We start from the raw sequence: 121,896 nt of genomic DNA, 5'->3' as shown, positions 1-121,896 counted from the left end.
ACACTTAGCATTGTATGCGAATTTAGAGGATGTTTGGTATTGTAGTCACTTTTCTAAAAAATGGTGCCACATCGGATCCATGTAGGCGATTCCACTTTTCACTGCCTACATGACTTTGATTTAGGCAATTTTTGAAAAAATAGTGAAAAACAGGCATGCATCGTAAATCGCATCCCTCCTATTGCATGAAACATCAAATTTGGTGTTTCATGCATTGGCAAACCGTTGCCCCCAACTGATGTGGCGCTTATGTGTATCCTATTTGTCAATGGAAAAATGGTGTAATGTGTGCACATACATAAAAAAATAGTGACGGAAATCACCTTACAAAACAACATTAGTGTTGCTTACTACCTACATGGCAGAAACACTACAAAACATATGAAGGTGTTTATTTGTGAAAAATGGGTTTAGTGAGTGTAGACAATGTTTTTGAAAATTGGTCCCAAAAAACGCCCGTGCTTCGGAAAACCATCTTAATTGAAAAAGTACCATTTGGGTATAGTCTCCATATCCTTTTGTCATCTTTGCTACAGAGGGAATGAAAATAAACTTGATCCTTACCCAAGAAGGCCTAGTGGCCCACCCTATTTCAAGCACACCTTAGTGCCAACAAAGATGACAAGAAGTTGTAGATCATACTGATAAGACCCATCAATAAAAAAGGGTAAATTATAGATAGACACCATGTACTTTGGGGGTAGTGACAGATAGATACTTGAACATTCAATTGCAACACTTGAGTACCCTAAACTTTCAAAATAGACACTTGGGTTGGGTTTAGTATTCCGTTAGTTAAACATTACATAATGTCAAAAATACCATTCTATGGTGATGATTTTATTCCCTAAAATGATCTAAAAAATACACGAAAAGGGCATTTTTGAGATTATGTAATGTTTAATTGACAGAATACTAACGGATGGACTCAAGTGTATTTTTGAGAATTCAGGGTACTCGAGTGTTGCAATTGAAAGTTCAGGATACCTATCTGTCACTAAGGTACGTATCTGTAATTTACCCTAAAAAAAGACTCAGCATTCAAGTATCCTCTATGAAGTAGGCAGTTTCTGATCCCATTACTCCAGTAATCTAGTTCTAATTCCTGGCTCAAGGTCCATCAGACATGAGACACCAAGCTGGAATTTGTTTTGCGTCATTTTTCTTTTTTCAGATTGCCATGTTCAACATTTTGCATAGTGGTAGAAAACTATGAAACCTTTATGATATGTAGTTTATCATACAAATGTAGGCTGAATTGTATTAAGGCTATGAGTAGCAGAGATATCTATGACACCTAAAAATTGAGAACAGTGCGGTGATCAATTCCAACTCGTCAGGCCTAATTTGTCAGCAACATTGTACATGACTAGATCCCCCCATATAGGGCCAAAGAGGCGCTCCCCTCCGATAGCAAATGTAAGAGCCCATGAAGAAAGGAGGACCGTGAACACAATGAACCCAATTGCTGATCCAACAACATCTGCAAAATGGAAGATCACCAAAAGGTCCAAAACCATTAAAGCATAAACACATAGCTTAAGCTTGAATAAACGAACCTAGAAAATTCCATCAAATCATCTCCTAGATGGCCAGTAAAGAATTCTCATGACATAAAACACAACCAGAAAATAACTTCAGAATTTAAGTATGGGTAAACAAAAGAAAATTTGAACACAGCAAATCAATATAAACTGAAAAACATTTTAATATGAATGAAATGCATTCATTTTTTTAAAATCTAACTTTTCTTTTTGGCTTCATGGGGCTACACAATGGGGGTAGCCCATCCCCCAAACCCTGGTGGCAGAGGGATTTACAATTTCAACCATGAGAAATTTTAGTCTTAAAAAAGAGAGGTTTCAAGAGAAAATTCAAAATGTTATGACTAATGTTATGAATGTGGTGAGGCAGCTAGTTGTTTTGGCCTCTCTAGATGATGAGATGACTAGTGGGAACCTAATCCATGAAAAAAGAAGAAAAACTAACATACTATGCAATCTCATAAACAAGTTGATATAGACCGCAATTGTGCAATAAAAAGAATGATTTTTGAACATTTAGTTTAGCCGTCTACCAAAGAAAGAGTGAAACCTTTACAACATACCCATTATTCCTCGAAACTATGTAAAAACATGCTATAGCTTGGAAGAAGACTTAAAAGAACTCCTCTTGTGAAGATATATCTTGATGTACATTATTAGAGTAGTCCTTGTTGTATAGTATCATAGTTCTTATTATTTTATTTGTCCATTTTATCTTTCAGCCCCGTAAGGGCATTCTTGTAACTGTACATTCTTTTTATCTCTTTAATATAAAAGAAGCTCTTTGGGGTGGGGGTTGACTATTCTTGACACCCCTAGATCTGGTTTCTTCTAGATCTGAATTCTGTTCACATGGTATCAAAGCAGGTTGCTCTTTGATCTTCCTTCTCTCTGATCCATCATAGTTCTTATTATTTTATTTGTTCATTTTATCTTTCAGCCCTGTAAGGGCATTCTTGTAACTGTACATACTTTTTATCTCTTTAATATAAAAGAAGCTCTTTGGGGTGGGGGTCGACTATTCTTGACACCCCTAGATCTGGTTTCTTCTAGACCTGAATTCTGTTCACATGGTATCAGAGCATGTTGCTCTTTGATCTTCCTTCTCTCTGATCCATCTTGCCTTTGTGATCTACTGAAAACCTACAGCTCTGCCGAGTGGTCCTGGGCTGTTTTGATCTATCCAGGAACTCCTCTTCTGTTTTTTGTGCACCCAGAGAGAGATTTTATTGGATCTCTCTTGTTTGATCTCCGTTTGTAGCAAGAATTGAAAGGAATTGTCGCCTAGCCCTTCTCGACATATTCTGAAATTTTTACGGAGATCCGTGAAGTTTTGAGAGAGATCTAGACTCTTTTTCTTGGCTGCTATGCCCAGACTTTCCTTTTCTAGACTATGTGTTCAGCTTTTCCTTGTTTTGGATCTTGAACAATCTCCGGTGAAAGTAAGGGGTTTCTATCTCAGTTTTTTTTACTCTCTTGGATTGATTACAGCCTATTTCACTTGTCTTTGGATCAAGTTTTACTTCAGATTAGTTTCTTTAAGCTTCAGCCGGACCCCTATTTGTGTTATTGCCTTGCTGTAATGGCTTCAGACAGAGGTGATATCATCCCTGTAAAGATGAATGGATAGAACTATGGGATGTGGACGTTCCACTTTGACTTTTATGTTGAGGGAAAGGGTTTAGAAGGATATCTGAATGGAACGGTCACCAAACCAGTTGAGACCGAGGCCAAAGCTTTACAACAATGGAAGTTGGACAATGGTAAACTTGTTTCTTGGATTCTGAGTTCTATTGACTATCATATATCTGTACCTATGAGGAGAATGAAAACAATATATGAGATGTACATGTATCTAGAAAAATTTTATCAACAGTCCAACATATCTAAGCAATATTAGATAGAATCAGAAATATTCTCTTACAACCAAGGAGATAGGAGGATACAGGAGTATTATTCTGGTTTTCTTGATTTATGGGTTGAATATGAGATTGTTCACATTGAACCCTCGAATCCAGTGGAGTGTGTGAAATATCTTTAGAAGCACTTTGAGAAGAGAAAGGTGACTCAGTTTTTGATGAGACTTAGACCTGAATATGAGATAATCAGGTCCAACATTCTAAGTAGGGGAACACTTCCAGATATGGATTCTGTTTTAGGGGAACTTCTGAGAGAAGAAACTAGACTTCTCACTGCAGCCGGGTTTGATGGGAAGATGGCTGAAGTTGGGGCTAAAATAGCCTTTGTTGCTCATGGGGGTAAGAAGCCAACCTCCAAGGACCTCTCCAAAATCCAGTGCTATGAGTGTAAGGGTTTTGGACATATTGCATCTCACTGTAAGAAGGAGAATGTGTATACCTATTGCAAGCAACATGGTCACATCATTCCAAACTGTCCAGTCCGACTAGCTAAGGGCTCTCAGAAAAAGACTCAGTCCCGAGCCTATCAGGCAACAGATGGACCAGCAACAGACACTGTATCTACCAAGGGTGAGTCTTCAATGAAAGGTGAATCAACAGGTGTCGTGGATGAAGAAAGGGTTCGACAACTGGTATCTTCTACTATTTCCTCTGTTTTCTCTACTATTGGCTTGTCTGGTAAGTTCTCTGCATATTGTTCTTCCCCTTCACATGCTTGGATTATAGATTCAGGTGCCACCAACCATATGACAGGAGCCTACCTCAACCACCCAATCCCTTCCACTAAAACTCACCATAAACATATTATTACTGCTAATGGTGAAAAGTTAGACATCATTGGTAGTAATGATCTGTCCCTTCAACTGTCACCAACCAGATCCATTCCTCTCTCCAAAACCCTCTTAGTACCCAACCTTACTACTAATCTAATTTCTGTTGGTCAACTTGTTGATGAAGGAAATGTTCTCACCTTTTCTCATGATGGTTGCTTGATACAGGACCGGTACACTAGGAAGGTGAAAGGGAAGGGGCGTAGGCTGGGCCGTCTGTTTGCGTTGGAGTTCGAGAAGTCTCAATCGGGGGCATCCTCAACTTTACTTAGTTCTTCTTTGTCTGATTCTATGTTGAATTATAGAAATAATGTTTGGGATTTATGGCATAAACGATTGGGTCATCCATATTCCCAAAAATTAAAATTTTTGTTAGACTCTGGTTTGATTAAAAATAAAATTCCCCCTGTTGATACTGTTGATGTTTCTTACACTACGTGTTGTTTGAGTAAAAGTCATGTTTTACCATTTCTTCATAAATCTGAACATGCCACTAAACCTTTTGAGATAATACATAGTGATGTTTGGTCTACTTCTATTACTTCAAGATTGGGGTACAAATATTTCGTATTATTTATAAATGATTATACCAAATATACTTGGATTTATTTTCTGTGACACAAATTAGAAGTCTTTGGTGCATTTAAATCGTTTCATACTATGGTGCAAAATCGATTCAAGTGCAATGTGGCTATCCTCTGCTCAGATTCAGGGGGAGAATATAGAGATGGAGACTTCTTGGCATATTTGAGGAGTCATGGAATTTAGTCTCAGCGCAGCTGCCCAGAAACTCCACAACAGAATGGTGTAGCTGAACGGAAGAACGGACACATTCTCAGTGTTGTGCGGACATTACTACAGGAGTCTCATACTCCAACTTCGTTTTGGGTAGAAGCAGCCAATACAGCCGTGTATTTGATCAATTTTCTTCCATCCTCTGTTCTAGGCAACACCTTTCCCTTCCAAAAACTTTTTGGTTATTCCCCATATTTCTATAGCCTTCATGTTTTTGGATGTCTTTGTTTTGTTCATCTTCCTGTTCGTAAACGATCTAAATTAATTGTTTAGTCTGTTATGTGTGCCTTTGTGGGATATAGTCCTAACCACAAAGGATTTTTGTGTTATGATGCTGCTATGCGTCGTATTCGGATTTCTTGGAATGTTGTGTTTCTTGAACATATCTCCTTTGCTAGGGTTGCTAGATTGTTTGCTCCTTCCATCTCTGTTTTATAGGACTTTGATTCAAATGACACTGTTACTTCCTCAACCAAGAGAGATCTTGTCTTCACCCGCAAGCGGCTACGTGTCCCAGCTCCTGTGCCTTCAACCCCCCTTTCCACCCGGTCCAGAGCATTCATCTCAGATATCCTCTGTAAGTGATACCTTGACCCAAGATCCTCCTATTTCAGATAGTAGTTCAGCTATTCCACTTCGTCGTTCTACCCATATCTCTAGACCTCCTGACCGCTATGGTTTTCCTTCAAATCATAGTTCTTATTCTCCTGTACTTTCTTCCACATATATCCCTAGATCTTATCAACAAGCCATTAGAAGTTCTCAGTGGAAAGAAGCTAGGGATGCCGAAATTCAAGCCCTCCATGAGAATGACACTTGGGATCTTGTGCCAGCTCCTCCAGATGCTTCTATTGTTGGAAGCCGTTGGGTCTATATGATCAAATTGAAATCAGATGGCTCTCTTGATCGATATAAGCATGGTTTCAAATATCGCCAAATGTCGCTATTGTCGCCCGACATATGTCGATGTTGAGGCTCACCAACATGAAAATGGATGGTAATATAAAAATTACATTATGTTGATCATTTCCTATATTTCGGAAATGTTGACCAAATTGGTCCAAATAACAAAAAAAAATACAGTTTTTCCTATTATGTCGACAAGATGTCGACTAATGTCGATAGGATGTCGACTAATGTACATTAAAAATATAATATATTAGTATACTATATTAATATAATACAGTATATTAATAAAGATTATTCCATTAATAATTTCTATTTAATATTTCAAATAAAATATTTATAAAAAGAATTAAAAAAATATAAAAACAAAAGAATAAATTAATTACTTTATAATATAATATAAAACATAAAATGTTTTTCAAGTAATAAAATATTAACTAGTTAGTATTTTTAAAATATTTTTTAAAATCAGAAAATGTTTATTAAATTTTATAATAAATCATATTCTACATTTAATATAAAAAATCAGAATAAACTTAATAAATTTTATACTAAATCATAATTTATTATATATTTAGTATTAAAAATCATAATAAATTCATTAAGTTTTATAAGAAATCAGAATTTCTCACAATCTTAATACTACAAAAAGGAGAATCAGTCTATTAAATTTATAATAAAACATAATGTATTATAACTTTAATATTTAAAAAAAATCAGAATAATGTATTTCTATTTACTAGTGTGAAATAATTACATTAGAATTTATAATAAATCAGAATTAAAAATAGGAAAAGAAAATATCAGATAACCTTGTAAAAACATCAAAATGCATAATAAATCAGTAAGTCGTCATTTACTAATTTGTTATTGGTCTTAATTTCTTAGCTTTATATAATGGTTGGGAATAAGATAATAGTCTAGAAATATGTATTAATGCTTCTTTTATCATTTTACAAAATATCTTTCCATATTTCCACAATGTCTCTAATATTTACAATATTTCCCCTCGACATTTCTGACATATGTCCTATATTTTGGTAAGCGACATTTCCATCGACATCGACATTTTAAACCTTGAATATAAGGCTCGGTTAGTTGCCCAAGGATACAATCAAGAATATGGGATTGATTATGAAGAAAATTTGCCCTGGTCGCTAAGATCACAACAGTTCGGACTCTTATGGCCATTTCTGTTGTTTATTCCTGGACTATTTATCAATTAGATGTGAAGAATGTGTTTCTTCATGGCGAATTAAAGGAGACAGTCTACATGAAACCTCCACCTAGATATTGCAGTGATCTTTCATGTGTCTGTCACCTGAAGAAGTCTTTATATGGCCTGAAGCAAGCACCCAAGGCTTGGTTTGAGTGCTTCCAAGATGTTGTTGCAGCTGGGTATAATCAGAGTTCCTCTGACTACTCCCTCTTTGTTAAGAGAAGACCCCAGGGTATTACTATTCTTCTATTATTTGTTGATGACATGCTCCTAACGGGGGATGACTATGACAGCATTTGTGAGCTGAAGTTCTTACTTCATAACTCATTTCATATGAAGGACTTGGGTCCTCTCACTTACTTCTTGGGTTTGGAGGTTCATCATAGCAGTCGAGGGTATTTTATTTGTCAACAAAAATACGCCTCTGATCTTGTCAAACTAGCTGGAATTACTGATGAGAAACATGTTGATACCCCCCCTGGAGCTGAATGTCAAGCTACCCAAATCCGAAGGCTTCATCCTTCCTGATGCCACCCTGTACCGTCGGCTTGTTGGCTCTTTGGTCTATCTTACTATGACCAGGCCTGATATTTCACATGCTATTCAGGTCGTTAGTCAATTTGTCTCTACCCCAAGACAACCTCATATGACTGCAGTTCGCCGCATCATCCGTTATGTTCGAGACACAACCTCTTAGGGACTGTTTTTCTCTTCCTCATCATCCATACAGTTGAGGGTTTATGCTGATACTGATTGGGCTGGTTGCCCTAACACTCGCCGATCCACTATTGGGTGGTGTGTCTTCATGGGTGACTCTCTCATCTCCTGGAAGTGCAAAAAATAGCAAATTGTCTCTAAGTCTTCCACTGAAGCCAAGTATAGAGCTATGTCTTCTGCATGTAGCGAGAGTGTTTGGCTGAAGTCGCTTTTCATTGATCTTGGGATTTTTCTTCCTACTCCTATCCCTCTACATGCCGACAACACCAGCGTTATCAAGATCGCATCTAAACCAATCCTTCATTAGAGGACTAAACATATCAAAGTGGATTGTCACTTTATTAGAGACCTCCTTGTTGTAGGTTCTATATCTCCTCCTCATGTTGCCTCTCACATGCAGATTGCCGACATCTTCACCAAGGCCATGACTAAGAGTCGACATCTCATTCTTGTGGGCAAACTGATGCTGATGTCTATGCATCAGTTTGAGGGGGAGTTTGAAGATATATCTTGATGTACATTATTAGAGTAGTCCTTGTTGTATAGTATCATAGTTCTTATAAGGGCATTCTTGTAATTGTACATACTTTTTATCTCTTTAATATAAAAGAGGTTCTTTGGGGTGGGGGTCGACTATTCTTGACACCCCTAGATCTGGTTTCTTCTAGATCTGAATTCTGTTCACACCTCTAATGCATTTATTTTATGCCTTTTTAATTTTTTCCTTTTTTTGATGACTTTGATTATATTAGAACAAGAAAATATACATCAATACAAGCATCCCGTAGAGGTGTAAGGTTCACCTCCACATAAAAGGAACAACAGAAAAATCGCAACTGAGCCCAATACAATTGATCCCTATTGACCCCTTGTATTGCTAGAGGGTCAACTAACCCATTAGCCAACCTTCTTTCCCACCTTAGATTCATTGTCATATTGCTGATCAACCACTTAAACTTTGATTTCATTCCTATATGCCAAAATGACCGTCTCCAGTTGCTGTAGCCATCCCACCACTAGCCTGTAATCTCCTTCCACAATCAACTTATCCAGATTCAATTCTTTTGAAATCTCTGAACCTTGAATTACTGCCATAACTTCAATCCTAGCTGAGTCCCCTACACGCCCCGGAAACAAAACAATGATATGTCCATATTTATTTATATTTTTTCTATTTTATAATACCATCCATCAATCACGCTCTATCACAAATATTTAAGGGAACAGTATGAATATAATAAAATACAAACATACACAGTATCACTAAAATTCTTTATTTTATTTATAATTTCTTTTTAAATGTCATGACCTGTGTTACCAAGCATTGACTAGTCAGCTGAGGGTCAGACCAATTGCATCACTAACTAGTCAGTTGATACTCTTGATGTGGTTGCTTAGGATGACTAAGCATCAACTAAGGCTGTGTTTGGTTTGAAGGAAAAAGTAGGGAAAGGTAAGGAAACCTTTACAAAACTTGTGTAGGTTTCCCTACCTTTCCCTACCTTTCCCTTCCTTTCCCTACCTTTTCCTTCAAACCAAACATAACCTAAGCTGACTAGTTGTTAACCAACACCAAGTGATAACATAAATACATAATTAAGACCTAAATACCACAATATAGCAAAGCATGTCTGAGAATATCTACCAATAGCAATTAGGATATGTTGGCATTCGAAATAGCACCTACATATAGTTTCAAATGATCAAAATCCATAAAAGTAACAAATTATGTATACTAATTACAGAGAAACAAGTACAAGAATGGGTCATCCACCCAAAAAGAGTAATACTAATACAAATAATGTCAAATCCATAAATAGTATTGGTTAGCATTACAAAGTTCACTATTTTTACAATTGATCAAAAAAATAAGTTCACTATTTTCACAATTGATCAAAAAAAAGTTCACTATTTTTACAATAGAAAGGCCAAATAATTAGCCACTACAATTATCTATGACTTTTAACACTTTTTGCTTTGTTTTATTTAAATAATTTAATTTAAATATGAAAAATATCTACAAGTGTATACAATATGGCCAGTTATTCTGTTAGTTAGAGAAATAATCTTTGCACATGTATGTATCTGTTTACAGAAATATGTTGTATATCTTGATTTTTTTTGTTTAATAAAATATACCTATTCATAATATTTTTAAACAGTTATTTATATATAAGTTCAGGGTTAAACAAGGGAAGCTGTTGAATTCTCCTAAGCTTTCCAGAAATCCAGAAAAAAAAAAGCAATTTAACTTTATTGGTGTTGAAGTAAAAACTGGAGACTTTTTTTTTATCAATACTATGATTATAAAACAAAGAGAAAAAATATTGTACAACCCTTCTCTCTTGCAAAATAGGAGGTACAGAGAATCTCTTCTCCTGAAAATAAAAGACAAGGTTCTAAGATGAAAACTTCAGTCAAAAGTTTTCACATTGTCCCCACCTCACAATATCAATAATTGAAATATGTCAACAACACTTGTTGGGTTTCTGCCCAACACAGACACTGATAGTGTGATCTCCTTGAGAAGAAAAGAGGGAGAGGCAGAGAGAATTCTGAGTCGAATCAAGGTACCTTTCTTATTACATTTAGCCTTTATTTATAGATGTAGAACTGGTAGTTGTTACAACTCAAGAACCCATGTGTACAATTCAAGAAATCAAGAATCAAGACTCCCACTTGTATCTTGCTGCTATATAGCTGCCTTTATTTCACATGCCCTTTTTCTTGAGTATACCTTCTTGATGACAGGCTAACTGACTTTGTTTTGTTCTTGACTTCTAACAGCAATCTTGGTTAATATTTTGCTGAACTAGTAGAAATTTGCAAAATTTCAGGGAAACAACCTTCAATATCCATGTACATATTATTATATTCTTAGCATAGGTTCCTCAAAGCTATGTCCTATGTTTTAAAAACCGACCTGGAGATCGAACCATTTTTGCCTCCAGGTTGCAGGTCACCGGTTCGACCGTCCGGGTCGAACGAGTCAAACCGTGCCATGTCAGCAATAATAAATATGTGTATGGGTATGTACAAACATGTATTTTATCAATAAATAATATATAATTATGTTCTACATGTATTATATGTATTATTTTATATTTAATTTATGTTTGTTTATTCTGTTTTAAATTTTTTATTTGTAAAAAATATTAAAAATTTCAATTTGAGACCAAAAAGGGTTTTTTTGGCAACAATAGTGGGGCAAGGCGTCTACGACAACCTTGGGACGCATAGACCTTGAAACCTCAATCAGATATTGGAGTTCAAAGTTATGGCCTCCTGAAGTTTGCATACACATTTAGTGTGCAACCCGTGACCCGGTCACCAGGTCGAACAGGTCAAAGGTCCAACTGTCTGGGTCGGACATTTTTTGACCAAGTCAACAGTTTTTGACTGTCCACCGGGTTTTACTAAAACCTGACCTGGAATGTTGACTGGGTGACGGTTTGTGAGGGTTAATCGGCCAGGTCACAGTTGAAAACACAACCTCAAAGTTCCAACTACAGTTCATGGCAATTAAAATGCGATACTTCTTCAAAATAGACAATCTTCTCAGGAGTTTGTCGTAAGTACAAGGACTAATCATCCTTGAGTGGCAATCAGGAAGGAGTTCAGGAAAATGCTCCAAAACACTTTTTTTTACCAAAAATGGTTCATCAGAATTTTATTGCATAATGATAGAAAAAGACGCACTTAGCTAAGTTAGCTAGCATGTCCGAAGTACATGGTGCAAACACTAAACCATATTGTACATCCAATACAATAACTGCCTTCCTCCTAGAAAAGGCCCTAATGTAGCTCAGTCCTATTAGCCCCTTCAATCACTACTGAGTCAGCCAACACATTTGCACTCCTTGAAATCAATTTAGATAAGATGATATGGATATCAATGATCTTGCTTCCCTGATACCATGGTAATGGATCCAAGGTGCTGACCTTTACCTATTAACCAATCAATTACAATAGTAGAGTCCCCCCAATTTCAAGTTCTAAATAACCAAAAACACAGCCAATTTCAATACTCGTAAGGCAGAATGTAATTCATCAGGAATTGAATCACCAATTCCAATTGGGCTGATATAAATTGTTAAGATTTTCACCTCCTGAATTTCTGAATAATCCCCCAATTCCTAAATTTCCAAGGTTTCATAAGCTGCATCTATGGAAATTAAATTTGATTTTATGTGGCATAGGCAGTTTTCCATTCTTGTCAGATATTTGTTCTCGATATAAAGGAAGAGGAAGCATACTGCCATCCTCTCATGGTGTCATCTGCACTGAAAGGTTTCAAATTCTTCCCCTGTTCCAGCTTGCACCCAATGAACCACTCTTACTATGATTAAATCAATCAATCTTTCTATAGATTAAGATTTTTCTTTAAAATTCATGGCATTCCTTTCTTCCCATATTGTCCATATGGTAGTAGTTCTGAGATGCTTCGACATAATCTTGCCTCTTCTACTTGGTGAGGAGAAGTGGGTCTTGAACAAGCTTTCAATATCCACCAGGAGATAATATTTTTTTTTTTTAAGAAAAGGTAATATATTATAAAAAGGCAAAAACAAGATATACAAAACCCTGCTCAATAAGAAATTGAAGCAGGGGAAGGGAACTAAAGAGCTGATTACACTTCTGATCTAGATACAAAAAGATTTCTATGGTAAAAAAAAAAAGAACTGAAAGACAAATCCTTTGGCTGTCTATGCACTGCAGTCCATGAGTAAATTCTTCCCCATAAGTTTTTTTCTCTTTCCTTTTTTTTTTTTTAAATTGTATCCTCTGTATTGTATTTGTTTTCAAAAATTCTCCTATTTCTCTCCAACCAAATAGACCAAATCACTGTTGCTGGAATCACTTCCCACAAAACTCTCCCTCTCTTTGACAGACCCTTAATTTGCCAGCACCACAACAGGGAGTTCAGGTCTTTTGGGAAACAGAAACTAACTTCGAACAGCCCCAAAGCTTTCCCCCAGATCATACTAGCAAACTTACGGTGAATGAATAGATGCTCTGCATCTTCTGAAGCTGACCCACATAAGCTACATCTGCTTGGCTCCACCACCAATCCCCTTTTTGCCAGTAAATCTTCTATCAGGCATTTTCTGAGAGTGGCTGTCCATAACGGGAAGGCTACTTTAGTGGTGCAACAGACTTCCAAACTCTCTGCTCTGGGAAATTCCCTTCCTCCTCTCTGTTTAACCTTTTATAGAAGGAGTTAACAGAGAAAATCCCTGAGTGATCTCCCAACCAGATTCTTCTATCCAGCCTAGAGAAATCTGGTCTGAAAGAACTAAGGGCTTGCATCATCTCCATCTAGTGGGCTATTTCCCAATCATTCAGGTTTCTTCTGAAAGTGGGACACCAGTCTCCTGTAACTCTATTATGGGAGAAACCTAAGATGCCAGGTGGTCTTTATTTTGAGCTACGTCATACAGGGCTGGGAATCTCTCCTTCAGAGGGCACTCTCCACGCCACCAGTCCTTCCAGAAAAGCACCTTTGATCCGTCACCAATGTCAAATTTGAATCCCTTTTTAAAATCTGTAGCTGATTTCTGAATGCCTTTCCATACTGAGAAACCATAGGATATACTGGATTCTCCTGGATCCCAGTTAAAGTTGGTAGAGCCATATTTAGCCAAAATAACTCTTTTCTTAAGGGAAATTTAACCAAATTTCCTCCAGAACCATTTGACCAAAGACTGTTAGATTCTCCTGGATCCCAGTCTTGCCTCTTCCCCAAAGACTGTTATGTTAGATTGCTCATTCCATCTCCAGAACCATTTGATTGAGTAGGCCAAGTTGAACTTTCTTAATCTCCTCACCCTTTGGCCTCCAGCTTTCCTTGGTTTACATACTCTATTCCAATTGATTAGGTGAACGTTGGACTCATCCTTCCACAGTTCCACAGTTCCACGATTCCACCCCTTCCATCCTTAATACCTTATTCCACCAGGGGATAATATAGTATTTGTAGGAATATGGAATTCGAAGGAGTCCATTGTTCAGTACATTCTAGGGCAATGAAAGCTTAGGACCAAGTGGGACCCACTCCCAAACCATAACTAAGAGAAGCAATAACCTGTGATAGGTCAAATGGCCATTGCAGCACACCACATCAGAGTCCTACAATGTGTAAATGCCAAACAGATGAAAGGAAGGGTACTGTAGTCAAAGTGTGGGAACATGTGTTGGGAAAAGGGAGAGCCTGAGTACCACAGTCCTAGGGCATGCAGTGAATTCCTACCAACCTAAAAGGGAATGGATCGACATGATCCCAAGCTTTTAAGGGTCGTTGTCAATCATGTTTGTAAAAGGGAACTTCCCAATGATGGAAGATCTCATAATCCCCATGGAACAAGAGCCTATATATAGAGAGCACCATTACGAAGAGGAGACACCGAGGTCATTTGAAGAGAAACCCTAGCAGCCCTTTTGAGAGCCTTACCCCTTACCATCTTCCTTGACACCACAGGCCAACTATCAGTCCTCCAGACAAATCTCCTTTTCGGCATAAACCTCACCCTCCCACAATATTAGTGACAAAAAGAATAGGAAATTAGAACATCATATATAGTTTCACCATTCACCTTGCAGAAATAGTGTACATCTATGGGAAGATAGGGACCAATTGGATTTTCACGTTTGAAGCATCTCGCAAGGTATTGCTTTTCAAGAGAACACCTCCTAACAGAAAGCCCCGACTCTGGATGGAGTTAGACCTATCCAAATTCATTAGAAGGGAACACCTGAGGGGGAGGGAGGCGAGAACAAAGAGCCTTAAAGAAAAGGTACAAGAGAAGAATCTGCTAGTCTAAAAAGCTCAAATTCATTTACCAAATCCTCTATAAAGGAGAAAACCTCTTCTGGGATCTTAAAAAGTCTAGCCATCTGTTCTGGTTCATGATCCCACAATGCTCACCTTACACCAAATTTCCAAGGACAACCAGCCAAAGAAATGGAAGCATTAACAGCAATAGAAAAGTCTGGAAGTTTTGATGGAAAATACAGCTCTAATAATAGATAGAAGAAGGGAGTGTCACCCCACCAAAGGCCAGTCCAGAACTTGGCACAATCCCTGTATGTTGGGTCATATTGATGGATTACAGAAAAGGACTTTTTTATCAATAATCAACCATTTCATTAATTAATTAAAAGAGATGTGTACAAGAATACATCCACCCATTAGGGAGATAACAAGTTCTTATCTCTCATCTCTAGCCTCTCAAGAGTATAGCATTACAAAGTTTCCCAGAAACATTGATCTCTCCCTAGTCCCTACCCCTTGTTTTGTTAGTGTATCAGCCATGCTGTTTGCTTCTCTTGAACCCATTGGACTCTCACTTCCATGTTTCTAGTTAACCATCTGAACTATTTAATTTCATTTCTGTAAGGCCAATGAGTTTCTCCTTTCTTTTACAACCATCCAATCACCACTCTTGAGTCTCCAACAACTAACCTGTTCAATCTCATCAACCTTGCATGACAGCCATGATTCCAGCCCTTAGAGAATTGCCTATACCAATTGGTGCCGACAATAGGGCCAAAATATGGCCATCTTCATTTCATGAATTGCAGAAAGGAATCCAATAATAAGATAATGAATTTACAAGAAGAAACTAAGGTTGTTATCCGCTCTAGTCTAGCATCCCATCAATTTGCATGAAGCCCATGTATATTTTTAATAACAAAATGCCTAAGCTTATCCATCTCTAGAAAAAAAAAGCTTCCACAACCACTTCCCTAGTAACCGAGTTCCATAAGAACGGTTTTGGTGTGAAGTCTTGCATGATTTTCTCTAGCCTTTTATTAAGTGAAACTATACTTTTTGAAATGAAATCCAGCATATTCTTCAAGAAAATTAACCATTAATTTCTTTTTCTGTTGTTGCTGAAACTGGATGAAATTTACCAAAGACAACAAGAAGCAGTTTTTATGGGATCCAATCCTGGAAGATCATCTAGGAAAACTGATCAACCATACATTTTCTAGCCAAAATGTTACAAAACATGTTGAATCTTTACATATCAATCACATGGCTAATTCCCCCCCCCCAAAAAACCATTCCTATTTTATGTTATAAACTATTAACTAATACACGATGGTTCTTTTCCCTTCAATAATTCATAACAAAGGGGAGATTGGTGGAGATGCCACTCATAGAATTATAGCAAGATGGGAAAAATGGAGGGGTGCATCTAGAGTCTTATGTGATAGGTGAAAACCACTTCAGCTAGAAGGAAAATTCTATAAAACAGTTGTAAGGCCAGCTATGTTGTATGGAGAAAAGTCTTGTGCAGTTAAGGAATAGCACGTCCAAATAAATGAGTGTGGTAGAAACGTGTATGCTTAGATGGATGAGTGGTAAAACTAGAAAAGATATCACTAGGTGGTTGCTCATGTGCATAGGAGACCATCTACAACACCCACTAGAAGAAGTCATCTGTTACAAGTTGAAGGGGCTAGAAGAGCTATGGCAGACAGAAAAGGACTTGGACGGAAGTAGTAAGAAATGATATAAGTGCCCATAATTTGACAATGGATATGGCATTCAACAAAATAGAATGGCAAAACAGGATTTATGTAGCCCACCCCATACAGTTGGGACTTGGGACAACTGGACAAGGCTTAGTTGATGATGATGATGACATGATGGTTCTTTTCTCAATATTGGCAGGTAGTGTAGAACCTTATGCTTAAGTCAAATAAAACTACTATAAAGTTAATGAGAGCTTAATATTGTACTTATGACTAGTAACTATAGATTACAATGGGATTGCAAGGAGTAGCCTAGGTAACAGCGAAAGAAAAATTAGGAATATCAGTGATAATACAAATAATAATTAATATACAACCAATAGATAAACTGAAATGAACCGGTGTTAATATTTATCCTATACATACAGTTGAAAAGGAAAAGAAAGGATAATACCCATATAGAACTAAAGAAAAAACAAAACACTTCTCTTGCAAAAAAAGGTTGAGCTCAAAAACACCACGCGGATCAAATGCCAAAAAAAAATATTACCACTAGAGTCTTGGGCCAAGTAAACCCACATAAGATATCCACAACTGAACTGTTTCTTTTATTATTTGCAAATTATACAAAAACTTAATGACTAAGTGACTAACCTTTTCTATCAAGCTAATCTAAACACAAAATAAGTCAAAGAAAGTAGAACAAATGGCCCAAATTTGACAGACTCAAGCTTCTCTTTTTTCCCAATAATCTTCCAACAAAGAAACCTACATTAAATTCTAATAAAAATGCTTCCAGCCTTCCAACAATTTATTGAAACACATTGAATAGAAATGAACTGTTTCTTCTGCTTGTTTGTAAGTTATACAGAAATTTAAGTAAAATTGTCTATCCAGTACTTCGCATTTATGGTTACTAGTTGAGTGGCACATGCATTGAATATGTAGGAAGAGAGAGATGGACGAAATTTTAGGGTGGTGGTCGTATTGACATGGGCCCAACAGGTCTTGGCATTATATAGTAAAGATTTCTATTTTCTACCTTAATGCCCACAGCATGAGGCGCTGTACTTCTTGCCCTGTTGTTCTTTTGCACTGATTTTAACTATTTGGTCTTGTAATTATAATTTATAAATGATTCTTCTCTCAATTGGAATGAAAGCAGTGGCTCAGTAGAAATGTGCTAATCTTTTCCCAATTGTTCTTGTACAGTGATTTTAAGTTTTAACAATTTAGAGTTGTAAATGATTCCTCTCTGAATTGGATTGAGGGCAGGGGGTTCGATAGAAATGTACTCCATGTTGATGCCTTTAGAGTACATGTTCCAACAAATCCTACCAACTAAAAATAAAGAAACCTTTTCATTGTAAAGCTTCTTTTTCTTCCATTTATTTAAGCAATTTGCACAATTATGAATTGACTTCTCTAATAATGTAAATCAACGAAACCCAGACAGTAAAAACAGAAATTGATCATCGAACATCAAAACGCACGGCAAGGTTTACCAAATTCAAAAGCTTCTTGCAATTTATTCAAACACTTTCAGTAAAAACGAATAATTTGACAACTCTAATAGGAAGATTGTGCGATCAAAGCTTACAGCGACGAATGCCACGAAACGACGATGAATGGCGAAGGACGGGCCAGAAGTAGAAACAATTAACAGCCCAGAGCCAAGGAAGCAAGCAAAATCCGAACTTGAAGAAGCTACGAGCGTAGCTGAGAGACTCTTCTTCGGAGAGGCCGAGAGGGCCGTCTATTGTTGGCCAGAGAGGCGCAGGGTTGTTGGAAGGGCGCATGATAAGTCCTGCTGACTCCCCAAAATGCCTTCCCTCTGCTTCGTCCTGTGCGCTCCGCGCTCTCTCCATCTCTCCGTCTTGGGTGCTTGAAAATTGAAATCTAGTTAGCAGTCGAGAACGTATCTATGTATTATGTACAAAGAGTTTTGATTGTAGGATCTCTCATCTCTGTATCACAAAGGAGGCAATGATACAGTGTAACTCAACCAGCATTAAAGCATGTTAAAAATCGTGATTAGAACCTTTCATCATTTCCAACACCGAGAATGATTTACCCCTGTAATATCAATGGAGCCCGCCTCGTTGTGGATGGATCGGATTCGACTCAATAGCAGATGTTCCTGATTCAATCCGATCGGATGTCATAAATGGTCATTCGAATCCGAATCCGGATATTTGAATGTGATTCGATTCAATTCAAATATGAAAGATTTAATAAATTATTAAAAGAAAATTATAAAATTTTATATAAAAACGAAAAATATAAGTATTTTTCAACTATTTTATCATATATATATATGTCTTTTTATACATAAATATGTTTATATATAAGTCGAATTGAATAGGAGGTGATCCGAATTCCAAATTCAATTCGGATTGGACCGGATCATTTTTGCACCGTTGCAATCACTCAGTCGATAGCTCTCTCACAACACTTTGTTATTTTTTATGGGTTCAACTATGATACGGAAAAGATATCATATCTAAAAAACATCTGACCAGTCAACTACAATCAGGTGGTAGCCTATAAGATGTTATTTATTCAAATTCATGGGTGAATTTTGATTGATCAAAACTCTTTCCATATTATATCTTTTCCGCATTATAGATTTTTCCTATTTTCGAGTACTCGGACTATGATATCCAAAAGCCATGATAACTAAAAGGACTTATAGCCAATCAACCAACCTGTCATTAAAGACACAACCAATCAAATGCTATTAATCAAAATTAAAATTATCCTAACTTGTCAAATTTCTTCCGGTATCATACCTTTCCCATCATAAAAATTGTCATTTATAATGAAGTGAAATGAGTTTGATACAAAGTGAACAAAATAAATTGAAAATCATTTATATGTAATTGAAACTTCTAAAGAATTACTTAAAGCACAGCATTTAAATCGACTTTAATAATAGATATAATATAAATTTTAAGTATACATGTGCATATAAATTTAAATCAAATTGAATAGGAAAATATTGGATTAGATGGGGGGGGGGGGGTTGTTTCATCTTTGACCAAATTATAAATGGATCAAATTCATATCACTTGTAATGAGATCGAATTCAATATTGTCATGACAATATGATGTTGGAAGGGTATGATATCAAAAGAACTTGTGAAAATCCATGATGTTGGAAAGAAATGGTACTGGAAGAGTTTTTACCAATTGAAATACATCCGTGAATTTTGATAAATTCCACACGATTGGTTAACATGTTTATGATACTGGTTGATTGGTCGCAAAGTTTTTGGATATCATGTCTTCCCGATATCAAAGACAAAGAACTTTGAATGAATCCCCATGAATTTTGATGAATAGCAACTGAATGGTTGCTACTTTCACGATGTCCGGTTGACTGGTTTTCAGTTTTTCAGGCATCATGCCTATAGTCGGTCTCTTTTAATATAAACACAAGTTCCAAAATTAAATTGCAAATAGGAGTCTTGCACTGCCTTGACAAAGTGTCAAGCTCACCAAAATCTACATATGCAAACAAGGTAGCATCCTCATATTGCCTGGTAGACAAGGTGGACACCTAGATAATGTAATTCTTTCTATGACTCTCCAATTAATGCAGTTAATTTAAATAATATTCCCTCCAATAGTATTATTAGATTTAATAATTAAATAGTTTTAATATCAAAACATATTTAAAACATTATTTATAATTTACATTTTTTATTTATTTTAAGTAAATTTATTTTTCAAAAAATATTGTTCTCTAAAAAAACTTTGGGGATTCAGGTTCTCACGGGGAACTCATCCCCCATCAGGGATCGAGGATGGAGGACAAATTTTATCCCCAAGAGGGACTGGGGATGGGGATGGGGGTTAATTTCAGAATTGGGGTCGGGGATGTGGAATATGATCCCCGCCCTAAACCCGCCCCATTGCCATTCCTATTTAAAACTTAACTACTAGAGTGCACCAGTTGCCAAAGATTTGAGCCCATGCCTTGCAACGTGAAGGACAAGTATCTAACCATTACACTACATCACTGATATTAATTATAGTTGAGCCTTGAATTTAGTTTTACCGACTTACTTGATTTAAGTGCCAATAGTTTAACAATGGATATGGCATTACATAGAATGTACTAACGGAATAGTATTCATGTAGCCAACCACGTATACTTGCGATAAGGCTTGGATGATGATGATGAACCTTGAATCTAGTTTTATTGATATATTTATTGTGATTTATGTGAGTTTTCATAGTATATCCATGAGTATCTTGATTTTTTATTTGTATCAATGTTTATCCAAATATGTTTCTTAAAATCACCTTTTCAACACTTAGTATGCTTCCTATACTTTTAAACAGTGATTACAATTTACAAACACAATGGCATCTAGCTCTAAAATTGAAGAGCTTCCATTTGATAGATATGTGTCTTGTAGTGAACATCAGGGGTTGAATGGGGCTCCAAATTGAGATCTTCATTGCCATGTACATATTGAAAAGAATGAAAGAAAGAAAAATCAATAAGTAAATAGTTTGTACAGGCAGGTGTGGAAGAGATTAATCCTAGCATTATCGAATGTATGTCATATCTAAGGGAAAAAGTGAAAGAAATGGAAAGGAAAAATTCAACAGTTAAATATCATAAAATCCACAAAAATAAAACATCTTAAGGCTCAGTATGGTAAGAGTGCAAATACAAATATAGGGTGTAAAACCTTGTATTTTGAATGTATTTTCACCCTACATATTTGCCTTTGTACTCTTTTCAATCTTAGCCTAATGAAACAAAAACAAAGCAGCACCATCTGGTTTGAAAAGAAGTTGGTTCTTAAAACAAAAATAGAAAACATGTTAATGGCTGAATATATGTCCTTTGTAAAGTGAAATCAAAAACATGTTCTTAAATTTCTGGTTTAAAGAACCTGTTTTCATCTAGTCATGTGGTATCATAGTCCATAATCATATAATTTCTTTGCTACAAAATTTGTTTTGTTAAAAAAAAAACATCGTTTTGTTGGCTTTAAAAACACGAATCGTTTTTTAAGCAAAATCAATTTGTTTTTTTTCCCATAAACAGAAAGTATACATGGTCCTCTCTACAATATTCACATCCCTTAAGGACCCCCAAAAAAGTCTATTCTCAAAAAAGATGAAAACAAATCTTCTCTAAAACATTTGACGTATCCAGGCTTTTGATCATTTCTACTGGGGTATGTGGCATTAATCATCCCCTCCTCTGAATTTGCCTTGTGAACTGTGATCAAATAATATCCCATTCCTCTCAAGACAAATGGTCCACAGGACTGCTAAATGCACAACTGCCCACAACCTTTCCCTTTATTGGAAAGACCTTGAATTTGCCAACTTGCTAAGAGCCTCAGAGATCCTTGACTGAAGCTGCACAGCACCAGAAGACAGGGATGACCTTGTAAATATGAAGCCAAAATCTGGAGGAGAAATTGCGAAAAAGGAGTAGATGTCTAGAGACTCTAGGATTCAGTCTCAACTCTCAACATTACAAAGTGGGCATAGAAGGTTAGGCAAGTTTGCTCCTTTCCTAGCAAGTATTTCCTTTGTCATAAACACTTCTCCCAGACTGTCACTCACACAAAAAATTCAGGTTAGATACCTGCCATTTTTGCTTTTTCAGGACAAAAATCCAGTTCAAGAATGTGTTTTTATTTTTCTGGTATGTCAATTTCAAAAACAAATGAGAACAAAAACATGGACACCCGCTAAGAGTTAAATTAGAGAAATAAGACTATAAAAAGCCCATGATACTGCAAATGTAGGAGAATGACAAGATTGAGAATAAAATTATACTTCCCAGTTCTTTATCTTTGAATGCAATGCTCAAGAATCTTCCATGTCTGGAACAACTCATTTGAAAGCCTCAGTTTTTAAGTACGGTGTTATATTTGATTGGGGAATAAATGGTCCGACTCTTTACTACTTTTATCATCTTCTCTGAAATTTTCTTTTGTTCTTAGTCTCAAAACTGTCCTATATTACAGTTAGCACAACACATACACACACACACACACAGGAAAAGCAACCAGCTTAAGCTGGCATTACAAAATTAGTTATTTTTTGTTGCTAATGTGTGTACACTATTATCTTGTACAACTAGCATACAACAGAAAAAAATGCAGCTTTCCTTCGAATCACACTTCCACAAACTGGAGAAAATCATTGGTGGCAAGCCCAATATGAAACAAATAGATAAAACAGAAAGGGTATTCATCCTCCAAGAGTACCCATTCTCCTTTAACGAGTTAACTGCTGAAGAAAATAGCATGCCTAAACTAATAGCATTTTTCTTTTCTTCAGCTAGAGCTTTTTGATTGATTCGTCATGATCAACGTGAAGTTCAACTGGACCTGCACTCTCATGCAGATTATCAAAATGCAGTTTGCCACATAGATCTGTCTCAAATGCATCTCAAGATTGAGATTTTTCCCACATCTTGGCTCTTGCAAAAAATACTCCTGCCAAAAGACCTGTAAAATGAAATTAAATTTTGTGAGCTTTTGGACAGAGAGACAGTATTGGACATTCCAATAGATAGGACTTACCAAAAAGAATGCTTGAAAAATTCTCCAGACTAGTTGGGACACTGAAAAGAAGGATCCCAGCAATAGAAAGAGGTATCTTATTAAGTGACCCCACAAGGCTGCACAAGGGAGGAAACCAGTAACATTGTCAGAATACATTTGATTAAAAATTTACGCTTCAACTGAACCACAATAACCATTACAAATGATATCTGTTTGTCCCATATGGTTAGGATATGGCTTGGACGATCATGATGAAAAATGATATCCGTTTATCTGAATTTGAAGTCAAATTCAATCCAAGGCAAGCTGCATTTGATCTGTTTATAATTGGATCAAATATGGATTCACCCATATTCAATCCAATCTGGCAATGCTTTTTTTGATAGATCAATCCAGCAATACTTAAGCATATACATTTATGTCTATATAAAATTAATATGTATCTATTAGTAAAGTTGGTATCAATGTTGCAGTTTCATTGAAGTCATAGGTTCAAGTCTCCTTGAAGGTATTTTCAAGTCATTTTATTCATAATATACAATATCTAAGTCACTTTTAGTTCATTCCCTTCTCACCTAAATAATAATTTGAACATTTTAGATTAATTTATTTAATGGGGTTCAATATCCAAATTTGATCCAACTCCAATTTAAATCCAACAGAAGATATAATCTGAATCTGAATATTAACAATAAATTTTAGATCTAGAATATCGGCTTTGATCCAATCCCTTTGCATATTGCAGCCCTAAGAATTTGTTATTTCTCTTTCATTGATAATGGATAAATAACTAAACATATTATATACAGAAATAGTTAAAGACTCCGATATGGAGGACCAAAGAAAACCTCCCAGCTACTACATTGCCTCAACCAACATAAAGAACATTGATTCACTAAGAGTTATGTAAAGATGTTTATCTTTTAGAGAAGGTTACTTAAGTTGGAGGTTGTAGCACCTTATCTACAGACCTCCTGACCAACTTGGCACACTGTCCAGAAGAAAACAATGAGTTGAATTGTTATAATCATCCAATGAGGCTGGCTAGTGAGTAGTGACACCAAAAGTTTCTCAGGAAAGACTAATTAAAATGTGAGTTTCATGCTCACTCCCTTACATTTCCTTGATACAGATCTATCTATCATAGAGATGCTTTTACGAGTTGGCATATCCACCATGAAATAACATCCATGAAGTTAACAGAAATTAGAATAAAACAATAACACTAATATCTCTCATAACTTGGTTCAAAATTAATATTCTAATAAATATTACCCTTGAAGCTTGATTGGACATTTCTACAAGTAGATGATGACATTATGATCTGCAGTTTACCTGTATGTTGTAGCCCCTGTTTGATGAAGAAACCACATTGATGTGAAACTGATTGCAAGGCCCAAAAAACCACTTGATGTCATCACCAGCCAGAACATAGGCATCCTTATAAGTGGCCTGCAAGTTCACTTCAGACATACATAAGGCCCAATAAGGAAAATATGAAAGAAAAAAAGAAGAGAAGCCAAATCCAACTGTCAAGACAGGCATCTTAATAGCCAGAGCAATGGCAGTGGCCAAAAGATTATTCAGTATCAGTTCAACCTATGTGTTTCTCAAGATAACACATCCTTTTTTTTGTTATCAGGCACCTTAATTACCATCACATTCTTCTTCAAACTAGCAAAGATAAAGCCTATTTAAGTTGCTGAAATCATTAAACCACTTCAGAAAATGGAACCTTTGAAGGTTTTAATGAGTTTTGCAGCAATGACCTCAACTTACTTCTAATGGGGTTTTTGTGTTTTCAATCAACTTACTCAACAACAAAACTGGTCTAACAGAGAGATACCTAGAAATTTTGAAAACCAACCCATCCTTAGAAGAGTGCAAAAATCAAGTGCATAGCTGTAAATTCTATGCATCACAACAAATTTGAGCAGACCCAAGCTGAAAGGGTGCATCATCAAGGTCATCTTTTTTTTTTTTCTCTCTCTGGGGGGGGGGAGGAGATTAATAGTTATAGGGAATTGGAAGTGTATTGGTAAAGTCACAACAGGAGGAATGATGTGCAACAAGATGAACATATTGGGGAGAATAGTATCCAAATGACACGGGCTAATGTGGATTTCAGTTATCCATATCGCGACAATGGAGAATACCAATGGACTGTCTCTTGGGACATGAAGTTGGTGTTCATGTAGGTAAATAACTGAGGACGTTGGTCACTTATAGTAGAGCTAATTAAGAACCACAAAACTAACTATACAGTAAGTTTTGAGCTAAAATAACAACAGCTTCAGTGGCCAAGGATTCAGTAAACAGTTGACTGCAAATGCACTTAAAATAAGACTACAGATGTCATTTCCTAACAGTTCGTATTAGAGTTGTTTTTTTTATTGGAAATAGTAACTTCATTAAATATTTCAAACTGTGTCAAAATATAACTGTAAACCCCTATTATGAAGTTGACCCAATTTACATACTCACTACAACACTGCCCAAAACATGTTCTCCCTTACAGTCCCTTGTTTTGCTAAGGTATCCACTAGCCTGTTAGCTGACCTTCTCCCTTGCAGTTGTAGTTCTTTCTTTGTACGGTCTTTCCAGTGATCATAGAAGCCTCTAACAGCAACATAACCTACAACTACCAGTACAACTTCTGATGTTGAGTGATTTTGTGACATTAATTCAAAAGTTCAACACCATGATGAAGCATTTTATTTATTTTCTTTTATTTTAGTTAGGTATTTGGGTTCTATTGACACTATTCTTAAAGTTTAACACATCACTAATAAAATAAAATAAAATGATCTAGATGGTTTTTTTGCCCTCAAACCTTCCTAATCACTAATCACAAATAATTTATCTCTTATGAATGTTCTGAAAAGAACTTCTCATATTTCTTGTTGTTTTTAATATTTCGCATATCACTTTTAACCCAGATTTAAAATAAATAGTAACCACTTCTAGTTGTCATTAGTCACTTCCTGAAAGAAAGAAAAGGGAAATACTTGTACACCTACACAAAAATTTCCAATTAGAATTTACAGAATTTATTGCTTTGTTATTCCTCAAAAGGTAAGCTAGATTTATAAGTCAGACTTTACTCAACTTGCATAAAAAAATTAAAAGTGAGGGAGTATTAGATTATACAGCAGCCTGTATACGAATATTAGATTATACAGCTTCCAAAGAGTGGCATTTGTTACTGAAAGAATGGCAAGTTAGAAAAAAGAAGTAATGAAAAGAAATAACTAGTTAAAATTCTTTTAACTAGTTAAAACCTGAAATCAGGATAAAAGAACTCACGTTTTGGAGAGATAATCTACTTCATTAAACACAAAAATCAGCAAAGCTCCCAGGGGCAATGAGAGGATGTTATTCAGCAAGACCATTGAAAACTCATTCAAGTTTCCAGATTTCGTCACTTGCTTTGCTGTATCCATGACCCTCCGTAGTGTTAACTGGAAGGGGAAAATATAAGAAACAATGCAAATCAAATATATATTCATCCAAGTCACAGACAAGTAGAATAAGTACCACCTACCATCATAAGAAAGATTCTGGAAAAGCTCTAAACTGAAGTGCAATAGCATCTCACAATAGATATACACAAGTACACAACAAAATGGATAACAGCCAATTAAACCCAGGACTTTAAATTAACATCCAGAGCTATAATACCAAGCTACTAGAACCAGCATCCAGTATTGGGTATGGCTGCTATGGCTATGTTCCCTAGATATGCCAAACATAATATACCTTGGAAAGAAACCATAAACTCAGTAATGCTTTCACCATTTTGTAACATTATCACCTTTTCTAATAAGTTAATACAAAAGGAAAAAGAAAATTGGGGATCCAAGGACCAAATCTTAGTTTTTACAAATCATATTTTTGTTTTATTATGTAGACTTGAACTTGACTTCTGGGCTTTTTTTGAGTATTACAATACAAAACAACAACAACAACAACAACAACAACAACAACAACAAGCATTGCTCCTTCATGATGTCTTTATCTCTAGGATCCTTCAATATTAATCTTAATTGATCATGCTACCACTTTGGAGTCACCTTCCACTACTGGTCCTCTAGTTGAGGGATTTTCCCATTATTCTTAGATCTTGTAAAACTGCTAACAATTCAGCCCTTGTTGAATCTCCATATCCCAATGTTCCAAGTAAATGTGAGTATTAAACCATCATCTAAACTCCTCCACTCCAGAATTATGAGGATTGCAATTAAATATATTACAACCATCAAAGTTCGACTTGATAAATCAAGTATCAGGCAGGTGGCAACCACTTGATCTCACATCAATCCTGGCTGTAGAGGACCATGCCACATTTTTCCAACAACTAATAATGTCTGTAATAGAGAAAGATGCAAACATGGTCATAGTTTTACCCAATGTGCCACTTTAACAGAATATCTTCAATAAGAGTATCTTTAGTTTGTAACTTGTTTGGGAAAATCCTTCCATTTCTCTCTTCAGTCTTCCCAAACAGTTCATAGCACTATTGTTTACTGCCCTCATACATCTCTCCAATACTTATTATACCTCTCCTCTTGGGTACGGAGAAGATTGATTATTGCCTTACATAAGAATAACTTCCAAAAGCTAGATGCAAATGAACAGGAGATACGTAAATAGAATGAAGATTCCACCACTTACCTTACAAAAGAAACACATGCCAGGTAAAATATACCAGTTTAGTCTCCTCTTTTGGAGATTCTCACAAGTAAATTTTCCCATTAAAAACCTAGTTTTAGGTGGGACAGGCCCTCTCCAAATAGCCTTCATTGAGGGAATGCTGATTGAGAAGAAGGATCCCTAGAAAGCTCCACAAAGAAGGATGCATGAGAGAAAAGACCCAAAGAACAAGAAGACCAAATTCAAATGTTGGGTTTTGAACTATCGAGAATAAAACCATCCAAGGAATTAAAAAAAGTTTTTTTTTATTGGAAACGGTAACTTCATTAATACAAAACTGCCCAGAACATTCTCTCCCTCACAGTCCCTTGTTTAACCAACATGTAAGCTAAACCATTAGCTGATCTCCTTGTCCATTTGAAGCACGCACCACCTATCTTCCTTGTTGTGTTGAGGATTTCCCTTATGGGCTGTCTATAATTCCAGGCTCCCAACTTACTAGATTGCAGCCACTCAATCAACAATTTAGAGTCTCCCTCTATCTCAATTTGGTGTAACCCTAACTGTTTGGCATATCTTACACCTTGAAGCAAGGCCATCACCTTTGCTCTCAATGATTCCCCCACTCCTATTGGTCCTGAAAACATAGCCACAATTCTGCCATTTTCATCTCTTAATATTCCTCCTACACTTGAAGGGCCCGGGTTACCTCTAGAACTCCCATCAAAGTTCAGTTTCACTCTTTGTTGTGTTGGTGGGGACCACAATTCCTGCACAATAGGTTTTATGGAAGTTGTAGATGCCACCACTTCCCAATTCCTATAACTGTCTTCAGCTGAGAAGTCTTTAAACAAATCCAAAGTTTTCAACCATTGAATAGTCATAATGATTATCCTTTCTATAATTTCCTCCTTGGATTTCTCCACTCCTTTAAAGATCCTATTGTTCCTTTCTTCCCAAACTGACCATAAGATAGCTGCTCTTGTGGCTCTCCACATTAATCTTCCACGTCTCTTCGGTTGCCTGAAAAGGCTTGGGTCAAAAAGGCTTGCCACGTCCGGTGGAGTTGTCCATCTGCAACCAAAGATAGAAGAGAACCAAGCCCAAATAAAGTACACAAATGGACAAAAAATTAATGGGTGTGTGATCGTCTCACTAGAGCCCAAGCAATGGCTACAAACATGGGGTGATAGGCATAAATTTGGCCTTTTTCTTTGCAACATATCTAGAGTATTGATTTTTTAGAGAACCACCTCCCAACAAAAAGCCTGAATTTTTGGGGGTATAGGCCGACACCAAATCTCCTTTGGAAGAAAGCTCCTTGTAGGGTTTGATGATTGAATGAGGACATCGAAGGAGGAACAAGTGAACACACCAGATGGGGAAGGTTTCCAAATTCTACTGTCCAAACAAGATTGATCCAAGTAGGTTGACCCTAGAAGGTTTCCAAAATCTACTGTCCCACAAGTGTACCTTCCTTGGTTATTCCCCCACACAGAAGGGTTACTGTTGTTTTGATCCGAAGACTGTCACTCGGTATGTCTCAATGGATGTCACCTTTGATGAGCTTTCTTCCTTTTATGGTTCTTCTCTGGAGAGACATTGTCCAAAGGGGGAGGATTTGTCACAGGTGTTCTCCTTTATCTCCTCGCCCTCTTTTTAATCCTAGGTTGTACCAACAGTAGAGAACCAGAAATGAGCAGATCGTTTTCCCTACAACACATGAGCCTCATGCACTTCCAGTTACAGATGAGACAACAGGTACTGTTACAGCCCCTTTGGAGCCATCCTTCCCAGACCTTGATATCCCCATTGCTATTAGGAAAGGAAAAAGGAAGTGTACTGCACATTGCATTTCCAAACACCTTTCTTATAGTTTGCTCTCTCCTTCATATTTTGCCTACCTTTCTTCTGTTGCTTCTAACCCAATTCCCAGGTCTGTGTCAGAAGCTCTTAGTATTCCAGAATGGAGGGGATGCTATGAGAACAGAAATTGATACCCTACACAAGAATGACACTTGAGAAGTGGTTGATTTGCTTGAAGGGAAGGATCCAATAGGCTGTAAGTGGGTTTTTACTATCAAATATCATGTTGATGGCACCATTGAAAGGTACAAGGCTAGGCTGGTTGCAAAAGGCTATACACAGACATATGGGATTGATTACCTGGAGACCTTTGCCCCTGTTGCCAAGATGACTTCTACTATCTTTGGCTGCACACTCAGATTGGCCACTTTTATCAACTGGATGTAAGGAATGCATTTCTGAACGGAGAGTTACATGAGGAGGTCTATATGTCTCTTCCTCCAGGGATGTATGAAACAGGTATGAAAGGAAAGGTCTGCAGGCTGAAGAAATCTCTTTATGGACTCAAACAGTCCTCTAGAGCATGGTTTGAAAGGTTTAGGGCTGCCCTTGTTAGCTTTGGCTATGTACAGACACAGTTTGATCATACCCTCTTTGTGAACAGGAGAGGGTCCTTGGCCATTTACCTGATTGTGTATGTTGATGATATTATTGTGACTGGTAATGATGTCTCAGGGATTAATGATCTCAAATCTTTCCTTCATACAGAGTTTGAGATCAAAGATCTGGGGGAATTGAGATACTTTCTTGGCATAGAAGTTGCTAGATCCAAGGATGATCCTTATTTCTCAGAGAAAGTATGTTCTTGATTTGCTCTCTGAAACAGGGAAAATGGGTGCTAGACCAGTTGCTACTCCTATCGATATGAGCCATAAACTCTTTGCTTCAGATGGAATATTGTTAGAAGATAAGGGAGTCTTCCAGAGACTACTTGGAAAACTTCTTTATCTATGCATGACTCGGCCAAACATTGCATGTGCTGTCAGTTGCATCAGTTAGTCATGCTCCCAGAGATACTCACATGGCAACAACAGAGTGGATTCTGTGTTATTTGAAGGGCTCCCCTAGAAAGGGAATTCTATTTGCTAAGCATGGCCATATGAAACTTGAAGCCCACATAGATGTTGACTGGGCCGGAAACATTGATGACTGACGATCTACCTCTGGGTACTGTAGCTTGGTGGCAGGTAATATTGTCTCTTGGAGAAGCAAGAAACAATCAGTTGTTGCTCAATCTTCAGCCGAAGCAGAATACAAAGCCATGGCTCATGGAGTTTCTGAACTATTGTGGCTTAGATCCTTGATGGAGGAACTGGGTATTGAGCATGATAAGCCAATGATGTTATACTGTAATAATCAGGCCGCCATCAACATTGCTCACAACCCAGTGCAACATGGCAGAACTAAGCATATTGAAGTTGACAGACACTTCATTCGAGAAAGAGTGGCTTCTGGAGAAGTGTGTCTACCTTTCATCACCTCTGAAGGACAGTTAGCTGATTTCCTCACCAAGGGCATTCCCAAGGATAAACTTCAGCATGATATTGGCAAGCTTGGCATGATTGACATTTATGCTCAGCTTGAGGGGGAGTGTAGAGAAGATGGGCCGAATGGCCCATTGGCTGTTTATCCTTTTTTATCTTTTATGTTCTTTGCTGTAATGGGCTTTAATCTGGGCTTTATTCTTTCTTATGTTATGTCTTTTTAATTTTTTGCCCAACTAGGGGCTTCTCTATAAATTACTAAAGTTTAACTTAATGAAATAGAACTAAGGGAGTAAGAGAAGAGATTATGTTCGAAAATCTCTCTCTTTGAACCCAAGTTGCCGCCACCTTCTTCTTCTTCTTCTTCTTCTTCTTCTCTCCTCTTGAACTCTGATTTCTGCTACTTTCTTTTGAATTTTTGCAACTTTCTAAACAATCCTTTCTTCTCAAAAGGCTGTTTTTCTTCTTAAATCTCTCAATCACTGGATACTAGGAATAAAAAAAAGTTAAGACTTTAAAATTCACCCACCCACAAACATCTCCAGTCTCCTCAAACCAAAATTCCATACCAACCCCTACTCAAAAGTGGATACACAAATAGAAATAGAATAATCTTTGTAAAGGGACAAGGAGAAAAGACTAGGGAATCTATCCTAAAGTGACTACTTCCCCCACCATAAGTCTTCCCAAAATTGGTCCCATAGCCATTTAGAACATTGTATCTGATGTGTTGCCAAAAAAAGGTTGGAGTAGGAGGGAATAGCTTTCCAAGGAGACAATTAAGAGGCCCTTGCATTCAAACTTGTGCTCCCACCATTCTCCATCATACCATGGATGCTTTTTATAATAGCAACCCAACACTAATCTAAATCCAATAGAAATCTGTAGAGACACTTTCCAAGAAGAGACACATCTAAGTACTAGAAGAAGAATTTTGCACACTGACAGATCTTAAATAGGTAATTTATAATGGTTGAGTTTATTAGCATAATTCTCCCTCACATGGAGATGCTATTCTTTTCCTTGTAGCAAGTTTCTTGGAGAAACTATCAACAACAAGGTTCCAAAGATCAGTAGATCTAGGGTTGCCTCCAAGTGGTAAAACCAAAGTAACACAAAAGCCACTCCCTTGTTGAGTTTCTCTTTGTCGTATTAGGAGTGGAGGAAAAGTTCTTGCAAATCAGAAAATGAAAATCTAGAGCAAATTAACAGGCTTAAGTATTATCTTACATTCCGTCACTCATCACTTTAATTTCATTGAACATATAAAAGCTGCCTCTACAAAAATATGTACTTGAACCACTTGTCACTTGTATTTATTTGTTAAATTATTTAATGATCAGTATAGAAAGATAAAAAGTTGTTATGAAGAAAATAATTGAATTTACGTCCCAAGTCCTCTACTGATGCAATATTCTCTTACTCTGTTCCACATTGCTGCACAATCATTGGAGGAAAAGGTAAACTTGCATACCGCAAAAAAGAATAACAGAGAATATTTTCCAAGGATATCTTTCAATCTTTCATGTGTAAGAAAATCATACGCAGAAGACTGCTAATTTCAAGGGACTACAGCAAAGCAGAAAGATAACAACTATGGTGCTCCCAACCTCTATATTGATAGATTAAACAAGTAGGATGTGAGACCAAGTACTATTGAGATGTAAATTTGTAGAGTGATGATAAAGATGGTTCTATGTACCGAATATGCTGCTGTCAAGAAACAATTAGTGATCTGCCACATATAGCCAACTGCATGGAAAGAAAGGTCTGTAATTCCTCCAGAAATTGCTGAAATTATCTGCACAAAACAAGACATTATCAACCTCCTGCCTTAAAAGAGATATTTTGCATCATGTCACACATGATATAAAAGATATGTCCTCTCAAGAAAAAGATATATGTTGTGAAAAAGCTTCATGTATTGCATACTTAAAGCAAAACCTTTTTAATGGTCCATTGAATCTGAAGTGACTATAAAAATAAATGCCACTAATATAATAAAGATGCTCCAAGGAATAGGTTGCAGTTTACATGGAACTACAGCAAGTGTCAGGCTGCATATAATAATGGTCGTCTTGATGGTATAGTTCCAGTCAAATAGTTTTGCTTTTATTATTATTTACTCTTCTATCTGATAATTATTAGTATTTTAGAATTTTAAAACCTCCAGAAAATATCCTACAAGCTTCTATTCTAAAACAGGTTTACTTGTTATGGAACATTAACATAGGTAAGGAGCAGCTTAGCCCGCCCCACTTAATAAAAGAATACAAGGAAGGTTGTCTGTCTTGCCAACTCAAGTTCCTTTAAATTATGCAATGCTTGCATCTCAGATGGTAAATTCCAAATTAAGGAATAGTTCTAATATCAGAAAGCACTACATATGTTGTGTTTTTTCTTTACTTTGGTTGAGATACTTTATGTATTTATGGTATTTGAACTCCGAAAATGTTGGACAGGATAGTCATTTAAGATCTCCTATTATGCTTCATCAACTAGAGTCATTTCAGAATATTTGTGCATGTATGCACCTAACCTGATTTATCTGGGAAAGTTATCATGTATCTGTGCTACTGACAATGTATTTACATATATCTCTATGTGGGATCTGCATTACAAGTGCAAAGTGCTGCTGAGATCATCCAAATGAAAGAGCTTTTCTGTGTTCCAAGTTGTTTCATGCAAGGTTCAAAAAATCGTTATGTATCGGCCGATATGAGCCGATACGTATTGTACCGGGCCCCTTCTTGATACGCCCCTACAGGGGTTGTATTGGGTCAGGGCCTGGTTCAGAGGGTAGCCTGGTTGTATCGGCCAGTATGGATACTTTGAACCTTGGTTTCATACACTTGTAAAACTGGTTAGTTATTTTACAGTCCCTACTTTAAATAGATATTTAGACAGAATAAATAAACTATCAGTTGCACTGACATGATCCCATTTGCCAATGGCAAATTTTAGTATTATATATTAAAGATGTGGGATCTGGGTTGGACATTTCTGATCTGTGTTTGAAGTATTACTCCAGTTTTCTGAATCCTCTAAAGTTAGCTTCTCATTTCTTTCCTTCTTTTGCTTCCATTCCTCTCTCCAAACTGACTTCAATCCTACAGTTATGTTTCACATATCACAATCCAGGAATTAGTTCCTCTAATTCCTTTGTTAGTTCCATTCAGACCTAGAGAACAAATTGGTAACAATCTGTAGGAAAAGGTTCATGAGATTTTACAATAATGGCTTGAACCTCAATTATAAGCTTGTTCTTCCCAGTAATCGAATCCATTTTTCTTTCTGTAAGATGAATATTAAAGAAAGGCAAAAGAAGAAACATGAGTCAAATACTAGTCCATGTGCAAGGAAAACCATAAAAAAGAAAAATAAAAACAAAAAGAAAAAGGAGGTCAAAGAGCTACAAAAGAAATCTCAGCTCACCACCTCGAAAAAGCAAAGAGAAAATAGCATTACCTGACAATGAGCAAAACTAACCCCAAAGTGAACCAGAGTAAAACTACTCCAACAAACTTCCCCACCCACCCACAAAGCACAAGAACAAACACCCACAAAAAGCTTAGTCCCCAAGCAACCCACCTCCAACCAATAACTAATAATACCCAACAGACTGACTCCACCTAATGCAGGAGTTTCAATTCAAGAAAAACATGGAGGTGGTTGTAGAGTTAAGTTTCAATTTCTAGAAATTTACTATTGTTAGTAAAAAATCAAAATTACTGTTTATAGAAAAATAATGCTTTACTGTTTTTAGTAATTTCTGGTTTCTCTAGATTAAGTCAGTGTTTGTTAGTTGCTTTAAAGAGTTTGTTGAAATTAGAAATTATTGAGTGCTAAGTGATCCTTGTGTTTTGTGACCACAAGCATCTTGCACACTTTCCCTGCGATACCTTGTAATCTTTTTGATGAGGCTGCAATACCTCATAGTTTATAGAGCTATTCTAAGTTGCACTGCATCTAGTTTCTTCTACCTTATCACATTCAAGATTTTGTTTTTTCCTTATCCTAAACTTACTAATCTGTTCCTTAGATTCTCTAACTATATTAAATTAACTCTCAAGCATTCACTAGCCAATTTTCCTTTATAATCTATAAATTACATTGTTTCTCCTGCTTTACCCACCACGTTCACCTAATTAGCTCTTTGCCTTTCCAGTCCTATACCATGACCCCACCTCTAAACGTAGAGGACCAACAAGAGCATCAATAAACACAAAGTAAGAAGCCATTGATTGTTCATACAGCTTCACAACCTCTCCTGTTCATTCAATCCTCTTTTTTCCTCAATCCCTTGTGAAACAGCTTCATTTACTCCCATGATTTCTGAGGTCTCCCCAATTTCTCTTCATTGTATACCTCTGGTGTAGACAAACCTTCTCTTTGATCCCTAGAATAACCAGTATCCCCAGAAGAATTCCTAGATTGCAGCTAATTTCAATGGTTTTATTGATAGAATCCATGTACATTGCACCCTAGTGGGATTAACTTCATTTTATCTATTAGGAACTCACTTTCACTTGAGGATTCTACAGAAACAGACAAATTATTAGTTCCTCTTATCTCTTCACAAGTGATAAGTAATTTTGTCAAATAATCATGTTTCATTCTGCATCATAATGGTATCAGCAACAAATCAAACCATAATCCTAGAAAAGATACAAAATCAAGGGCGGCATAAAATGCTGAAAATTCACAAAACTTAGCAACATATAGAAACATATTCATATTAATTCAAATTCAGTCTATGGTTTCAATGTTCAAGATACCATTAAGAACAATGCAGCCCAGACTCTTCTGTCATGTTGCTTCTTGAAAAGGTACATTTCACCAACAGCAGTAATGACATTGGTAATGTTTTTCAGGATTGTTACCATAGCAACATTGATATACTTGAGACTGCAAAGATGGATCACATTAAGAGAAATAAGAAAGGATAGATAATTGATGCTTCTTATGCATATGTGTAAAACAATTGAAGAATATGAAGACCTGCATATGTAAAGTAAAAAGAGGCTGTTACCAAATGTTGGTCACAGCTATCCGGGGTGATTTGCACAGATGAGGTGCATTTGAAGGTATGCACCTTGCCTAGGCCTTCAGCACAACACTTTCAAAAGGCATGTACCTAGTGTGTCTTGTGCTTCAGCCTAGGCGTGCACCTTTTCATAATTTGCACATTTTTCTCTTTTTTAAGCATACCAGCAGGGCCAGGGGTTCTGCCCCGGACCCCCAACCAAGCCCCTTGAGGCAAGCCCAAATAAATCCATGTTAGGGATTAAGAATTTAAGACCCTAATAAAGGATATTTTTAAAGTCCATGTTGTTCATTCATTCATCCTAATAAAAAAATATTTTAAAAGACAATTAAAATTATAAAATCATTTTTTGTAGGGATTAAGGATTTAAGACCCTAACATGGACTTATTTGAGCCTGCCTCAAGGGGCTTGGTAGTTGGTACAAAGGTAGTTTGTAGAATCAGGAATGCAAAATGTTTAACATCATATTAGTTATTTGAAGAAGTGCAATTGGAAAAAAAAAGAGATTGAAAGTTTTACTTACATACTTGAATATGTTTTATTTGTTATGTTTGATTTTATTTTTAAATTTCATTTTGAATATGTTTCACATGTTATGTTTATGTTTTTCTATCAGCCATGTTATGTTTATGTATTTTAATTTGAGATAATAGGTATTTTTTGAAACATCTATTGTAAAATGTATATTTTGAATTTTTTGCCATTTTTTGCATTTTGTGCCTCCTCCTCCTCCTCCCCCTCCTTCTTCTTTTCCTATAACAAAAATAGGGGTTCAGTCCCCATATTTTTTGAATTTTCTTTTCTTTCTTCTCATAAATATGTTGATTTTCTAGACATAAACATGAAGTTTATAATTTTCTTATGAAAATTATGGATAGTTATTAAAGAAAGATGGTTATGGAACCTAGGGAACTACCTAAGATATGTATTTTTCACTTAAAAAAATCCATCGCTTAGGCGACAAGGCGCCCCATGTCGCTTAGCTTCGCCTTGGTGCCTTGAAAACTATGTTGAATATAAAACTTCAATGCAATACAGGATAAATATTTAGTAGAAAAGGGGGGAATTTTCTTTTCTTTCTTCTTTTTCTTCTCATAAATATGTTGATTTTCTAGACATAAACATGAAGTTTATAATTTTCTTATGAAAATTATGGATAGTTATTAAATAAAGATGGTTATGGAACCTAGGGAACTACCTAGGATATGTATTTTTCACTTAAAAAAATCCATCGCCTAGGCGACAAGGCGCCCCATGTCACCTAGCCTCGCCTTGGCACCTTGAAAACTATGTTGAATATAAAACTTCAATGCAATACAGGATAAAATATTTAGTAGAAAAGGGGGGAATTACTTATCTCTGGGAGGAAGGATCACCTTGATTAGGTCTACACTAGCTAATTTACCTGTTTATTTTCTGTTAGTGTTTACGATTCCAAAAGGGGTTAGAAGGGTAGAATTGATGAGAGACTTCCTATGGGATCCAGGGGAGAAGTTTGGTGGCTTAGGTCTTGGGAGGAAAGGAATTGTTGGAAAACGTGGGGTTACTGGTTCAGATCTGAAAATAGAATTGTATATATTCCTAGGATTGTGGAATGATTGATTTAGAAAGTTTTTTCTTTCTATTTCTTTCTTTCTATTTTCTCTTCTTTCTATTTTTTCTTCTTTCTATTTTCTTTTCTTTCTATTTATTGCAGCAGCTTACTGTATAAATATGCCCATTGGCAATAGAATGAAACATATCAGTATTCTACCATTCCAAAACATGGTATCAGAGCTCTAGGTTTGTCAACCTTGAGATTTTTTCGGCCTTCATTGCCAGTTTTTTGTGTTTTTCTCTTCTGGTCTTCAGTGTTGATCTGTAACCAGAAGTGTTCCTTTATTCTCCTTTCCTGTTGGCCTTATTTTTCCTCCATTAACAATGTCCGACATGACTGCAACAAGTGCTCCCGTCCAAACCGATGAAGGAGCAACAAATTCTCATCCTCACACTGGTGATTTGTAGAATAGTCAGGCAACATATAGACTGAATGGCCAGAATTACTTGAAGTGGTCACAACTAGTGCGTACCTATTTGAAGGGAAAAGGAAAAATTAGTCACCTCCTTGGAATAGGACCAAGGTTGGGCGAGCCAAATTTTGATGCTTGGGACGAAGAGGACTCCATGATTATGTCATGGTTGGGGAATTCAATGACACCCGAGATCAGTGATACTTGTATGTTTCTTCCCTCTGCAAAGGCTATTTGGGATGCTGTCCGACAAACCTATTCCAAAGCCCATGACGCTGCTCGTGTCTATGAGGTCAAAGTGAAGACTGTGGCGGCCAAACAAGGGAGCAGGAGTGTTACAGAGTATGCAAATCTGCTGCAAAATTTATGGCACGAGCTTGATCATTATCGGGTTCTTGAGACAAAGTGCGCAGATGATGCTTTGATCTTGAAGAATTTTATTGAAAGAGATAGGGTGTATGATTTTTTGGTCGGACTGAATGCTGAATTTGATCAGGTCCGAATACAAATTCTTGGCAAAGAAGAAGTGCCTCCATTGAATGAAGTCATAGCCCTTGTCAGAGCTGAGGAAAGCCGTCGTGGAATCATGCTTGAGCCTAAAGATCCCGAAGGCTCAGCCATGGTGGCAAGGGGAGGAAGTTACAATGGTTCAAAGGGTGAGAACAATCACAACTGGGCTCGTGACACAACCACCCGTGACTCTAACGATAACCTCTGGTGCACCTATTGCAAGAAGCCCAGACACACGAATGATCGGTGCTGGAAACTTCATGGGAAACCTCCCACATCCAGCAAGGAATGGGGAAATCAAGGAGTTTCAAAAGGAGTTCAACAGGCCCATAATGTCTCCACAACCCCGCAGCAAGAACACTCAAGTCAGGGACCATTTAATGACGAAGAAATTGAAAGGCTAAGGTGCTTCCTGAAATCCTTGAAACCAGGAAGTGGTTCTACCTCTCTTGCTCTCTCAGGTGAGTCTTTATCTCTAGGATTACATGCCTTGGCTAGTGTTTTTCCATGGATTCTTGATTCTGGAGCTACTGACCACATGACACCCTCTTCACTACATTTTCTCACCTATACACCCTGTCCTAGTAATAGAAAAATTTTTGTTGCTGATGGTTCTTTCACCACAGTGGCAGGGATTGGGAATATTCAAATTACTCCATCCCTATTACTTAATGTTATAATTCAGGTCTGCCTTAGAGTTCGGCCTGACTGAGTTCAGTTATGTAGAAGAAGAAAAAGTGATAAAGAAAGAGAGAAAGAGAGGAGAGAATTCTGGTTCGAACTGAAAGAGTCAACTCAACTTCTCCCAGTCGGCCAGTAAGTATTTATATTATTATTAAAACATGACTGAAAAGACCTATGTGCCCTTACTTAAGTTAAGAGCACATGTTTCAACACAACATTACAGATCAGCAACATCAATCAAGGTATAAAGACAGAAATACCCCTACGCTAACACTCCCCCTCATATACTCACCAGCTTGTTACATATGTAGTCCACTCTTCCCCGACTCAAGCCTTTTGTAAATAAGTCAGCCCACTGATTTCCTGTATTAACATGTGTAGTGTCTAGCTCTCCATTCAGCACCTTCTCCCTCACAAAGTGATAGTCAACCTCAATGTGCTTGGTTCTTTCATGAAACACTAGATTAGAGGAGATATGAACTGCAGCCTGATTATCACAATAGAGCTTCATTGGAGTGTTAATGTTGTACCCTACTTCCTGTAGAAGGTTCCTTAGCCACACTAGTTCACAAGCGGTGTGCGCCATAGCCCTATATTCTGCTTCTGCACTGCTTCTTGCCACAACTGTCTGCTTCTTACTTTTCCATGTCACCAGGTTACCTCCCAGAAACGTGCAATAGCCTGTAGTAGACCGCCTATCAGACATAGAACCGGCCCAATCAGCATCAGAATACCCTTCTATTTCAAGTTTTCCCCCACTCTTGTATATCAGACCGCGACCCGGGGCCCCTTTTAGATACTTCACAATTCTCAGAGCCGCATTCCAATGAAGAATCAGAGGTTTTTGCATGAACTGGCTTACCACACTAACTGCAAATGAGATGTCTGGTCTGGTAATGGTTAGGTAGTTCAGTTTGCCCACAAGTCGTCGGTATCTGCTAGGGTCTTCAAACACTTCACCCATATCACTGCTTAGCTTGGTATTTGTGTCCATGGGTGTTTCAGCTGGTTTGGCACCCAACAAGCATGTTTCTTCCAGCAAATCAAGCACATACTTCCTCTGGCAAAGGTTAATCCCATACTTGGATCTCGCTACCTCTATCCCCAAGAAGTATTTCAGTTTACCCAGATCCTTTGTCTGAAAGTGATCCTGCAGATAAGTCTTCAGCCTGTCAATACCAATGTTATCATTCCCAGTAATAACAATATCATCTACATACACCACCAACAGTATTTTTCCTCCCGGAGAGTCATGACTAAATACAGAATGGTCAACTTTGCACTGTTTCATTCCAAACTTCTTTACCACCTCACTGAACCTACCAAACCATGCTCGAGGAGACTGTTTAAGCCCATATATTAGCCTTCCTTAGTCTGCACACCTTACCATCCTCCCCTGAGCAACAAACCCTGGAGGTTGCTCCATGTAGACCTCCTCGAGTAAGTCACCATGCAAAAAGGCATTCTTGATATCAAGCTGATATAGTGGCCACTCATACATGACTGCAAGAGAGATCACAACACGAACTGACCCTATCTTAGCAACCGGTGAGAAGGTCTCTGTGTAGTCAATGCCATAGGTTTGGGAGTACCCTTTTAAAACTAATCGCACTTTCAGGCGTTCAACACTACCATCAGGCAGATACTTAACCGTATAAACCCACTTACAACCAACAGCTTGCTTCCCAGGAGGAAGAGCAGTGAGGTCCCAAGTATGATTATGATGAAGGGCTGAGAGTTCTTCTTCCATGGCACGGCACCACCCTGGAGAGGCAAGGGCTTCCTGGACATCTTTAGGAACAATAACTGATGATAACAAGGTAACAAACTGGCGATTGGAAGCGGAAAGGTGAGTAAGAGAAACATAATTAGAAATGGGATGAAGGGTGCAAGTACGTTTACCTTTCCGCAAAGCAATGGGTAGATCAATCTCAAATGCTAAGTGGGGGTCTGGTGCCGGATCCGTCGACGGAGATGTAGCCGGAGGAGTAGTAGCTGGTGTACGTGGGCGATGTTTATACACATGACGGATAGGTGGGCGTTCAACAGGTGGTGTCACCGGAGGCAAGGATTTGGTCACGACTGGAACAAAGGGAGGAGGATCGACAACGGGAAGTGGAAGAGGAGGAGGTGATGAGGAGGATGAAGCATCACCAGACCCCAAAAAGAACAGAGTAGACTCAAAGAAACTAACATCAGCACATACAAAGGACCGTCGAGAACCAGGATGGTAACACCTATACCCTTTCTGGGTCCGAGAATAGCCAAGGAAGATGCACTTGAGAGAACGGGCATCAAACTTGTCGTTCCCGGGACCCAGATTATGGACAAAACAGACACACCCAAAAACTCTCAACGTAAGGGGGAACGGAGACAAAGTGGGAAACAAGACCTGAAACGGAGACTGACCATCAAGGATGAACGTGGGCATCCGATTAATCAAAAAACAAGAGGTAAGCACTGCATCACTCCAAAAAGGTTTGGGAACATGCATGTGATGCATTAGGGATCTTGCTGTTTCAAGGAGATGGCGATTCTTTCTCTCAGCCACCTCGTTTTGTTGTGGGGTGTAGGTACACGAGGTCTGATGTATAATGCCGTGTTGGTCCAGGTATTCCTGAAATGATGAAGATAAATATTCGCGGCCATTATCAGAACGAAAAACTTTGATGTGGGTACCAAATTGGTTACGAATTTCAGCATAAAATTTTTGAAAAATGGTAAACAATTCACTTCTTTCTTTCATTAAATAGAGCCACGTCATCCTTGAAAAATCATCCACAAAAATGACAAAATATCTGTATCCATTATATGACATTACTTTACAAGGACCCCAAACATCTGAATGAACTAAAGAAAAAGGACTCGACACATGGTTATCAACCCTAGAACTAAAGGGAACACGATGGTGTTTCCCAAACTGACACGACTCACAATCCAAAACAGAAAGTTGACTCAAGGACTTCAAGACTTTGAGCGACAGATGACCAAATCGGCAGTGCCACTGGAGAGGAGAAAGAGATGACTGGAGAGCTGTTGAAGTTCTACCACCACCACCGTCAAGATAATACAGTCCACCTGCTTCATGCCCTCCACCAATCTTCATCCCCATCTTGAGATCCTGAAAGACACACATAGAAGGATAAAAGGTAATGGAGCAGTTAAGTGATTTGGTCAGCTTACTAACAGACATAAGGTTAAAAGGCAATTTAGGAACATACAGAACTGATGAGAGGGATATAGGATCTAGGTCAACATTACCAACACCACAAATTGAGGATGTGGAACCATTAGCAAGGGTGACAGATTGTGATGTTGAGCAATGAGATAAGGAGGAAAACACACCTGGAGTTCCAGTCATGTGATCGGAGGCTCCAGAGTCAATGATCCAGGGATTGGGTGTAAATGCCAGACAAGCCATACCTGAGTGAGCAAAAGTCGTCGTGTTCTGTTGTGATTGGATAAACCTCTCATATTCATCACGAGGAACACTCACCATCTCCTTCATGGGACCATCTGTGGATGTAGGAGGCAACTGGTCAGATGAATGATTCTCCTGTCTAAAGCTGGAACTCGAGTCACCGGTCGCGGCATGATTGGCCCAGGTTGAGGGAGGACCATGTAGATCATAACAATAGTTGATGGTATGTCCATCCATACCACAATGAGTGCACTTCCTCGGGCCTGAGCTACGTCCTCTACCACGGGCTCCCCCTGAATCTCTGCTCCCAGTACGACCACCACCACGATTATGAGTAGACCTTTATTGCCACTTCGGCCATATGCAGAACCACTACCACCCCCACGGCCAGACTGAGCTCCTCGAGCTCCACCTCTACCACCACGGCCTCTTGATGCAGCAAAGGCAGATCTATCTAAGATATTAGAGTTCTCAGTAGATCCGATAGAAATCCTCCGAAGTCGAGCAAATACCTCTTCTAGGGACGGAAGAGCTGATCCCCCTAATATCTGAGCCCGTACTGGTTCATATTCAGACTTTAGTCCCACCAAAAATCTAGTCACATCAAGCTGCTCTCTCTGTTGTTGCTGAATCTTGACATCAGAAGTGAGAGGATGATAGACATTCAACTCATTACGTATGTTCCTCATGTTGGCATAGTACTCCTCAAGACTCTGATTGCCCTGTTGCAGATTAAAGTACTCTTGATAAAGTTGATAAACTCTGGTTGTATTGTCCTGCCCCGAATACAATTTCTTCGCATGGTCCCACACATCTTTGGCAGTATCAAGGAACATGAAGTTCACACTAATCCTGGGTTCCATACTGTTCCACAACCATGTGATGATCTGAGCGTCCTCTTGCTCCCAGTCTTCATACTCGTGAGAGTCAGAGGAGGGTTTATCCTCTCTGATGTGTTTTACCTTCTTCTTTGCCTTTAGAAAGACTTCAACAGATTTAGCCCAAGGCACATAATTCTCTCCATTTAACTTAATGGAGGTCATCTGAACATTCAGATAGTCTGTAGGCACCATCACACTAGGTTTATAATCATTATTGTCTCCCATTATGTTATCACCAATTCTGCACACTTGCTGAATTCTATTATCACTGAGATCTGCACACTACACACCACTAGGTCACACCTATCACACTGATTGCAGCACTAATTGTTGCTGGAATGTGTGCTCTTTACACCACAAACCCTAGATCACACCTGTCACACTGATTTCAGCACTTGTTGTTGCTGAAAAGTGTGCTCACACCACAAACCCTACTCCTACAACTACCTGAAATCTCACCACTATATGATCATATCTCTTCCTTCAAAATGCACAAAGAAACCAGCATAAACCCTAGCGCTTACTGGCCGAAACCCTAGCAAATGGTCAGATATCATGCACTGAAATCTCTTACCTTATCGCTGAAGTAACACCCATGCGAGCAGGAGAGCAGTCCACACACAACAGCCACACACAACAGCCACTGCCCACACAGTTCGGCCCTCTATTCTTCCTCTACTAGGAGAGGGCAATCTTAGAAATCACAGCAACCGACCACATATGACCTGACTGGAGGCATAGAGACCCCCAAGGGAAGAGGGCGATCACTCCTTTTCAGCCCTTTCCCTTATCTCCAATCGAACACAGAAAAAAAGAGGAAAACCCTAGATAGGGTGCGCAGAGAATGAACCCTAGGCAAGCAGAAATCTAGGCAGATTTAACCTAGCTCTGATACCATGTTATAATTCAGGTTTGCCTTAGAGTTCGGCCTGACTGAGTTCAGTTATGTAGAAGAAGAAAAAGTGATAAAGAAAGAGAGAAAGAGAGAAAGAGAGAAGAGAGAATTCTGGTTCGAACTGAAAGAGTCAACTCAACTTCTCCCAGTCGGCCAGTAAGTATTTATATTATTATTAAAACATGACTGAAAAGACCTATGTGCCCTTACTTAAGTTAAGAGCACATGTTTCAACACAACATTACAAATCAGCAACATCAATCAAGGTATAAAGACAGAAATACCCCTACGCTAACACTTAAAAATGTGCTTCATGTTCCTAAGTTATCCACTAGCCTTATCTCTATACATAAACTCATCCAGAATGTGAACTGCAATGTTGTGTTCTTCCCTTCTAAATGTGTATTTCAGGACCAGGTTTCGGGGAAGAAGATTGGACTTGCTAAGGAAAGAGATGGACTCTACTACCTTGAAGCAACCAACAAATCATCTCACACTGTTATGCATGTCACACACGAGTCATTTTTATCTACCTCCAATAAAGATTTAATTTGGCGTCATCATTTCCATTTTGGTCATCCTTCATTTCTTATTTTAAAAATAATGCTTGCTTCCTTGTTTAAAGGAATTGATGTTGAAACCTTTCATTGTGATGTTTGTGAACTTGCTAAGCACAAAAGGGTTTCTTTCCCAATCAGCAATAAAAGATCTTCAACTCCTTTTTATTTGATTCATTCGGATATATGGGGCCCTTCTCAAATTCCCAACATTACTGGTTCCAGATGGTTCGTCACCTTTATTGATGATTGCACTAGGGTCACATGGATTTTTCTTCTTAAGTCTAAATCTGATGTGGGTACGATTCTTCCCAACTTTCATAACATGGTCCAAACTCAGTTTGGTGTGAGAATTAAAAGGTTTCGATATGATAATGCTACAAATTATTTTAATCAGAATTTGTCCCCATTTTTTCAAAAAGAAGGCATTGTGCATGAATCCTCCTATGTTAACACTCCCCAACAGAATGGGGTAGCTGAGAGAAAAAATGGCCATCTTTTGCAAACCACCCGAAACTTTCTCTTTCAAAATCAGGTGCCAAAACAATATTGGGGGGAAGCTGTCCTTACTGCTGACTACACCATAAATAGACTACCATCTAAAGTTCTTGACAACCGAAGCCCAATGCAAGTCCTTTCTCAATTTTACCCTGATATTCGAGCCTCAAAAATCTCACACCAAGAATTTTTGGCTGCACTGCCTTTGTTCATGTCCATAATAAGGGAAAATTAGACCCACGAGCAATCAGGTGTGTCTTCTTGGGATATTCCCCAACTCAGAAAGGTTATAAATGTTATCATCCAGCCACCAGAAAATTCTACACCTCCATCGATGTCACATTTGAGGAAGGAAAATCTTTTTTCACTCAACCTTATCTTCAGAGGAGCCCTCATTAATGGAAGATAAGGCCTCGGATCTACTCTCCCTAGATGTATTACCCTCCTCACAAACATTCAATCGTCAAGAATCACATTCCTCTGAGCCCCACATTCCCGAGTCTCAACAAGAGTCAAACAACCCGACCATTGAACCAAATTCGGACACTGTTAACCCCACGAATGGTGTGCATGATAATGTGAGATATATGCAGGTTTACTCTAGGAGGAAAAATCCAGATCCTCAACCTGTGCAAGTCCAAGATTCAACTCCTAATCCTAGAACTACGGGATGCTTAGAACCTGAACCTACACCTTCACAGTCTGAGTATGAGTATGACCTACCTATTGCACTGAGAAAAGGAACCAGAGAATGTACCAAACGCCCATTGTATCCTTTAACCAAATATATATCATTCCAAAGATTCTCTAAATCCCATAAAAGTTTTCTAGCCAGCCTTAACACCATTCCAATTCCTAATACTCTAGCCGAGGCACTTTCTAATAAGGAGTGAAGAAAAGCCATGAGAGTGGAAATGGAGGCATTAGAAAAAAACAACACATGGGAAGTTGTGGATCTACCAAGAAACAAGAAGACGGTAGGTTGTAAATGGGTGTTCACAATTAAGTACAAATCTGATGGGTCATTAGAAAGGTACAAAGCACGCCTGGTAGCCAAGGGATATACACAGACTTATGGGGTAGATTATCAGGAGACTTTTGCCCCAGTAGCTAAAATGAATACAGTAAGGGTGTTACTGTCGTTGGCTGCTAACTATAATTGGGATTTGCAACAGTTTGATGTAAAAAATGTGTTTCTCCATGGTGATCTAGAAGAGGAGATATACATGGACATTCCACCAGGTTTTGGAGAAGGCATTAAAGGGAACAAAGTTTGTCGGTTGAAGAAAGCACTATACGGTCTCAAACAATCTCCGAGAGCATGGTTTGGAAGGTTTACGAAGGTAATGCTGAGTACAGGTTACAAGCAAAGTCAAGGTGACCACACATTGTTTATCAAACACACAGCCTCAGGGGGAGTTACTGCACTACTAGTCTATGTGGATGATATAATCGTTACTGGGAATGATAAAAAGGAGAAGGAAGCATTGAAAAACTGCCTTGCCAGAGAATTTGAGATAAAAGACTTGGGGAGACTAAAGTATTTTCTCGGAATTGAAGTTGCACATTCTAAACAAGGCATCTTTATCTCTCAACGAGAATGCAAGTATAGACAAGGAGATGTTCCAAAGACTAGTTGGAAAACTCATTTATCTTGCACATACACGACCGGATATTGCATATGCTGTAAGTGTAATAAGTCAGTTTATGCATAATCCTAAATAAGTTCGTCTGCAGGCTGCTCATCGAATTCTGCACTATTTGAAAGCCAATCCAGGAAAAGGAATTTTATTCAGAAGAAATGGAGGACTGACTCTTGAAGCATATACAGATGTCGATTATGCAGGATCTCTAGTAGATAGACGGTCCACTTCTGGTTATTGTACCTTCTTAGGAGGAAACTTAGTCACTTGGAGGAGTAAGAAGCAAAATGTAGTGGCTCGCTCGGTCAAGTGCAGAGGCAGAATTTAGGGCTATGGCACAAGGAGTGTGTGAATTACTCTGGTTGAAGATAATTTTAGAAGACCTGAAGATTCCACGAGAAGAGCCTATGAAACTATATTGTGACAACAAGCCAGCCATCAATATTGCTCACAATCCTGTTCAACATGACAGGACAAAGCACATCGAAATTGACTGACACTTTATAAAAGAGAAACTGGACAGCAAGTTGATTTGCACTCCCTATGTGTCTACAAAAGGACAACTGGCCGATGTACTTACTAAAGGGCTCAATAGTACAGACTTTCGGAGAATTATAGCCAAGCTGGGAATAGAGGATCTCTATTCACCAGCTTGAGGGGGAGTGTTGGAAAACGTGGGGTTACTGGTTCAGATCTGAAAATAGAATTGTATATATTCCTAGGATTGTGGAAGGATTGATTTAGAAAGTTTTTTCTTTCTATTTTTGTACTTTCTATTTTCTCTTCTTTCTATTTTTTCTTCTTTCTATTTTCTTTTCTTTCTATTTTTCTTTCTTTCTATTTATTGCAGCAGCTTACTGTATAAATATGCCCATTGGCAATAGAATGAAACATACCAGTATTCTACCATTCCAAAACAGGAATATTGCTTTGTCGGGAAATGGTTGTAGAGGTTTCCAGTTGACAAAGATAAGCTATGGGCTAGGGTTATCATTAGCATCCATGGTCTTGCAGTTGATGGTTGGGATTCTAGACTTTTGTCTTGGGCTACAAGAGCTTCTCCATGGAAATCCATTCATGCCATCCTACCTTCAGTCTTGCCTTTCATCAAGTAAAACCCTTGTTCTAGAAATCTTGTCATGTTTTGGGAACATATTTGGCTGGGCAACTCTCTAAATGCACAATTCCCCTCCCTTTGTGCTCTTTCCAACCATAGGTATGAGCCTATTTCATCTTTCTTGGTTCCTTCTAACTCAAGGGCTGGATTTGATTGGGACTTGGGCTTCAGAAGATGCCTCCTGAGTATGAAATGAGTAGCGTTTCGAATTTGTTCCAAGGTCTTGAAGGGGTGTTCCTAGATCCTTCAAAAAGGGATAGTCAGATTTGGACTTTCTCTTCCTCTAGTTCCTTTACCTATACCTCTTTCTTTTTATCCTTAATACAACCGAGCGCTAGCCTTGGAGTGCCTTTCCCTATAAAGGAGATTTGAAGCAAACCTATTCTACCTAGGGTGGGAGCTTTTTGTTGGGAAGTGTTTCTAGAAAGAATAAATACATGTGATTTACTACAGAAGTCCTTTTTGGTGCTTATCCCCACACTGGTATTCTCTCAATAAGGCAAATGGTGAGTCTTTCTATCACTTATTAATCTCCTGCCCCCCTTGCTTATTCAATTTGGGAATGATTTTTCTTTTTATTTGGGTGTAGGTGGAACTCCCCACCAAAAGTAGAATACTTGATTGCCTCTACTTTTGTCAGCTGGCCAAAAAAGAAGGGAAGAACTCTATGGAGAGGTGTACAAGGGCAGTTGTTTGTTGGACAATTTGGGAAGAAAGGAATCAAAGAACCTTTTTAGATAAAGAGAGGAGTAGGGAGGCTTTAATTGAAGCCATTACTATTAGAGTGATCCATTGGGTGAAATCTTTGAAGTTCTTTGAGAACATTCCTACAAGTGAATTGATGAGAAAATGGAGGGAAATAACTGATTCTGCTCCTTTCAAGGATATTGCTAGGCCTTTTTGGGCCCCAATTTCTAGTGGTTTTAGCAAGTTGAATACTTGAATTTCAAGGGTAGAAGTGAAGGAAATACAGGTCCTTCAAGCATTGGAGGAGTATTTAGAAATGATGAAGGAAAAGTTATTGCTCTCTACTCAGGTCCATTTGGGGTTGGTGACTCGTTAAGGGCTGAAATATTGGCTGTCATGGAAGGAATTCAAAAAGCTAAAGAGATCAACATCAGTAAGCTGTCAATCAAAGGGGACCCAAAGCTAATTATAAGTTGGCTTTGAAAGGAAAAGGAGATAGGTTGGTAGGACTACATTTATGAGAAAAGAAGAATCATGTGGCGACTACAAGGAATGGAGGTGGCTCTTTAATGGGTGAAAAGATATGCTAACTCTTTTGATGATACTTTTTTTTTTTGAGAACTGTAATGTAAAGTATTTCATTAAATCAAAAAGCCAACAAAAAAACCCTGTACAATGAGAATAGGATATACAATTCTGCTCCATAAAGCCCAATTCCCCAAAACAATTTTTTCCTTACAAAAAGCAATTCACAATCAAAGAAAGAACTAGAATGTCTATTTCTAAATAAAGGGTGAACTGCCAACCAAGAATGAATCATCCCCGGAATTTTACTTAAGATTTCTTCCTTTGAAGCCTGAATCCCTTCAAACAATCTCTTGTTTCTTTCACTCCACACAGCTCATAACACTTCTGAGGGAAGTATGCTCCATGCTACCTTTCCAGCTCTACTTAAACCTTCTAGGTGCCATGCCTCAATGAGACCCTACACTTCAGCTGGGAAGCACCATACCTATCTCCACACAGCCCTTTCCAGCTCTTTTGCTGATACCTTGACTAAACAAGGGGTGGAAAGAAGCTAACTGTTTTGGGCCCTGTTGTAATATGTGTTCAGTAAGGGAGAGCTAAGAGAGTTTATCTCTCCCTTTCTACATCTTTGTACATAATTATTGTTTTTTTCACAAACCTGTGTCAGTTATTGATCAAAAAAGGAGGGGGGATTACCAGAATAATGCTAGTGGCTAGGAAATTCCATACCTAAAAATGCTCGTAATAAGCATCCCAACAAATATAACGTTGACAGGAAACCAGACCCGAATCAATTTCCATGTTAGTGGTTCTGTTGATATTACTCCAAAGAAACTCAAGATAGAAACAATAATCACAGAGACAAGATTCTGCACCCACAGAAAAAAGTCAGGAAATTGTTACTAATCATAATTAATGCTTTGACTAATCAAAATGCAGGATTTATGAACTATATTGAAAAAAGAATGAGCTACTAAATTACCTGATAAAGCATCAAAGATATTCCTGCATTGAAATCATAGCTGGAGAGAACAAACTTGTTAACCAGTATCATGCTACAGGATGATATGCAATATGCAAGACCAGACAACACAGCTTGATTATGAATTTTCAATCCTCTGTTGCTACGTATTGGTTTATCTCTGTCTTTGTCAGCTTTACCACTTTCCAAATCCATTTCATCATTGTTGGGATACTTTATTGCAGAAGATGATCTGCATGGCAAACGGTGAACAAGGATAACTTCATAGTCAAATTGGTGCACTGATTCACATTAGAGTTTAACTAGTTACAAGATAATCAACAAAATGGTAATAACATAAAAGCCACAAAGATTACATATGGAGATTCAGCATATCTCACATTGCCAGATAAAGGAAAATGTAAATGCACTAGAGAAGGTAATGGTATGTGTACAATAGCAATATAGAAATGAAGTTACATATTAATTTAGCAGGATTTATTTTTTTTAACTTAAGGATTCATGAATTTAAGCATCAATTAGTTTAGACTATAAACAACAATCAATGCCTAATTCTGCAAAAATAAACTAGATGCTACGGAAAGAACTTTAAGTAAATTAGATAAAAGATGTAATGCCTAGATGCACTTTTAACTAGACTTATTTTTCTACCTTATTTTTATATTTTTTTATCAGAAACCGGTCACTTTAATTAAGATAAAGAATGGTGTATATACAGATGTCTACCTTGCACTCCTTATAGAGATTAGCAAAACTACCCTATCTTTTGTAATTAGACATTTTCTACCTTCCTTTTAATCAATACCTATAAAAAGGAAAAAAGCTGTAGATATGTACAATCCCCATAACTCAATATGAAAAGAAACTATAGGGTAAAGACCTTAGCTTGGTCCTTGTACAAGATAAACATAAAATGGTCAGAACTTGGTAAGGTATACCATAATAGAAAATTAGATATCATTTCTTAAAATCTCTACTTATTTTTATCATTACAAGAAATTTATTAATTTATAAAAAGAATTGAATGTTATATACGGTACAATCTAGTATGCATCCTTCAGTTTGGGCTAGCAACCCACAACCCACTAAAGTTAAGAGTTACATATCACTCATCGAACCCAAGATAAGCCCAAAGTATATTGATCAAAGAAAGACAATCCCAAAGTACATTTGAGATCTGTTCGCCCCCTGTTTAGCTAAACCATCTGTCAAAAAGTTACTTTCTTTTCGAATCCAATGGAATGTTGTTCTCAATACTCCAACAAGATGTTTATTAATTAAATGATTCATTGTTAACTATCCAAAAAAAAAAAAACTCCAGCAAGATGCTTGATTTCTCTCAATTTATGTCTGTAGACCAATGTCCCCAACTCTGAGCCACACAACAATAGTCTGCAAATCTCCTTTTGCTACCTGCTGGTTGAAGTGCAGATCCCTCCCAATTCTTAGTCCTTGAAAAACTACTAACAACTCTGCTCTGACAGCTCCAAGGACCTTTCCTCTCCACTATAGGTACCTCATCCATCTTGTCAAAAGACGGGAGTAGGGGTTGGTTAGAGCCGAGCCGAATAGTATGAGGCTCGAGCTCGGCTTGCCAAGGTTGTATAAGGCTTGAGCTCGAGCTCAAGCTTGGCTCGAGTCAAAAACTCATAAGCTCGAGCTCGGCTCGGCTCGAGCTCGATTTGAGGAAAAACATTTTATAAAAATAAAAAATTATATATAAAAATATTTTTTATTTGATATTTAAAAAATTAAGAATGATAATATTTTTATTATATATATTGTTTTCTATAATTTTATTTTATATATATATATATGTATATATATCGAGCTCGACTCAAAGCTTGGTTGAAACTGAGTCGAGCCGAGCTTGAGCAGCTCGTGAAAAGCTCGGCTCGTTGCCACCCCTAGATGGGAGTCACTACTCACTATCTATAAGTATCTTGTATCCTCTCATAACCCATGAATATTGATAACTTGAGACCCTGAATAAGAGAGCTCATCTTTCATTGAATCACCTTAAAACAACCTCTCTAGAGATGGCCACTTAATGCTTTGCCAGTCCATCTCTCAGTTGTTGCATATCAGTTTATTGCATAATGCATACATGATAATTTTTATACGTAAGAATATTATGAAAAACTCATAATAGCAAAGAATTTCATGGAATAACAAAATTTTAATATCAGAACAAAAAATATGAATAGTGAAAATGTTGGGGGTAAAATGAAGAAAACCTGTTAATTACATCTCTTCTTACGGGACTTGAGACCTGATCTAGCACTCCATTCTGCTCCCAACTCACCAAACTTCTTTCACCATTTCGAGTCACATTACTATTATCCTCTATCAGATGTCTTCCAGAATCTGGATCAAGAGTGTCTAGAGAAACACCTATAGGCAGAACTCTTGAACACAAAAGAATGAAAATGAGCTAAGTATTCAGTCCTCATGGCAGTTAAATACTTTTAAGAACAAAAATCAGAGTAGACAATCCAAAGACAAAAGTTGCCAATGGCAATCAAACTCAGTCTAAAGTTAAATCAGGACAGACTGTTGAATGGGTCCCATTGAAAACTATTTTTCTACCAAAAATCAGTTTAGCCAGATGATTTTTAAATATCCAATTCAGGTTTAATTTGTGGAACCACTTTTTGACTTCAAGAGAAACTTTTTCTCCAGAATCCACTTAAATGCAGTAACGTTGGAAGGTCATAAATTCAGTCTACTCCTCCCAACACCCTAGAAGGCCGGGACCAAAATTGGGCAATGGTCTTTAATGTCGGAGAGTTCTAGCCTTCTGTACAAGTTGATTATTGGGCCAGTTGATCTTCCAAGTGGAGGTCATCTGATGGTGGATTTCAATGCTTGAAACATGGGACAGGTGGTAAGGTATACGAGGTCCAGAACCAAATATATGGCATCTGCACTGTATTGTATTTTGTAAAGAGAGATTCATTTGTTAACAAGTTTCAGCTCATCTAGCAAACATAGCAGGTTAAACTTATAAACCATACTCAGCTCTAAGTTGGAAGGGGTCATGCGAGAAGAAACTAAAGATGTAGAAAAATAAATACATATATAGCAGAACAGACACTGTACACTATTTGATAGTTATATGTACTATGTATAGCAAATAATGCAAAAGGAATTCATTCTTTCTACAAAGTGAAGTCAAATTGTCACATAAAAAGAAAGAAAAGGTCAGAAAGTTGAGTAAAATGCACAACCATCATGGCATGTTAGTTTTCAATATTCTTCATATCTTCTCCTATAAAATAAATGCCAAACACTAGTGAATATGGATTCTGAATTGTCATTTCCAATGGATACAGCACTGAGCAGAGTGGAATAGCAGAACAGGATTCACATAGCCAATCCCATATAGTTAGGACAAGGCTTAGTTGAGTTAAGTTCTCTTGTTAAATAAAAGAAAAGTGTATCAATGGAAAAGTTTTTGAAGACCATATTAATGGAAAAGTTATAAAAACAAAAGAGAAGATGACAAAGAAATATGCATCCATAAACACAGCAGCACACTAAAAGAACTGTTACAAGCATGGAAATTCAAGTGTCCCTAAGGAAGAGTGAGGGTTAGATATTTCGTGGATGGGAGAAAAAAACTTCCCGTTAAGGAATGTGGCTTTGAAAATTTTCCAAGGAATAGCACAGCATGTGGTACATAGTACGTAGTCATTAAGAGCAGGTATGTCATGAATACCAATGGTTGGTAATGCAGGATTCACTAGCAGTCACATTGCTCTATCCTTGTAAAGCCATTACTTCTTTCATCCCATCCTTTCTCCCTTTTATCAGGTATGAGATTGTCTGATAATAAGGTTTTATTAGGTGATAGTTATTATAGGCATACTTGTATTTAGAGGGATTTTCAACTCTGTTGAGGGCATGGACACTAGATCTTGGACCCTTGAGCTCAGTAGAATTTTCTTTCCTGCTTTGTCAGAAAATTTGGAAGGCTCCAACTCCTCCAAACACTAGTGAACTGTGTGCAGAAATAGCTAATAGCCTAACAAGAATGTGAACATTTAAATCATTATTTGAGGAAATGGCTTGGAACTGGTGCACTTTTCCTGAAACTTACAATCTTTACATTAAAACAGGGGAAACAGTGGGCAATTCATCCATCCATTGTACAAATGCCTTTTTAGTTGGGGGTATTTTCTAATTTTGGGATAAATGTTTCTTTTTCCCAGGTGCCTGAAGGACTTCTTTGGGAGCTAGCTGGCCTACTCTTTCAGCTTAAGAGACAAGTCTATGTGGAGATGTCTGTTTCAAGATGTCTTCTTTGGGATTTGGGAGGAGAGAAACTATAGGGTTTTCTGTGGCATAGATCATACATACAAGAGGGTAGTTAACACATATCAGGATCATCCATTGACTTCACTGCTTCAAGAAGTTGAAATTTTCAGAGGTATCTTTGTCAACCTGGTGCTAAGGCCCAAGGGAGTTGGCATTTTGTTTCTAGGTCCCAGCTCCCACCCACCCCTATGTAAATTACCCTGTATTGATGCTTGTCTTTATTGACAAAACAGCTGTGCCTGTATTGGTTTCTTTTATTTTTATTTTTCATTTTAGATATACGGATTTCCTTGGCAGGTTCGCCTCCGAGAGACTCTTTCTGTTCCCATGTCTTCTTCTTTCTCTTATAAATGCATTCCATTGACGAATTACCAATCAAAATAAAAATCACATCCCCAAGCCAACAACTGAAACTCAGTCCAGCCAATGCATGCGAATGATGCATTGCTTATATGGAATTAAAAACTGAATTCTAGAAACCTTCAAACTTTCAAATTTTCGTTTCTGTAAATAAAACTTAAGTACCAAGACTCAATGTCTTACAAGATCTGGTTACTTGCTTTTGTCAATGAATCATGACAACATGACATCAAGTCATTAGACCTCACCCATAAGTTGATGAACTAATGTCTTACCAAGTCAAAGCCAACTGCGTGAAGACATAAATGGCTTCCCAGGTTTTCAGAGCTTGAGCACAAGTAAAATAGTTCAGACTCTTCCGCCTACAACTAGAAAAGAAGGTATAGCCGGAAAAAGGAATTATCATCACAGTTCTCTATCTATACTGGGAAGTCCACCCACTACATGATTTTTAACTATACATAAAACTATGAACAAGCATCAATTTACGCTTTATGCCGGTATTCTAAAATCAAACATATATGCCGCATAGAAGTTAAAAAAAGCTACTTTTTCCCTAACTTTCTATTTTCCGTGCAGGTGGGATATAACATCAGTTTCGAGCAAAGCTTCGAAGTAAGTTAACGCGTTCCCATCAGGAATTGCATCCAATATAACAACAATAAGCTCTCAAATATATTGATATTCTCCAAAAGTAAACACAGAAAAAAGAGGGGAAACAATTAAATCTCGAATATCCATGAGCCAATTTTCAGAGTCTAATCGAAACCAATGAGAAAGAGGGAGGGAGGAGGGAGGAGATTACCTCGAACCCATTTAGCAGGAACTGAGACCCCTCATAATTCACAATCGAATCATAGCAACGGTCAAACGAGAAGGAAAACTGTAGAAAGAGAAAGCCCTTTTAAAGGATTTTAGAAGGTGAAACAAAGAAGCAGGAACAGAGACCCTGTAAGAAAGAAAGAGGAAAGGGTGAGCAGCAACGGAGGAAAGAAAACTGATATTTAAACTGCCACGAACTCAAATGATGAAGGAAGTCAGAGTTACTATTTGATTTTGTAGAAATATTTGTATCTATTTATTTTGTTTTCTTCTTCTGCTCTTTTTTTTATTTTTTTTAACAAATCAGGCGAATTCACTGTATCTGTATGTTCCCCCAATTGATGATTGAATAGCGCGTCATGTGCTTGTGTGGGCTGTTAGGCTGCTAAGCATCATAGCACCAACCCACCACTGCTCTGTCTGTGCTGCTGCCTAACTTTAATCGTTTCTGGCATCGTTGCGTTTAAGCAATATCGCATATTTCGTTGTGATTAAAATAGGATAACTCAGAAACATAATCTGACGTTGCATCGTTTTCATAAACATGGTTTTTGTCTTTTTATGCTGTCACACTAATGTGGCTAATTATTTAAAACTGCTTCAAAGTCTGTAACGCCTGGTTGGTTTGCAGTGTAATTTCATATCCACCGGTTGCAAAAGCATGAGAGTGCAAATAATTTGAGTAAAAATTCATTTTCTCCTCTGTTTTTCTGAGCATTTGAGTACATGTTCTTGCGCCAATGAAATAAAATAAAACCGGAAACGAAGTAAAAAAGAAAGCTGAAGCAAAAAAATAAATAACTTTCTCATTTTGCACTCTCTGGTATTTCATCATCATCACCATAGCCCCTTCAACTAACAAAACATCATTTCATATGGGTGTTCTCAAAAGTCTTTGATGCATATGACTAAATCATCTTAGCTTAATCTTTTTCATTTGCAACAATATCCACCGAGTTTTCCCTATTTTCCCTTTCTTGCTCACATTTTCTTTCAAACCAAACATGACTTTAACTTTCTTGTATGATTATCATGTATCTTTGTAACTTTCTAAAACCCCAAACTACCCTTATATCATTTTATGAGACGATTTTGCAGAAAATTGTTAGAATATAACTATATAAGTAAACGACAAAATAGAAAAACAAAGGAAAATAACAATTTGAAAAAACAAAAAATACAATAAAGAATGAAAAAAAAAAGAAAAAAATATAAAAAACACTGAAAATTGCAAAGATAAAACTAAGAATACAAATGGACATTTTAATAATTTTACCTTTACCACCAAGCCCCATAAATGAGATAGGGGCAACATGTTGGAATCTAATAGTGTAGGATGGTTCTATGCCACAAATACAAATTTTGGGGATAAATTTCAATACCCAAAATACAGGGTGGCAGTCTGTGACTTATTCAAAAAGGAATTGCATAAACGGCATTTTGCTCCAGCAATGTATCAACATCATTAATTAACATGGAATAAATTCACATGGTGACGTGTGTTGAGCGTTGACTCATACATGATTTTATTTTTCTAAACAAACGCAATTGAAAGTTTGAAACATCAGTAACATTATATTGTTTCAAAACAAAAGCAATTTCATTTTTGGAGAAACAAACAAAACCATACATTTCCGCAATCACCCCCGAGTGTTTCCCAACACCGGAAAGCCTATCTGCAACGAAATGGTAATTGAGATTTGAGACTAGACTTGTTCATGGGCCGGGTAGTCTGATGGGCTGGCCCGGTCCGATCTGATTTAAGTCAGGCTTGAAGAGGATTTAAGGGCTGTAGGTTCGGGCTTGGGCCTAAAACACCGGGCCCAACCTTTTTGCGGGCGCAGGTTTGATCTTTTTCAAAAAGCCCGGCCCAAGACTGAGCCTGATTTGATAATGTATTCTGTAATAAAAATATATTTTATATAATATATAATATATAATATTTTTCTTTTTTATTCTTCTCTCTTTTTTTTCAAGTAATAGTGTGATCTTTCATTATTTTTTAGGTTTTGAGGTCTTTTAATATAAATAAAACAGTTTTTTGTTGAATAAAAAATAAATAAAAATCTTTTTCTAATTTTCTGGTCAGGCTCAAGACCTAGGCCCGATGGTTGGGCCAGACTCGGAAACAAAGCCTGGCCTGAGCCCGACCCATGAACAGGTATAATTGATACTCTTTTTTGATAAATTTGGCAGCGGCTTCATTTTTAAGAAAACAAAAACAAAGCCCAAATGGCCAAATCCCTAAAGTCATTTGGCTGAATAAAAAAGAAAAGCAATTGGGTATTGCAATTGGAGAAACTTTACTTACCCCGTCTAACAAATTCTAAATTCATAGCACAGTTGGGAAATAGAGATAGGGGAGAATTGATGCCAATACAAGGGGTATTGGTGTTTAGGGGAGGGTGCTCAAAGTTTTTGAATTGTTGTAGAGGTACAGTACAATTAAAATTTATGAGGTGGATTTCAGTGGGGATTTCCCTTTACAATTAATCCAAGGAAAGATTAATCGAAATAAGCTACCCAGTGTCAACTCATTTTTTAAGGACCCAAAAGCTTGCTTTTTGACCAGGTTGGTAGGAACAATCTACACATCAAGAGGGTTAGGTCATGGGCCATGACCCATCCAATTAAACAGGTTTTGGTAATAAGGTAGAACCAGGCCGGATATTGTTTTGACAAAAGTCTAGATCCAGATTAATGACCAATAAAATTTCTTTGAAAAATAAAGGTTAGATGAAGACAAAGCCTGTTAAAGTAAGACACAGGATCTGCAGTCCTAGCCAAGAAGACTTCAACCTAATTGATTAGCATGGAAGAGAATATACAAGGCAAAACAGCCTGCAAATTAGGGGTGGTACGCTCACAACCTTTTTGGTTGGAACCTCATATTTGTAAGATTTTTTATCCTTAATGAATAGTCTTTTACTTATCCAAAAAGAAAAAACAAAAAGGAAGAAAAGCATATCAAGTAATTTTGTCGGAGTCAGACCAGATTGATTTGACGATAGAACCGGTGAGATTGACTGACTTCATTTTCAGGCCATAAAAGTTAAATCCAAATATTTTAATAATGAAAAAATCTATAATACCGGAGTGTTGATTATATGGCATCGTAGTCGAATCCTTCTATAATATAATGTCAATATAAAAAAGTAATTAATCGGGATAAATATTTTAATCTTTAAATCTAATCAAACAAGTGAAAGGTGAAAAGTTGTCAAATCTTTTCATCTTTTTACCAATTATCTTGACTTTGGGTAAAACAATCATATGAACATAATTAATATGAACCACTTTTAACTCTCTAACTCTAACAAAGGAAATACAATTAAACAATAAAAGGAGAATAGACATATACTGTTCTCATTATTGTACAAAATTAGATTCTTGTAACTGTGTCCATGGTCTATTGGGTGGTCGTAAGAATTTATGCGACAATATGTTGTGAGCTGGTGATTCTTTTCATGCACTTTCATGCAAACTTCCAAAGTAGAGAAAAGAACTTGGCCACTTGGGTGTACCTTTTGGTGTAAGGTTGGCACACCAGGGTAGATCATATTAACAAGTCTAATACAAATTTTTTATTTTTACTGTAGAGTTATAAACATTCAAAATGTCAATAATTTATATTTTATGCATCGGTGTCTGTCTGTAAATTGGCATCAATTCTGAACTAACACCTATCTTTATAGTACTTTATGTCTATAAATTCTGACCCTGGGCTGAATCATCTTTTTCCCAAATTAAATTGGGTTCGGTTAGATCTATGACAAGTCAGAGAGATGGGTGAGTTGGGTCAAATTTGAAATTATGAATGGCACGTCAGTGGAAACTTGCCTACTATTTTAGCTTGGGTTTCAACTTTCAACTATGGAGGTCGCACCAGCCCATCTTGGATAACTACTTTTACGTAAAGTAGAGCTAGAAATGGGGTTGGCAGAGTATAATAATAGAAAAAAAATTAAAGTGGGAAATTCGTCATCTTCAAGGCTGTTTTGGGTGCAAAAAAGATAAAAAAAAAAGGCTGTTTTGATTGGGTAGAGAAACAGCAAGTTGAGGAACAGTAGTCTTGTTTAAATAATATATATATATATATATTATATTTAAATTTAATATTACAAATTATTTTGTAGACCATCTTTGTATTACAATTTGGCTACTTCTTAGTACAGGGGAATCATCACTGCTGAAAATTGTATTTCTCAATAATAGGTAAGCAGGTTTCTAACTCTTCTTCTGCTTAGATTGTCTTCCATGGCCAGTCCCTACCAGCTTTTTTTCTGGTCCAAAAATTGTATGAACATGGTTCAATTCCCTAAATTGTTATTTCAGGTCCATGCTAGAGCAGCAGAGCTTTAGAAATTTGGATGCTAATAGAGTAGAATGGCAAAGCTGGTTTTCTGAATGAATTATGTGGAGTGGAATGGTGAATCTCTCAAATACTGTTTAAAGAAATACTGATAGTCTGATAACTTTTGAGCATGAAAACTGTGTAAATGGAAGTATGGAACAAAAAGATTTTGCAAGCCAGAGTTTGTTTGGCTAGCATTTTCTTCCTCTTATCTTTCAACTTGAGCTGGTAAGGTTATAGCGCTATAACCTAAGGTTGGGTTATAGTTTTATTCTTTCACCTTATGCTGTGTTTGGTTGCTGTGCAATTTTATTCGCACTAGTACAAATGCATGGGAGTGCAACTAAAGAAAATGTAAATTTGACTTTAATTTTGTTTTGGGTTTTACTTTATTCTGCTAAATGTCTTAAATTACTTAATTTGTACTGCAATAAAACAAAATAAGCTAAAATTTGAAATAAAGATAGGTCAGAAATTATACTCAAGTCATTTGCACTGCCATAATTTTGCATCAGAACAAATTTATTTGCATTGCAACCGAAAACAGCCTTAGTTTCAAATTATCGATACATTTGATACACAAAAACTTGCATATCCGGTATATTAAAGGCAAACTCCTCTTTTTTTTGTAGTTTTTTATTTTTTCAAAATTTTAGAGGAGTCAGTTTTAGACCTGGCTAACCTGTGAAAATCATCAAATCCTAAAATGCCCTGTATTTAGTGTATTAGGACACTAACGAAACAATATGATATGCTTGATATGCCTTGATACTTTGCAGTTTTTTGACCCTTGCTTTCATCTATTTCATGACCATTTAGTATAGATGAAAATCATCTCAACTATGTTGTAAAATTCTACCAAGGCTGAGTTTGGTTGCAGTGCAAATTTATTTGTACTAGTACAAATGTAAAAAAAATGTAAATTCTTGTCTAATTTTGTTTTGGATTTTACTTTATTCTGCTTCATGTCTTAATTTATTTTATTTGTATTGCAGTCAAACAAAATAAGTTACAATTTGAAAGAAAAATATGTCAGAATTTACACTCAAATCATTTGCACTGACATAGTTTTGCATCAGTACAAATTTATTTGCATTACAACCAAACACAGCCCAAGGAAAAAACCTATGTTGTAAAAGACTACCACATAGTTTATCACTGTTATTGGTTAATTAGTATTATAATTAATCGTTACTCAACAATGGCAATCATAAATTGAAGCTTGCCAACTTCAACTAATGTCCATCAGCTTCAATGGAGTTTTCTATTTAAGAATATAGCAAACTAAATACTATGGTCATTATTAATATTAATAGTAATAGTAATTCTTCTTTCCATGTGCAGAGTGCAGTATCAAATTAGAATTTTCATCACAAACATTATAGTTTTCTGTAATATTGATTAAAAGCAATCTATGAAATATAAATATAAATCATTTTATTTAATGACATTTGGTCAAGGAGATAATTAAAATAAACATTTCTTTCTTTTTTTTTTTTTGTGCTGAAGCATCTGATTGAAATCAGTAGAACTAATAGAGGGGATTCTGCATAAAAATTTCAATCATGATACAGCCTAACATGTATGCGAGACATTAAAAACATATTTCGTTAACGTGTAAGATATGCACTTTACTTGTGTATTTAACGTGCACTTGAACAAAGGTTTGGTTATGTATGGTAAAATACCATTAGCCATTGTTGGTCACAGCTATATGGAGTTTTGGGAGGAACTGAATATGGACCTAACTTTTGACTTCTTTTTTTCTTACACAAAGTGATTGCTCTCAGATATGAACCTGCGTTACCGCACTTCTTAGTTTGAGATTTTACCATTAAACCAAGCTCTCAGACTTGAACATGTGTTATCACACTTGCTAGTTCAAGATTTTATCATTAAACCAAGCAATGACCCCTGTTTGGTGGTGTATGATGAAAAACAGAAATAACATAAAAATCCAGGGTGGTATCTCTGTCTACCAAAAAAAGGGTGGTATCTCTAGTATCGTACTAATATTTGTATTTAGCCACTCTTCCCAGTCTCATTTTGTTTGCAATGCAAATTTCATTTGTACTAACGAAAAGGGGGTCATGCAAATGGACTGAGTGTAAAGTGTAAATTTTGGTTTACTTTTGTTTCAGATTTGATATTCTTGTATTTGTTTAAGATAAGTAAAATGACGTGGTCTCTGTTTTATATGGAAAAAAGAAAAGAGGCAGAAGAAGGTTACTTGTTTGAGAGGAATAAGGTGGGAATTAAAATAATTTTATGTGAGAGAGAATCAAGATAGGAGGCAAATGAGATAAAAAGTACAAATTTTGCATCAGGTGTGAATGCAAATCATAGTAACAAACAAACAAATGCCTAATTGAACCAGGTTTGAACTTTGGCTGTGTTTGGTTGCAGTGCAATTTTATTTGCACTAGTACAAATGCCTTGAAGTGCAAATGAAAATAACGCAAATTCTGGTTTAATTTCATTTTGAATTTTACTTTATTCTGCTTCAGGTCTTATTTTACTTCATTTGTACTGCAATCAAACAAAATAAGATAAATTTTGAAATAAAAATATATCATAATTTGTATGAAATCATTTGCACTATCATGGTTTTTGCATCAGTGCAAATAAAATTGCATTGCAACTAAACACACGTATCCAGTTCAGATATGCAGGACAAACAAACAGAATAAGCGTATATAAGACTTTGGATTGAGTTTTGGTGGAGAGGAACAGGAAAAAGAAAAAAAAAACGGTGTTCAAACTCACCTAAAATCCAATTAGTCCAAACTTTCCTACTTGTTTAAAGCCTGTTCAACAAGATAAAGTTCAATATAATAACCCTTCCAAGTAATTCTGTTTTTTTCTCCATCACAAACTGGCCATGCATCTTGATTTTTGTAATGGAAAAATCTATAATGCGAAAAAGATATGGTATGGAAAGAATTTTCACCAATCAAAAGCCACCCATGAATTTTGATAAATAACACCTTATTGGCTACCACGTTTATGATTCACAGTATATTGGTCAGTTGTTTTTCGAATATCATATGATAAGGGTGCCACCACAGATAAGAATTATGCTCGGCTATGCTATGTCCAACTTTGTGCAAATAGGAGGATGAACTCAAAGAGCTTTAGAAATGCATGGACTTTCACTCTTTTATTATCCCAAAATCATTTTATAATCAAGTAATCAACTAAACTTCAATGGTTGTCCGGCGATCCGGGACAATCAGGTATTGAAAGAACAATTAGTGGTAGTGATTCCTGAAGGTGTTTTATCACTTATGTTCTCTCTTTGTTGATTTGGCTATTTTAAGATGGTGTACCATTGTTATTTTTTGTTGTTGATTTTCTTAGAAAACTTCATAGTATTGGCATTGCATTGTCGTTTTCTAATAAAATAGCCATGGATGTTGTTTGGTAGTGTTGCTGCCACTTAAACAGATGGGGTGATGCAAGGTGCCCACCAGCTGGTTGGTAAGGTATCTGCTGGTGCCTGGTGGTAGCGGAGACTTGAGATCGAATCCCACATTATACATAAATTTCTGTTTGGTAAGGCATTTCTTATTACCGTGTTATTAGAAAACAGCACTGTTACTGCAACATTGACATCGGGTTATCCAACCGCTGCAAGCAATAGTGGTGAGCTATAGAAAGAAATGTTATAAGGATGTTTCACAGACACTCGAATTTCTTAGGCCTTTTAACCAGAAATGCTGAATTGGTGCTTATGTGGCACTGTTTTTCTAGGAAATGGCAATGATACCAAGCATACCCTAAGTGGGAAAATATCCTTTGGTTGCTCACGTTTCCACGTTCTATTGGTTCATTGGTTGGTCAATTGGAGTAGAAGTCATTAAATCTTAGAAATTCTTTTCAAGACCTTTCGTGTGCAGAAAGGTCAAGACAGTGGCATCCAGGCTGAGTATTTTTTTTTTTCCTGTTCTATTAGCTCCTTAGTTCAGCTAATTCCTCAATCCATTTCCCTGTCAAGTGGAGTTAATAAGAAAGGTTTGTTTTGAGAAGAAAGAATATCTGTGTTGTGAGTCCCAGTCCCCAGCATGATCCTGGGTTTATGGACACCTGTTAAGATGAACCAGGACAGTTCATTGAACACAGTCTAATTAGCATGGAATCTCATCTCTTCACATTTCATTTCCGGTTTTGAAGAAGAAAGGTACTCTATAAAGCAGAAGAAAATTGACCGGGAAACAGAAAGGGAGTTATTTTTTTCTTTTTTTTTTTTTTTGCAATTTCCATTAAACTATATATACAAACTGAGAAGATATTTTATGAAGAATTTATCCAATCAACATAAGAAGCTTGCCTCTCTTTAATGAAACCCATGATGGTAGAAGCATCACTATGCATTATAACCCTCCCATCTTCCATGTAGACAGCACCATCTGCATACTCCAGTTCTTCCAAGCGGTGAGTAACCCACAATGCTGTAACATCTCCAGAAACACCCAAAGAACTTTTAACAGCCTTTATCACCCCAACCTGATAAACAACAGAATCCCATTTTGTCAAACAAATGGTGGCAGTACCATGAAGTATTTTTATGTACTTGGCAACATAATTGGCTACTTGATCAAGAATTTCAAAGAGAACATAAATGGCGGATGCATCATTAAAGTGATAACTGTCAGTGTGCATGTATGGAGTTATACATTTCTAAAGTCCTCTGCTCAAAGAAGTAAAGATGTTAGGATACATGGTAGGATCAAATTGAACATGTAACAGTTTCTTTTTTTAGTACTCCCTATAAAGAAAACTATTTTAAGATTTACAAAATGATCTATATACAGTGACTATACAAAGTATGAAGCATCTCTTCTCTTATCTTACAATTTGAAACTTGACAAAAAAAAAAAAAAAGTTTTCCACAAGGTGGCAAATGAAAGGACTAACACAATAAAAAAAATTGAATGTGTCACCTTGTGGATAAAAGCGACGAGATAAAGAAGGTAGTTGTGGATTTCTATAAGAATCTCTATTCTGAACTCATGTGGTGCAGACCGAGATTAGATGGTTTGCAGTTTTCTCATCTTTCAGTGGATCAGGTAGCAGAGTTGGAGAAGCCGCTCTCAGAAGAAAGAGGTGTTGAAGGTGTTGAAGGAGATGGAAGGGGATAAGGCTCCAGGTCCAGATGGTTTTACCATTTTATTTTATAAAAAATTCTGGGAGGTATTAAAAGAGGATTTGATGAAGGTGTTGCTGGAGTTTCACTCTTCTGCTGCTTTAGAAAGAAGTCTCAATTCCACTTTTATCACATTGATCCCTAAGAAAAAAGGAGCCTCCAAGCTTAAAGATTATATGCTGATTAGCTTATTAGGGAGTATGTATAAAATCATTGCAAAGCTTTTGGCCTCAAGATTGAGCATGGTGCTGGGGTCCCTTATATCTTCTTCTCAAGGTGCTTTTGTTCTTAACAAACATATTCAGGATGGAGTGTCGATTGCCAATGAAATAATTGATTCTAGAAAAAGGAGTGACAAGAAGAGGCTTGTGTGCAAAATTGATTTAGAGAAAGCCTACGACCATTTTAATTGGGCTTTCCTAGATTATATGTTGAAGATGATGCATTTTGGTCAAACTTGGATAAAAGGTTTGTGTCTCCACGCCTAGATACTCAATTCTGCTAAATGGTCCTGCAAAAGGTAATTTTAAAAGCTTTAGAGGTCTTAGGCAAGGAGACCCCCTATCCCCTTCTATTCCTCATTGTTTTGGAAGGCCTGAGTAAGATGATTGATATAGCCATGGATTGAAGATGGGCTGCCTAGAAGGATTTCAAACAGCCAACAATGGGGTAGAAATTCCCCTACGTCAATTTGTGGATGAAGATACACTGTTTTTTTTTTTTTTTTTTTTGCAGTGCTAAAGCAGAGCAAGTAATCTATTTGAGCTACATTCTGTGTTGGTTCGAAGTGGTGTCAGGGTTAAAGATCAATTTGGCAAAGAGTGAAATGGTGGCTGTTGGAGAGGTTGCAAACTTGCAGTCCTTGGCAGATTTGTTGGGTTGTAAGGTAGGTGCTCTTCCCTCTTCCTACTTGGGGCTGCCTTTAGGGGCCAAGTGCACTTCTAAAAGCATTTGGTCTTCTGTGGTGGTGAAATTGTTCGGTAAACTAGCTTCATGGAAGGCAAGGTACTTGTCTAAAGGGGGTAAGCTAACTCTTCTAAGGAGTGTGTTGACCAGCATCCTTGTTTACTATATGTCTTTGTTTCAATTCCCTCAGAGATGGCTTTGAAGTTGGAGAAAATTATGAGAGACTTAAAATGTTCCATTTGGTCAATTGGAACCAGATTTGTAAACTTATCAAATATGGTGGTCTGGGAATTAGAAAACTGAAACATTTCAATCTGGCCCTTCTTGGTAAATGGTTCTGGATGTTCCTCAAGGAGCCCAATGAGGCAAGTTATAGCACAGAAGTATGGTATTCACATTAACGGGTGGGATACAGCTGAGTCTAACCTCTCTTATGGATGTGGGGTGTGGAAGGGGATCTATAAGGCTTATCCTCATTTTGTTAAAGGAATTAAGTGTAAGGTTGGGAATGGCACAAGGCTGAATTTTTGGCATGACAGTTGGTGCTCAGACTGCCCTTTGAAAGACTTGTTCCCAGAATTATTTCTCATGGCTGCTGATAAGGAAGCCAAGGTAGCTGAGCACTGTGTTGAAACTGTGAATTCTCCTCAAGAATCAGGAATCATTTTGTTAAGGCCATTCACTCTTCCTCCTGCATGCTTAATTCTGTCAAGTCCCTTCTTGAGAGCTGGAAAGTTGAAGGTATGAGCAAAAAGGGTAGGATCTTGTGGAATGCAATTCCTTGGCAGTTTTGTGGTCCATTTGGAGGGAGAGAAATAGGAGGATCTTTGATCAAAAGCAGCTCCAAGTAGAACAGGTGATAAAATTCAGTGATAGATTATTTGAGAGGGTGGTTGAGTTCATATGCGGTTCAAAGGGGATGTATCAAGTGCTTGTGTAATGGTTAATTTTTTTGAAGGTTTCTAAGGTGGTTCTTTTGCACAGCCTTTGTGTAGTGAACTCCTTCCTGTATCCATCTTTTATTTATTTAATAACATCTTACTTTACCTCTTAAAAAAAATATTAACAGAATATGCCTCTGATGAGCGCACAGCTAGTAGAAAGTTCTGAATAGACACAAAACAAACTGAATAATAACAAAATCTTTTCAAAGATGTTCCCTTAGATACTGAATAGGAATCCCCCTTGCATGAACATATAGCTGTGCACGACATTCCTACTAAACGTTGAAGAATAACCTATGATACCTGGATATCTATGCAACTGCAAGGTTGTGGTATTGTCTCAGATACTTCAGTTTTTAGTATAAATTCCATGCCCAACATCTTGTCCAGTGATTTCCTGGTCTTATCTGAGTAGAAGATGAGAACAACATCCAAATATTCTGTAGTTTCTTCATTGATTTTGAATATATCTGAAGAATCTTCTGCTGAAATTTGGTAGAACAATATTCTTCATTCTTGCCTCTCACAATAGAAATATCATGGGATCTTGCATGAATACTTTAAATATTTCATTCTAGAGAGAAGAACATGGAAACTGGGAGAGGAAAGGAAGACAGATCAAACTTTGATACTAAATGATTGACAAATGGAGTAAGAACTTGAAGAAAATAAACCACTGACCCATTTATTACTGATTATAAGGTCGTGTTGGTTTGAAAGAAAAGGTAGGGAGACCTATACAAGGCTTGTACATGTTTCTCTACCTTCCCCTTCCTTTCCTTTCTTCTCTTTCAAACCAAACGCAACCCAAGTGACAAGGTAGCAGGAGGAACAGAAAAATTGAGGTGCACAGATGAATTTTAGTCTCAGATCAATGGGAGAGTTTCCTGATGTAATTATTCAATGGTTAATCCATCACCTTTTTTTTTTTTTTGATCAGTAAAATGGTTAATCCATCACATGGAAGATAAGAGGAATTGGTAAGACTTGACATATGAAGAGTTAAACACTTGGGAAGAAATAACCGCTGTAGTTTGACACCTGGAAATCAAAATTTTCAGCTCGGTAGACTTCTTGGTTCCTATTACTTTCTCTAATGGTTGTGATGGAATTATTTAGTTTTTTCTTGAAACAATACTTTCTCAATCATATTGGAGAATGCTGGCATAATGCTTGACTGTTTCTGTTGACTATGATGACTATCAATTCTTGTTTCTTTAATCTACAAAAAATGCATTAAAATGGGGGGAACATACTTCTTATGAGCTTAAGGACATCAATAGACAAAGGGAGAAAGTCTTGGCTTCTGTGCATTGACTTGAACTTCATTCTGAAATAAGAGAATAACTAGGGGTTGATATGAAAACATATAAGAACTCACTTAACATAACCACCAAGCAGAGATATGAAACATAACATAGGTACAGCACTACAGCTATAGAGAACTCCAACATGGTTTGGACTGAACTGATCACAAAACAGACAATTAGCCAATTGGGTTTTGAGCAACTACAATCTTATTTTTTTGGATACTAGAATTATGACTTTTGCAATCAGTAAAAAGGAACTACCAATTATTAATTGCTCAAGAACAAAGGGAGTTTATGAAACAGTCTTCAATGGATTTTCATTGAGGTTATCAATCCAAAAATTGACAGAGAAAATAAAGTTATGAAAAGAAAAAAGGTAATACCTGATCATTTTCATCCAAAAATGTTGTCAGCTCATCTAATAACAGTACTTTGCATGCTTCAGCTAAAGCACCAGCAATGGCAACCCTTTGTTTCTGCCCACCACTGAGAGTTTGGACTGGTCTCTGAGAAACACAATAAAAGGAATCTATCCATCAGTTTTATGTAATCTTCCAACATAAAAATATCAAAATAAAAAGTTGTTACACAACTGCAACCTACTCGCAAGTAATCAGACATGCCCACAGAATCTAAAGCTTTTGCCACTCTGGACCTAACTTCCTCTTTGGTCAGGTTGAACTTACCAAGACCAAATGCAACATCAGCTTCTACAGTAGGCATCACTACCTGCATAGGAGAAGCAATGCCTTTAATAATTTCATAAGAGCCATTTTCTTTATAGTTTCAATTTCCAAAGAACTGATATCTTCCCTATGGACATTATAACTTCGCTAGAACCATAAGAGCAAGCTAAGATGCCACAGCCACACCAACCACAGATGTTTAAGTAAGCTAATCGAAGGGATAATGCTACACACTTCTCTTGAAACTTCTTCATTACTTCCAGATTCAAACTAATAGCCCATAATAAAGGCATAAATACATTTCAACAAGATGATCACTATTTCCCACTAAACACTACCTCTTCCTTTACCACAGTGGACATTTGAATTAGCAAGATATGTGCATGGAACATTCAAGGGTTTTAATTATGTCAAACTCAGTGCTACAACTGAAACAAATTGTGTTTTCATTTGCCCCATAAATTGTCTTTTAATTGTGTTTCCATCTTTAGTTCTGTCTCAAAATTGTCCTTGCAATTACCCCAAAAATTACATAAACTGGAAGGCTGCTGGAAATTGAATAAACATATAAATCGAATCAGGTCCTTGGCTTTGAGGTATTTTTTTTCTCTAGATGCAAGGTTTCTGCACTTTGGTGTTCTTTATTTCCTTTTTTTTTTCTTTTAGTGTTGTTTCTTTTCACTTTTTTTTCCCCTTTTTCTCCTAGGTCCAAGACTATTTTCTTATGTTTCTTCTGTTGTAGTGGGATACTCTTTAGGCTTTTCATAGGGAAGATGCAGTGGGATGTTGGTATGAGACATTTACTTCCTGTTTCATCTTTCTTGGATTTGTTTATGATATAAGCTATATAGTTCTCGTGCTGATTAGAAAAAAAAGAACCCTAAAATTGGGAATACCAACTTTCATCTAATAAATAGTTTTAAGGAAGATAAACAAGAATATGAAAACACATTGTTTTTGGATATCCTTAAGAATTCATAATTTTGACCCAAGAAATGGGAAGAAGTATGGGTAATTCTAAGGAAGAAGACTACCCGTAATATCATCTGATAATACCATGCTATTCTTAATTTTCTTAACCTTTGAATACACATAAATCACAGAAAAAGGAAAAAGTACAAAAATGCTATCCAACTGTAAGAGGATGGAAGTGCTAGGAAGAATGAAAGACAAAAGTATCAACCTGGTGGTCCGGATTTTGGAAAACATAGCTCTTGGGCCTCTCCACATATATAGTTCCATGAGTTGGATTCAGTAGTCCAGCTAAGACCTGAACCATTGACACATCAGTAATTACTAAGTTTGGGTTGACACTTAGTGGCATTGAACCTATAGAAAAAATTCTGCAGATATTCCGTTGTTGAACATTTACAGAACTTTAGTTATATCTCTTCTCAATAAACTAACCAGTAGAATCAATGAAACCATCAATAGAGTGAAAATGCGAAGAAATACCTTTAACAGTGTAGATTTTCCACAGCCATTGGGTCCAAGAAGCATCCACAACTGCCCCGCAGGAATCCGAAGCGAGCAGTCCTTGAGAATTGGAACCCACTTCCCATGCTTCGTTCTAACTGAATAATTCACATTCCGCCCTTCAATGGCGAATTTCTGAGTATCAAAACTGCAACGCATACAAAAAGAAACAGAGAAAGAGAACTACATAAAAGGAAAAAAGAAAAAAAAATGCAAACTTGAAGTCTGAAACCTAGTTAACGTGCCGTACCTCGTAAGATGGGTAGGATTTAGGGGAGGAACATTAGAGATTGAGGCTCGAATAAGAGCAGAGTGATTCATCTCGTAAAGAACTTATTCAACCTTTCTTCCAACAAACAACTACCCAACTTCAATAGAAATTGAGAGAAACATTAGACAGAGAGAAGATAGCCAACGCTATTGCCAGGAACAGAAATGAATCAGGATTTCCTGTTAATCAATGAAAGTTTCAGGCTTTCCTGTTAATCTATGTCCAACTCTGGTAGACCCAAATGACGGTCTACTATCCTAATTCCTACATAGAGCAAATCAATATATCCATCCACATGGACAAAGGGCAGGATTGTAACTGTAGGACCCATCAGCTTTTTTGACGGTTGAAAATAACGTTATAGATCAACTACTTTTGGCCGTCTGATCGGGATAACGATCTGTTGTCAGCTTTTTATCTACGAGTTCAAAATCTGGCGGTAACGATCTTTTGTCAGTTTGGAAAAGAAGCTGTTCTTTCTTATCTCGAAGCCTGAGAAATCAATGGCTGAGAAGAAACAAGTTTTCATCTACAGAGTGGTTCAGGGACCGAGTAATCGAACCCATCAATCCTTCCTCCCATGGCCTTCTCTGCAACTCTCCCTCACAGTTCCTTCTCGTGCCTTCCTTCATTGCCACAAGCTCTAAGGGGAAATCATCTTCGGAGGCTAACAATAAGAGCTGTGAGTGCAGATGGTTCAGGAAAGGAGAAGCCCGAACAGTCGGCAACCGCGGAGGCCTCTAAGTCTAAGACCGAGCCTTCGACAAAGACAATAAAGTTACCCAAGAAGCCAGTCTACTCTAGTATGCTCAGAATCTTTTCTCTCTAATGTTTTAACAGTAATGAATCTGTAAACGATATAATTTCTTATTGTTGCAGTGAAGAAAGGCCAGATTGTGAGAGTGGACAAAGAGAAATATCTTAGTAGTGTCAACGTAAGTGAAGCTCAATTCGAATTTAGGTTCTTAACGGTTTCTATTTTGCATACTAAATCATTTACAGAGTTTCTAAGCTTTTTTTTTTCTGCACTGAAGTGTATCTTGATGATGATATTGCCATTCAGAAGGCACAGATCAAAACGGACAAGTACATTAACCAAAACCTAGATTATATTTACACAGAGTAACCGGGGAGTAACCTTGATTCTTTACATGGGTTTTTGCATCATTTATTGCCAATAATCCTATTATAACTTCTGCATTGGTTGCAAGCAAAAGCATGTTCGTCAACAACCTTCAATTTTTTGTGCTTGCCAACAATTTGCTTCTGAATTCATCTAATCAATGAATTCTATTCTCTCCTCCTCCTCCCTCTTTGGTTGAAGAAAGGGGGACGCTCTAAAACGTGTACTCACTTTAAAATCTACAGGGAATATCATTTTGGTAACATCCATCAATGCAATTCTGCAATTCATCCTTTCAATCCAATTCGGTGGCACCATGAAGGCTGAAGCAGAAGTCTGTCATCAGAGAATGGTCAATTAGACATTCTAGAGAGAGAACAGTGATTAGACATCTAATCCGTGCATGCACAAGTTCGTATTATTTTTTTCTTCCTAAGCTGATACAGTATTAGTTTACCCATGAAGAAAGAAAGATCCATACACATTAATGAGTTCACTACACCAGAGAACAACAGAAAGATCTTACAAATCTTATAAAAAAAATGCAGTATAATGAATTAACATAAAATAGATATGAGGGATGGTATATGGAAACTGTGCTAGCTATTTGAAGGCGATTAGATATATATATGTGATAATATGACCTGAGCTATACATAAAATTTTCAACCAGATCTATTGCGATTTCTTTACCACAAATGTTTCTTTCCCCAGTAAATAAATTACAGAGGGTTTATTATTCACTTTATTTGGTTTGGTTCTGATTTCTGAAGTCAATAGTATACTATGTGCCTGATGTCATCTTTCTAATTTCAGTATTTGTCCGTCGGGCATCCACCTTATTACAAAGGTTTGGACTATATTTATGAAGACAGAGGAGAGGTACTTCTGTAACTTCTGGAGCAAAACTTATCAAAAACAACTTCCATTAACTTTATCTGTATGTTTTATTTTGCTGTACGAAGCCCTTCATTTGGTTATTAACTTATTATGCCATTCTAGCTCTGTGCATCCCAACTTTAACTTGTACAAATATAAACCAAGTAATCTCTATTTGTTTCCACCATAATCTGCTTTCCACTTAGTTGACTGCACAACTCTGTTATCAGGTCTTGGACATACGTATTTTCGAAACAGGAGAATATGCACTTGTAAGTTACATTTCTTTCCATCTTCTGGTCTTTCTTACGTCGTCTTGTTTGCATGCCTGTTTATTACTTGGTATAATTTCTCGATTCAGTAAGTCATGAGTGCAAAGATTTGAAGCTGTGATACTGAGATACCTGTAAATGCCTAATGCATCATCGTTGGACACGATACTTACACGATACAACACCAGATAATCCACAACTCTTTTAGAGTATATACTGTTGACATCTTTTAGGATATGTAAATTTGAATGTTTTAACATATCATAGTTTATAAAACCTGTATATGTTATAAGTTTAATTACATTTGGTAGGAAATTTGTATTGGAAAAGCTACATATAAAAGCATGATATAAGCATATATAACAAATTTTATACTCATACCCACATCCATCATCCATGTCAGAAATCTAATGAAATGGATAGTTGTAGCCTTGTTTCCTGTATCCGTGTCCGTGCCGATTACTGTATCTGTATTTGGGTTCATAGATTTGAGGATATGCTTTAGTAGAACACCTTTCCCCAGATGGTAATGGTGATGTTTACAGATCTGACACTCAAAGCTATTTGAAACTTGAGCATCAAATGCGTATTATTCTTACCTGATTAATGCAGGTTTTAAGATCAACCGGTGGTTGTGGTCTGAAATTGCAGAAATTTTAATTGTATGCATTGAGTCTTCAGTCCATTTACAACTTCAGTTCACCTGACTTGCCAATTCTTTGTTTACAGATTGCATGGGTTGGAATCCCAACTGCACCAGCTTGGCTACCTACAGACATGCTAATTAAGGTATTTCACTATTTCTATCTCTAGGAACTTGGAAGTTTTGACATCAATTTGTCAAGAGCAAAAACTAAAATCCAGATATAATCCCATAAAATATCTGTGGATTGACACAACATATGAAGGTTAAATCATTAGGAGTGCAATCTTTTACATGCCAACCATCAGAATGAAACCTCCATTGGACATGTTACTAAGACGAGTATAGAGAATTGGTCTACTACCAAAAATGTTGAGAGGATTGGTGTCACCTTTGAAAATATTTGAAACTTGATTTCTGATAAAATTATTCGATGGTTACTATTGTGATGATTTTCCTGTGCCCATTGCAGTCAGATAAGCTCAATTACGAGAGAATCTAATTCAAGTTCTGAAGGCAGAATTCCCCCAAATCAGTTGATGGATGCACCTGGTTCTGGTCTTGCTATAAATACTTTCTGAACTGTCATTGTGTTTTTCCATCATGAGTTCATGACCATATGTTCCTTTTGTATGTATCATCAGTTTATTTCAATGAATGTATCCATCGAAAAGTTGGCATTCAAGGATCCCATCATGTATCAATCAGGAACTACTAAACAATGTCCATCCTCAAATTTTGATTCTACAGAGAAGATCTTCATCTCTCTAGAATTTCTCTTAGATGTTATTGACTGATGATTTGTTTCAGTCATATTTCCATTAACAAGTGGGTTTATTCTACCAGTTGCCGGAAGAACCCAAAGCTGCTAAAATTGCTTAATTGATTATAATCAAATAGTAACAAAGCTGTAGAAGTGTACAACACCTGTTAGAAAAAAAATGATATGTTACAAGTTGTAGGGGATAGGACTAGGAGTGGACCGAAAGGACTTAGGTGGAAGTAATAAGAAATGACTTCAGTGCACATAATATAATGATGGATGTAGCAGTGAACAGAATGGAATGACAAAAAAGGTTTCATGTAGCCAGCCCGATATAATTGGGACGGCTTAGATGATGAATTGATGATGGTGATAAAGCTGACGACTGAAGACCGTTTAATCCTTTTGATCTAAAGATAAGAATCATTAATTGGTATGCTTGCGGTTAACAATTAAGCCAACACTAATATGGGTTGAATGAATTAGCATTCTTACTGATAAAAAAAATTGCATCCATTTATGTGTGAGGTACCATAGAAAGACCATTTTATTTTTTGATGACCCAGTGCTCTCAAATGCAATGGAAAGCCATAAAATATCATTTTTCCAGTACTCCATTTAAGTAAATGACTGAAGAGATGATCTTTAAACTTATGGGAACTGTTATAGACTGCTGGGATTCATTTTATCAATACATTACTGAAATCATATGCAAATATTGAGAGCTTCATTTAATGTGAAAAAAATCTATGTAATGGAACAAGTTTTTCGCTTGGTCAGTGCTTCACTTTTTCTTACTTTGCACCAATTACTTTCATGGCTCAATACACTAATGCTCAGTTTGGAAGGAGTACAAATACAAATATGTACTGTACAAATACATACAAAATAATATAAAATACAAGGTTTTGCACTTCTGTACTCCTCCCAAACTGAGCCTAAAGAGTGCAAAAATCATGCTTAATGGTCAGATTGGAAGGAGTACAAATACAAGTATGTAGAGTGCGAAACTTTATATTTTGTATTATTTTGTATGTATTTGACTATTTGTACTCCTTCCAAACTGAGCCTAAAGAACAGAGAACTTATATTCGACAAATAAAATCTAAAAGTAATGCATAGTCAGCCAGTTTTCAACTTAAAAGAAAAAAAAAAAAAATCAACCAAAGCAGTGACATAAAGATTTATTGTTGCACGTCACTTCTTTTTCTAAGAATCTCAACTCCCAAGTAATCAACAGGGCCAGGAACACTAACATGAGGTTTCCCCACTTTCACTCGGACAGCTGATATCTGAGGAAACTTGGTTAGCGTGGTGGATGCAATGAGATGAGCCACAGATTCGAGGAGATTCTGGGGTGGGCCCTCCATAATATCCTTAACTATTCTGCTATTCCATGCAGAACAAAACAGTTAATGAATACCTGCACCCACACCCATCCAATCCCCCCCCCTCCAATATATATATATATATATATAGAGAGAGAGAGAGAGAGAGAGAGAACAAGCATACATACAAAGAAAAAAAAAGCAATACATAGAAAGTACACATCCATGCGCAAGCACTTAGAAATGAAGGCACTGTAGATAAATAAATGGATAGATACAAGAATGTTGTATATTTGTGTGCATGATACACAATAATATAAACAAAATAACTAATCCTATCCTATCAAAAAAAAAAAATCCTATCTGTGCAGTTTTAATACTGGTTTACACCAACTCTTTAAAGGTGTTTTTGTTGCTTATTCATTTCAAGTGGTGTGCCATATTTTGTCTTTAATGTATATAAGAAATGGAGTCTGGAGCATTCCAGTTAGCTAGGGTAGACCATGTCATTCTGAATTTCATTCCATTCTCTCAGCAAAAAGGCCATTACCCAGTGCTGGTCCTGGAGATACAGGGCCTTGGGAGGGATGGAACTAGGAGTAGGAACAGTCAATTCTAATCTCTAGTTTTTTTTTTGTTCTCTTCCTTCTTTTTTCTCACAAAGTGGCTGCCCTTAAATCTGGAACCCCCATTCACATGCTTTTCAGCCCAATATTTTCCAATGTTTTACCATCAGATCAAGCAATGATCAATCCCAAAAATTCCTCAGATAGCCAATGAACAAGGAAAGCTACCTTAAAAATTGAAGATTTTTTAACTTAAGGTACTGCCTGTTAAAAGGATAAAATGATCTTCACTTGAATAAGATATAAAAAGTTCTAGCAAGAACTGATTTAACTGATACTAAAGCATTCATCTCTGTTTTGAGAGCACAGCATAGTGCAAGTAGGTGAAGTGATTGATGAAACTAACCATGTAGATGTCCTATGTTTGTATTTATAACTGAACCTTGGAATAATATGCAAACTTTTTATGGCCAATAAATGAAATATTTGCATGATTCACATGCCAATGGACTTCAGGATCTACCATTTGCTGGCTCTCAGCACACACCCGAAGAACTCTTAAATGGATATAAATTGCTAGCATGCTCTTTAGATTAATCAATGTAGTTAAGGTAAAAATTCCACTAATCTATAATGATATTTTGTTTCTCAGATGGTAACAAGTATACATTGACTAGGCTAAAAGATACACATTGAATATAGGTCTTTGGTCTCTCTCCTGATGCAGACATGCCAATATGCATATGACTAATATATCTGAAATTGATACATTAGTTAATGAATCATATTACTTACCGATAGATGTCAGTGTAACTAACTGAGTCAACTAAATTATCAGATTTACCGGCTGCACGAAGATCTAACCAAGCATCCACTTCTACCAAGAACTTCTGCCCCAATTTCCTCTCTTCTGGTTTCACCCCATGAAATCCATGGAACATCAAACCCCTGAGTATAAGTTTGTCTCCCTTAACAATCTCTTCATCATCCATCAATGAACCTAAACATGATGAAGAAAGTTCATTTTCATTTTCGTTTTCATTTCTCCTCTTTTTTTTTTTTTTACTTTGTATGTTCAAGAACAATGTATCCTTCTAGTTACCAACATACAAAATCAAGAAACTCATACTTTCCAGTACCACATTGATACTCCGAAAACATAATTTCTATTCCACACATGGTGAGACGTAAAAAGATGAACCCATGAAAATCATAAAAAAATCAACAAGTATTCATTATTTGTAATGGTAAATAGTTTTTGCAGATATTGATTCTTATCAACCGCATAAGACAAAATGATTGATTTTAGACTTCAGATTCCTGATCATGGGACCATAAAAACAGATTTTTGTATTTCCATAGCACACGACTGTTTCCAATTGCCCTCACCACACCCATGACGAACGAACAAACCCATTTAATTTAAAGCTTCAGTATTAAGATTAAGAGGTTCTCAACTTCTGCAAACACAAAACCCAGAAAGAAAATTGAAAACAGAACTACATACCTGTTCAATGGAATCTCGGATGTGTGGATGTTGAAAGGTGTCCGGAGTTCTTAAACTATCCGAGGATATAGAGAGAGATTCGTATAGAAGGAGCTGAGGAGTGAGGAAAGTAGTCGACAGTTTCCTACACTTGTATCTAAAGCAGGGGAATCAAGAGATGGGGATGGAGAGAGATCACTCTATGACTCTACGTGGTGCGATACCATATAAACGGCTCTCATAAAAACCGTGTAGGCACGGTTATTAAGGGTAAGGGTGCAAGTCGGGTGAGTTGGGCCGGGTTTATGGTCAACCCAGGCCCGGTCCTAAAATTTGAACTTAAGACCCGAGCCTGAGATCAAGCCTGATTTTCCCAACTCAAGTCCAGCTCGCCGCATTCAAGTTGGGCTCTGGCCTAGGCCAGGCTCGGGTTGGTCAATGAATTCACTCTAAAAGTATACATATATAAATATATTTATGCAAATATGCATATATTTACATATATATGTGAATATGTATGCATATGTGTATATGTATAAATGTATATAATTAGGCTGGGTTCAGACTACCTAAGGGTTAGGCCCAAGCCCGACCCGAAAAATATAAAAACCTGACTCCTTGGGTTCAAGCCCAGCCTGAAGATTGAAAATCCAAGTCCAGCCCATGTAAAATTTCGAATTGAGCCAATTCGGGCTCAAATTGGGCCCGCCCAAATTGCACCCCTATTAAGAGGCTTTGGCATGACATCCCTAGACGGGGCGGGAGAAATAGAAAAGGATAAACTATAAGGACCCCTGTACCATGGGGTCAATAATATAGACCCTCTGTACTTTTCTTTGCGACCAAGACTCCTCTGAATTTTATCCGTTAGACAAAGACCTTCTTCCGTTAATTAATTTTGAGAAAAAGATTCTTATCTGTTTTAAATTTTCTAAATGTCCAAATTACACTTTTCTTTAATTTATATTTATGAGAAGAGGCAACATTGCCCCCAAATTACAAGAAACCTGAGAGCCCACAATGACTACTCAAAATCCAAAAACATGGCTTTTCGTTGAAGTAGATGGCCCGTAGACAGTCCAGAAAATGGTTGATCGCTTATTTGATTTGGGCTCTCTAGATTTTTCACCATATAGAACCCACCTTGGAAAGTCAAAAGTTGCCCTCCCAAACATTATGGTTTCTCTAATACAGCTCAACCAATGCTTCAGGGCTCGTTTCAATTGGTCATCATCGCCACCTCACCCATCACTACTGGTTTTCAGCCAAAAGTGAACAAGGGTGGAGAGGCTCTATAATTGCTACAACTACATCTTTTGCTTTACTTTCTTGGTCTCAAATTGAATTAATATTTTTTCTAAGAAATCCGCTAGGTTTATTCGTTGGGTTGGGCTCCTGAAAAGAATTGAATTTTCAATACATCACAAGATGGGAGGTTAATTTTGTGGAATGTGTTAGAACTCATTCAACAAGTTCATAGTGGTTTGAGGTGAATAAAAAATTGGGACCCAGTAGTGCTTAGAGCTAGCTACTGAAATGGCAAGTTGTTCTGGAAGCCCATCTAAGGCTTTTACTAAGAGAGGGAGAGCATGGTTTCAGAATTATTGGTTTGTAAAACAAAGGTTGATGGGGCCTCTGATTTTTGCAATTCCCTAACCATGAAGGAAGGCCTCTTTCTAGGCGATTTGGGCTCTATAAATAACCCCTCCCCCCCAACACACACACACACACAAATCATCCATTGGTTGAGAGAAACCGCGACTAGAGAGAAGAGTCTCCCTTGTGCTCTGTTTTTCAGTTTTGTAGTTCAGCAAGGAGAAAAGGGTTCTTTGATTTGGTTTCTTGTAGAGAAGAGTAAAAGAGAAAGTGACAAAGCCAAGGAGGTGTTTCTGAAGGTCTTTAATACCGGAATAGAGCTATGGATGTCAGTTTTACCTCAATAGCTCAAGGTCGGTGTTTACTTATTTCAGTCCGCTTCTAGAGCTTAGAATGCTCTTATGATGATCCTTTCATGTTTAGAAGTCATCTCTCTATCTATTAATTGGTATCAAACCCGATTTGGCTGAAATTTCGTGTGGCCAATTAAAGGGGTTTTTGACCTCCGATTTGGCTGAAATTTTGTGGGCCCCCACTAGACCCTATGACCCTCTTGCGTGTGAAATTTTAAATAAAAAATCCCTTTGGATAAGGAGATATTGGACTAGTTCATTGACTGATCCACCGGTTCATTATCATATTGATAACTTTTGGAAGCCGGTTATGGGGTTTCCGACCTTGGATTGAACTGAAATTTGGAGGGATCATAGAGGACCATATTTTCTATTATTTTCCAAAATGTCATTCAAAACTAACCTATAGATATGTATATTTCATTATGGTTAGCAATTATTCTGCTAGTTTTTTTTTTTTTGTAGTTTTGCATAATTTGAAATGCCTATTATTTGCTCACTTGAAAAGGCATGCGATAATGATTATTATGCATATATATTGTCTTTATTTGGGGTATTTTTGTTAGGCTCTCCTCCATAAATGAATCATGTATTTGCACCTAACTATGATGGGCAACGGGTTGACCCAGTGGAAGGACACACTTTGAATAGTTAGTGGGATGGAAAGACTAAATAAAGGGTTCTATTTGGGAAAACTCGTAACCCAACAATGATGGGCTTATCCAACCAACGGGATTACTTAATTAGTCTGGACCATTGAAATCATTTGTAGAATTATCGTTCAACCCAACAGATGAATGATATTCTGCATCAATCTTGGGTCAAGACCTAATCATGATTATGCAATGGTTATTATGAGATTTAGCTGATGATTACTCCATTTTGAGTTAGATTATTGATATGTGTGTATTATGTGACATGACATTTTTGTGCGTTTATTCTAAAACTTGTAGTTGTTAATCCAACAATGGTTACTAGTTACTTATCTAGCATTGAAATATTAGCTGGTACAAATTTTAACAAGTGAAAAGACCATATTATAATTGTTCTAGGGTGCATGGATATTGATCTTGCAATTAAAATAGACAAACTCGCTGAAATCACTGGTGCCAGTATTGGTGAGCAAAAGGCACTTTATGAAAAGTGTGAACGCTCTAATTGCATGAGTCTCATGATCATAAGAAACACCATTTCCATTACAATCTGTGGTGCAATTCCTGAAAATGAAAGCACAATGGATTATTTAAAGGAAGTATAAGAACATTTTGCTCTGGTTCCACAAAAAACATTAGCAAGTACTCTTATGATCAAAATGATCACCATGAAATACGATGGTTGCAATGGGGTATGTGAGCACATTATGAAAATGAGTGACATGGTGAACTAGGTAAAAGGAATGGATATAGAAATATCTGAAGGTTTCTTGGTGCAATTCATTATGACTTCTTTTCCTATACAATTTGGTCCATTTAAAATCAAGTATAATACATAGAAAGAGAAATGGAAAATGAGCGAGCTAATTGCCATGTGTGTTCAAGAAGAAAAAAGGCTTAAAAGTGAAATGCTTGAAAGTGCTCACCTAACCATTGGAGCACATAAGAGACATTTCAGGAGGAAAGGTCAAAGGAAGGGCAAAGAAAATGACATAACTATAAATATGCGGCATGGCTCGAAAAGAAAGATAAGAATTTTGCCTTTTTGTTTTCAGAATCATTTTTTGTTAGCACACCATCTAATACTTGGTGGGTGGATACAGACGCTACAACTCATGTCGTAATTTCTTTCAATGCTTTTTGACAAGCTGACGACTGCATAAGGGGGAATGCACCATAGCTGTTGGCTATGGAATAGAGATAGATGTTGAAGCCATAGGGACATATTGTCTCATTTTTTATGCCAACTTTCATCCAGACTAAGTAGATACACTATATGTACTTATATTTAAGACAAATCTAATTCCAATTCCTAAACTTGATTCCTCTGGCTTTGAATTTAAGTTTAAGAACAAAAGTTTCACTTTACTCCATAATTCCATTAAAGTTGGGTGTGGTGTGTTATGTGGAAATCTTTATAAGATTATGAGGATTCATCCATTCTGTGGCATAAAAGATTAGGCCACATTTTTAAAGAAAGAATGGAATGTCTCACAAAAGATGGAATCATCAATTCACTAGATTATTCTGACATTGACATATGTGTGGATTGCATAAAGGGAAAATTCACTAAGACCACTAAAAGGGTGGGAGCCACAAGATGTATAGGGTTACTAGAAGCAATACATATAGATATTTGTGGACTCTTCCCTACTTCTACTATAGGAGGACATATATACTTCATTACCTTTATAGATGATTTTTGCAAATACAGTTCTGTGTATTTGATTCATGAAAAATTAAAAGCACTTGATGTTTTTAAGATCTTCAAGACAAAAGTTGAAAATCAAATTTATAAGAAGATCAAAAGTATATAGTCTAATATAGGAGGTGGTTATGGTAGATACATCGAAATAGGCCAAAGTGCCTTTGCCTTTGGAATAGCAGGTAGACTTGAATAGAATGGAATAGTAGAGTGACAAAATCGTACTCTCATGGATATGGTAAGAAGTATGTTGTATAATTCAAGTTTACTTGAGAATTTGTGGGGAGAAGCCTTAAAGACAACTGTAGCTGTACATATTCTCAACAAGGTTCCTAATAAAATAATCCCTAATATCCCATATGAATTGTGGATTGGTAAGAGACCCAAATTTGGATATTTGCGTATTTGGGGTTATCCAGTTGATGTAAAAGTACATAATTTGCAATAAGGTAAACATGATCCCAAAACAATTAGTGGTTATTTTGTTGGTTACCCTAAAAGATCTAAGGGTTATAAATTCTTTTGCCCTACTTTGAATAATAGAATTGTGGAATGTAGGCAAGCCAAATTTCTAGAATTTGGGAATTCTAGTGGGGGTTTTGAATCTAGACAGATCACCTTTCAAGAAAATCTAGTGATCATACCTGTACCAATCATACAGGAAAGAGGTGTACCAATTAAAACTCTTGAGACTAATATTCAATGTGTCCAAAATAATGAAATTGCTGAAAATACAACACCAGAAAAATAAATCCCACTAAGAAGATCTCAAAGAGTCTGGAGATTGACAATATCAAATGACTATGAAATCTATTTAAATGAGTGTGAGCATGAGTTGAATTTGGAAAATGATCCTATATCATTTAGTAGGCCATCGACTTAAAGGAATCAGCTTATTAGTTAGAAGCTATGAAGAATTCCCAAATTCTTCCTGAAAGAGTCAAGCCAATAGGCTATAATTGGTTTTTAAAATTAAATAGGACTCTAAGGGAAACATTGAAAGATATAAAGCCCGCCTCGTTGCAAAATGATACACTTAGAAAGAAGGAATAGACTATACAAACATTCACTCCAGTATCAAAGAATGACCCATTTGGGATAGTCATGGCCCTAGTTGCTCATTTTGATCTAGAACTACACTAGATGGATGTCAAGACAACTTTTCTAAATGGAGATCTACAAGAAGTTTACATGCAACAACCAAAAGGATTTGAAGTAGAATGGAAGAAAGGTTTCATCTGTAAATTAAAGAAATCCATTTATGGACTGAAGCAGGCATCTTGGAAATGGTACCTAAAATTCTATAATATTTTGTGTAATTATGGACTTAAGGAAAATATTATTGACCAATGTATATACCTAAAGGTTAGTGGGAGCAATTACATCATCTTAACCTTATATGTTGATGATATCTTGCTTGTTAGTAACAATCTTGCAATGTTACATGAGTCCAAAAGGTTTTTATCAAACAATTTTGATATGAAGGATTTTGGTGAAGCCTCTTATGTTTTAGGCATTCAGATTTTCTGAGATCGGGCCCGTAGTATCTTGGATTTATCCTAAAAAGCATATAGAGAAAAAGTACTTAAAGGGTTTAACATGTAAAATTGTGGTAGCATTGCTGCCAATGTGGTAAAAGGAGATAAATTTATTTTGCTTCAATGCCCTAAGATCCAGTTAGAACAAGAGTAGATGAACAACATTCCCTATGCATTGGCCGTGGAAAGTCTTAATTATGCAGATGTATGTACCCGTCCTGATATAGCATTTATAGTTGGTATGCTTGGAAGATACCAAAAGAATCCCAGTATCGATCATTGGAAGGCAGCCAAGAAAGTCATGCGCTATTTGCAAGGGACTAAGAATTATATACTCACTTATAAGCACTCAGAAAACTTAGAAGTAGGGTATATAGATTCTGACTTTACTAGATGTCGTATACCTCTGGTTATATCTTCATGATGATAGGAGGGCTTATTTCATGAAAAATTACAAAACAAACTACAAGAACTACTTCATCTAGTATGGAAGCAAAATTCATAGCCTGTTATAAACCAACCAATCATGCCATATGGTTGCATAATTTTATCTCAGGTCTTCGAGTAATGGACTCTATATAGAGATCAATGAGGATTTATTGTGATAATGTTGTTGTCGTATTTTTCTCAAAGAATAACAAGACAAGAATAGGGTCGAGACATCAAATACCTCGTTATGAGGGAAAAGGGTTTAGGATTAGATTGTATCAATAGAACATATTAGTTCTACACTCATGTTGGTTGATCCATTAGAGAAAGGACTTCCACCCAAGCTCTTTTTGGAGCATGTAGTGCGCATAGGGTTAGTGGATAGTTTTGATAAATTGGATTTATATTGGGTATGATGGTTTTTATTGACACCATTGTATGTGTAGAGAACACTGATGTGGGCCCCACAGCTACGGTCCCACTGTGTTCGTAGGGTAGAAGGTGTTCTAGTCTTCATAGGGTCAGCTGTTGGTCATTTTAGTTGTTTCAGTCTTATTTTGCTCTATTTGTTGTGTAAAGACTAAGGGCAGATCTGTCATTTCCATGTAATGAGCATAACTTATAAATATTAAATAAAGTGGCGGCGACAGAATATTGAGATTCTGTCCTTCCTTTCAAATCTTGTTTTCTACTACTCTCTCTCTCTACTCTCTCTCTCTCCTCTTTCTCCTCCTTCCCCTATTCTTTCTCCTTTTTCGAACCTGAAATTTATTAGTGCTCAAGACTGATAACAACTACATGGTATCAGAGCCAAGTTAGGGTTTCTCATGTGAGTCTAGTACCAGTAGACCACATGAGAATCTCCTAGGACTGGAAGCTGAAAAGGTGGAGTTCGTAGACTGATTCTTGGAGATCACCAGAAGGGCTAGCAGCTGTTGAAAGCTTGTCACGGTTGCAGAGTGTTGGTGGTTAGGAAGGATCAGAGAAGACTAGGGTTCGGGTAACCTTAGAAGGCAGCGAACAATATTTCCTTGTAAGTTATTTATTTTCTAAGAGAAGTTCTATCAGAGAAGATAGGTTGGACCTATCTGGAGAGGGCGGCCGAACCATTCTAGGGTTTTCTCCCTTCGATTCTCTAGGGTTTTACAACAAACCCTACTGTTGGGCCGAACTGCCTTAGCCTTGTTTCTCTTTGCTCTAGGGTTTGAAAGTGATCTTGCGGCAAGCCCTAGTGTTAGACTGAACCTTGCGATCTACCTAGAGTTGTCCTCAAGTTTGTTGTTAGCATTGATCAGATTCTAGGGTTTCATATTAACCCTACTGCAAGTCTATCTATACGGTACTGATTGGATTGTGCAACTGAACTATTACTTTAAGGATTGATTAAAACCCTAATTCTTCCAAGCATATCAGACCTACTTCTAAGCTATTTTTCAGTCTTTTGGGGTTTCCGAACTCTCTTAAGGGGTGAGAACTCTACGGACATCTGCTGTTGTGTTTGCTAGTTGGTTTTAGATCAGAGTTATCCCAGTTTTGTGAACATACACTGTGAATACAGTTAGGCCCTACACTGTGTTTGGTTGTGATTGATAGTCCAAGTGTTGTTCTTTGACTGTAGTAACCCTATTTTGAGACTATTAGTTCTTGACCGGAATGGAGTTTAAAAATCAGGCCGAAGGCAGGTTTGGGAACAACAGTTATGTGATATGTGAGCATTGTAAGAAACCCAAACACATGAAAGAAACATATTGGAAACTGCATCCTCATTTGGTCCCGACAAAGTTGAGAAGCAAGAAGGGTAATGCTCATGTGGCCGTGAATACTGATTCAACATCCTCGTCTGGCGCAAGAGAAACATTCTTAGTGACCTTAGCTACAGTTCGGGCTGCCCTTATACAGTTGGAAAAGAAAGTTGGGAACTCAGCTTAGCCACTGTAGTCACCATTAGCCCTTGCCACATCTGCTTTTGCACATTCAGGTACTCGAGCCTCAGCATACCATGCCTCAGCTCCAGGTACTACTAAACCCTGTTGGGTAATAGATTCAGGTGCATCCGACCATATGACTAGTTTGCCTTCATTGTTTACCACTTATCATTTATCTTCTGGTAGGGATAAAGTATCTATTGCTGATGGCTCTCTTGTCTCCATTTCTAGCAAGGGTGACATCAAGCTATCGGATACCATCTCCTTGTCTTCTGTCTTACATGTCCCTAAGCTTGATACTAACCTTCTTTCAGTCAGTAGTATTACCAAACACATGAACTGCTCAGTAACTTTCTTCCCTGACCGGTATGTTTTTCAGGACCTGAAGACGGAGAAGGTGATTGGGACTGGCTGTGAGACGAATGGGATCTATCTGCTCGGAGAAAGTTCTCGTCGGGAAGAATCAGTGGATAAGAAGTCACTTGTTTCCCAGAGTGTGAGTCCGGTTATGCTTTGGCATAATCGATTGGGTCATTTGTCCTTTCGGTCCTTAAGGAGTCTGTTTCCTAATTTGTTTAAGTCTGTTGAGTTGTCCCAGTTGCAATGTGAAAGCTGTGAGTTTGCTAAACATTGTAAAAACTCTTATTCATTGAGTAATAAAAGGAGTAATCGTCCTTTTGATCTTGTGCATACGGATGTTTGGGGGCCATATCTCATCCCTTCTATGGGTGGGTACATATATTTTTTGTTATTTGTTGATGACCATACCCGGTTTTCTTGGGTTTATCTTATGCGTTCACGAGATGAGGTTCCTGCCCTGACCCAAACCTTTCACCAAATGATCCTAACCCAGTTTGATGCCAAGATCAGAGTTCTTAGATCTGATAATGCAAAGGAATACTTTGCTAAGCCATTGGCATCTTACCTTCTTAATCATGGGGTTATCCACCAGAGCACTTGCCCTCATACACCTCAGCAGAAAGGAAGAATAGGCACATCTTGGAGGTGGCTAGAAGTATTATGTTTACCTCCAATGTCCCTATTCGCTTCTGGGGTGATGCTATCCTCACAACAGTATATCTTATTAATCGGGTTCCTTCCCAGGTTCTTGATATGTCATATCCTTTTTCTCTTCTATACCCAGATGAGGAATTGTTTACTGTTCCCCTTAAAACATTTGGTTGCACCTGTTTTGTTCAGCTTCTCGGACCCCATCACTCCAAGTTCGAACCAAAGGCCTCCAAATGCATTTTTCTTGGTTATGCACAAACTCAAAAGGGTTATTGCTGCTATGATCCTATCTCAGGGAAAAGATTTGTCTCCATGGATGTCACTTTCTTTAAGGAGACACCCTATTATTCTCGGGTTTCTACTCAGGGGGAGAGCAGTGTGAGTCAGGATTTGGGTCACTTTCTTTAGGGGGAGAGTAGTGCGAGTCGGGATTTGGGTCACTTTCTTCAGGGGGAGCGCAGTGAGGGTAGGGTTCATACTTTTGGGGCTGTTCCCTTACCTATTCCATTGGGTGATGAGGGCTACCATAGTGAGGGTGGTCGGAGGGATCAGGAGTTGAGGGTCTATCACAGGCGATGCAGGCAGGTTGATCTTGGTCATCAGCAGTTCAGGCCAACTCCAATCTCTTCTACGGCTCCAAGTCTAGGTATTACAGTCCCAGGGCCCACAGAGACCTCTTCCACTGTTGCCACTTCACCTCCTCCAGATGACCTTGACCTTCCCATTGCCGTCCGTAAGGGAAAACGGCATTGTACCACATCTACAGCCCACTGTATTTCCCAATTTTTAACCTATGATCACCTATCTCCCTCCTACAGGTCCTATCTCACTTCCGTTGCTAATGTCCCTATTCCAAGAACAGTGCAAGAAGCCCTATCAGTTCCGGAGTGGAGAGGTGCAATGCAAGTTGAAATAGATGCCCTGTTGAAAAATAATACCTAGGAGCTAGTTGATTTTCCCAAAGGAAAGAAACCAGTTGGATGCAGATGGGTATTTACTGTGAAGCACAATGTAGATGGTTCCATTAAGAGGTACAAAGCTCAGCTAGTTGCAAAAGGGTTCACTCAGACTTATGGTATAAATTACTTGGAGACATTTGCCCCGGTAGCCAAGATGACCACCATTCGAGTTCTATTATCTCTTGCAGCAAGCCACACTTAGTCTTTGTACCAAATGGATGTTAAAAATGCCTTTCTGAATGGGGACTTGCAGGAAGAGGTTTACATGCAGTTGCCTCCTAGATTATATGATACAGAGGCAGGTAAGAAGGTTTGTCGGCTCAATAAGGCATTGTATGGTTTGAAGCAGTCACCTAGAGCTTGGTTCGACAGATTCAAACTAGCCCTTGGGAAGTTCGGTTATGTACATGCCCAGTCAGATCATATACTGTTCATCAAGAGGGTGGAGTCCTCTCTGACATTACTTGTAGTATATGTTGATGATATTGTGGTGATAGGAAATGATAACCATGAAATTGAGTCCCTCAAACAGCTCCTTCATCAAGAGTTTGTGGTGATAGGAAATGACAACCATCACAAGAAGTGTGTCTCCCGTACATCACCTCCAACATGCAGCTGGCAGATATCCTCACCAAAACTGTACCACGGAAGAAGCTAGAGGCGGATCTATCCAAGTTGGGAATGATAAACATTTATTCCCAACTTGAGGGGGAGTGTAGAGAACACTGATGTGGGCCCCATAGCTACGGTCCCACTGTGTTCGTAGGGTAGAAGGTGTTCTAGTCTTCCTAGGGTTAGCTGTTGGTCATTTTAGTTGTTTCAGTCTTATTTTGCTCTATTTGTTATGTAAAGGCTAAGGGAAGATCTGTCCTTTCCATGTAATGAGCATAACCTATAAATATTAAATAAAGTGGCGGCGGCAGAATATTGAGATTCTATCATTCATTTCAAATCTCGTCTTCTACTGCTCTCTCTCTACTCTCTCTCTCTCCTCTTTCTCCTCCTTCCCCTATTCTTTCTCCTTTTTTGAACCTGAAATTTATTAGTGCTCAAAACTGATAGCAATCTTGAACAACTACAGTATGTGATCACAATAAAGTTATTGATTCTGATAAACATATCTCTATTTTTCTCTCAATTTAAGTGTACACATAACATAAGACAAAGATATGTGCGTTGTGCTTAGGTTTTCTAACCATTGTATGCAGTTTGTTCATGTTGGTTGAAGTTGCTAACCTCTATAACCATTGATAGTCCTGAGTCAAATTGAGAGAACTCAAGTGACTTTGATGATGTGGGGATAGTGGTTTCAATTGAATGGAACGGATATCCTTAGGTTTACCATACTGGGTCATTGATGGCCATATAAAGTTAAATAGAAAGATTCATCTCAACCAAGTGGGAGATTGTTAGAACTCATTCAACAAGTTCATAGTGGCTTGAGGTGAATCAGAAACCGGGACCCATAGTGTCTGGAGCTAACTGCTGAAATGGCAAGCTATTCTAGAAGCCCACCTAAGGCTCCCATTGAGAGAGGGACAACATGGTTTCAGATTTAATGGTTTGTAAAACAGAGGTTGATGGAGCCTCTGGTTTTTGCAATTCCTTAACCATGAAGGAATAGCCCTCTTTAGGCGATTTGGGTTCTATAAATAGAACCCCATACACACACATGCATACACACGCACACACACAAATCATCCATCGGTTGAGAACAATTGTGACTAGAGAGAAGAGCCTCCCTTGTGCTTTATTTTCAGTTTTGCAGTTCAACAAGTAGAAAAGTGTTTTTCGGTTCGGTTTCTTGTAGAGAAGAGTAAAAGAGAAAGTGGCAAAGCCAAAGAGGTGTTTTTGAAGCCCTCTAACGCTGAAATAGAACCATGGATGCCAATTTTACCTCAATAGCTCAAGGTCTATTTTACTTATTTTAATTCATTTTTAGAGCTTAAATGCTCCTATGATGCTTCTTTTATGTTTAGAAGTCATTTCTCTATCTATCAGAATGCTTTAACAAGCCAGAAAACTCATGCTATTAAGATACCATGTGCATGGGTCATGGCATGTGCTTTTTCCCCAAATGGTCAGAGTCTGTTCCATGTGGTGGTGTTGATAGTGCCTGCTTTATCTTCAATTTGAACTCTCCATTTGACAAGGATGGGAATTTACCAGTACGGATGTTAACCGGGCATGAGGGTTACGTATATGAAGATACTTACCTAATAACCAATTCTGGTGATCAAACGCATGTTTTGTGGGATATTACCACATGTCAAAGGCTTTCTGTGTTTGGAGGTGAATTTCCATCAAGACATACAACTGATGTACTAAAGTGTGTATAAAGACCATGTCCATGAATTCTGAGTTGAAGAATTGGGAATGACTTCAAAACAAAAACTGCAAATGCACAAATAACAAAGCTCATAACAAGTACCAGATAGCAAATCCATTAATATATATTTGAATAAACTCCTTTGGACCAAATTTTGTAAAGAATGAGAAATGAAAAATCATGATGATTTTGGTTGGAAATGCAATTCACAAGCAAATAAAACCTGGTAGCGAGTATTTTGTCCCCAAAGTAATGGAACGTCCCAGTTCCACCGTCTCAAACTTTTGCAAACTTCAACCCATATGGCTGCAAACTTCAACTCATACTCCCTGTACTGTTCTTCTGCTTATCCACCTTCACCTCCGCCATCTGCTTTCAATGGATCAGATTTAGTAGCGAATGCTTTAGCAACGAAAACTGATGATTTTCTCACCTGGGTATTGCAGATATGGATTGAGGAGTTCAAGAATGAGTAGTTCTTAGAAAAATAATAGCTGTAAGGAAAGATGAGGTAAGGATTTTGCTGGGAGGGAGCTGTTCTTGGCAATGGTGGAGAGGAACAAAGACATGGGTAGCTTCTTGGAGAAATAGCCATGATCAACGCACTGTAAGTGGAATTCAAGGTTGGAGAGTTTTAAGTAGGGGTGTTTACAGTTCGGTTAATCGAACCATGGCCCATTTTTGTAAATTGAATCGGTGGTACTGGTTTTTTCATTTAGCTAAGTCGAAACTGAACTGGTACTACTGGTTAAGCAGTCTGCTGGTTTTAGTTTTTGACCGGTCCGGATCTTTGGTTTTTCAGTTTATTATATTTATAATATATATTATATAAATATATGTATAATATTATATTATAAATAATAAATGATATATAATATATTATAAATATTTAAAAAATATATAATATATTTATAAATAGATCATTATAAATATAATATAAGTATATATTTATATGTATAATGAATATATATTTATATATAATACATAGAAAATATAAAATATGTGACATATATTAAATATATATACCAATCGGTTCGATTAACTGCCGATTTTTTTGTAGGTTAATCAAAAATTGAATTGGTCCTTCTGTTTTTCAAAAAGTCTGAATTGAAACTGAACCGATCGATTCAATTAACCACATTTTGCGATTTAATTTTCTCCGTTCGGTTCGATTTTTTCATGGATACCCCTACTTTTAAGAGAAAATGGCAAAAAAAGAAAATAGTGAAAATTTAATGGGATATTTTGGTAATTTAAATTTTCCGTCATCTAATTTAACAACTGAGGGATATTTGTCCCAATGTAAAAGTTTGGAGGGTTTGTCGCGAAAAAAAGTACAGGGGTCTTTGTAATTTACCCATGGAAAAATTGAAACGACACAATAGAACAACAAGAACAAGAGAAAGGTTAAGAGAGGGGATAGAACACAGACAGAAGTTCTTAATCGAATCGAAGGGACGCGACGGCAAGTAACGAAACGTCTTCTATATAGTTTCTCTCTGTGAAAAGTTTCATGGTTTTGGATTGAGAGAGAGAGAGAGAGAGAATGTCGAAGTCATTGGTTCAGCCGATAGGGCAGAAGAGATTGACGAACGTGGCGGTGGTTCGTCTGAAGAAGCATGGAATGCGATTCGAGATCGCCTGCTACAAGAACAAGGTCCTCTCATGGCGTTCTGGCGTGTAAGCCCTCCTCTCTTCCCGAAACCCTTGTTTGTTTATTGCGGTGCAGTGTGTTTTGTAGTTTAGCCCCTGTTCATTTTGATTGTTATTACAGAATTTGGTAAAGCACTTAGAGCTTTTGGAATGATAAACAAGAACTGAAAAAGATGTGTTTTTTTTTTCTTTTAATTTATTGGTACAGAGAGAAGGATTTGGATGAAGTTTTGCAGTCTCAGACTGTTTATTCGAATGTCTCAAAAGGAGTTCTTGCCAAGTCGAAAGATTTGATCGCGGCCTTTGGGACTGACAATCAGACGGAGATATGCTTAGAGGTTGGCCAAATAGTCTTTCTATTTAGCGTTTGCCATTCATTCCATTTCCATTTGGAAATTTTATGTTTTGCAAGTTCTGCTAAAGCTTTAGGCTTAATTCGTAAAGAGTGAATTGTTTCATAAAACATGCGTTTTAACTAATAATTCTGTGGGCGGCAGATTTTGAAAAAGGGAGAGCTTCAAGTTGCAGGGAAGGAAAGGGAGTCTCAGCTATCAAGTCAATTCCGGGATATCGCAACTATAGTCATGCAGAAGACCATAAACCCCGAAACTCAACGCCCTTATACCATTAGCATGATTGAACGGCTTATGCATGAAATTCATTTTGCAGTTGATCCTCATAGCAGCTCGAAGAAACAGGTGATTGTCTCTATGCTACTCTAATTTTCTTCTCTACCCCCCACCCCCAATCTGTATAAGTATAGTCTTGGGTCTGTGCACCTAAAGTAAGTGAAGAGAAACTGCAAACATTGCACTCACCCCAAAAAAACACTTTGAATTGTGGACTTTGTGGATATGGCTTTAAATAGAACGGATTGGGATAAGGCATGGATGATGATGTTGATAATGACTCTGAATTATTGTAGTTTTTTCACATAACCGAGTAATGCATTCTGAACCCTCATTTATCAGTATCTTGCATTCTTGCCTTTAACAGGTTACCTAGCTTGATGCTGATCTAAAATGGAAAAAATAAAGGTTGCCCAGATGAAAAATGAATGTGTAAACGGAAAATAATCCATTCCCAATTTATGGCTCTTTTCTTGATGATGTATGGATTTTGATTCCTTGGTTATGGATTGGCTATTGATTCTGCCAATGTACTGGCAAAAATTGTTGTGTTTGTAGAATATATGTGTAATTTGTATAGTCTTTTAATAGTAGATACCTCTTTGTTTTTGTATATGTTCCTTTATCTTATCAAAATAGTCATCGTAAATCTGATATCTTATTTTTATACATATTTATTTATAAAAAGCATGTTTGTTGTCTTCTCATTACCACACCACCACTACCCAAAACTGATTACAGTTAAGTTCAAACATTTACAAAGTAGTACTATATTTTTAACTAGGGGATGATGAGCATAAAGTTTTTTTTTTTTTCTTTTTTTTTTAAATGAGCAGAAGCATTGCTTATTTGGTCTTATGGTTATGTTTATTTGTTTCATTTTTTTATGAAACTATTTTCTTTTCCCGAGGATATTGCACATTCTTTTTGGAGTTGGAGTTCTGGTACATTACATTAGAGAGAATATGCATTGTTTTAGTGAAAGCCAAAATCTACCAATGGCCTTGGTAAGGGTGAGGCTGTGGACGATGATTTCTATCAATTTCTCATGTTTGTAGGATTGTCTGTGCTCTCAAGGCTTATTTATTTGGTTTTCAGCTTTCCTTTCTCTTTTTTATGCTTTATTGTGGCATTTGAGGCTTGGTCCACCTTTTGGACTTGGGTCATCCATTATTGCATGGACACGCTGCATGTTGAGGATGGTACTATGGTATATTGGTGTTTGCATTATTCCAATTTACTTGTCTTTTTCTCCTTTCATCATCTTTTTACTATTTTTATGGCTATCTTCTACAGGCCCTGGAAGTTATTCATGAACTTCAGAAACACTTCCCCATTAAACGATCCCCAATGAGAATACGGCTCACGGTACTAGAGAAAAACTTTTCTTCTATTATGGATAAGCTCAATGCCTGCAATGCCAGCATTGTTTCAAAAGATGAGTCTGGGAATCAGCTGTCTGTGGTAAGTCTGAGGAGTGAGGTCCGGTCCGTATGCTTTGAAAAGAAGTGCTTTTGCAACTGCATCAACTTATAATAGTAAAATTCATTTCACAATACGTACCTGACACCGCTAAGGCGCTAACCAAAAGGGACAAAGCTCTGGTTGATGATATTCAACTCAACTCAACTAAACCTTAATCACAAGACATTTCCTTACTCAACTTGCAGTGTTCAACCTTCTTATTTCTTGTTGCAGGTTTGTGAACTGGAACCTAGTTTATTCCGAGACTGTGATGGCTATGTGCGGACTCTGCAGGGAAGATTGGACATACTCGCTGTTTCAGTGCATGTTGAAGGGGATACCCACGTTGATAACTATGATGATCATGAGGACATTCCATCAAGCCATGCAAAGGAGCAAATTGATTCTGTGGCACAACCGAGCGAGAAATTAGAGAAACAAAAAATTTCCACTGGAAATGGGAATGCCGAAGGGGAGGTCAAGCAGAACAAGTGTAACACATGCAATGCATTAGTGGGGGATGCGAAGCAGTACAGGGAACACTTCAAAAGTGACTGGCACAAGCATAACATGAGGCGCAAGGCCAGACAACTTCCTCCCCTATCTGCAGAAGAATGCATTGCTGACATGGAACTGGTTGACCTGAAGGCGGATTTGAAGGACTATTCATTTTGAGTGACTGATTTTGGTTCAGTGAAATGTATACTTGAAATACAAAGTAAGCAAGCCTACTATTGCACCAAATAAATTTGTTTTTTTTTTTTTCTGACATTATTGTATTTAAAATAGGAGCCGAGTTTGTTTCTAAATGCACTCAAATATAAAACTGAACCATGTTCGCGTTCTTTTTGACCAAATTTGTTTTTACACATAAGTGGACAAATGCTAGGTCCAAATCCCAACCCCCAATCTCTCTCTCTGAATCTTCGTGTATGCCATTTTGCCATGCAATTGAACTTTAACACCTCAGGTAAGCCTTTATATACAGTTAGACGTCTCCACCATAACAATCACAAGAATGTAAAAGATTCTCATGCTCATCTTTATTCAAGCTGTAGCCAGTAGGACTAAAAATGGATCCTCCTCTTGGCTCGTTTTTTGCCATCCATAAGTTCCACTAGTGATGGAAGAGGTTGAGGCACTGGAACTCTCATGGATCTGTAAAGCTTCCTCAAACTTTCACTCAAGTCATTTGATGGTCCGCTGCGAGAGTGAGGGAACCTCTTTTCCTTCTTCACTTCACTTTCCTCTAGTTTCTCTAATTGTAATTCAAAAACACCAGACTCTTGCAAGGATGATTCTTGTTCTCTTTCAGTGATTACAATAGGAGAAGGATCAATTTCGGTGGAGACAGTTTTCTTTTCTTGGAACAGAACATCAAATTCACCAGCCTCTTGCAAGGATGATTCTTGTTTTTTTTCAGTGATTACAATGGGAGAAGGATCAATTTTGGTAGAGACAGTTTTCTCTTCTTGGAACAGAACATCAGACTCTCTGAGGCCAAGTCTTGCTCTTCCAAACAATGTGATGGATGATGTTGTGCTGGGGGGAGACAAATTCAAGCAAAGATCTATCTGCTTGGTAGGCTTGGTAGGCAGACTCTTTAAGCCTAACTGCTTGGATTCTGCAAAATCTGGTAACTGTCCTTTAACTGCAGAAAAGGAGATGTCACCCTCAACGGGGACTTGTGAAAAAGTAGAAGCTTTTGGGGAAGTGGATCCCTCTTCTGTATTAATGTCCAGAATCTTCCATAAAGGATCATTTGGCATTACAGGAGCACCAAAACAGTTGTTCTTAACATAAGGCAATTCCATAGCCCGACAACTTGGGGCTGTTGAAACAACCCTCTTAGGATGCATTAGTTGCAAAGCCCATTCCAACTCTTCTCGAGATGAGTGCATAGAGTAACATACATGCCAAACACCAAATGAATCCCTCTCCGCCTCCTTGAATCTCTGCTTTCTTTGCTTTTTAGGTTCTAAAGTCTCTTCTTCACAAGCATACCACTGTGCAGATGGTCGAATAATAACAGGCTCAGGCTGGGATTTAGTTTGGGCTTCTATGAGCTTTGCTTTTGCTCTTTCATATAATTTAGGAAATCCTTCGAACAACTGGAAGCGAGAAGACTCATCTTCACATAGAATATTAGGAGCTATGAGCATGAGTGCTTGGAAATATTCTGCACTTGTAACCTTGTTGACATATATCTTGGACCCAAATGTTCTGGATACCTCCACAAGTATGTCTTCCTGACCAAGAAGATCGCATGCCAGGTACACCACAGGAGCATCTGGGTGCTTCCAAATGCAATTGATCACCTGCTTCATACATACCAATACAAGTGTTACATGGACTTGGTTTAACACCGTGTGAAACCAACTTGTAAACCACACTAACACCTCTAAGCAAATAAACTAGAGTAATTAAAAGAATGACATTTTGAAAATATACTAGTAGTAGTAATAGCGAAAATTAAAATAATATAAAATTCAAGATTAAAAAGCATAAAAACTGACTAGGAGCATTTAATTGACATTAAAATTCTACATCCTTCTCAAGTAGTCCAGTTTCCTGGATAAACATAGTATCTGCTTGGAACCTTGTATGGTAGAATTGACACTGTACATCCAATTAAAAACCATTACATTTTCCTTCTACCAATTAGGTTTTTATCTACTTGGAGAGTTGCATGGTAGAATTGACACTGTACAACTAATTAAAATCAATCACATTTTCCTTCTACTAATTAGGTTCTTACAGCATCTAGATACATGTAATAGCATATAATAGCTACTCTAAGAAAAAGCATATAATAGCTGAAAGCATGAAAAGAAATGTAACAATATGGTGTTTCAAGTTTGTCCAAACTGGAGTACCTGTTGAATTGCCGAATGCTTGTTTGGAATCTGTAAGGAGAACTTCCCAAATGTACAATCAAGGAAAACATAGTCAAGCCGGCACCTGGGTTCTCTTCCTTTCTTTCCTATGTATTTTTCTGGTAGATTTTGAAGACACTCAAGGGTGAGCCTGCAATCTCCTGTGTGAAGGATATTTCCATAGTTGCCTTCAAACAAGAACATGACAGCTCCTGAAGTTTACAAGTCCATGAAAAAAGGGGATCATCCACTCAAGTATCATTCTAGATTGTTTATGCAAATTAAAACATAAACAACTATATGCATGTGGAGTGTATTATACCTCAAGTTATACCAACTAAGTTGCACAAAGGATTTGCTTCCAAAAAGGTAAGCATATTCTTATATCTTCTTCCTTTTTTTCGCAACATTCTAACTTCCCCAATCCCGAATATATCATTTTCTTTAATAAGTGGAAGTGAATCAAACAGTTCTTTATGGACAAACACCAAGTATAATTTAGTTTATAGTTCCAAAAGAGAATAAGAATTGAACAAAAGACGGAGATGACATTAGAATTAAAATGAAAAAGAAAAACAAATGAGAACTGCAGCCAAAGCATCACATTGAGTTGAAAATGAGATTTAATCAGATTAAACAGCATATTATTATTTGGGGTGTCTGAAGTGGCAGGACCAAAATAACAACATTATCCTTCTATTTTCCTTGTTCTATCTAGTAATTGTATTAAAGACTGGGAAAGACTTCCAAGAGTTACACAGTATACACAGCCCATGATAGAGCAGATAGGGTATAGGTGCTATACAACAACACTAAATGGAAAGAGATGTCTCAAATTTTCCAATAAGAAAAAAGAGATGAAAAAGCTTCCCCCAAATTCTTTCTACTATGGTTTTAAAGGACCTGGGTTGATTCTTCAATGTTCTAAGATTCCTCCCCTTACTCACCTAAGGAGTGAGGAAGAACCTTCAGGCCATCTGAAGAAAGAGAGTTTAGTTTCATGATTGGAAGTTCAACATGAAGCTCCATCAAAATATAGAGGTTGAAGAAGGAATTAACAGGGAAAGCGCAAATCGGTCTGGGTTTTCAAGAGCCATGCCCATGAACCAAGACCTATAAATGAGCCAAATGCAGCCCAACCTTTGAATTCAATAGCATGGGCTGGGCCCAAAGCTGATTCTTCATGTCATGACTGACTATTAGACCCTAAAGGAGACCCGGTTCAATATCTCTGATCTTGTACTGGAGAAATGAAGGCATGAATATTTTTTTTTCTTTTTTGAGCAAAGGTAAAGTATCATTGTATTGATGTAAAGGTCCTTTGTACAATGAGAAGCTGTACACACCAAAAAGAAGGACCTCAAAAAAAAAGTCCATCCTCAAAAAATTACAATCAGATGTATCCCCTTTAAATTCAGTAAGTATAGACAACCAACTTCTAACAAAACCTACAGCCAAATTGATGACTTTAGAGGTTTTAAGATCAACAAATCTTTCCTTTCTTAGTCATCCCTCAGATCTGCCAAGCCTCCAAGCAGGCTTTAACTGAGGCTGGCATACACCAGCTTACCTTTAGACTTCTTAAGAAATGGCACCAGATCTCAGGCAAAAATGCAGTGTAAGAACAAATGGTTTACTGATTCTGTTTCCCCACCACAGAAGCTACACCTCAGGTCTGCAGTTAAAACCTTTTCTTACCAGCTTCTCTTTGGTGAGACATTTCTCCAAGGCTGCCCCCCATGCAATAAACTCTACTTTGGAGGGAGCTACTGTCCCCCAAATGGCCCGTCTTGGAAGGGGGGTTTCAAAACCTCCCCTTATGGCGTTGTAGAAGGATTTGACTGAAAACTCCCCACTTTTGTTCCCTTTCCACACTAGTGCATCCCCAGTCTGCAAATTCAAAACCTGGGACTGAAGCAAAACCAAGAGATTCGCCACCTTCTGAATCTCCCAATCATTGAAGTCCCTTCTAAAGGTTGGAGCCCAGCAAAAAGCAGTATCCCTTAACACAAATGAATATGCTACCACTGCTTCTTTATCTTCAGCCAAATTGAACAGGGTAGGAAACATATCCTTAAGGGAATTCTCCCGTCCAAGCATCCAACCAAAACTTAATCCTTCTCCAATTCCCAACTTTAAATCTAACTTCCCTTCTGAAAAAGTTCGAAGCTTTGCATATACCTTTCCACAGACTGCATCCATAGGTTGACATGGGTGGACCACTACCCCAACCACTTTCATCCAGCCCGTATTTTTCTGCTATTACTATTCTCCATAGGTTGTCAGGTTCAGCAGCAAACCTCCATAGCCAACTTACTAGTAGAGCTAGATTGAAGGATTTTAATCTCCTTAACCCCAACCCCCCTTGAGAAGTTGAGATAGGGGTTTACAAATCTGACCCCAGTTAACATGATGATATTTATGTGAATCCTTCCATCCCACCCACAAAAAAGTCTCTCATCTTTTTTTCTAAAATCTCTGCCACTTCCGAAGGGGTAGGAAATAGGGTCATGAAGTACGTAGGCAAGCTTGCTAGGGCACTCTTGATAAGTGCTACCTTTCCACCTTTGGAGAGAGACCTTGCTTTCCAAGCGGCCAATTTCTGATCCATTCTTTCTATTATTGGATTCCAAATGGTTTTTGAATTGCATTTGGCTCCCAGAGGCAACCCTAAATAATTTGATGGCAGCTGACCAACCTTGCAGCCTAACAAGTCTGCCATACCCTGGATGTTATAAACATCACCCACAGCTATTATCTCACTTTTTTCTAGGTTTACATTCAGACTTGAAATAATCTCAAACCAGTAAAGAATGTACTTCAAATTCAGAACTTGCTCCTCTGAAGCCTTGCAAAAGAAGAGAGTGCCATCAGCATATTGTAGAATTGGAATGGAAACCCATTGGGCTTCACCTGAAAGCCTTCCAGCAGCTCCCTCTCCACAGCTCTATCTACCAACTTGCTTAAACCTTCCATTGCTATTAGAAAGAGAAAAGGAGACAATGGGGTTTCCTTTAGCAATCCCATTTACAAGCACTGAGAATCTAGGGGTTGAGTAGCAGACCTTTATCCAATTTCTCCACTTGGAGCCAAAGTGCATTATTTTCAACAAATAATCCAAGAAAGACCAGTTAACATGGTCATAAGCCTTTTCTAAGTCACTTTTGCAGATTATACCACTTTCTCCACCTCTTATTCTTGAGTTTAGTAGTTCATTAGCTATGAGAACTACATCCTGAATGTGCTTGTTGTGGACAAATGTCCCTTCATTAGGGGTGATAAAAAAAAACCGAACCAACCGAAACTGAATCGAAAATTCGATTAACCAAACCGGTAGGTTCAGTATCGGTTAACCAAAATAGAAAACCAGCAGTTAATTGAACTGACCGGTATACATATATTTATATATATTATGTATATTTATATTATATATATTTTATATTTTCTATACATTATAAATTAACAAATATGCATTATATATAAATATATATTTGTAATGTATAATTTATTATTTATTATTTAAAATATAATATTATATACATATTTCTAGTATTTTATTATATGCTTATATATTTTTCTATAATAAATATTGTAAATAATAAAAAACCAAAAAACTGACGGTTTACGGTTAACCAAACCAGTCAACCGGTTAACCGATCGGCTTCGGTTCGGTTTTGGTTACCGGTTTTCCAAAAACTGGTAGCCCCGGTTCAGTTTCAAAAATTAGCCCACAGTTCGGTTAACTGAACCATGAGCACCCCTACCCTTGGTACTTAGAGATTAAAGAATCCATCACCTTCCTTAATCTGGTGGCCAGAATTTTAGATAGGATCTTGTAGACACCTCCAACCAAGCTGATTGGCCTAAAATCTTTCAGCTCATTTGCTCCTTTCTTCTTGGGGATCAGTGATATAAAAGTTGCATTTAAGCTTCTCTCGAGGGCAGCAGAATCATGGAATTCCGCCAAAACCCTTAGCAAATCTGTTTTAAAGAGCTCCCAGAACTTCTTAAAAAACAATAATGTGAAACCATCCGGGCCCAGTGCCTTCTCCCCTTCCAAATCTTCTATAACCTTCTTTACCTCTTCTTATGAGAAGGGTTTTTCCAGTTCTGAAACCTACACCTCAGTCAAACAATTAAAGATCAAACCATCCAGTCTTGGTCTTCTCTTGCAAGGTTCCTTCAACAACTCTTTATAGAAATAAATAAAAGCATCTGCTGTCTTCCTCATCTAGTACTACCTTTCCTTCTACCTTCAACTTTTGAATAGAATTAACTCTCTCTTGCATTGGCCATCTTGTGGAAAAAAGCAGTATTATTATCACCTGCTTTCAGCCACATTGCCCGAGCTCTTTGCCTCCATTTGACTTCAGCTTCAGCTTGGTGCAACATAGTATCTAGCGTCTTCTTAGCAATAAGCCTTCTTCTCCTGTGGAAAAAAGGCATGACTATTTTGTTGCTGCACATAATATAGATTTTATGAACAGCTAGTGTGAGGGCATGTGCTATGCACGTGTGCAAATAAAGAGTACAAATATAAGTTCAGGTTATACAATCAAATTTAACATTTTATGACCTGCACCAAAACCAAGGCAAGTATCTGATTTATAATAGTATAGGTGATATCAAATTCTGACATGAAGAATAAAACAGGAACTAAAATGAGCTCTTAACTTCATTTATTGATGTTCCTCTTTACCATAAGCCTAAGCAAACCACTAAAACGATCTCAAAAGTCCCAATAGAATGTGATTAGTTGAAACACATTCCTATGGATGTATGACACACAAAAAAAAAACCTACCCCAAGGCAAACACAACTGAAGAAGTCACAACTTCAACAATCTATTGAAAGCATTTTACATTGTAACATCATAACAACACAAAAGACAACATGGAGACCAGTCTTGGAAATTCTCTGCAAAATCCAACGTATGATCACTCATAAAAAGGCATTAACATGCCAATCCAGCCAGAGGCATCATTATGGTCCTGAGAATCTCTTTTTTGCCTTCATTCATGAAGAACCAAGGAATAACATAGAGCAATAAAATGAAAGAAAGGAAATGGCCATAACCCTTTTCCACTCAATACCCCATTCCCATAATGGTCCATACTTACAGTAACAAATATGAAATCAATGCACATGGTCTATGTGAGAACCCTTAGATTCACAAATAAAGGGATGAGAGAATGCTCAGGCACTTTGAGGCAAAATTAGAGTTCAGTCTTATGGGGTGAGTTCAATCACATGGGATCACCAAAAATGAAGTCCACAACAATGATTGAAGCTAGGAAAAGCATGGAATCTTTTTGTAAGGCCAACAAGGGAAAATTCAGACCAGACTGAGTCTTCAAAAGAAGACATTTGGGTCATGACCTGTAGACAAGCCACTGCCAGTAGGAGCCCCATCATGTGTTAGAACTACAAAGACCCAATCTCTCGACCTTCATTTAAAATTGTGATGATTTCTAGAGGGGTGTAAGTTCAACCATTCTGTTAGGACAGAGAATATAACTTGTTGTAATTAGTCCTGGTTAATTTAAATTGTATGAAATAGAAATGCCAAGTTTTGAAATGAATATTGAAGCATCGGTTCAAATTGCCTCCTACATAAACATGTCTCTTGACCAGAAGCCTGAAAAAGACAACTAATATAATCTCAAAAGCCTTCTAGGAGTCTCATAAGCCAAAATCAGTTCAAAGTTTTGTTATACAAAAAGAAACACTACTGAACTTCAGAATATAGTGGGAAAACAACCGGAAAGAAAGATGAGCCACAATCTCAGCAGAAAGGTGGAAAAATAACATGATGGCTAGAATATGGTAGTTTACCAAACCAAAAGTATGAACGAAAATTAAAGCCTTAAAAACTAAACAGGACCGGTACTTGCAAATAACCTACCAACAACAGTATTTGCAAATAATCTACCCAGTACCCACAGCAGCAAATCTTCATAAAAACATAATCAAAGCGGCAAAGATAATCAGGATAGAAAAACACTTAAGGTCCAACTGGAAGCAACGGACAACATCGCATGTAAAATGTTGCAGAGTTTCCTCCAAACCACAAAAACAAAAGCAAACAAATAACAAGAAAATAATGAATACATTAATAAACATTTAGGGAAAAAAGGTACCAGGACAATGATTGGCATCAAAAGCCGTAACGGAAAAAGCTCCATCCGGGTCATCAATAACCACCGACTGACCAATCTCGATACAAACAAACAAAGAATCGTCGAGCTGCAAAACAATTAAGCAACCCAGTTTCGGAATAATTTAGAAGACAATAAGAACATCAATCAAATAGGTATGCCACAAATACAGGAGGAGAAAGAAAACCTGAGGGAATTGTTGAAGAACCAAAGTTTTGGTTAAATGGGTACAATAAATTGGGTAAGAGGAATAGAGAGTAATTCCAGTGGAGTGGTCTTTATGGGCGTGAGTGAGGAAATGATGTCTCTTCTTCTTCGATGACGGTGTCCACGTATCCACAGAGAAAGGAAGGCCTTTGGGCATCTCTATTGTCATTCTCTCTCCGTTTCAAAGAATGTAGTGGAGTGAATGATGAGATGCAAAGAGAGAGAAACAGAGATGTAAGGTAAACAACTTCAAAAAAAGTTGAAAGCTGTAAGCTTCTCTTGCAAGGAAGGGAAATAATCGGGAGTTTGTGTATAACAGGGGAGGGAAATGAGGAGAATACCGCTTTGCGATGGTTTCTAAATATCCTCATGTTTAATGACATAATATCCCTAATAATGTTGTTCGAATTCAAATCCAATCCACGGTCCAATCAAATTCCAAACCGATCGAATTCCAATCGGATCAGGTAATATTTGAATTCAAATTTTAGTAAAATATTTAATTCGATTCAATATCCAATGAATATTAAAAATTAATATTTAAATTTAAATTTAATTAAATATTTGAATATTCGATTTGATTAATTAATTATTTTAGATAATTAATAAATATATAAAATAAATATTTTTATTTATATAAAGTATATAAATATATAAATTATTTATATAATTTAATTATTATATATATAAATTATGTAAAACATTTAAAAAATTTATATATTATATATAAGAATTAAATAATTGCTCGAATTCGAATATTTATAAAATTGAATCAGATCATATCCGGATTCATATATGATTAATTATTCGGTATGAGTAGGATATCCAAATTTGTCCATTTAGATATTTGAATTATCCAAATTCGATTCGATTATGTTGAATCTTGAATTCAAAATCGGTCGGTTCGAATACCATTGAGACCCTTGACTTTAATGTCAACCAAGTCCAACATTAAGAATTGGGTTTAATAATGGAGCCCAATTAAGTTTAAGGTCAAAGTTTGAACTATCCAATCAAAGCTTAGCTTGCCCCAAAAATTGATGAATTTGAAATGGGCTTGGACTCGGTCCACGCTTAGGTTTGTCAATCATTCCATGCTAAAAATTGTGATACATGTATGTATATATTTATAGTTTATTAAAAAATTATACATATATACATGTATGCAGTCAAACATGTGTTTTATCGGTAGATCTGGCTGTTAGGTTGGGTGGGTAAGGTTCGAGTTGGGTCAAGACACTTTGGGTTGATTTGGGTTGGTTGAACTTCAGGCTGGATTGTTAAATGCTTGACCCTAATCCTAATTGTTCGGGTTAGGATTGACCCATGGGTTAATTCGGTTCACCCAAAAAATATTTGAAATTTTAAAAAGGGGTCAACTATGATATGGAAAAGATATGATATCTGAAAAAATGTCTCACCAATCAATTGGAAACATGTAGCCAATAAAGTCTTATTTATCAAAATTAATGGGTGGGTTTTGATTAGTCAAAATTCTTTTTATACCATGTCTTTTCCACTTCATAGATTTTCTCTTTTAAAAAATAAAGAAAAATATGTGAAAATACCAAAATTAAAGGAATTAACCTTAAAATTTAAAAAACAAACTAAAAAACTTGAACATTTAACAATTCAAAGAGTAAACAATAAAGAATAAAGACTAAATAGTAAAAAATAAATAGTAGAAACTTCTAACAATGCATAAATAATCCCAATTAGACATAACAATTGGGTCAACGGGTTGACCCATGGCCCAACCCAACCCAGTTTTCACTAGGTTAGGTCGAGTCAGGTCATTCTCATATTCAGGTTGCTAAATATGAGACCCTAACCCTATTTTTTCGGGTTGGTTGGATTGGGTTCACAGGCTGGGTCAACTTTTTGCCAAGTCTACTTATTGGGCTGGTCTTGGATTGGGATAAGGTCAGTCTGAACCAAGCCCAGCCTATATAAAATTACAGACTGAATTGGCCCAGGCTTCAGTTGGACCCACCCAAGTTGCACCCCTAGTTATCAATCAAATTTATTTGCTAGGAATGCTGTGGAGAGCAACCATCATCCTTTTTTCTTGTCTAGTTATTAGGCCTGTGTGGTTTGCCTCTAATTTGTCTCTTAGGATCAGTTTAGAAGGAATACAAATACAAATATGTACAATGTAAATACATATAAAATACAAGGCTTTGCACTCTATAAATTTGTATTTGTACTCTTTCCAAACTAAGCCTAGTTTGGAAGGAGTACAAATGCAAATACATACAAAATATAAGGTTTTGCACTCTTATACTCCTTCCAAACTGAGCCTTAGAGTTAGTGATCATGGATACTCAACACTTCACGTCTGGATGATAGATTAGTTCCATCATAACAACCAATTGATTCTTTACAAGTAGTTATTCTCACTCTTAAATGAAAGCTTTTTTTTTCCTCAAACAAGTGTCTATCTATTCAAATGTAGGATCCATTGAAAAGAAAGAACAAATAAAATCAAAAGCTAATTTCACATAATGTAGGATCTATACATTGAGATATTGTTTAGAAATAAAGCTTGATTTAAGCATTTTATCAATAAAGAGCATCTTAAAAGTGGTTTACTCCCACTCCTAACAAAAAACTTCTTAAACATGTTTCTATCCATTCAAATGGTAGTTACCACCACTCCCAAAAAAAAGTTAGTGGTTTTTAAGTCCCTTGATTTAATGGCTTAAATTAAATAACAAATCTCTATATAAAATCAAATAAAATAATAATCTAAATTTACAACATAGCAATTGGGTGTCAAACAAAATTTAGGGTCAATTTGGTTCAAGGGAATAGAAGCCTAGAATCAGAATCGGAATGGGCCATTCTGATTCGCATTGTTTGATTGACGGGCCCATTCTAGGCGGATTGTCTCAGCTACCAACACGGATTCTGATTATCATTCATTTTTTTAATATTTTCTCCATACATGCACTTGTTAGCAGGTTGTCAATGTGTGTTTGTTGAAAATATATAATAAGTGGGTTGTTTTGAGATTTTTTTAATAGGAGCAGAATTAGAAAATTTGGCTGATTCTGATTCCAGTTTCAAATTGAACCAAACAGTAACAACCAACATCAGATTCTGATTCATTACTGAACCAAACAAGTGTCAGGAATAGGTGATTCCAATTCCAATTCTGGTCCTGTCCACGAACCAAATGGATCCTATATTAGAAAACATAAATAACAAAATATGAGAATATTGGCCTCATGTGGCATATATAGAAGATGCAGTGTAAATCTGTGATGGAGCAAAGAAGATTTGAACCATTGAGGGTGGTATTCATGGCTGAGCTTCAAAAGCATTTAACTTACAGATCTTCTCCGGTCTTGAATCTTGCTCCTCCCTCCTCTACTATACAAGTTCATTGGTGCAAACCAACTTCTCAATTTGTTCAACTTTGATGGTGCTTCCTCCTCTACTCTTCATGGTGGAGTAGGAATTGAATTATTACTTAGGACCATTGTGGTGATTTTTGCTATGGGAGAGCACAGAAAGTTCCATTGGTCTATGGTCTCCAATTCGCTCTTGAGGGTGATTCCAAAATTGTTGTTGAGAGTCTGCTGGAGGTTAATATTGATCTTCCTTTGTGTGTAGATCTTTGGTTGTAGACTGCAGACTCCTTATGCTTCGTAGCTTCGGTTCCCTCACTGTTTATTTAGTTGGACTTAAAGATTGGGTAACAAGGTTAAACATGCATTATCTAGTAGTAGGAGTAGTAGTGATGATGAGGAGGATAATAATAATAGTTTTATTTGATTTTATTTAACAATGGAATATTAAATTGATTATTTTAATAAGTAAAAGTAATTTTGTTATTTAAAATATTTATTTTAATTTCAATAATTACAATGACCATTTCAATCATCAATTATTATTCAAGTAATTAAATAAATTAACAATTATTTAAAAATACTAATATTAAATAAAAATTATAATTACATAATTAAATAGTTAACATAATTAAAATATCTTAATTAATTTATAATTAAGATTATTATATTAAGTCTTCATTTTTAATTGTCTAAACATTCAAATAGATATTAAAACTAAATAATCAATTATTGAAGTAGTTTATTTATTATTTATTTAATAATTAACTATTAAAATAATTAATTTAGTAAATATTATAAAATAAAATAATTATGTTAAATATTTTATTATATATTAATGATATTTTATTACATTTTCAGTTATTGAATAATTATTATTTACTTATTTAATTTTTATCAAATAATTAATAAAATATTATGTACTAAATATCTATTAATAATTAATTAATTAATTATTAATTGTTTAATTACTTAATAATTAATCATTTTTCATTATTATTAATGAATTATATAATTACAAATTGTGTACCTATTAAAATAATTATTTATAACTAATTATAAAGAATAATTAATATTAATTCTAAATATTAATAATTAATTAATTATTATTTTTCAATTCCTATATTATTAATATTTTATATTTTATTTAACTAATTTGTTAAATATTTAAACAAACATTTTCATATCCAAGGTTAAAATGGTCAATTGACATTTTTCTAAACTCAGCATTTACATTTTCAAACAACATTTTCTACATTCGCACTTCAGAACCGACTATAATACACCTCTATAAGTAAATATTATAGTTTTAAAGGAATCAAATATTATAGTTTTAAAGGAATCAAATATTAGATTTTAATGAAAACAAACATGCCCTTCATCTCTTTTACTTTCTTAATAGTATTTTCCCATTATATAATTGGTGTACTTCAACTAGGAAGTTGTTTGCAATCCATCTATCCAAATGTGGAAAAGGAAGAAGTAGAAAGAGAGAATAAAAATAGAGAGCAACCTTCCAAAAATCTAGAAGAGATGATTAATGTCTCTTGCAAGACGGGTTTGTTGGAAGTGTGTTGGGAGCAGAAGCACAAGGGCAAAATTACATAAATGCATTTCATGCATCCATGCACTTTTATGATCCAAGGGAATTGTTGTTGAAGGGATATAAGCTTAGCACTTTGGAAAGGTGTGGATAGAAGGGAGTCATCCCCCCTTCCCCCTCAAAAGAAAAAAAAAAAAAAAAAAGAAAGAAAACCTCACAATCCCGATTTATATCCCACTTATATCTTGGCCTCCCATCCATATTCATTAACTCTTGGCCCCCTAATTCATGTTTATTAACTTTTGGCCCCCTAAGAAAAAGAGTAAATTATAAATAGGTATTTTGTACTTTGGGAAGTATCACTTCAAGGTGTAAATTTTCAAATGTGCCACTTTAGTACTTGAACTTTCAAAAATATACATTTAAGTCCAATTATATTAAACTTGCATTATAATGAGTGGTAAAAGTATAAAAATACCCATGTTCAAACTCTCTTTTTTTAGATGTTCATATTTCTTCTATCTTTGGACTTTGGACACAAACCAATGGCAACAAAGTGTGGGACAATGGATATATATCCAAGGGTAAAGAGGTAAAACCCCTCTAGCATGGACAACTAGATTTATGATAACGACAAAACTAATGACTAATGGCACATAGAAACATAACAATACACCCCCATGAGGTAGAAGAGAAATTTACAAGATCTCAAAAGAGTAGTAATCAAACCTTTGTGATCAAGATAGTTTGACTTTGTGAACTAGTCTTGTGAGGCAAAGTCAATTTGGCCTTGTGAGCCAACCCTAACGAGGCAAGGCTAATTTGGCTTTGCAAACCAAACTTCACAAGGCAAAACTAATTTCACCTTATGAGGTAAATCAAAACCCCCTAATCCAGTTGAACCTCATGGGATCATATTAGGGGTACAAAGTGTGAGAATGGCTTTGAGGGTATAAGATGCGGGATTAATGACTCAAGGAAGTGATGGCCAGTTGTACTTGAGTGTTGTATTAACACACATCACCCTTGAAGGAAACTTGGGAACATGCTCTAACAACCTTGTTATTAGCACCTAATTTTTGCTTAATCTGCCACTTGAAACCCCAATTCACCCGATACACCTAATTAAATCATTTGAATCCCTTTAAAACACCCAAATATACCAAAACCTAACTTTCAGTCCAAATGCCCTTAAATCTACCATTAAATCTACCCATTACCAATCTGATGACCCTAATAAATCCCCATCCACATAATCCACCCATAGATTAAACACTACCATTAAACCCTAAATATCCCAAAACTTTCACCCATAAAGTTTCAACCCAAAATTCCAACGTTTACTCCTCCATCAAGCAAAGATTCTATTTTAATCAATCAGACCACATCATTGAACTCCAAAAGCATCAAACCCCATAATGCTTCAACCCAAGTTTCTCCCGTTTACCCTTATAGTAAACCAAGATTCTGTTTTGGACCCTCTCATTGACCCAAATTCCTAGGATCTTAACCCCTTGAACCAATTAGGTATTACCACCAGATCTTGGATACCACCTGTAAAATTTTAGACCAAAATACCTTTGTTTGCCCCTTCATCGTGTCAAGATTCCATTTTGAAGGCTCAGATTGATCAAATCATTACCCTTCCATATCAGTCCAATTCGGACCCAGTTGGGCTAATCCAACCCTACCAATCAATACAAAATGCTTAAAAACCCTATCCTATGAAATTTCAACCAAAAATGCCCTTGTTTACCCTCTCATCCAAAAGGATTCCAGTTCTACCAATCTTGTTAACCCATACACACAAACCACTCTCTGCACTTAGGGCCGTTTCCACCCTCCGATTTTTGGCCCAAAATCTCACCATTCAATCAGCATGAAGTGGCTTGTTTTTCTAAAATTATGAGAGGTCAAGGTCAAGCCGGTAAATCCAACTCCATGATTAATTAATGCAGATCGATGGTCACTCCAAATGACTTTTCGGAAGAAATTAACAATTCCAAGTCTTCAAGAGTGCATGGGAGCTTATGTGTCTTGGGAAGAAATTCAAGTTTTTATTAATTCTAGAATTTTTTTCTTAAATTTGTGTGCTTTTATACAATTCCTGTGTTTTTTTCTAATTTTTGCTTTTAACAAAAAAATACTTGGTATTTTGCAAGCTTAAAATACTGTAAAATATATTGTCTTTTTTTTTTTATTATTTCTTTTGGTTCTGATGAATTTTTATTTTTAGCAATTTTTAATAATTTTTGCTCAATTTATATCTTTTTTATTATTTATGCATAAAGGAGATGCATTTGATGCCGTGTAATTCACGTTGGGTCATTGAATTCCTGGATGAGAGTGATAATACAAAATAAACTATGAAGGCGCTATGACTATTGACTTGTGAAATCAACTTGTAATTCTCGTTGGATCCAGAACCATCCCAATAATTAATTGGGATAATTGGGTCTGAACCCTATTTACAGGAATAGTGAAACCTATAATTATATATCTCAGTAATAACTTAAATACTTCACTTTTAATAATACAACCTCAATAAAAATGACTGAAAATTTTTGTTTTATTTTTAAAATGATATAGTGGGCTAAGACAAGCTAGAAAAGACATAGGGAGAATCATGGTTAAGTTATGGTTTAGTTTAGAGTCAGAATTTATAGGTCCAAAGTACAATTTGAGTAGGTTCCTTGATGTATAGAATGGGGGTATTTAACATTTTGAATTTTTATAGATATATAATAGAATGTATTTTTTCGAAAAAAATAAACAATTATTGAATAATCACTTAAAATTTGAACTTGTCGAACAAGTACTTAGTTTCAGGAATAAGCACTTATTTGGACTTATTTCTCAAATGTAAATTAGCAGTTATTGGTGTGGTTCAGCCAAAAATTAGTGCGTATTTGAAAAAGCACTTATTTTTAAGTATTCTCAAATTTAATCTCTGCGCTCGTTTGGGAAGGCTTTTGAACACATGTGTGGTTGTAGGCTTGCAGTCCTATGGCTAGAGCTATATATGTTGGGTTAACAGATCTGAACTTGAAGCAAAGAATTCAGAAATACTCAAACAGTACAATTCCTGTGTTTTTTCCTAATTTTTGCTACTTTTAACAAAAAATACATGTTATTTTGCAAGGTTAAAATACTGTAAAATAGATTGTCTTTTATTTTTTCATAATTTCTTTTGGTTTTGATGAATTTCTATTTTTAATAATTTCTTCTAATTTTAGCTCAATTTATATCTTTTTTATTATTTATGCATAGAGGAGAAAGGATGAGAACCCAGAAAAATGCATTTGATGCTGTATAATTCACGTTGGGTCATAGAATTCCTGGATGAGAGTGTGAGAGTGTGATAATAGAAAATAAACTATGAAAGCACTATGACTATTGACTAGTGATATCAACGTGTAGTTCACGTTGGATCCAGAATCATCCCAATTATTAATTGAGATAATTGGGTCTGAACCCTATTAGCTATAATCAATTTTTACAGTAATAGTGAAACCTATAATTATCTATCTTAGTAATGACTTAAATTCTTCATTTTTAATAATACAACCTTAATAAAAATGATTGAAAATTTTTATTTTATGTTAATAAGTCATGTGTTTTAATTTTAACCAAAATTATCTTATATATAATTTATTCAATTTATTATTTTTAAACATAAAATACGATAAAAATAATAAAAACTAATCAACTCAATAAAAAAGACCACATCCACAAGTCGTTGCTTCATTTTCTTCTACTTCTTTTTCACCATTGATGTATATATTTGATCCTTGAGAAAAACATTTTCTCTCAAATGATCAATCGGTAGTGCATCAAGCACAGAGTCTTACTTCGTCTTACTTCTCTCCATCATACAACTCCCACTCTACTTCTAGTGGCATCATACCGGCGATAATAACAAAAGCCACAACGGTGGAAGAAATACTCTAAAAGATGATTAAAGGCATTGACAACCTCAAGAGTTCCAAAGTTGAGAAAGATCTCTAGATTGTCATATTGATGAATGAATTGGAGATACAAAACTGCCAAGCAAAGTCTAGTCAATGACCTTTCCATCCTTTAGGATCCAGTCCTCCAAAGACTCCCAACCTCCAAGAGTAGCGGAAGCAACAACAAAAAGAGCATGATCATGTCACCATGCAAAATATGATGCAAGACCTCACCCAAGTCTCTATCACTTCTCTAACAATGCAACAACTCTAACACATGATCGCTGACACCAAAAGGACTCAATATGGAAGAGTTCCACAAACCTCTCTAATCTATACCAAACCATACACTCATCACATTGATGAGAAGAGAAAACATATCCATGATTCAACTTAGTAGCCTACATCCACAAAAGAAAAGAAAACATATCTACTATGAGAATAAGATATACAACTCCCTCTCATAGTTTTCAAGGTGTCAAGCTGAGGCTAGGCGACAAGGGGGCATCTTGTTGCCTAGTCACCTAGGCGATGATTTTTTTTTAAATAAAAACATCTATCCTAGGGTACTTCCATAGGTTCTGTAATCATATTTCTTTAATAAATATCCATAATTTTCATAAGAAAAGTATAAACTTCAAGTTAAAGTATAGAAAATCAACATATTTCAACATATTCATGAGAAAAAAAAGAAGAAAAGAAAATTCAAAAAACATAAGGGTTGAACCCTTATTTCTATTATAGGAAAAGAAGAAAACAAAAGGTGGAAACAGAAGCAGAAGCAGAAGAAGAAGAAGAAGAAGAAGAAGAAGAAGAAGAAGAAGAAATTAGTATATAAACTCACAAAATTAGTAAAAAAAGAAAAAAAATGTGTTAATTGGACAACATTTTAAGTTTTTCCTTGCTTATTTTTTGAAGTCTTTGAGGGTTCAATACAGTATTTAGCAATGTTTGTGTTGATTAAACCCTAACAAAAAAGAAAATAATAAAAAAAATTAGTATATAAACACACAGAATAAATATTTTAGTTTAAAATGTCTATTTTATAATTATAACCTCAAAAAATTAAGAACATAAAAATTTTTTATAACATGCTATAAAAAAACTGTTTGGCAATTAGGCAAGGCGAGCCACCAAGGGCACCTTGTCACCTAGGCATCACCTTGACAACTATGCTCTCTCTCTCTCTCTCTCTCTCTCTCTCCCTAATATCACACAACCGCTTGCTTAAATAAGTAGAAGATCAAAATACATAAAAAATATACATAAGTTCCTTTTTCTCCCAAAAATATATGCACGTTCCCATAATTTATCAATATTATAAATATACCATATAAGACATATGCTTCTTAACACTACAAGTATAAGCATCGGAAAGACTCAAATGGGAGAGGGAAAGGGTTAAGCACGCCTCTCCTGGGTCCAATAAGTGGGACCCACATGGGGTTCCAAACAAGTAGGCATACATAAACTAGATAACAACAAAGAAAGCAAGCACAAAATCGAACCAACATCAAAAAGAAAAAAACTCTCTATTTTTATTATTACTATTATTGTTTTTTATGATTTTTATTATTTTCTTACTTTTTATTCTTATATCTCAGTTTTACCTTTTCTTGTTTAATTTTATTAATTATTTATATATTTTTTGTTATTTTCCCATTATACCCTATTGGTATATTTATTTTATGCTCCAACTCTTTTTTATTTTTCTTATTTTTTGATTTTTATTTATATATTTTTTATTTCACATTTTATTATTGTTCCTCTTTCAGTAGCTTATTTTCCCATGTTTCCTAAGTATGTCCAAACCTAATAATGCTGGTATGCCCATTTCACCCTTGCCCAATTTGCTTATTGTTTTATTATTTTATTATTTTATATTTTTAAAATTTTCCATCTTTAATGATCGGGTTAAATTGTCCTCCCCAATCACTTACTCTCTTCACTCTAACTCATCACACTAAGAGGCATTAACCACAGTCTTCCTCTATCACCAATATAATCAACTAGCCCGAAAATCCATCATCTCAGTTTAGAGAAACTAAAGTGGTGCTCATTGGTGTGGATTGACCATGATATATTCAGTTTCAATCCACATCACCTCTATGCCATGCATTCGGTTGGCTGTAGTGTGGATTGGTCCACACTATCTCGTGGATTGCTCCACATCACAGTCCATTTTGTCATCCACGGGTTTATCTCATGGAAGCATCTACACCACACCGTTTTGCATATGGAATAACGATCACATACTTCACATGGATGTTTAACCCTAGTATAAGACTTTTTTCTTTTTACCATTGCAACACTTCTTTGTGACCTCGCCGTTATTATTCTTCTCTAGAGGCGAGCAAAAAAAATTGAAAAACCGAACAGACCGAATTTAGTTTGGTTTCAGTTTGGTGTTTTTAAAAAAACGAAGGTACTAGTTCGATTTCAATTAACCAAAATAGAAAACTGGCGATTAACTGAACTGACCGATATACATATATTTCTATATATTTTAGATATATTATAAATTAACAAATATGCATTATATATAAATATAAATATATATAATATAATATATTATTTATTAATTAAAATATAATTTTTTACTATATATTTTTATAATATATATTATAAAGAACTAAAAACAAAAAACCGGTGATTAACTGAACTGGTTAACCAGTTAATCAACTAGTTTTGGTTCGGTTTTGATTATTGGTTTTCCAAAAATTGGTGGCACCAGTTTGGTCCAATAACTGAACCATGAGCACCCCTATTCTTCTCTACTCCTCATTGTTATTCTTCTTTATTTGAACTATGGCTATAATTGGATTGGACTCAGATTAGATGCAACGAAACCCACATTCAATCTGATAACTGATAGCCTACTTCTGAATCCAATTGGCTTGGATTCGAATTCAAATCCTAACGGACTCGAATTGGATCTAGATTTAATTTGACTCTGCTATAAATTTTTTAAAATACGAAAAAATAAAATTTATTTATTTTTCAAATTTTATATATAATAAATTAATATAAATATGACATACTAAATTATTATATATAAATTCATATATAATATAATATATAGAATATATTTTTATAATTTTAAAAACAACTATATAAAGTTTATATATTAAAATTAATAAGTATTATAATAATTAGTTTCATATTTTAATCGGATTTGATGGGGTCAAACCCGAATCCAATCCGATTATTAATCAAATGTAGATTGTAACATCTGCATCCAATCCAATTACATAAATACATCATTTGAATATGAGATAATAGAATCGGAGTTTGGATTAGGCCTTGGATTTTCGAGTATTACTAAAAAAGCTAGTTTGAACCACTTGCCACTCCTCCTCTGACTACTACCGCATCGGATCGTCGATGGTAACTAGTAAGTATTCATCCTTTTTTTATTCTCATGTTATATTACTCTTTTATATTTCAACCACTCACCACTGCTACTCATGTTTATTAATTAACATTAATATTATTTTATTAATTATTTAGTTTCAAATATTACTTTTATTAATATTAACAATTAATATTAATTGTTATTGATATTATTAATTATTATTAAATATTATTGAAATTGTTGTTAATATTATCATCATTAATATTACTACTCATTTTTAATTAATATTAGTATCATTATTTGTTACTTAATATTATTAATTATTACTAATTAAAATCCTTAGCAATTTACTAATAATTTTCTATTGTGTATATTACAAAAAATAATATATTGTTTTTGAATGATTAATGACAGATTGTCTCAAATGTTGTAGTTGAGATGCATAGAATCAAATGCAATGTGCAGAATAAAATATGCCACACCTTGCAGAACGCCCATGGAGGTGTGGTGTGGATCAGTCCACACATTTTTGTCCATGGTGTAGAACAACTACCTTGTTGGAGTGTGGTTTGTTTTCATCCACACTACACCCATGGTGTGGATGAAAACACATTACCCAATTTCTCATCTACACTATAGAACACCTCCTAAATCAGTTAGGTTCTTCCATTTAGGCTCATCCATTTCACCGCTGATACAAACACAAAGAACCATGATTAAATCGATCCTCAACTTACAGAACAAAACATGTCTTACTTCCAAAGAAATTCTAAAAAGAAAACAATGGTGTCTAGAATGTTATTCCTATCTGTTTCAACTAGACAAGAACAGAAGAATGTAATAAAATGAGTGACCAATTGATCTTTGGCATCACTGACAAGAATAAATACTTAAAATTGCAAAGGGGTAGCTAATATTATCTTTGAGCAATTAAACAAGAGAAGCAAACTCACCAAATTGAATTTCGGCCTGAAACTAATAGATGAAATGTGGGAAGATTTGGTTGCTTCGGTTATAGATTGCCGGTCCTCCAACAGGGATGGCTTCAGTTTTGATAAATTGATGTACCTAGAATGATTCGCAAATGATGTAGCTACTTTTCGGGAGGGTAAGATGAGATGATTTCAAGTTTAAAGGATATGCGCGAAGGTCCATGCCATGTCCAAAGAGATACCATTTCCTAATGAGGTTTCGAAAACAATCATTACAATCGACTTTGGTATGGCTTTCGGCTTGAGGATGATCTATAACAAGGGAGATTTAGATATGCTTCAACTTTAGGTTTTTATCTTCAAACAACAATTGTCTTCAACAAAATAGAGCTCAAAGGAAGCCAAATTAATTTCTGAATAGAGCCCAGATTTCCTACTCACTTTTCCTACCCACTCTCTACCTATAGTGAATTGGAGTCACACATCTTTGAATTCATAATAGAGATGTGTGGCTCCAATTCATGACAGATAGAGAGTGGGTAAGGAAATCCCAAGTGGTCTTTGGGGGTCTTGTTTAAATACATTAAGGTTGGTTTTTATAATGGGGTTAATGGCATTTTGGTAATTTTTGGAAAATCTACAGAGTCATTTCATTTGGAGTGAGCATCGATCTGCAATAATTAATCATGGAGTTGGACTTACCGGCTTGACCTTGACCTCCCCAAAGTCATTTCATTTGGAGTGAGCATCGGTCTGCATTAATTAATCATGGAGTTGGATTTACCGGCTTGACCTTGACCTCCCCAAAGTCATTTGGAGTGAGCATCGGTCTGCAATAATTAATCATGGAGTTGGATTTATCCGCTTGACCTTGACCTCCCCAAAGTCATTTGGAGTGAGCATCGGTCTGCATTAATTAATCATGGAGTTGGATTTACCGGTTTGACCTTGACTTCCCCAAAGTCATTTCATTTGGAGTGAGCATCGGTCTGCATTAATTAATCATGGAGTTGGATTTACCAGCTTGACCTTGACCTCCCCAAGGTCCTATGCACTCTTGAAGACTTGGAATTGTTAATTTCTTCCCAAAAGTCATTTGGAGTGAGCATCGGTCTGCAATAATTAATCTTGCAGTTGGATTTATCCGCTTGACCTAGACCTCCCCAAAATCATTTTGAGTGAGCATCGGTCTGCATTAATTAATCATGGAGTTCGATTTGTCGGCTTGACCTTGACATCCCCAAAGTCATTTGGAGTGAGCATCGGTCTGCAATAATTAATCATGGAGTTGGATTTATCCGCTTGACCTTGACCTCCCCAAAGTCATTTGGAGTGAGCATCGGTCTGCATTAATTAATCATGGAGTTGGATTTACCGGTTTGACCTTGACTTCCCCAAAGTCATTTCATTTGGAGTGAGCATCGGTCTGCATTAATTAATCATGGAGTTGGATTTACCAGCTTGACCTTGACCTCCCCAAACTCATTTCATTTGGAGTGAGTTCGGTCTGAATTAATTAATCATGGAGTTGGATTTACCGGTTTGACCTTGACCTCCCCAAAGTCATTTGGAGTGAGCATCGGTTTGCAATAAATAATCTTGGAGTTGGATTTATCCACTTGACCATGACCTCCCCAAACTCATTTGGAGTGAGCATCGATCTGCATTAATTAATCATGGAGTTGGATTTACTGGCTTGACCTTGACCTCCCCAAAGTCATTTCATTTGGAGTGAGTTCGGTCTGAATTAATTAATCATGGAGTTGGATTTACCGGTTTGACCTTGACCTCCCCAAAGTCATTTGGAGTGAGCATCGGTTTGCAATAAATAATCTTGGAGTTGGATTTATCCACTTGACCATGACCTCCCCAACATCATTTGGAGTGAGCATCGGTCCACATTAATTAATCATGGAGTTGGATTTACCGGTTTGACCTTGACTTCCCCAAAGTCAATTCATTTGGAGTGAGCATCGGTCTGCATTAATTAATCATGGAGTTGGATTTACCAGCTTGACCTTGACCTCCCCAAGGTCCTATGCACTCTTGAAGACTTGGAATTGTTAATTTCTTCCCAAAAGTCATTTGGAGTGAGCATCGGTCTGCAATAATTAATCTTGGAGTTGGATTTATCCGCTTGACCTAGACCTCCCCAAAATCATTTTGAGTGAGCATTGGTCTGCATTAATTAATCATGGAGTTCGATTTGTCGGCTTGACCTTGACATCCCCAAAGTCATTTCATTTGGAGTGAGCATCAGTCTGCATTAATTAATCATGGAGTCGGATTTACCGGCTTGACCATAACCTCCCCAAAGTCATTTGGAGTGAACATCGGTCTGCAATAATTAATCTTGGAGTTGAATTTATCCGCTTGACCTTGACCTCCCCAAAGTCATTTGGAGTGAGCATCGATCTGCATTAATTAATCATGGAGTTGGATTTACTGGCTTGACCTTGACCTCCCCAAAGTCATTTCATTTGGAGTGAGTTCGGTCTGAATTAATTAATCATGGAGTTGGATTTACCGGTTTGACCTTGACCTCCCCAAAGTCATTTGGAGTGAGCATCGGTTTGCAATAAATAATCTTGGAGTTGGATTTATCCACTTGACCATGACCTCCCCAAAATCATTTGGAGTGAGCATCGGTCTACATTAATTAATCATGGAGTTGGATTTACTGGCTTGACCTTGACCTCCCCAAAGTCATTTTATTTGGAGTGAGAATCGGTCTGCATTAATTAATCATGGAGTTGGATTTACCTACTTGACCTTGACCTCCCCAAAGTCATTTGAAGTGAGCATCGGTCTGCAATAATTAATCTTGGAGTTGGATTTATCTGCTTGACCAAGACCTCCCCAAAGTCATTTCGAGTGAGCAGCGATCTGCATTAATTAATCATGGAGTTGGATTTACCGGCTTGACCTTGACCTCCCCAAAGTCATTTCATTGGGAGTGAGCATCGGTCTGCCTTAATTAATCCGGGAGTTGGATTTACCGACTTGACCATGACCTCCCCAAAGTCATTTGGAGTGAGCATAGGTCTGCGAAAATTAATCATGGAGTTGGATTTACCCGCTTGACTTTGACCTCCCCAAAGTCATTTGGAGTGAGCATCGATGTGCATTAATTAATCATGGAGTTAGATTTATCGGTTTGACCTTGACCTCCCCAAAGTCATTTCATTTGGAGTGAGCATCGGTCTGCATTAATTAATCATGGAGTTGGATTTACTGGCTTGACCTTGACCTCCCCAAGGTCCCATGCACTCTTGAAGACTTTGAATTGTTAATTTCTTCCCAAAAGTCATTTGGAGTGAACATCGGTCTTCAATAATTAATCTTGGAGTTGGATTTATCCGCTTGACCTTGACCTCCCCAAAGTCATTTTGAGTGAGCATTGGTCTGCATTAATTAATCATGGAGTTAGATTTACTGGATTGACCTTGACCTCCCCAAAGTCATTTCATTTGTAGTGAGCATCGGTCTGCATTAATTAATCATGGAGTTGGATTTACCGGCTTGACCATGACCTCCCCAAAGTCATTTGGAGTGACCATCGGTCTGCAATAATTAATCATGGAGTTGGATTTATCCGCTTGACCTTGACCTCCCCAAAGTCATTTGGAGTGAGCATCGGTCTGCATTAATTAATCATGGAGTTGGATTTACCGGTTTGACCTTGACTTCCCCAAAGTCATTTCATTTGGAGTGAGCATCGGTCTGCATTAATTAATCATGGAGTTGGATTTACCAGCTTGACCTTGACCTCCCCAAGGTCCTATGCACTCTTGAAGACTTGGAATTGTTAATTTCTTCCCAAAAGTCATTTGGAGTGAGCATCGGTCTGCAATAATTAATCTTGGAGTTGGATTTATCCGCTTGACCTAGACCTCCCCAAAATCATTTTGAGTGAGCATCGGTCTGCATTAATTAATCATGGAGTTCGATTTGCCGGCTTGACCTTGACATCCCCAAAGTCATTTCATTTGGAGTGAGCATCAGTCTGTATTAATTAATCATGGAGTCGGATTTACCGGCTTGACCATAACCTCCCCAAAGTCATTTGGAGTGAACATCGGTCTGCAATAATTAATCTTGGAGTTGAATTTATCCGCTTGACCTTGACCTCCCCAAAGTCATTTGGAGTGAGCATCGATCTGCATTAATTAATCATGGAGTTGGATTTACTGGCTTGACCTTGACCTCCCCAAAGTCATTTCATTTGGAGTGAGTTCGGTCTGAATTAATTAATCATGGAGTTGGATTTACCGGTTTGACCTTGACCTCCCCAAAGTCATTTGAAGTGAGCATCGATTTGCAATAAATAATCTTGGAGTTGGATTTATCCGCTTGACCATGACCTCCCCAAAATCATTTGGAGTGAGCATCGGTCTACATTAATTAATCAAGGAGTTGGATTTACCGGCTTGACCTTGACCTCCCCAAAGTCATTTTATTTGGAGTGAGAATCGGTCTGCATTAATTAATCATGGAGTTGGATTTACCTACTTGACCTTGACCTCCCCAAAGTCATTTGAAGTGAGCATCGGTCTGCAATAATTAATCTTGGAGTTGGATTTATCTGCTTGACCAAGACCTCCCCAAAGTCATTTCGAGTGAGCAGCGATCTGCATTAATTAATCATGGAGTTGGATTTACCGGCTTGACCTTGACCTCCCCAAAGTCATTTCATTGGGAGTGAGCATCGGTCTGCCTTAATTAATCCTGGAGTTGGATTTACCGACTTGACCATGACCTTCCCAAAGTCATTTGGAGTGAGCATAGGTCTGCGAAAATTAATCATGGAGTTGGATTTACCCGCTTGACTTTGACCTCCCCAAAGTCATTTGGAGTGAGCATCGATGTGCATTTATTAATCATGGAGTTAGATTTACCGGTTTGACCTTGACCTCCCCAAAGTCATTTCATTTGGAGTGAGCATCGATCTGCATTAATTAATCATGGAGTTGGATTTACCGGCTTGACCTTGACCTCCCCAAGGTCCCATGCACTCTTGAAGACTTTGAATTGTTAATTTCTTCCCAAAAGTCATTTAGAGTGAGCATCGGTCTGCAATAATTAATCTTGGAGTTGGATTTATCCGCTTGACCTTGACCTCCCCAAAGTCATTTTGAGTGAGCATTGGTCTGCATTAATTAATCATGGAGTTAGATTTACCGGATTGACCTTGACCTCCCC

At 36.7% G+C, this 121,896-nt stretch overlaps 7 protein-coding genes across 10 annotated transcripts; 2 read left to right on the top strand and 5 right to left on the bottom strand.

Moving 5' to 3' along the window:
- Positions 1-1,129: 1,129 nt before the first annotated feature.
- On the bottom strand, positions 1,130-18,340 carry LOC104606739 (gamma-secretase subunit). Its single transcript, XM_010272085.3, has 2 exons — positions 18,012-18,340; positions 1,130-1,483 (listed from the first exon to the last, which is right to left on the bottom strand). Exons 1-2 carry the CDS (start codon positions 18,277-18,279, stop codon positions 1,323-1,325), a joined length of 429 nt encoding a protein of 142 aa, XP_010270387.1. The 5' UTR covers positions 18,280-18,340; the 3' UTR covers positions 1,130-1,322.
- A 4,015-nt stretch (positions 18,341-22,355) lies between these two features.
- On the bottom strand, positions 22,356-56,135 carry GONST1 (golgi nucleotide sugar transporter 1). 3 transcript variants are annotated; one of them, XM_010272086.3, is made up of 10 exons: positions 55,908-56,135; positions 52,660-52,830; positions 50,423-50,654; positions 50,170-50,309; positions 35,741-35,870; positions 32,665-32,763; positions 26,266-26,420; positions 24,295-24,411; positions 22,978-23,075; positions 22,356-22,902 (listed from the first exon to the last, which is right to left on the bottom strand). In XM_010272086.3, the coding sequence occupies exons 1-10, from the start codon at positions 55,916-55,918 to the stop codon at positions 22,844-22,846; spliced, it is 1,212 nt and encodes a 403-aa protein (XP_010270388.1). In that variant the 5' UTR covers positions 55,919-56,135; the 3' UTR covers positions 22,356-22,843. The 3 variants fall into 3 exon arrangements, with proteins under 3 accessions (XP_010270388.1, XP_088743805.1, XP_010270389.1); XM_088887679.1 differs by having other exon boundaries at positions 52,671-52,830; positions 55,908-56,076; XM_010272087.3 differs by lacking the exon at positions 52,660-52,830 and having other exon boundaries at positions 55,908-56,124.
- Positions 56,136-64,481: 8,346 nt separating this feature from the next.
- On the bottom strand, positions 64,482-71,315 carry ABCI10 (ABC transporter family protein). The gene is made up of 6 exons (XM_010272090.3): positions 70,997-71,315; positions 70,726-70,894; positions 70,454-70,540; positions 69,188-69,313; positions 68,968-69,090; positions 64,482-64,784 (listed from the first exon to the last, which is right to left on the bottom strand). The coding sequence occupies exons 1-6, from the start codon at positions 71,065-71,067 to the stop codon at positions 64,572-64,574; spliced, it is 789 nt and encodes a 262-aa protein (XP_010270392.1). The 5' UTR covers positions 71,068-71,315; the 3' UTR covers positions 64,482-64,571.
- A 282-nt stretch (positions 71,316-71,597) lies between these two features.
- On the top strand, positions 71,598-74,618 carry NDHO (NAD(P)H:plastoquinone dehydrogenase complex subunit O). Its single transcript, XM_010272092.3, has 6 exons — positions 71,598-71,820; positions 71,897-71,952; positions 72,956-73,021; positions 73,249-73,290; positions 74,020-74,079; positions 74,406-74,618. The coding sequence occupies exons 1-6, from the start codon at positions 71,598-71,600 to the stop codon at positions 74,433-74,435; spliced, it is 477 nt and encodes a 158-aa protein (XP_010270394.1). The 3' UTR covers positions 74,436-74,618.
- A 1,163-nt stretch (positions 74,619-75,781) lies between these two features.
- On the bottom strand, positions 75,782-78,269 carry LOC104606743 (dihydroneopterin aldolase 1-like). 2 transcript variants are annotated; one of them, XM_010272093.2, is made up of 3 exons: positions 78,098-78,269; positions 77,386-77,590; positions 75,782-76,085 (listed from the first exon to the last, which is right to left on the bottom strand). In XM_010272093.2, exons 2-3 carry the CDS (start codon positions 77,580-77,582, stop codon positions 75,881-75,883), a joined length of 402 nt encoding a protein of 133 aa, XP_010270395.1. In that variant the 5' UTR covers positions 77,583-77,590; positions 78,098-78,269; the 3' UTR covers positions 75,782-75,880. The 2 variants fall into 2 exon arrangements, with proteins under 2 accessions (XP_010270395.1, XP_010270396.1); XM_010272094.2 differs by having other exon boundaries at positions 75,782-76,082; positions 78,098-78,256.
- Positions 78,270-91,876: 13,607 nt separating this feature from the next.
- LOC104606744 (sequence-specific DNA binding transcription factor) lies at positions 91,877-95,177 on the top strand. Its single transcript, XM_010272095.2, has 5 exons — positions 91,877-92,254; positions 92,436-92,565; positions 92,725-92,925; positions 94,153-94,320; positions 94,555-95,177. Exons 1-5 carry the CDS (start codon positions 92,121-92,123, stop codon positions 94,993-94,995), a joined length of 1,074 nt encoding a protein of 357 aa, XP_010270397.1. The 5' UTR covers positions 91,877-92,120; the 3' UTR covers positions 94,996-95,177.
- On the bottom strand, positions 95,055-103,913 carry LOC104606745 (DNA repair metallo-beta-lactamase family protein). Its single transcript, XM_010272096.3, has 4 exons — positions 103,542-103,913; positions 103,337-103,442; positions 97,197-97,408; positions 95,055-96,638 (listed from the first exon to the last, which is right to left on the bottom strand). Exons 1-4 carry the CDS (start codon positions 103,728-103,730, stop codon positions 95,388-95,390), a joined length of 1,758 nt encoding a protein of 585 aa, XP_010270398.1. The 5' UTR covers positions 103,731-103,913; the 3' UTR covers positions 95,055-95,387.
- Between the last annotated feature and the right edge of the window lie 17,983 nt (positions 103,914-121,896).

The sequence above is a fragment of the Nelumbo nucifera genome, chromosome 5 (genome assembly GCF_055504915.1).
Source record: "Nelumbo nucifera cultivar China Antique chromosome 5, China Antique-T2T, whole genome shotgun sequence".
NCBI classification, from domain to species: Eukaryota; Viridiplantae; Streptophyta; class Magnoliopsida; order Proteales; family Nelumbonaceae; genus Nelumbo; species Nelumbo nucifera.
This window is presented reverse-complemented; position numbering and strand designations above follow the sequence as displayed.

What these genes read in the sequence shown, in the direction of transcription:
- LOC104606745 (XM_010272096.3), bottom strand. Translation starts at nt 103,730, where the DNA reads ATGACAATAGAGATGCCCAAAGGCCTTCCTTTCTCTGTGGATACGTGG. An exon ending in TTCTTCAACAATTCCCTCAG is followed by an intron (nt 103,443 to 103,541) that starts GTTTTCTTTCTC and finishes ATTGTTTTGCAG; the next exon opens with CTCGACGATTCTTTGTTTGT. An exon ending in TGATGCCAATCATTGTCCTG is followed by an intron (nt 97,409 to 103,336) that starts GTACCTTTTTTC and finishes TGTAAACTTCAG; the next exon opens with GAGCTGTCATGTTCTTGTTT.
- LOC104606744 (XM_010272095.2), top strand. Translation starts at nt 92,121, where the DNA reads ATGTCGAAGTCATTGGTTCAGCCGATAGGGCAGAAGAGATTGACGAAC. An exon ending in ATAGCAGCTCGAAGAAACAG is followed by an intron (nt 92,926 to 94,152) that starts GTGATTGTCTCT and finishes TATCTTCTACAG; the next exon opens with GCCCTGGAAGTTATTCATGA. An exon ending in CTGGGAATCAGCTGTCTGTG is followed by an intron (nt 94,321 to 94,554) that starts GTAAGTCTGAGG and finishes TTCTTGTTGCAG; the next exon opens with GTTTGTGAACTGGAACCTAG.
- LOC104606743 (XM_010272093.2), bottom strand. Translation starts at nt 77,582, where the DNA reads ATGGATGATGAAGAGATTGTTAAGGGAGACAAACTTATACTCAGGGGT. An exon ending in AGTTACACTGACATCTATCG is followed by an intron (nt 76,086 to 77,385) that starts GTAAGTAATATG and finishes TGCATGGAATAG; the next exon opens with CAGAATAGTTAAGGATATTA.
- LOC104606739 (XM_010272085.3), bottom strand. Translation starts at nt 18,279, where the DNA reads ATGGAGAGAGCGCGGAGCGCACAGGACGAAGCAGAGGGAAGGCATTTT. An exon ending in GTTTCGTGGCATTCGTCGCT is followed by an intron (nt 1,484 to 18,011) that starts GTAAGCTTTGAT and finishes TCCATTTTGCAG; the next exon opens with ATGTTGTTGGATCAGCAATT.
- ABCI10 (XM_010272090.3), bottom strand. Translation starts at nt 71,067, where the DNA reads ATGAATCACTCTGCTCTTATTCGAGCCTCAATCTCTAATGTTCCTCCC. An exon ending in GCATGTCTGATTACTTGCGA is followed by an intron (nt 69,091 to 69,187) that starts GTAGGTTGCAGT and finishes TGTGTTTCTCAG; the next exon opens with AGACCAGTCCAAACTCTCAG. An exon ending in TTTTGGATGAAAATGATCAG is followed by an intron (nt 64,785 to 68,967) that starts GTATTACCTTTT and finishes GTTGTTTATCAG; the next exon opens with GTTGGGGTGATAAAGGCTGT.
- GONST1 (XM_010272086.3), bottom strand. An exon ending in TATCTTTGATGCTTTATCAG is followed by an intron (nt 50,310 to 50,422) that starts GTAATTTAGTAG and finishes CTGTGGGTGCAG; the next exon opens with AATCTTGTCTCTGTGATTAT. An exon ending in GGGCTGCATTGTTCTTAATG is followed by an intron (nt 32,764 to 35,740) that starts GTATCTTGAACA and finishes TGTTTTGTGCAG; the next exon opens with ATAATTTCAGCAATTTCTGG.
- NDHO (XM_010272092.3), top strand. Translation starts at nt 71,598, where the DNA reads ATGGCCTTCTCTGCAACTCTCCCTCACAGTTCCTTCTCGTGCCTTCCT. An exon ending in CAAGAAGCCAGTCTACTCTA is followed by an intron (nt 71,821 to 71,896) that starts GTATGCTCAGAA and finishes TTATTGTTGCAG; the next exon opens with TGAAGAAAGGCCAGATTGTG. An exon ending in AATATCTTAGTAGTGTCAAC is followed by an intron (nt 71,953 to 72,955) that starts GTAAGTGAAGCT and finishes TTCTAATTTCAG; the next exon opens with TATTTGTCCGTCGGGCATCC.